We start from the raw sequence: 105,562 nt of genomic DNA on the forward strand, positions 1-105,562 counted from the left end.
AGGACATGTGGAGCTGGTCCTGATTCTGTTAAATCCCTGAGTGAGCTGGGCAAGCCGCATTGCGTCTCTGGGCCTCAGTTTATCATCTGTGAAATGGGCCAGTGGTACCTGAGGCAGGTTGTAAGGGAAGAGTGTGAATGCTTTGAGGTCGGACACTCAGGGTGCAAATATCAGTTCCCACTAGCTGTAGGACCTGGGGGGAATCTCAGTCTTCTCATTTGTAAAATGGAGATAATCATTCTCATTTCATAGGGCAGTGTATGAGGATTAGAAACAGTAAGCACCACCATTTACTACGTATTTGCTCTAATCCGGGCACCTTGCTGAGCTTTTGATGTGCATGATCTCACCCACAGACCACCAAGCACAGTGCCTGGAACATAGTGGGTGCTCACTGAGGGCTAATTCCCTTTTCCTATAGGATGTGAGGTCTAAGGAGCTTTATCAACCCTGGATCTCCTTTGGAAAGTGAGGCTGAGAGCAGTAACTATTTACAGCCCTTCCCTGTAGCTGGTCTTCTACAGTGCTAGGAGCAGCTCTGGACCCAGCTCCCTTTTATGACTGGCCTGGGGACTGCCAGAGTAAAAGGGCAGAAGTGCCATAATCAAAGGGCAGACAACTACCTTTCCTTATAATCACCTTTCGTGGTAATTAAATAATAACGGCCTCTTATAGGCCCTGAGAACTCAAAGCAGGCAACATTGATAGCATCTGGTTCCTGTCATTGGTGCAAGGAACTGTGTGGCCACAGGGACAGGATGGGGAAATCAAGGCAAAGAGAGTGCCAGAAATCAGGGCACCAGAGTCAGGGAAAAATCCTCAGAGTGACAGACGAGGGGGTCTGCAGTCTGAGTCCCCACCTCACCACAAACATGCTGTGTGCTGTGGTGCTTCTCTCCCCTCTCTGGGCTTCTGTTTCCCCAGACACAAAATAAGATGGTGCCCACACTTGACCCTGCCATGAGCCCATTGTTCTAGGCTTCAGTCTGTTCATACACAATACTGGGCAATCCTGTTTGCACATTTTGGGTTGCAAGAGTCAGAAATCCGTCTCAGGCTAGCAAATAAGCAGGAGAGGGGGGTTTCCGGCTCAGAGAATCCAAGAAAGGGTTGAACAGCCAAGCTTTGGAAAAAGCAGAGTCTCGGGAACAATTGGGGTCAGGGACTAGAATATCTCCCCCTTCATCTCTCTCCTGAGAACCACAGCTTTGTTCTTTCTCCTCCTTTCTCCAGGGGGCGAGCCACATGGGCACCAACAGCTGCCCAAACCTGCCGGTCAGAGCTTTGGCCACCTCAGTGAGTCCGCCCACCAGAACTCATTGGCCGGGCTTGACTCAGGGGACCACCCTTGACTTGATCAACTGCAGCCATCAGGGAAGGGTGCCTAACATCCCTTGGGGAGTGAGGGATGGAGAAAGCACTAGTATGGCCCAGAAGGAAGTAGGAGCACTGGGCATGCAAAATAGTAGTTCACTAAAACAAAATTCCTGCAGGAGTGAAGGGAACATGTCATAAAACAGGAGAGGACAGAAATCTCCAGGCATGCTGAAATGCTGAGGCTCACCTGGAAGGGGAATGGGGAGAGCAGTTGCCAGTCCCCTGAGCCGAGTACCCGGTTCGATTTGAGGACCCCGCTTTGTACGCTTTGCCAAGGCAGGGAGAAGCAGTTCCTAGGCTTCCCCATGGCGCAGGTGAAATGCCCCTTCTATGAAAACATAGATGGGTGCAGCCGGCCAGGCCCCTTCCTCCTGCTGGGCACAAAAGGCCCCTTCTTTGGGGGAGTTGCCACACCTTATTCAATAAGGTGGTTCTAGTGGGGACTAGAGAATCGCACGGCCCAAGACAAGCCAATCAGAATCCTTCTCCCAGCCTGTTCTTGGGAGGCACCTAAGGCCAGAGCCCCAGAAGAAGCCATGAGAGGGTGAAAATCCTGTGCTGAGAGGGAAGATCCAGAGAAGAAGAGCCCAGCATCATCCCGTCCCCAGCCCCCACCACCCCAGAGTTCCACCTAACTGCAAGCCCTTCCCTGGGTTTGACTAGAGTGAGGCAGTCAAATTCCCCTTTGGGCAGGCTTGTGTCTCTTGTAACCAAAAGAATGTTCACTGATAACTTGCCTCAGAGTTAGGCATGTGTCAGCCCTCCTCCCCTTGCTCTGAATCTGGACTCTGAAGCAACATTCTAATAAATAATTCCCACTCACTCCTTGGGAGGAATAACCTCAGCTTCCAAGCTTGCATTTTTGTGTTTCACCTGTAAAGATGGAGATAAAAGCATTTATCCACAAGGCTGATGAATGGGTTAAAGGAAATGCCACGAGTCACACCCAAACTCACGTTATATGCTCAGTGAGAATTTGTCTCCCTGATCCTGATGGCTGACAAGAGTCTTCAGGTCACTGCAAAGAAACAGCCATTTGCAAATAAACCATACGACACGTGATTCACTCATCAGGCCCCCAAGAGGGTTGTCAGCCCAAGTTGACCCAGACCGGACCCCCTGAACCAGACAAAATCAAACTGTGCTCCTGCAGAGCTGAGGGTTGGAGCCTCTTGCCAGGTCCGTCAGCCTCGTAGAACCACAGGAATCTATAGGCTGATAGACTGTTGTTCCCAGTCCCAGAGGGGGATTTCTCAGAGAGGAAAACAATATTAATAACTGCCCCTTCCTGGGTGCTTCCTCCATGCCAGCCTCAGCTCAGGCCCTTGACCCCTCATTAAATTTTCACCACAGTTCTGTGAGGCAGCTTTCATCTTACAAAGTTTCCGAGGCTCAGAGACATGAAGTCAGTTGTCCAAAGTCACACAGCAAGAGAATTATGGACCCTGGACCTGCTCCATACGTGGAGCTGTCTCCTCCACTGCATTGCCTCAGCAATCCTAACCGCCCTTCGGGTGCCCCTTCCTCACACGGGCTGGCATGGGTGGGATGAGACCCACAACAGACAGTACCGTCGACTCTCACTATTCGCAGTGGTTATGTTCTGTAACATCACTGCAAGCACCAAATTGGTGAATAGTCACCCATGGCTCCTAGGGGAAATACAGGGCTTGGTCCCTGTGAGCCTCTGGTTACAACATTTTCATCAAGTGATCAATATATAACCTTGTTTTATGATTCTGTTTAAAGGCACCTTATTTAATATTTATTGTTGATTCATTAACATTGAACTCATGGCGAAGGGCACTATAACTCATGCCTGAACAGAGCTAAGCTAACACATGTATTTTCTCAATAAGACACAGCCCAGACTTCTCGTGCTTAGGAACACAGGACAGCACTTCAGTAGGTTTCGGCACCGTTTTAAACAGTGAAATCGCCAGCAAAAGGCACAAAAGTGTGGAAAACACAACACTAAATATATCTCAAAAAGGATATTTGTCTACAGCATGAGAGCTGAAACAAGAAGGCAGAGCATTGCCCTGTTCCACCTCAACTGGGGACCTACACATTGGCCAATTCAGATTTTTCACCTCTGTGTCCATGTACGCTAATGACCATGAAAGTGCCACATGTATTGAGGGTTGGGGTTACAAATAAATTTAGTAAATAGGCAAATTCACAAACATGGAATCCATGAATAATGAGGATCGACTATATTCTGAAAGAGTCACCATGATGGTTAGGGTCATATGTCAACTTGGCCAGGGATGGTGTCCAGGTGTCTGGTCAAGAAAGCACTGGCCTAACTGATACTGCAAAGACATTTGTGACTGGTTAATAACCCAGAAGGCTGATTTATTGAATCGTCAGGCAATTGACTACACCTGTGACTGATTACATCAACAAAGGGCGTGTCTTCTGCAATGAGAGAATTCAGTCCACTGAATTTAATCCAATCCATTGAGGACTTTTAAGAGAGAGAAAGTGTTCTTTGGCTAGCCAGCATCTCTTGAGGAGTTCATCAGACACCTTCATCGGAGTTGCCAGTTTGCTGCCTGCCCTATGGAATTTGGACTTGTGCATCCCCACAGCTGTGTGAGATACTTTTATAAAATTTTATATTTACAGATATCTCTTGTTGGTTCTGTTTTGCTAGGGAACCCTAACCAATACAGTCACTGAGGTTTTTATTCTGAAAAAACTTGTATCCTCAGTTCTTCCCCCATCAGACTTGTCCTACAATTGTTAGCTCCCTGACTTAAACAGTGGCTAGCTCACGCTTGCACTCAACAGGTGTTTGTTGAATGAATAAATTCGGTTCGCTAGGGCCTTCCTGCGGTCAGTGCCTCTCAGCAGAGATGACATGATAACACATAACAAAGGGGTCAAGTCCTTGACTTTTGAGGTCAAAACCCTAGGCCCAGACGCGAGGACTAAAGCTTGGGAGACCGTGTGAAAAGTAAGGAAGAGGTTTCTTCCTTGAGACTAGAATAAACCCCTGAGGGGAGTGGGAGGGAAAATCAGAAAGCAAAAAAAAAAAAAAAAACAAAGCTTAGAACACTGAAGGGTCCCTGAGAAGGAAGCTCCGAAGGGGTCTTGGGATCTGAGACCGGAGGGGCTATGGACCCCATGTTCCTGGGGCCCTGCAGGGTGCTGGTTTAGAGGAAATGCCCTCAGGGTGTGTCCAGGCAGGTGCACCTGAGGCAGCCTCATGGCTCCCCTGGTGCACACCTGGGATAGTGGTGCAGGCTCGGAAGAGCTGGGAGGCAGAACTTACTGAGGCTTGGAGCAGCACAGGGACTGCAGAGTGGCTGCATAGCCACATTAGAACCAGACCACCTGAGTTAGAATCTTGGTCACTCAGCCTCTCTGTGCCACGATTTTCTGATCTATAACCTGAAGATGATTTAACATCCTTTCCCATGTTGCAGGGCTATTGTGAGGATGAGCTGAGTGCCAGGCACTTTGCAAGTGCCACATAAGTGGCTATTATCACCACACGGTAAGAGCCCCCACTGCAGAACCAGTCGTGGAAACTCATGGAGAGAGTTTTCCCTGGAAGGGGGTCTCTTGATTATCCTCCTCCCAGGACAGCAGGGGGCTTGCCAGGAGATGGGAGACCACCAAGAGGAGTATCTCATGTGCTAGGGATTGGAATTCATGACCCCTGGGTCCCATCCAGCTGGCAAAGTCTGCAAAATGAGATAAGGTTTGTGAAAGCACTTTGAAAAACAAAATGTTCTAGAAATATCAGCGGTTATTCATAGGGATCAGAGTTCTGCTTCCCCCATCCCATCCCTCAAATGGTAATTCTTTCACCAATCTCCAAATGCATGGACACTTATTTTTTCTCTAATGACATTTCTTTTTTTCCAATATAAAAGCAGTGCATGTAGCCGAGCCATACCAATGTCATCTCGGAGCAGCCTGCAGCTATGGCTCCTGCCGAGTGGAGGAAGCCGGGGTAGAAGAGATGCTGACACCCAGAGGAGAAGCCAAGGCAAGGACAGAGGCCGGAGGGACATCCCCAATCATACTGAATTGTCTGCTGCAACCAAACCTGTCCCTCTCCTGTCTCGGTGGGTCCCTCCTAAAACAGCCACAGTTAACAGTAGCCGGCCTTTACTGAGGGCTGATTAACAGGCCCTGTGGTCTTAACAGACATTGACAATGATCACGCTCAAAACGTAACCCCTGGGTGGGGAGGGAGGGGTCATGAAATCAGGTTAAGGCGTTGGTACTAGCGTATTTTAAATGCATGAAATAGACTAGACTAAACCAGAACAGAAGAGAAAAGATCATCTCATACCTAGTAAGGGCAAACATTGTTTTGTGAACTTTTGTTTTACACTTATGTGTGTACTGGGTTGTAAAGATACTTTATATCTTTCTCACTGTGGGTTTCAGTCGCTGCCCTCATTCCTTGAACTTCCCAGCAACCCGGTGGAGGAGGTATTACAAGGAGCACCATTCTATCAATAAAGAAATAAGAGCACCGAGAAGCAACTTCACCTGCTCAAAGCTGCACAGTTAGGAAGTGGCACAGCCAGCAGCTGCACCTCCACAGCCTGATTCCCAAGTTTCCCTCTAAAATCTACCCCGATATCCTTCTTGTAAATCAGTAAAATCCCTTTTGGCTTAAGCTTCTTCAAGTTGGATTTCTGTGCTATGCAAACCCAAGAGTCTTGGTCAATGGAACCAGCAGGAGGGAGCACGGATAGGTTGCTGGATGTGGAGAGCAGAGGCCAGGTCCTAGTCTGGACTCGTCCTGGAGGTGGCTGGGAGACTTTAACAGGACAACTCGCCTTTCTGAGGTTGTTTCCTCCCCAGAGAAATGAAGTTGGCAATAATGTCTCCCTCAGGGGCTTTTGCAAGGAAGAAATGAGCTGCCCTGGGAAAGCACCAATCCTGTGTCTGGCTGTGAGTCCCTGGGAATGGGGCAGATGGGGATGAGGCAGGACAGCACCTACAGAGGTATAGACGTGGACTTGAGCTGAGCCAGGAGAGGCCACCCAGTTGGAATCTGAGGGTGAGAGTCCAGGCTGGAGAGTAGAATATGTAGTGAGTCAAATAGTGTGCCCCAAAACTCATGTCCATCCGGAACCTCAGAATGTAACCTTATTAGAAACAGTCTTGGCAGATGTAATCGGATAAGATGAGGCCATCCTGGGTAAGGGTAGACCTTATAAAGAGGGAAGGACACCCAGCAGGGAGGAAGACCACGTGACAGTGGAGGCAGAGCTTAGAGGCTCCGCAATCCAAGGACACTGGACATCACCCGAAGCTGGCAGAGGCAAGGAGAGATTCTTCCCTAGAGCTTCCAGAAGGAGCACGGCCCGCTGACACCTTTATTTCAGACTTCCAGCCTCTATAACTGGGAGAGAATACATTTCTGTTGTTTTAAGCCACCCAGGTGAAAACAGGTGTCACAGAGCCCCTGAGGCCAGATGAGGCCTGTGGATGGGATCTGTTAACCATGCAGAGTCCTTGGAGGCTCCCAAAGGGTTAAGTGGGACGTCCCCCCATGTCCTAGGGTACAGACAGGCATCTTCTGTGATTTGACCTTGAAGAATACACAGCATGGCGCCTCCATCACAGGTGGCTAGCAGAGAAAAATCGGGTCAAGTGTCTTAAAACTATGACTCGAGACTGGAGGGAAGTGAGGAAGCCCAGTATCTGACCTTGGCTGAGGCCTCCGCCATTCCCAGGGCTGCACAGCAGGCTCCATGCTGAGCAGGAAGCCAGAAGCTGCTCCAGAGGGCAGGCAGCTGCGAGGTCTCCTCTGGGAACCATGCTTTGATCTTCCTGGCAGCCGAGGAGCCTCACTTCCTGCATCCCAGAATCCTTGCCCCGGAAGGGAGATCCGAGATCGTGGAGCCCAAGCCCGTTGGACGGATGGGGCCAAGGAGGCCCTGGGAGGAGCAGGCCTTGGTCAGGATCGCACAGGGGGCCACTGGGGAAGTGGGGACGAGCATCCGGGTCCGCGGCGCTTGCCCAGGGCCACCTCTACGGCTCAGCACTCACCCTGCTTCCTCTCGCCTGGCGGGAAGCAGTGGGGAGGGCCTGCCGCTTCCGAGCTCTCCACTGCGGGGGCTCCATTTCCTGCCAGGGCCGAGTGAGTTCAAAGACTCCTGGATGGCCCCGGGTCTGGACAGCACAGGGTGGGGAGGGGGTCTTTAGATCACAAAGATGACTTTATCCTTTGGGATTTTAATCGGACAGAAGCCAATTTCCTAACATTCATAATTCCGATGTGGCCCTTGGCAAAAACTATGACATGGGGGGATGGAAACTTAAGGTATTTGAGCCCCTCTCATATGCCATGTTCTGAATCTTTCCTAGACATAACAAATTTTCATGGTACATGTTGGCTTCCTCGTTTCACAGAAGAAGAAATGGAGGTTCAGCGAGGTGAGGTATCTTGTTCAGGCCACACAGAGAGGATTTGAGACCCAGTTTGTCCAATCAAAGAGCCCATGCTCTTAACAGTGTTTGGCTTCAGGCCACATCAATGCCAAGGGTACTGGTATCTGTGTTCCTCTGCTCCCTTCATTTGTTCAACAAACACTTGCTGAATGTCTGGTAGGTGTCAAGCACTCTGAGTGCAGAGATAATAAAAATAGATAAGATTTATTGAGCACTTGCTATGTGCCAGGTACTGTTCTAAGCATGTTACATGCATGAACTCATTTATCCTCACAACAGTCATGCAAAGTAAGATCCCATCTATGCTGGTTTGTATATATTATGTCCCCCAGAAAAAGCCATATTCTTTAATGCATTCTTGTGGGGGCAGATGTATTAGTGTGGATTGAATTGGAACCTATTGGTTCAGTGTCCATGGAGATGTGACCCACCCAAATGTAGGTGGTAACTCTGATTGGATAATTTCCATGGAGGTGTGGCCCTGCCCATTCAGCGTGGGCCTTGTTTAGTTTACTGGAGCCCTATATAAGCTCAGACAGAAGGAGCTCAGAGTGAGCTGGAGCTGAGACAGACATTTTGAAGACAGCCGTTGGAAGCTGATGCAGACATTTTGGAGAACGCCATTTTGAAATGCAACCTAGGAGCAAGGAGACACCAGCCATGTGCCTTCCCAGCTAACAGAGGTTTTCTGGATGCCAATGGTCTTTCTCCAGTGAAGGTACCCTTTGTTGATGGATACTCTATGGCCTTAAAACTGTAACTGTGTAACCAAATATACCCCCTTTTATAAAAGCCAATCCATTTCTGGTGTTTTGCGTTCCGGCAGCATTGGCAAACTAGAACACCATCTTACAGAGAGTGAAACCAAGGCACAGAGAAGTGAAAGGATGCACCATAGTTATAGAGCCAGGAAATGGTGGAGCTGGACTTCAAGCCTAGGAATCCGGCCCGAAGTCCAGTTCTTGACCACTGTACCGCACTGCCCTGTTAGCCCCCGGAAGCTCATAGTCTCAAGGGAAGACAGACAATTGGGTGGCGTGCATTTGGTTAAACTGTTTGCTGGCAAAAGGAATACAATCACCACGACTGCTTAGACACATTCGTGATTCATGCCCCAGGGCTGAGGAGGTGCCTCTTCCTTGAATGCAGGGTTTTATGGGGGCATGAACCCAACAAAACAGACCTTTCCAGCATGGAAGAAGAGGGCATGGATTTGGCTAGGCCACCAGCATCGTCCATGACACCAGGGACTAGGTCCAGGCTCAAGGCAAAAAAGGTAATCCAGGACCCCCTGCTGGGAGCTCAGGGCTGACATTCTCCACGGCCCCTGTGGTCAGGACAGGCTGAGCCCCAGGCTCCGAGCCTTAGAAACTGCCTCCGTGGGTCTGAGGGGGCTGAAGTGTGTCCCCCTTGCCCCTTGGGTCTAATTTTGTGCCTCTAGAGAAATCCATCACTCACTCATTCAACCTTCAAATATTCATTGCATACCTGCTTTGGGTTGGGGACACAGCAATGAGCAAAACCCTACAAGGAACCTACCCTCCCAGAATTCCCCCTCCAGTGGGGGAGATGATCAAACAACCACACAGATGTGTGTAAAATGATGACTATGGTCAGTTGTGACTGACAGGTACGTGGTGCTAGGAGAAGGAGTAGCAGGGGGCCTTGACCCAGGTGGGGAGGTTGAGGACTTTGGGTTCTGGCAGGTGTCATTTTGAGCCCAGGCTCAGCCACTTACTGACCATGTGATTTTGCAAAGGCAAGTTGCTTGACATTTCTGTGCCTCTGGCTTCAGTGGAAAATAGCAAAACTAATGGTAACTCTCTCAGAGTGGTTAGGAAAATTCTGTGAGATAATGTGACTTATTTGACCATCATGCAATAATTGCAGTTCTAAAAAATCTCATGATATCAACAATCCTTTATTATAGCACAATGGTTGAGGCTTCTGGCTGGAGCTGGATTGTTGGGGATGATTAAGGTAGCATGTATAAAATCCACCCTCAGCGATGCCGGAGATATGCAACATGACCGCTGGGGCTGATGCAATAACAGTTTAAGTTGCCCTCAGCCTTCTATGGAAGTGATAGCCATTTGCGCCTAAGATTCACATCTAGAGTGCTAGCTTTACTACCTGCCTTCTATCCCAGCAACAGTAGCCACCAATCCTGTGCTAGCCTTACATCTGCCATCCGCCCTAGCAACAGCAGCAGCCAATCCTAGGCCGCCACCTGTTCGTACTAGCCACTCCCTCCGCCCTTAGGGTATATATACCCTGCCTCTTCAATAAAGTTTTGCAGCTTGATCAGAAACCTGTCTTGCTGTCGTTCCTCGTGTCTCTTGTCCCATACCATTCCTCCCTCACAGGATTTGGAGCTTCCGTTGAACGTCCCGCCGGCCGGGACAAACTGGCGCCCAACGTGGGGCTCGAAGTCCTGTGAGAGACGGAACACCGCACTCAAGGAGAGAGGTACCTCACACTCACCGCACCCGGGATCGCCGCGAATAAACTCGGTCGCGAGACAGATCCGTTCAGCAGTTAAAGAAAGAAAGAAAACCACACCAGGGATCGCCGCGGGGAAGCGCGCTCACGAGACAGATCCGTTCAGCAGTCGATCAGTGCCGGCGAAAGGAAAGAAGAAGAAAAGAAAGCAACAAAAGGTAAGCCCCCCCACCCTTATCATGGGACAAGGAATTTCCCAACACGAATTATATGTTAGTCAAGTTAAGCAATCACTCAAGGCACGAGGAACACGAGTAAAGAAAAAAGATCTCAGGCGCTTTTTTAATTTCCTGTTACAAACCTGCCCTTGGTTCCCTCAAGAAGGTACTATAGATCACCAGTGCTGGCTAAGAGTTGGAGATTGTTTAAAAGATTATTTTCGAACCTTTGGTCCTGAAAAGGTCCCGGTTACTGCCTTTTCTTATTGGAACCTAATTAATGAAATTCTAAAAGTCCACTCTTCAGCTCCAGACATTCAAAACCTCTGTAAATTAGGAGAGGAAGCTTTGAGAGAGCACTCTCGCCCTGCTTCAGCGTGCGGCTCAGTAATTATTAACATGCCTGAATATCCTTTAAACGAAAATTCTAACAGGGATAGGCCAAATACCCCAACCAGTCAAGTCAGTTTGTCGCCCGATCAGTATGAAATCAAACCAAAGGCTAAAATTTCTCCCACTTTGGAGGGACCGGAGGTTAAAATTTCTCCCTCTTTAGAAAACAACTCCCTTCCTCCGTTTCGGCCACCCCCTTATGCACCCGATTTTTTCAAACCATATTCTCATTTTTATCCAGTCATGCCCTTATCTCAGTTTCATGCTTTAGAAGAAGCCACAGAAAATCTCCGGCTACACGCCGATAATTTTAGAGAAACTTTTAAACAGGAGCAGCAGCATGCCGCCGATCTGTTTGCCAACCTCCGGTCGGCAACTCAAAGCATTGCAGCCCTTTCGCTTCCAGAAAATGCCCGCTCATCGCGCCTCCATTGTACTCGCCGCGCCTATGCTTTTCCGGTTACGCGTAGTCAGACTCGAGATTCTCAAAATGGCGTCGCTGGCTGCCAAAAGGGCGCCGCCGGTTCTCAACATGGTGTCGCGGGCTCCAAAAATGGCGATTCTGGTAGCGATAGCGAGGAGAGTAATAAATCAGATTTCCCCGACTCTAGCGAAGGAGAGCAGGAGGAAGCTAGTTCCACCTCAACTGCTAAATATAAAAAACTTAGTCTAACATAGCTAGAGAAATTAAAAAAGGCAGTGAGTGATTATGGCGCTACCGCTCCCTTCACGCTCGCCCTGCTGGAGAGCCTTAGTGAAAAGGAACTTATTCCTAACGATTGGTTCCAGCTAGCCAAAGCTGCCTTGTCTGGCGGTGATTTCCTGTTATGGAAATCTGATTATGAGGAGCATTGTAAAAAATATGCCACCCGCAATGCCCGTAAGGCCACTTCTAAAACTTGGACCTTAAATAAATTTTTAGGTCAGAGTCCCTACCATCAAAGTGATAAGCAGGCTCAATTCCCCCCAGGTCTCTTAGCGCAAATACAAACGGCCGCGCTTAGAGCATGGAAAAAACTTCCGCAAAAGGGCGCCGCCACTGCCTCTCTTGCTAAATTAAGACAGGGGCCTGATGAGCCGTATACTGATTTCCTTAGCCGCCTGCAAAACATGGCTGAGCGCTTATTTGGGGCTAGCGAAAACGAAAGTGATTTTATTAAGCACCTGGCCTATGAGAATGCTAACGCTGCCTGCCAAGCAGCAATCCGTCCCTTTCGTAATACTAGCCTTAATAATTACATAAAGCTCTGTTCTGGCATCGGGCCCACTCAAACCCTTGGAATAGCTATTGGCGCCGCTCTTCAAAATTTTGCAGCGCAGCACAAAAATTTTGCGGCACAAGCAAGGCCTCCAACATGCTATAATTGTAAGCAACCTGGCCATTTCTCAAGCTAGTTTGCAAACAGGAGAAGCTTCGAAGCATGTTATTTCTCATTTACTACATTGCTTCGCTACTTTAGGCCAACCTAAAATCATTAAAACAGACAATGGGCCTGGATATACTGGAAAAAATTTTCAAACCTTCTGTCAACAATTACAAATTAAGCATATCACGGGAATACCGTATAACCCCCAGGGGCAAGGAATGGTAGAACGAGCACATCGCACCTTAAAAAATGCCCTGTGCCGTTTAGCCGAAAGTACTCTCAATCTCACCAAACAACGACCTCGAGACCTTTTACATCACGCTCTTTTTGTTCTTAACTTCCTAACTCTGGATGATGAAGGACAATCTGCAGCTGACAGGCATTGGCATCCCAGAACACAAACACAACAAGCCACTGTTATGTGGCGTGACCCCTTAACGTCAGAATGGAATGGGCCTGACCCCGTGATTATTTGGGGACGAGGCTCTGCTTGCATATACGATCAAAAGAGGGAAGGTCCTCGCTGGCTTCCAGAACGGCTGATAAAACATATTAATTCTTCATTGCCGAAACAAACCCCTGAAACACTTCCTTCCCCTCCTCTTAATAATAACCTTTCCAGGGTAGAAGCCTCTCCCTGAGAAAAATGTCTTTCTTTTCTCTTCCAGCACATCAATAACTCCTGCTATAACCCATCCGGAGACAACCAGCCCGCACACAACCGGAAGTGGAAAGAAGTCCTGCTTACAGGTTTATTCCATCACTAATCACATGAATTACCACTTGAATTACTATTGGCTTTTCTTAATTGGTCTTCTGGCTTTGCTGTTTGCAGCCGGATTAGCAACCGTTGCCCCAAAAGATTGGAATCCGTTAGAAAGATCCCTGCTTGCTATAGCATATTTGTGCGTTGTAGGGTGTATTACTTTGCTGGCTTGTCTCCCTTAACAGGGAAGAACCTATAGCCTCTATTAGTATGGCTTTGTTATGCCTACTGCCATTTAAAGTTGCCGCCTTATATTTTCTCCTGCAAAGTGTGCATGCCACCTTCGGCAACTCCAACCCCCATCAACCTTGGAAATGGACCTTGGCACGATGGGAAGATTCCACAGTTATACAAACCCAAGTTACAGCAGGGCGACCTTCCTTTCTTGTCAATGCAACTGATCTATTTCCCACTCCTTCCGTACGCCCCACTGGTTGGAATCAAGCCCAATATTACATGTGCCCATCCTCAAACCCCGGAAAACCGTACTGTAATGCTCCCAACCAATACTACTGTGCATATTGGGGATGTGAAACATTAGCCACTCATTGGAAGCCTTACGCCACTGATCATTACCTAACTCTAAAATGGGCCCCCTTGAACTGCAAACCACCTGAAGAACCCATTACCTGGGGTATCTATGGAAGTCATCACCACATTGCACCTACAGGTAGCTGCTCACATTTAAATCTCACCGTGCAGCTCCCTGCTGATCCCTCTTGGCTCCTCGGTCGAACTTGGGGCTTTAAGATTTACATGAAAGGGACCGACCCAGGAAGCCTTATTCTAATAAAGAAGGAAGCAGTACAGCAAAAACCTTCTGCCATTGGACCAAATATAGTGCTCGCGCCTCCAGCTACCCCTCCTGTCCCGAGCACGCCCAGTACAAATCTTTCCAAAATTCACCCCACTACTCCCCCTTTTGACCATCATGCAATAATTGCAGTTCTAAAAAATCTCATGATATCAACAATCCTTTATTATAGCACAATGGTTGAGGCTTCTGGCTGGAGCTGGATTGCATGTGTTTAAGGCCCAGCTCTACTTCCTCCTAAATGTGTGACACTGAGCAATCACCTCATCTCTCTAAGCCTCAGTTTCCTCATCTGTGTAATGGAGTCAGTGTGACAAACAGGGTTGTTGTAAGGACTAAATTGATCGCGCATATTAAGTTACTGACACATATAGTAACTTCAATAAGTGTTAGCAAAAGTGATTATCATTATTGTTGCTGTTGTTTTGAAATTAATCACAGAAACAAATATGACAAATGTGGTTGGATTAGAGATTTTCAGTGGAGCAATTACAAAGTCATTTTTCTTGCCACTATTTTCATAAAGGCATTTGTCATAGCAACCCATGTACAGCTATGAAAGTTAAACACTCCTGAGAAAAACTGGTTTTGATTACATCTAGACTTTTCTCTGGAGCACTGGCCTGCCTTTTTCTATCACCACCAGCACCATAAGGAGTGCACCTTGAGAAGCAACCATTGTTAGGATAAACAAAGCAAACCCCAGCCAGCAGACGCACAGTAGACACAGCTTCCAGGCTGCTTCCAGCATGCTCTGGTGTATAACCAATGGTAAGTCGTGTTCCATAATTGATCCATCAAGCTATGCACAGTTCAGGCTGTGAAAACTGGTGCTGTGGGAGGAATGCCTGCACTTGCAAATGCTTAGCACTGGATGCACTTTAACTGTTCAGTGAATGCTATCTTTTATTATTAATATTTGGTATCCTACAGACAGTGGGGGCTTTGAACGCTAGTTGGCTGGAGAGAGCCATAACTAGCTTTGCTTTTCCTTCCCATTATAATACCACTGGCGCCTCATCAGGTTGGATTATCGTGTTAAATTATAAACGCACCTACTTCATAAAGCGGTTGTGAGGATTAAATGAGTTAATCCATGCAAAGTGCTTGGAATGTACCTGGTACAGAGTAGGCACCCAGTAATAATAATAACTAGTGCTGGGGATGATAATAGCTAACACTTATTTAACACTTACCACTTTCACTTCCCAGATTTAATCCTCACAACCTAGTAGATATTAACATCATTCCCATTTTACAGACGAGGAAACTGAGGCACGGAAGTGTTAAATAGTATGCCTAAAGTCACATAGCTGACATAAATATTAGCTGCTATTATTATAGTTTTTTTTTTCAAAGTAAGACATTAATCTGAGGAGTCAGGATAAGCACAGGAATACAAAGTAATAATAGTGTACACAGAAAAAAAGACCAGAAGGAAAACACTTCAAATGAAGAATGTGCTTATCTCCAGATAGCAGGAACGTGAGTGGGGTTTGTCTCCCTCTTTTTTCATTTATCTCTGTCTACTGAATTTTCCATTAGCAACATGCATTACTTTTGTCTTAGGGGAAAATAATCAAAATGAGTGTTTTACAGAGCTGTGGCAAGGGCCTAGACAGATAGGGAGCAGAGCAAGGGAAGGAGACCAGAGAGAGGGACACAGGTTAGCAGACAACTGCACTAGTGGAGGGGAGAGAAGGTGAGTCGTGAACAGGGCGTTGACGGGGTGGAGGGGGTGGGGGGTGGATACAGAGATTTTAAGAAGGTGGAGTAGAAATGCCTTTATGACTGATTGGACCTGGGGGAGGGAGCCATCGCGATCAGGCATTCATTCCACAGATGACTATTTAAAGCGTCTCCCCCAGCTGGGCCCTGTTCTAGGAATCAGGGAACCAGGCAAGTCCCTGAGCTCATGGAGCATCCATTCAAATGGAAGAAGATAGTGAACTAATGAGTGCCTAGGGTGTCAGGTATGGGGCAAAGGGAAGAGGGGCGAGCAGGGTGGAGGGCAGCCAGGGAAGGCCTCTCCTTTAACATTTGCACAGAGATGGAAGGAAGTGAGAAGGAGCCCTGTGAGGATCTTGAGGAAACCATTCCTTGCTCAGGGCACGGCAATTTCATAGACCCTGCAGTGAGAGCATCTTGGGTGTTCATGGAGGAGCCAGGAGGCCGGGGAGGCTGGAGCAGAGTCGGGAAGGGAAACAGAGGTAGGAGATGGGATTAGAGAGGCCAGGGTGCCAGGTGATGTCAGCCATCACCAGGACTTTCACTCTCCTTCTGAGTGAGATGGTCTTAGTTTCTGGGTCTGTCGTAACACCGTACACAAATGGGTAGCCTAAAACAACAGAAGTTTATTCTCTCAGTTCTGGAGGCTAGAAGTCTAAATCAAGAAGTCGGCAGGGCCACATTTCCTCTGAAGGCTCCTTTCTTATCTCTTCTAGCTTGTAGAAGTCCCAGGTACTCCTTAGCTTGTTGCAGCCTGACTCCAATCTCTGCCTCCGTCTTTACATGGTTTAATTCCCTCTGTGTCTGTGTCTATGTGTCCAAATTTCCCTCTTCTGATAAGTCCATAGGACCTCTTTTTTTTTTTTTTTTTTTACTTTTTTCCTAACCAGAGCTTTTTTAAAAAAACATTTTTATTGTGGTAACATATATAACATAAAAATCTCCATTTTAATCACTTTCAAGTACATAAGTTGGCAGTATCATTTACATTCACAGTGTTGTGCTACCACAACACCATCCATTATCAAAATTTTTCCATCACACCAAATAGAAACTCTATACCCATTAAGCATTAACTCCTGGTGTATTAGTCAGGGTTCTCTAGGGAAACGGAACCAACGAGAGATATCTGTAAATATGAGATTTTATAAAAGTGTCTCATGCAACTGTGGGGATGTACGAGTCCAAATTCTGTAGGGCAGGCAGCAGACTGTCAACTCTGATGAAGGTGTTTGATGAACTCCTCAGGAAACGCGTCACTGGTTAGCCGAAGAAGAAGTGAAGGTCCTTTCTTTCTCCCTTAAAAGTCTTCAACTGATTGGATTAAATCCAGCTGATTGAATTCTCTCATTGAGGAAGACACACTCTTCATTGATGTAATCAGTCACAGGTGCAGTCAACTGACTGATGATTTAATAAACCAGCCTTCTGGTTTATTAACCAGCCACAAATGTCCTTGCAGTAATGGTTAGGCCAGTGCTTGCTTGACCAGACACCTGAGTGCCATCACCTGGCCAAGTTGACACATGAACCTAACCGTCACACTTGGTAAACTGTAATCTGCTTTCTGTCTCTATGAATTTGCATATTCTAGTTATTTCTTGTAAGTGAAATCAAACAGTGTCTGTCCTTCTGTGTCTGGCTTATTTCATTCAACATTATGTCTTCACGGTTCATCCATGTTGTAGCATGCATCAGTATTTCATTCTTTTTTACAGCTGAGTGATATTCCATCGTATGTTTATACCACATTTTGTTTATCCCTTCATCTGTTGATGGACACTTGGGTTGCTTCTACCTTTTGATTAATGTGAATAACGTTTCTATGAATATTGGTGTGAATATCTCTTTGACTCCCTGCTTTCCATTCCTTTAGGTCTAAACCTGGAAATGGGATTGCTGGGTCATATGGCAATTCTCTTAGCTTGCCAGGGCTGCTATGACACCTACCACACACTGAGGTTGGCTTAAGCAACAAAAATTCACTGCTTCATGCTTTTGGAGGCTATAAATCCACAACCAAGGTCTTGACAGGCCATGCTTTCTCCTGGAGTCTGTCGCTTTCTGGTGCTGACTTGCCACAATGCTTGTGGTTCCCTGGCTTGCATCCCTGCCTCCATCACATGGTGATCTGCCTCTCCTCGGGGTCTGCTTCTCTCATGTTCACTGACTTCTGGCTTCTACCCACTCACTGCATCCAAATTTCCTCTGCCTTATAAAGACCCCAGTCATATAAGTTGAAGCCCACCCTGATTCAATTCAGCCTCATTTAAATAGGATCTTCGAAGATCCTGTTCACAAATGAGTCCACACCTTAACTAATAATAACATCTTCAAAGATCCTATTTACAAATGGGTTCACACCCACAGGAATACAGATTAAGACTTGAACATATTTTTTGAGGGACATGATTCAATCCCCAACAGTAATGCTATTCTTAACTTTCTGAGGAACCACCATTTTACATCCCCAACAACGATGTACTGTGGTTCCTATTCAAATCCTCACCAACACTTGTTGTTTTCCATTTTTTAAATAATAGCCATTTTAGTGGGTGTGAAGTGGTATATTATTGTGGTTTTGATTTGCATTTCCCTAATGACTAATGATGTTGGGCATCTTTTCGTATTCTTATTGGCCATTTGTATATCTTCCCTGGATAAATATCTTTTCAAGCCCTTTGCCCATTTTTTTTAATTGGGTCATTAGTCTTTTTGTTGTTGAGTTGAGTTCGTTATATATTCTAGATAGGAAACCCTTATCAGATATATGGTTTTCAAATATTCCTTGCATTCTATAGGTTGTCTTTTCACTTAATTGATAATATCCTTTGCTGCACAAAAGTTTAATTTTTATGAAAGTCAACTTATCTATGTTTCTTTCATTGCTTGTGTATATTTTGGTATAAAAAATATTTGGTATAAAAAATACATTTTGGTATAAAAAATATGACTCATCTTAACTAATTAAATTTGTAAAGACTATATTTCCAAATAAAGTCACATTCACAGTGACTGGGGTTAGGACTTCAACAGATCTTTTGCGGGGACACAATTCAACCCACAAAGAAGGGAAGCCGGTGGAAGTTTTGAGCAGACCAATGACAATCTTGGCTTTCATTTTAGAAAGATTACTCAGGCTGCTGTGTAGGAAATAGACATGGGCAAAAATGGATGCAGAGGGACCAGTTAGAAGGACTTTGCAATAATCCAGGAGAAAGATTACAGTGGCTCCCAGCATGGTAGAGTCAAGCTGAGCAGTGATTGGATTTTGAATGTATTTTTAATAGAACCAACAGCATTGCCTGACTTATTGGATGTTTCCAGCAAAAGAGGAGTCAAGGGAAAGTCCAGAATGTATGACCCATGCAACTAGGAGAATGGAGTTGACATTTCCTGAGAAAAGGAAGACTGCCTGAGAACCAGATCTGTGGAAGGCAAACCAGCAGTCAGTATTGGATATGTTGAGTTTTACATACCTTTCAGGTATCCATGTGGTGACGTCAAGTAGGCAGGTGGATTTGCTGGAGAGATGTTCAGAGGACAGGTTAGGACCAGAGACAAAAATTAGAAGCTGTCAACGTACAGATTATATTTAAAGCTGAAGTACTGACAAAGATGGTTGTGCCAGTTTGAATGTATTATGTCTCCCAAAACGACATTATCTTTGATGTAATCTTGTGTGGGCAAATGTACTGGTGTTGATTAGATTGTAATTCTTTGAGTGTTTCTGTGGAGATGTGCCCCACCCAACTGTGAGTGATGACTCGGATTGGATAATTTCCATGGAGGTGTTACCCCACCCATTCAGGGTGGGTCTAAATTAAATCACTGGAGCCATATAAATGAGCTGACAAACAGAAGGAACTCGGTGCAGCTGAGAGTGACATTTTGAAGAGGAGCTACAACCAAAAGGGACACTTTGAAGAATGCACTGGAACTGAGAGAGGAGCTTCAGCTTACAGAGACATTTTGGAGATGGCCTTTGAAAGCAGACTTTTGCTCTGGAGAAGCTAAGAGAGGACAAACGCCCCAAGAGCAACTAAGAGTGACATTTTTGAGGAGCTGAAGCCTAGAGAGGAACATCCTGGGAGAAAGCCATTTTGAAACCAGAACTTGGAGCAGACGCTGGCCACATTTCTTCCCAGCTAACAGAGGTTTTCCAGATGCCATTGGCCAACTTCCAGTGAAGGTACTCGATTGTTGATGCATTACCTTAAACACTTTATGGCCTTAAGACTGTAACCGTGTAACCAAATAAACCCCCTTTTATAAAAGCCGATCCATTTCTGGTGTTTTGTATTCCAGCAGCATTAGCAAACTAGAACAACGGTCTAGGAGAGAGCATAGAAAGGGAGGATGACTTCTGGGTTTCAGGCTTAGGCTACTGGGGGGATGGTTTTCCTTCTACGGATATGGGGCACACCAGAGAAGGAGCTGGTTTTCAAGGGAAGATGATACCTTCAGTTATGGACACACTGAGTTTAGATTCCAAGGGATGTCACAGGGGGACAGAAAGGGCCTGTCAGGCCATTGGGACTTGAGGTCATGAGCTCAGAAGAGTGATCTGGGCAAAAGAGAGAGACAAGGGTAGCTCAGGTCCCAGAAAATGTGTAAAACAAATGCAAATCTACACAAACCTGAGCCCTTTTCCCAATTCCCAGAGATAGGGCAAGCAGGTGTGGATGCAGCTGTTCTAGGGATTAAAACTGGAATTTGAACCAGCAGGTGAAATCCTCAACCATGAAGGAAATACCCTCAGACAACTGGGCAAGAGGAAAAGAAAGACCCTTGCCCTCCCCAGTTCTGAGTGCCATCTGCTTTTCCAGGGCTCCTGACTGAGGGATCTTTATTGAGGGACCTTAATTCATGCACCATACAATGCACCCATTCAATTGTTTTTAGAATAGTCAGAGTTGTACAACCATTCACCACAACCAACTTAAGAACATTTTCTTCACCTCAAAAAGAAACCCTCTTATCCTCCCAATCCCACTCACACTCCCAGCTCTAAGCAACCACTAATCTGCTTTCCGTCTCTATGAATTTGCCTTTTCTGGACCTTTCATATAAATGGAATCATATAATATGTGGTCTTTTGTGACTGGCTTCTTTCACTTAACATAATGTTCTCAAGGTCCTTCAATGCTGTAGCATGTACTTAATTCCTTTCTAGGGCCAAATAATATTCTACTGTATGGATAAACCACTTTTTGCTTATCCTTTAATTTGTTGATGGACCCTTGGGTTGCTTCCATCTTTTGGAAGTTTTGTGGCCAATTTTTCAAACCACTGCAGCCACTCTTAGACAGGGACATCCAGGGGTGGTGGGCCCCAAATAGGATCTCGAAATATCTTAGCTTTGTGACCTTCACCAAGTCACCCAACAACTCTGAGTTTCATCTGCAAAATGGCATGGTTAAATACACCTGGCCAGGTGAGGATTCGTGAGATCAAAAATGGGAAGTGACTTTTTAAGTGATAAAATGTAACATGCTTTGTAAGAGATCACATGGTTTGCCCACTCAACAGCACTCCCTTTGTTGGTAAAAGAATTCTCATTTTGGTCAGGTATCAAGCAGCCTTCTGCCACTTAGGTGGCCTGGACCTCTCCCACCAAAGCAAATGAATCATGATAAATGTACGTCAATCAAAGTACTCCTTGTCTTTCCCTGTAAATGGTTTGGGAATGGCCTAGTGATATAGTCCTGGGCAATTAGGAAGGTGGTCTGCTGGGGAGCACTGCAGAACACAGGTATCTCTGCCCTTTAGAAGAGGTACATAAGAAGAAATCATCCCTCATTAGCAAGATATTTTCATGTCTGTTTGTGAAACTGCATGGCAATCAGCCTGCTAGGGTATAATAAAATGTGAAAATGGAAAGCAAATTGATGTGGGCATTGAGTTAACAACTGGAAAAAATTTACCTCTGGATAACTTCTTATGTGAGATAATAAATGTTTTTATTTTTTATGCCACTTGTAGTTGGGTTTCCTGTAACTTGCAACTGAAAACATCCATACTTCAAAACATAGTCATGTATTTATTTCCCACCTATATATACATATATACATAGTCATATACATATATTCTACCTAACTACTTCAAGACAGGGTTAGTCTTGCCTTACAATAAAAGACACTGGGAAATAATCAAAACAAGAGTAAACAAGTAATAAAGGGGGCTTCTCTTTCTGTCATCATGGCAAATTAAATACCCTGAATGATCCTCCTGATGAAAAAAAGGAGTAATTTTAAATATATATTATATATATATATTTAAATAAATCACTAAACATTTATCACTTACATTTATTTTATTTTATTTTTCTGGATTGGACTCAGTCCCACATTCTTTATTTTACTGCTTACTTTTTTATTTGTTTTATGTTTTTTATTGTGAAATATAACATACATGCAGAACAGTGATAATTTTCAATGAACAATTTAACTAGTAGAGAGCAAATTTCAAAGAATGTTGTGGGTTACAGTTCCATAATTTCCATATTTCCTTCTTGTTATTCTAATACCCTAGCATCTAAAAAATATTTATATAAATATTCAGTATTTGTAATCCTTTGTTGAATCCTATCTTGTCTGTTTCTATCCCTTCCTTTCATTTAACCACTTTCTCGAACTTCATGGGGTATCTAGGCAGTGACCACCCTTAACTTATTCATATTGAAAAGGGTTCAACGTTATGGGGAAAGGGGCTGCACCTGGTTGATGTTCTTGAAGAGGCTGTTGCCTCTGGGTTTTGGGACTTATCTGGCATGGGAACACTCTGGAGGATTTAAGTTTCTGAAAAATAAACCCAGTGAGTGAAACTTTTATGAAGCCTCAGATAGGGACCTAGTTATTTTGGGTCTACTGATGGTTAGCGCGTGGAATACTGTGGCTATTTGGGATATCTAGCTGGAGCTTACATAAGAATAACCTCTAGCACATCCTCTACACTCTATTTGAAATCTCTTAGCCACTGTATCATTTTGTTCTTTGTCTTTTCCCCCTTTTGGTCAAGAAATCATTTTCAGTCCCTCAATATCAGGGCCAGGCTCATTCCTGGGAGTCATGTCCCCCTTCACTAGCGTCTGCCTATCTCTAGGTACCCTATATTCTATATTATAAGACACTTATTTTACATTGTTCAGGAAATTCATAGTAGTGGTAAATATACAGTAACTCTCCTTTTGTGTCTGACTTCTTTTGCTCAGAATTATATCTTCAAGCTTCATCCATGTTGCCATATGTTTCAGGAACTTGTTCCTTCTTACTGCTGCATAGTATTTCACCCTACATATATACCACATTTTGTTTATCCACTCATCTGTTGAAGGACACTTAGATTGTTTCCATCTGTTGGCAATTGTGAACAATGCTGCTATGAACATCAGTGTGCAAATGTCTGTTCGTGTCACTGCTTTCAGATCTTCTGGATATATACTGAGAAGTGTAATTGCTGGATCGTAGGGTAACTCAATATCTAGTTTTCTGAAGGAACCACCAAACTGTCTTCCACAGCAGCTGTACCATTATACATTCCCACCAGCAGTGAGTAAGAGTTCCAATTTCTCCACATCCTCTCCAGCATTTGTAGTTTCCAGTTTGTTTAATGGCAATCATTCTTCTTGGTATGCGATGATATCTCATTGTGGTTTTGATTTGTATTTCCCTAATAGCTAGTGATGATGAACATTTTTTCATGTGTTTTTTAGCCATTTGTATTTTATCTTAGGAAAAATGTCTTTTCATATCTTTTGCCCATGTTATAATTTGGCTGTTTGTACTATTGTCATTGAGTTGTAGGATTTCTTTATATATGCTGGATATCAGTCTCTTAGAAGATATATGGTTTCCAATTATTCTCTCCAATTGATTTGGCTGCCTCTTCACCTTTTTGACAAAGTCATTTGAGGTACAGAAGCTTTTGATTTTGAGGAGTTCCCATTTATCTATTTTTTCTTTTGTTGTTTGTCCTTTGGGTGTAAGGTCTAAGAAACTACCTCCTAATACTAGGTCTTGAAGATATTTCCCTACATTACGCTCTAGGAGTTTAATGGTACTGTCTCTTATATTGAGGTCTTTGATCCACTTTGACTTAATTTTTGTATAGGGTATGAGGTACAGGCACTCTTTCATTCTTTTGGATATGGATATCCAGTTCTCCCAGCCCCATTTGTTGAAAAGACTGTTCGGTCCCAGTTCAGTGGATTTTGGGGGCCTTATCAAAAATCAGCTGACCACAGATCTGGGGGTCTATTTCCAAACCCTTGATTCAATTCTATTGATCAATATGTCTATTCCATGCTAGTAGCATCCTGTTTTGACTACTGTGGCTTTATAGTAGGCTTTAAAGTCAGGAAGCGTAAGTCCTCCCACTTTGTTCTTCTTTTTTAGAACATTTTTTGGCAATTTGAGGCTGCTTTCCCTTCCAAATAAATTTGATAACAAGCTTTTCCAAGTCTGGAAAGTAAGTTGTTGGAATTTTGATTGGATTTGAGTTGAATCTATAGATCAGTTTGGGTAGAATTGGCATATTAAGGATGTTTAGTCTTCCTATCCATGAACATGGAATATCTTTCCACCTGTTTAGGTCCTCTTTGAGTTCTTTTAGTAAAGTTTTGTAATTTTCTGTGTAGAGGTCTTTTACATCCTTGGTTAAGTTTATTCCTAGGTACCTGATTTTTTTTAATTGCCATAGTGAATGAAATTTTTTTCTAGAGTGTCTCCTCATGTAGGTCTTTTGTAGTGATTAGGAACATTACTGACTTCTGCATATTAATCTTGTATCTCTCCATTTTGCTGAATTTGTTTATTAATTCAAGTAGCTTTGTTGTCGATTTCTCAGGATTTTGCAAATATACAATCATATCATCTGCAAATTATTACAGTTTTACTTCTTCCTTTCCAATTTGGATGCCTTTTATTTCTTTGTCTTGCCAGATTGCTCTGGCCAGAATTTCTAGCACAATGTTGAATAATAGTGGTGACAGCAGGTATCCTTGTCTCATTCCCAATCTTAGGAGGAGGGCTTTCAGTCTCTCATTGTTGAGTACTAAGCTAGCTGTGGGTTTTTCATACATGCCCTTTATCATATTGAGGAAATTTCCTTCAATTCCTATCTTTTGAAGTGATTTTATAAAAAATGGATGCTGAATTTTGTTGAGTGCTTTTTCAGCATCTACTCAGATGATCATCGGATTTTTCTCTTTCAATTTGTTAATGTGTTGTATCACATTGATTGATTTTTTTCCACTCTTGCATGCCTGGAAGGAGCCCCACTTTGTTGTGGTATGTGATTCTTTTAATGTGTCTTTGGATTTGATTTGCAAGTATTTTGTTGAGAATTTTTGCATCTACATTCATTAGGGAGATTGGCCTGAGTTTTCCTTTCTTGTAGTATCTTTATCTGATTTTGGTATTAGAGTGATGTTAGCTACATAAATGGTTAGGTAGTGTTCCTTTTTCTTCAATTTTTTGAAAGAGTTTGAGCAGGAATGGTGTCAGTTCTTTTTGGAAAGTTTGGTAAGTTCCCCTGTGAAGCCATCTAGCCCTGGGCTTTTATTTGTAGGAAGCTGTTTGAAGACTGATTGGATCTCTTTGCTTGTGATTGGTTTGTTGAGGTCTTCTATTTCTTCTCAGGTCAGTCTATGGTGTTCATGTGTTTCCAGGAAATTATCCATTTCCTTTAAATTGTCTAGTTTGTTGGCATACGTTTGTTCATAGTATCCTCTTATGATTTTTTTTTAAATTTCTTGGGATCCACATTAATGTCCCCCCTCTCATTCTGATTTTGTTTATCTGGGTCTTCTCTCTTTTTGATTTTGTCAGTCTAGCTAAGGGATGGTCAAACTTGTTGATCTCAAAAAAACCAACTTTTGGTTTTATTTATTCTCTCTATTGTTTTGTTTGTTTGTTTGTTTGTTTGTTTTAATCTTCATTTTATTGAGATATATTCACATACCACACAGTCATACAAAACAAATCGTACTTTCGATTGTTTACAGTACCATTACATAGTGGTACATTCATCACCCAAATCAATCCCTGGCACCTTCATTAGCACACACACAAAAATAACAAGAATAATAATTAGAGTGAAAAAGAGCAATTGAAGTAAAAAAGAACACTGGGTACCTTTGTCTGTTTGTTTCCTTCCCCTATTTTTCTACTCATCCATCCATAAACTAGACAAAGTGGAGTGTGGTCCTTATGGCTTTCCCAATCCCATTGTCACCCCTCATAAGCTACATTTTTATACAACTGTCTTTGAGGTTCATGGGTTCTGGGTTGTAGTTTGATAGTTTCAGGTATCCACCACCAGCTACCCCAATTCTTTAGAATCTAAAAAGGGTTGTCTAAAGTGTGCGTAAGAGTGCCCACCAGAGTGACCTCTCGGCTCCTTTTGGAATCTCTCTGCCACTGAAGCTTATTTCATTTCCTTTCACATCCCCCTTTTGGTCAAGAAGATGTTCTCCGTCCCACGATGCCAGGTCTACATTCCTCCCCGGGAGTCGTATTCCACGTTGCCAGGGAGATTCACTCCCCTGGGTGTCTGATCCCACGTAGGGGGGAGGGCATATACTTTTTTTTTGAATGTATCTTTATATAGTTCTTTTAGTGGTTGCTGTACATATTACATATATATATAATACACATACACACAAATAACTATCCATCTAATGGTGTCAACATTTCAGCAACTCAAGTGAAGTATAGAAACCCTACCTCCATTTACATCCCTCTACCCATGCCCCCTATTTATAAAATAACTGTCTTAAGTATTCCCTCTCCATACTCTGAGAACATTTGACAGTGAAACAAAATTTACAAAACTCAAAACTCATTCACCCATATTTTTGTTCTATCCATCACTCTTTCTTCATTCCTGTTGTTCCAAGATTCCTTCCTTTATCCTTTCTTTTCCAGTTAGAGAAACTCCTTTAGCTATTCTTTTAGAGTAGATCTGCTGGTGACAAATTCTTAGTTTTCCTTCATCTGAGAATACCTTGATTTCCCCTTTATTCCTGAAGACATTTTTGCTGTATAGAGAATAATGGATTGACAGTACTTTTTTAGAGCCCTTGAAAAAGGCTGTGCCATTTGCTCATGGCCTCCATGCTTTCATATGAGAAACTGCCTTTCATTTGAATTAGTGTTTCCTTATAACTAATGCTTCATTTCTCTCTGGTTGCTTCCAGGAATTTCCTGTGTTTAGTTTTCAAAATTTTGACTATGAAGTATCTTGGCATGGATTTCTTTCCGTTTATCTTATTAGGTGTGTAACCAACCTTTATGTTTTATGTATTTTACCAAATTTGGGAAATTTTCAGTCATTATGTCTTCAAATAGTTTTTCATCCCGACCATTTTTTTCCTCTCCTTCTGGGACTCTGATGACCCGAATGTTAGACTTTTTGTTGTAATCCCACAAGTCCGTAGGGCTCTGTACTTTTTTTTTTTAGCTCCAGCCTATTTTCTCTGTTTTCGTATTATGTAGTTTCTATTGTTCTATTCATAGGTTTACTGATTCAGTCTTCTCTCTTCTTCATTCTGCTATAGCCTATACATTGAGTTTATTTCAGTTACTGTATTTTTTAGATCTAAAATTTCCATTTCTTTCTTCTTTTATCTTTTATTTCTTTGCTGTAAGTTTCTATTTTTTTTTCATTTGTTTCAAGCATTCTTGTTATTGCTTATTGAAGCATCTATTTGATAGTTGCTTTAAAATCTTTCTCAGATAATTCTAGCACCTGTTTCATCTCAGTGTTGGCATCTGTTGATTGTTTTTCCTCATTCAGGTTGAGAGCTTCCTAGTTTTTAGGATGGCAAATGATTTTGACGGAGACTTGGTATTATAAGTCTGTGGATCCAACTGAAATCTTTGTGTTTCGGCAGGCTTTAGGGGGTGTCACCTCATTCCTGCCAGCTGAGGGTGACATCCAGGTGCTTCACTTGGTCTCCATTAACCCCTGGAGATGGAGGGATTCCTTCTGACTGCTAGGCAGACGCAGAGTTTGGGCTTCCCACTTAGGCCTCTGCTGATAACCACCCCAGCTGTAATTTCAATGTATCGATGAATCTATCTTGGTTTCTCACTTCTTGTTCTAGTTGGAGATTATTCTGGTATTTTTCAGCTTCAGAAACTGGAGCCCCTAAACCAAAATCATGTTCTTTGGTGGTACCCTGGCGCTCCGAGCTCCTGCTCCGGCTTCGCGGCCCGCCACCCGCCCCGGAGCTCATCCCGGTGACTGCCAGGCCTCGGCCTCAGCCCGGGAGCTGGGCCCTCCCCCCTCTATTGTTTTTTGTTCTCCATATCATCTATTTCTGCTTTAATCCTTGTTATTTCTTTTCTTCAACTAGCTTTAGGGTTAGTTTGCTGATCATTCTCTAGCTTCTTCATTTGTTCAGTTAGGTATTTGATTTTAACTCTTTCTTCCTTTTAAACATATGCATTTAGAACTATAAATTTCCCACTTAGCACCACCTTCACTGCATCCCATAACTTGTGATATGTTGTGTTCTCCTTTTCATTCATCTCTAGATATTTACTGATTTCTCTTGCAATTTCTTCTTTGACCCACTAATTGTTTAGGAGTGTGTTGTTCAACCTCCAGATATTTGTGAATGTTCTGGTTCTTTGGTGGATATTGCCATTATGGTTAGAGAATGTGCTTTGAATAATTTAAATCTTTTTAAATTTATTGAGGCTTGTTTTGTGCCCCAGCATATGATCTATCCTGGAGAATGTTCCATGAGTGCTAGAGAAGAATGTAGATCCTGGTAACTTGGGATGTAATGCCCTATATATGTCTATTAAGTCTAATTCATTTATCACAGTTTTTAGGTTCTCAATTTCCTTATTGTCCTCTGTCTAGTTGTTCTATCTATAGAAGAGAGTGATGTACTGAAGTGTCCCACTATTATTGTAGAAATGTCTATTGCTTCCTTCAGTTTTGCCAATGTTTGTCTCATGTACTTTGGAGCACATTGATGGGGTACATAAACATTTAGGATTGTTATTTCTTCTTGGTGAATTGTTCCTTTGTTAATATATAGTGTCCTTCTTTGTCTCTTATGACTTCTTTGCATTTAAGTCTATTTTGTGATATTAGTATAGCTACCCCTGCTTTCTTTTCACTGCAGCTTGCATGGAATATTTTTTTCCATCCTTTCATTTTCAATCTCTTTGTGTTGCTAGGTCCAAGATGAGTCTCTTGTAAACAGCATATTGATTGATCATACTTTTTAATCCATTCTGCCAATCTTATCTTTTAATTGGGGATTTTAATCTTTTCACATTTAATGTTATTACTGTGAAGGCAGTTCTTGAATCAATCATCTTATCCTTTGGTTTTTATTTGTCAGATCTGTTTCCCCCACCCCCACCCCCACCCCTTTTTTCCCCTTTGTTACCCTTACTAATATTCTTCAGTTTCCTCCCTTCTCCAGACCCCTCTCTCCTTCCTTTTTTTTTCTCAGCCAGTAGAACTTCAATATTTCTTGCAGAGTGGATCTCTCATTAACAAATTCTCTCAGCATTTGTTTGTCTGAAAATTTTTAACTCTCCCTCAATTTTGAAGGAGAGTTTTGCTGGATAAAGAATTCTTGGCTGGCAATTTTTCTCTTTCAAAATTTTAAATATGTCATACCACTATCTTCATGCCTCCATGGTGGTCACTGAGTAGTCAGTACTTAATCTTATGTGGTTTCCCTTGTACATGGTGAATTGCTTCTCTCTTGCTGCTTTCAAGACTTTCTCCTCTTCAGCAGTTGACAATCTGATTAGTATATGTCTCAGAGTGGGTTTATTTGAATTTATTCTACTTAGAATTCATCAGGCATCTTTGATTTGCACATATATATCATTTAGAAAGGTTGGGAAGTTTCCCCAAACTATGTCTTCAGTTACTCTTCTTAGCCCTTTATTCTTCTCTTCTCCTTCTGGGACACCAATGATTCTTATATTTGTGCACTTCATGTTGTCCATCATTTCCCTGAGATCCATTTCAAATTTTTCATTTCCTTCATCATTTGTTCTTTTGTGTATTTGCATCCAGTTGTGCTGTTCTCTAGTTCACTTATTCTTTCTTCTGCCTCTTCAAATCTGCTGTTGTGTGTCTCTAGTATATTTTTAATTTGATCAATAGTATCTTTTATTTCCATAAGATCAGCTATTTTTTTAAAATTTATGCTTTCAAATTCTTCTTTATGCTCTTCTAGAATCTTCTTGATGTCCTTTATTTCCTTAGCCAACTCATTGAAGTTGTTTTGGAGATTTGTAAGTACATCTTTGATTAATTGCTCCAGGTTCTGTGTCTCCTCTGGCTTTTTAATTTGGTCATTTGGCTTGTCCATATCTTCTTGTTTCTTCATGTGCTTTATAATTTTCTGTTGGCTTCAGGTCATTTGCTTATCTTGATAAGGTTATTTTGGGAAGTGCAGGATTATTTAAACATATATATATTGGCAGAGCCACAGCTTGCTGGAGTGCACTTTCCCTGTCTTCCCAGCAGATGGCACTCTTGAGCGACCTCTCACCCTCAAGCAAGGTCTCCCTCAGCTTCACCTGTGAGCTCAGGGGGGTGGGGTCCAAACCAAGTGGAAATCCAATCAGCATACCTGTTCTCCATGTGCACTGGGAGCTGCAATCCCTGTGGGTGGATTTGACAAGGAGTTCATTCCAGGGCACTGTGGGTCCAGTGGTTCCTGGAGCTCCAAATGGACCACTCTGGGGCTATGAGGCTGCACGTCTCCCCCTCCAGTTCAAATGTAATGCAGTCTCTGTCAGCCATGCACCCATGAGCCCCTGGGGTTGGGGAAGGCCTTTTGGTGCTTCTGTACAGTACCCTTGCCTCTCTGCATCTCTCACCCATGCACACTTCAGGATTCTGTGGAGGAAGAGTAAATGTGGTCACCACAAGTCTGCTGAATCCTGAGTTTCCTCACGGGAGCTCCTGGCTGTGGGGCTGTGAAGGGTTATCTCCAGCCAACTGCTGAGATGGGTGCACAGGGCATGAAAATCTGCTTCCTCCTGTACTTGGTGGCTGGCTTCAGCCACCAGTCCCCAGTAGCAGTCCTGCTGAACACACTCACCCTGTCCTTTCAGGCACAGTCTCTCTGCCTCTCCATCCATGTCCCCACTATGTATTGTAGAGGTCCCTGTCTGACCATTTGCACCCTGGAACTGCTGTTCTGGGGTGCTTTCTGCCCTTTATCTAGTTTTTTTCATGGAAGAGAAGTTTGCTCTGCCTCTCCTAAACTGCTATCTTCCCAGAAGTCTCTATCACTTCCATTTAAATAGAGGGAGCTTGATTTAGTAAAACAATAAATGTTATAAATAAGTCAATGACAGTATGTAAGAAAGTGATAATGTATAGAGAAAAATAGTTCAGGGAAAAGGGATCAGGAGTGCCAGTTGGAGTAAGCATGTTACAGTTTCAAATAACCTGATTGGGTTAGACCTTATTGAAATGGTGACACTGGAGAAAAGACTTGAAAGTGATGAGGGCAATAGCTACACAGATATCTGAGAGAAGAACAAACCAGAGGAAAGAGCAAGTACAACCTGCCTATGGAGTGAACATGTCTGGTATGTAGAAGGAAAAATGAAGCCAGTGTGACTGGAACTTAATTAGTCAAGGTTTGAGCAGAAGTATTGGGGTTATAGTAGCAATGAATATAAGAATCTTGGATTGACAGGATTTTTTCAGCAATGTGAGGATATAATTTATTCCATTGTCTTCTGGCATCCATGATTTAGGTGCAGAAGTCAGCTGTCTGTCTTATTGTAGTCCCTTTGAAGGTGAAATTCCCCTCTTTCTGGCTGCTTTTAAGACTTTTCTCCAACTTTGGTTTTCAAAAGTTTCACCATCATGTTTCCTTTTTATTCATTCTGCTTAGGGTTCACAGTACTTCATACATCCTATGTCTTGCTTTGGATTGGGAAATTCTCAACCATTTTCCCTTCAAGTATTGCTTCTGTCCTCTTTTCTCTTTCTTTTCACTCTGAGACTCCAGTTACACACAAGGCAAATGTTTTCACTATGTTCCATGTGTCTCATATTCTTTTCTTTAGTTTTTCATCTTTAGCCTCTCATTGCTTCAGTCTGGACCTTTTCTTTTGGTCTAACTCCAGTACAGTAATTTTCTCTACAGTTGTGGTTACTCTTCAGTCAAACCCATCTATAGAGTTCTTAATTTCAGGTGATATATTTTTAGTTATAGAATTTATTTTTTGACCATTTTCATAGTTTCCAGTTCTCTGCTGTAATTCATCTTTTCATTTAATTTGTTGGCATATTAATCACTCTTATTTAAAAGTCTGATAATGCAAATAACTGCATCTCCTGTGGATCTATTTCTATTTTTTCTCTTGGTTTTATAACAAATAAATGTGTATTTTTTTTTGCATGTTTGGTAATTTTTTTATTAAATTTTGAATTGTGCATGAAAAATGTAGAGTTAATTTGAAGCTCTGGATCGTGTTATCTTCTTCTTCGAGAGAGAGGATATATTTTTGCTCTGACAGGAAGTATGAGCAGATCTCCTTAATGTACTCAGGGACTGAGCTGCTCTGAAGCTGGGCTAGTCTATTTCTGGTTCACCCAAAATTGCAAACTGTAAAAAGTGTTATGAAGGAGGTAAACAGAATGATAGAATAAAGAGTAATTTTGCTTGGGAGTGGGAAGTGGATGCTGCTTTAGCTAGAGGTGAACTTGAGGCCCAACTGATGATGAAAAGGAAACAGCCATGTGCAGATGTAGAGTCTTCCAGACAGAGTAAATAGCAAATGCAAGTGCCCTGAAGCAGAGATGAGCTTGGCAGTTTCTGGAATAGATAGAAGGCAAGATGGCATTAGAAGGCAGGTAAGAGTCAGATATTAGAAACCCTGGCAAAGAGTGTGTATTTCATTCTAAGTGCTGTGGGACATATTGAAGAATTTTAAGCAAGAAAGTAATGTGACCTGGTTCATGTTTCTGAATGATCACTCTGGTTGCTATGTGGAGAAATATTCATGCAGGAACAAGAATTGAAGCAGGGAGACCAATGATAAGACTATTTGCAGTAATCCAGGGGAGGGATGATAATGGCCTGGACTGAAGAGAAAAGATGAATTTGAGATACATTTTGAAGGTAGGATTGACAGGGCTTATTGTGGCTTGGGTATTGGGGGGTGGGGGGAGAGTGAGAAAAGGACTTTAGCAACCATATACCAAGATAGGAAAGTATGGGGAAGGCATAGGTCAAGGGTTCCATCGTGAAGCCATCTACATGCTTTGCAGATGGCATTAATCTTGTGTCTTTTGGTTGAACATGTCAAACTGGCTTAATGACAAATGGGAAATTGTTGGTTGACACCCTTAGGAGAGACAGATTGTAGCCGGCTTCAGGGACAGCTATCATCAGAACACACACACATTCATTCATTCTCTCTCTCTCTCACACACACACACACACACACATGCACACACACACATTCTCCTCCTTCTTCTCATCTTCCTTTGCTGGAGGGATGCAGCCATGCTCCACCCACAGAGGAAACAGTCTGCAGTAGGAGGGAAGAAAGCCATCAAACTCCACTGCTCCTACCCACTGCATTCTCCGCTCACTGATCATGCTGTGTGAGGTTATCTACCTGTCTGCTTATCCCTCTGGGAACAGACTGGACACCCTGTAAGGGTGAGGACCAAGTCTTATTCCCTCTGAACCCCCAGCTTACTGAAATGGAAGGCAAACCAGCTTTGGAGGCAAACACATCTAGATTCCAAACCTGACTCCAACATTTAGTAGTTCTGTGGCCTTGGACAACTCACTTAGATGTTCTGAGACTGACTTTTCCCCACCTGTAAACTAGTTATTAAAGTATGTATATATACTGTCTTAGTTTTCCAGGGCTGCTGTAACAAATACCACAGATTCATTGGCTGAAATAACAGGAATTTATTGTGCAAATCAAGATGTCTGCAGGATCATGCTTTCTCTGAAGTCTGTGGCATTCTGCTGGTGGCTTGCCAGCAACCCATAACTCAGTCTCTGCCTCTGTCACATGGTCATTTGCCTCCTACTAACTCTTACTATGACCATGTCCAAATATCTTCTCCTTATAAGGACTCCAGTCATATTAGATCAAGGCCCACACTGATTCAGCTTGGTCTCACCTTAATTAATATCATCTTCAAAGATCCTATTTACAAATAGGGTCACATCCAGAGGACTGGGGGTTAGGGCTTGAACATGTCTTTGTTGGGGGCCTGATTCACTCCATAGCACATCCCCACCTCATTGGGTCAGTTATGAAGATTAAATAAGATCATGAGGAGCAATGCCTGGTACAGTTTTGGCACTCTATGCTTTGATAAATAAGGACATAACAAAGATCACTGCAACCCCTGGGTTTGATTTGGGGAACTTGGGGGATGGAGGTAAAGCTGGAATGGAGCCTTGCAACAGGGAGAAGAAGGCAGCTCGGGGCAGGGGGCAGGGCATCAGAAGCCTGAAGCTTGCTGTGCAGTTTCCTTGGCCATCCCCACCCCAAACCTGGCCTCAACCCAAACCTGCCTGGTAGGGGCCCTCCCGGGGTTCCCACCCACAACCAGGACAGGCCCTGGCCCGCACCCCGCTCCTGTGCCTGTGGCTGGGCTTTGCTAAACCCCAAAGCCACAAACATTCCTGTGGCATTGATAAGATTCCTGAAGCCACACCCACCACCCACTGCCTACCTTGGCTGGATAGGAGAGGAGCAGCAGGCCTTTCCCACACACAGCAGGGGTGGACTGCCAGCCCCACCCTTCCCACATACACAGGCTTCCCTGTGTCTTCCCCACAGAACCAGAGAACCCACCCAGCTTTAAGGAACCCCAAAGAGCCCCCGCTACCCTCCTTCTGCTGACCCTTGCACTGCCAGTCTGGGAAGGGGGCCCGGTCATGTCCCCCAACGAGCACAACAGGTTTCAGTCCTTTTCTCCCTTTGAGGCCCACAATTAAAAGAACTTTCCGAGTCCTTCAGCATTAGGGCAAAGTGGCCAAGGTGACCCAATGGTGGGTGCGTCTCCCAGCATCCTCTGGGCATCTTCACCAGGACTTCTGGGTCCTGGGACCCCGGGCTGGGAACCACTGACCATACTAGACAGATGGGGAAACTAAAGGCCGGAAAGTCAAAGGGACTTGCCCAAGTCACATATTTAGGCCCTGACTGGGCAGCGGTAGAGCCCGGGGGGTTGGTGCTGTAGGTCTGGCTCCTCCAAGCCTGGCCTCTCACCTGCCCTGAGGACGAGTCAACCCCAGGCAGTGCTCTCACATGCAGTTACTTCCTGATGGGTACAGGACACAGACCGACAATGGCCATGTGGGGTGCGGGGTGGGAAACAAGGAGGTGAGCCCTCAGACTCGGGGGCACACAGAGGGCTCGGCCCTGACCCCTCGGTGTGACTTGGGGCAAGTGGTTTCACCTCTCTGAGCTTCAGTGTCCTTCTCTGTGAAATGGAGATTGACAATAAGGTCATCGAGGATTCAATAAAATAATTTTTTAAGAGTTTAGCAGGAGGCGTGCACAGAGTAAGCGATCTATAAATGGAGCTGTTGTAGCTGTCGCTATTGACATAAACAAAGGAATGGGGTCCACAGTCCTGCCTCAGCCCTGGGACCGGGTTGGAGGTTGAGGGAAACTCAGAACACCCCCTCCCCTCCAGCTCCCCACCCCAACCCCCTCCTCCCTCCCATTGAGGAGTCCCAGGACCTCACCTCATCTCTCCTGCCTGCCTCTCCTCCCCCAAAGCCCAGGGCCTGGGGGCGTGGGGGACCTCCTTCTCCTGCCCGGCTGACTTCCCCCATCTGCTCACTCATGATTCATCCCACCCCGAGGCCATAGTCGTGCCCATCAGAAACCCATTTTTCCGGTTTCCCATCATGAGTCGGCACCCCGTGAGCCCTGCCTTGCTCCCCGTCTGGGGGAGGGGTGGGGATGCTGAGGTGGAAAATAAAAGGCTCCCCCTTGTTCCCCTCCCCAGACCTGGGATGGAGCAGGAGTCCAGGGTGGGTGAAGGGTGAGCAGGGAGGAAGCAAGGAAGGAGACAATCCTCTCTCTCTTCCTAAATTAGGCCTAGATCAGGTGCAATCCCTGGGCAGGGAGGTAATGTAAAGAGGAGAGAGAGGTCAGGCCAGGGCCATGATTTCCCACCGCTGGGAGGATTCTGGAAATACCTCAAGCATCTCAACCTCAGCACAACTCAAGCAAAACAATACTGCACCTCTCCTGGCCACCCACTCAGTCCCTCAGGCCAGAGACCCCGGAGGCCCCCAGCCCCCTCCTCGCACCAGCGGCATGTCCCATCAATCGCCAGGTCCTGGCCTTTTCAGCCTCAAAACGGCATCTCTCCAGCTGCCCCCCACCCGGAGTCCTTCCCCACTGCTCCGTTCAGATCCTCCTCCTCACTACCTATCTAGTCAGCTCTCCCCCTCCTCACCACCTCCTCCCCAGCAAGCTCTCTCCACACAATTCGAAATGGTTCTCCCTGATCCAACGTGGGGGCCTGGGGGCCGGCATGGGAAGGAGCAAGAGGAGCAAATGCAATGGGGACACACTGTTCCTTGAACGAGAGAATGGGGAGCAGGGCCTGGGGGCGGGGTGGGAGGTGGGCTGGGCGGGCCCCAGGACAGACACACACTCAGCACCCAGACAGGCCAGGCTTTTACATTCCTCCGTTACCTTACTTCCACCACACCCTGTGAGGTGGGTGTTACTGAACCCATTTTACAGATGAGGAAACTGAGAGGTAGGGAGATCAGGAAGGTTATACCCAACCTATAAGCCACAAGGTGACAGAGCTGGATTTTGAACTACAGTCTGACTTTGGAGTCTGGTTCTCTAGAAACTAGTGGGAAACAATCTGTGTTGGGAAACACTTAAGAGTTTATGGACCAAGTGGTTTCCTGAGAAGCTCTCTGGAAGTCTCCTTGTGGTGTGTGCATTTGTGTGTATGCATGTGTGTGTGTGTTTGCCCAGCTCCTATTCAGGACTAAGGGAATCTTGCCCACTGCTGCCCTCCACTGACCAGAGGCAGAACTGCTCCAGTCTCTTGGGAATCTAACTTTGCAAGCAACCACATTGCCCAATTCCAGGGACCCTGAGAAACCACGTATCCTAAGGTTAAATCCTTAATATATAAAGAGCTCTCAAAAATAAATAAGAGGCAAACAAATGTCCCCAACAGAGAAACAGGCCATTTCACAAAAGGAAAACACCCAAAACAGCCAAAAAGCAGGTGATCACTTTCATTAATAACCAAAGAAATGAAAATAAAAACAATGAAATGACATGTTCATTCAGATTAAAAACTGGCAGTGCCTTCTGTTTAAAAGGGTGTTGGGAACTAAGCACTCATATATTGTTGGTAGACGTGAAAACTGGCACTACTAACTTTTTGGAGGGTATTTCGGCAATATATATCAAATATTTTAAGTGTTCACATTTTTTACCCAACCATTCCACATCCAGAAATTTGTCCTAAAATATGCAAAAGGATATATATCTAAAGATGTTTGTTGCAGCAGTGTTTATAGTCTATCCATTTATAAAGGATAATAGGTAGCCACTGAAAATAAAGAGGAAGCTGCGGTTTGCTCATGTTCATGCTGATTACATTTATACATTTACATAAATTGTATATTTAGATGTGACCATGTAAGCAAAATAAATTTTAAAAAAACAAGGTAAAAAAATATTTTACACAGGTATCCGTGACATATTATTAAGTGAAAACTTAGATTGAGCCACAGTTAAAATACTATGATTCCATTTACACAAAATTGTGTGAGAGTGTTTGCACTGTGTGTATGTGTGTGTGTGTGTGCATACACAGGAATTCGTCTGAAGGCTATTCCCCCAAATCCTAACGGTGTCTACCTTTGGAAGATAGGATTTCGCCTGAATTTTGCATTCTCCTTTATACTTCTCTTACAATTCAAATTTTTACAATGAGCCTACATGATTTTAATAATGGAAACAATAAAGTTATTTTCATTTTGAGGAAAGAAAGCAACCCCCGAGTGGTGGAGCCAGTGGTAAACGGGGTAGGGGTCACCCTCCAGGGAGGACGTTCTATGGGCTGGGACATTAAGGCAGGACATGGAGATCTGGAACCACATCTGCTGACCCACGTGCACTTCTGGGTTTGGAGTGAGTCCTGGGCAGTCAGCGCATCCAGCACCCTTGCTTTGAGGCTAGAGTGATAGGTTAGATGATGGACCAAAGAGGCTAGTGCAAAACGGGGCCCCAGGTCACTGGTCTTCAGACCCCCAGGCTGGGGCTCTTTCCCAGCTGCTGCCACTTCCTAAGTGGGTCTGCAAGTCAGACGTGAGGTCACTTTTAAACAGCACATGCCCACAGTTTCAGTGCTGCCACTGATTTGCCATGAGAACAATTCTCTCCAACTCAGTCTCCTCATCTCTGAAGTGGGGGAGTTAGATACCTAATCTCCCTCTGTCCCCTCTTCTCTGAGCCAAGAAGTCACAGGTTCCCCAAAGGGCCTATCAGGAGCTGCATTGTGGAGGGGGTGGAAGGAGACCCCTTCTCTCCGGCCCCTGGGCCTCCTCCTCAACCTTCTCATAGGTCCCCCTGCCTCCAATACTGCTTCAATAATTCATTCTCTCCACCACCCCAGGGGAATTGTTTTAAAACACTGACTCATCTTAGAAAAGCTTCCTATGGTTTCCATCTGCCCTCAAGGACTTCAGTGATGTGGCCCCAACCCACATGGGCAGCCTCCTGCCCACCCCCTCCAACCACCTGCTTTGGGGTCACATCCCATATGCTGGCCCCACCATGTCCTTTTACCTCCCTATGCATTTGCTCATGCAAACCTCTCTATTTGTTATAATATTCCTGTCTTCTCTATGTGAGCACCCTCTTCTCATTCTTTAAAACCACTTGAAATAAATGTTCCCTCTTCCAGGAAGCCTTCCTTGATTCCCGCAGGATATTTTAAGGGGGTGTGTTAAACTATTGCTTTCCCATGGCTTGAATTACTATCTTACTTTGTATCTTTCCATTTACCATGGTTTTTTGGGTTTGTTTTTTTTCCTCCCTTTTTTCTTATTTCATATCTTCTTTTGGATTGATTTTTTTTCATCACATTCTGTAATGGCTAGGTTCATGTGTGTCAGCTTGGCCAGGTGATGGTGCCCAGGTGTCTGGTCAAGCAAGCACTGGCCTAACCGTTACTGCAAGGTCATTTGTGGCTGGTTAATACACCAGAAGGCTGGTTTATTAAATCATCAGTCAATCGATGCAACAAGGAATGGGTCTTCCACAATGAGGGCATTCAATCAACTGGATTTAATCCAATCAGTTGAAGAGTTTTAAGAGAGAAGAGAGAGAACTTTCATTTCTTCTTCAGCCAGCCAGCTTCTCCTGGGGAGTTCATCGAAGGCCTTCATCAGAGTTGCCAGCTTGCTGCCTGCCCTACTGAATTTGGCCTCGTGCGTCCCCACACGAGTTGTGTGAGACATTTTAATCAAATCTCATATTTACAGATATCTCCTGTTGGTTCTGTTTCCCTAGGGAACCCTAACTGGTACACCTCCCTTTGGTCCCTCAGCTAGCATGGAAGATAAGTACACATCATGCACACTTAATACCTGGAGTTGAGTAAAATCCCTAGATTTCTCCCAATCAATAAAAAATCTAATGTTTTCATTCCATCTTGTTTTATAATCTCCAAAAAGTATTTATTGTTTCTTTGCTCACCAATACCTTTTGCCTCCCACACTTCTTTTTGGGATTTTTTCTAACAACTTTATTGAGGTATGATTAACATAAAATGAACAGCATATATTTAAAGTGGATGCTTTTGATAAGTTTTGACACATGTATACACCCGTGAAATCATCACCACAATCAAGATAATGAATATATCCATCAATACCCAAAGTTTTCTCATGACCCTTTGTAATCCCTCCACACATCCCTCCACTCTCTCTCCCACCCTATCCACAGGCGACCACTCATCTGCTTTCTGTCACTGCATATTAGTTGCATTTTCTAAAATGTCATATGAATAGAACCATGCACTCTTTTCTCTCTGTTTTCTTTTACTCAGCATAATTATTTTGAGATTCAAACATGTTGTTGTGTGTGTCAGTAGTTTATTCTTTTCATTGCTGAGTGGCATTCTGTTGTATGGCTCTACCACAATTTGTTTATCCATTCACTTGCTAATGGACAATTGGGTTATTCCCAGTTTGGGGCTTTTACAAATAAGGTAGGAAGGAACATTCGTGTATACGTCTTTGTGTAGACATATGCTTTTATTTCTCTTGGGTAAATGCCTGGTACTGGAAATGCTGGGTCATATGGTAGGAGTATGTTTAACTTTTTAAGAAACTGCCAAAATGATTTTTCAAAAATGGTCATACAATTTGACATTCCCACCAGCTATGTGAGAATGGCCCGGTGGCTCTGCATCCTCGCCAATACTTGGTATGGTTTCAGATGTTGTAATTGGTGTTTAATGTTCTTTTATTGTGGTTTTAATTAGCATTTTACTGATGGCTAATGATACTGAGCATCCTTTTATGTGTTGATTTGACATCCATATATCTTCTTTCATGAAGTGCCTGTCCAAATATTTTGCCCATTTTGGGGGGAGTTGTGTGTTTTCTTAGCAAGTTTTCAGAGTTCTTCAAATACTTTGGATTCAAATCCTTGAGCTGATATGCGATTAGCAAATATTTTATCCCAGTCTGGGGCTTATCTTTTCATTCCCTTAACAGTGTCTTTCAAAGAACAGATGTTCTTAGTTTTGATAAAATCCAAATTATCAAAATTTTCTTTTGTTTTGTATCCAATTTTTTATTTTGGTGTTTTATCCAAGAAATCTTTGCCAAACGCAAAGTCACAAAGAATTTCTCCTGTATTTTCTAGGAATTGTACAGTTTCAGGTTTACATTTAGCTCTATGATCCAATTTGAGTTATGGGTCAAGTTTTGTTTTTAGTTTTTGTGCTTTCCTTTGCCTATGGATATCCTGTTGTTCCAGAACTTTTTCTTTGAAAGAGTATCCTTTCTTGACTGAATTGCTTTAACATCTTTGTCAAAACTCAGTTGACCATTTAAGTGTGGGTCTCTTTTTGTGATCTCTATTTTGTTCCATTCATCTGTTTGTCTTGATATCAATGCCACATTGTCTTGATTATTGTAGCTTTACAAGTCTTAAAGTCAAATAGTGTAGGTCTTTCAACTTTCTTCTTTTTCTAAGTTGTTTTGGGTACTTTAGGTCCTTTGCAATTTTATATAAATTTTAGAATTAGTTTGCCAAGTTTTCAAGAAAAGCCTGCCAGGATTTTCATTAGCATTCTGTTCAATCTATGGATGAATCTGGGGAGAATAGACAGCCTAACAATTTTGAGTCTTCTAATGTAAGAGCATGGTACATCTCCCCATTTATTTGACATTTATTTCTCCGAGCAATGCTTACAGTGTTCAATGTGTCTTGCACATCTTTTGTTAGTTTAATCCTTAAGTATTTGGTATATTTTATATTATTGTACATGATTTTTTAAATTTAAATATCTGGTTTTTTGTTGTTATATGGAATTACAATTGTTTCTTCCATATTAATCTTGTATCCTGAAAACTCACTAAACTCACTTATTAATTCCACTAGCATTGGCAAAACCACTAGTACCTTGCTGCATAAAAATAATAATAGCAGACATTCTTGTCTTGATTCTGATCTTAGGAAGAAAGCATTCAGTTGTTCACCATTAAGTTTAATGTAAACTGTAGGAGTTTTGTAAGTGCCCGTTGTCGGGCTGAGGAATTTCCTTACTATTCCTCATACACTGAGAGTTTTAATCAGTAATGGATGTTGGATATTGCCAAATGTTTTTTCTGCTTCTGTTAAGATTATCATATGACTTTTCTTTCTCAGTCTATTACTATGGTGAAATTATACTCGTTGCTTTTGAAATCTTCAACCAACCTTGCATTCTTCGGGTATATTATCCTTTTGGCTATTATACATTATCCTTTTTATATATTGTTGAAATTAATTTGCTAAAATTTTGTTAAGAATTTTTGCCTCTATGTTCATGAGGGATATGGGTCTGTAGTTTTCTTTTCTTGTAATGTCTTATTTTGATTTTGGTTAGGAGAGTAATGCTGGTCTCATAGGATGAGTTGGGAAGTATTCTCTCTGCTTCAGTTTTTTTGGAACATTTTATGTGGCAATATAATTTCCTCCTTATATATTTGCTAGAAATCCTTGGTGAAGTCATCTAGACATGGGATTTTCTTTGTGGAAAGATTTTCACTACAAATTCAATTTATTTAATTTATGTAGGGCTATTCAGGTTACCTATTTCTTCTTGAGTGTGCTTTGGTAGTGGTATCTTTCAAATAATTTGTCCATTTCACCCAAGATGTCAAATTCGTTGGCACAAAGTTGTTCATACAATTCCCTTATTATCCTTTCATATATTTAGAATCTGCAGTGATGTCACTTCTTTCATTCCCAGAATTAATAATTTGTTTTTTCTCTCTCTCTTTTTTTCTTTCCTAATCAGTCTGGATAGAGGTTTATCAATTTTATTTATCTTAATGAACCAGCTTTTGGTTTCATTGATTTTTCTCTATTTTTTTGTTTCTATTTCACTGAATTTTACTCTCATCTTTGTTATTTGTTTTCTTCTGCTTACTTTGGGCTTAATTTGCTTTCTTTCTAGTTTCTTAAGGTGATTTGAGACCTTTCTTCTTTTGTAATATAGTCATTTAGTGCTATAAATTTCCCTGTGCATAAGACTTTAGTAGCATCCCACAAATTTTAATGGGTTGTGTTTTCATTTTCATTTCATTCAAAATAATTTTTAATTCATCTTATTTCTTCTTTAATCCATGGGTTATTTAGAAATGTTAGTTTCCAAATATTTAGGGATTTTCCAAAGATATTTCTGTTATTAACTGTTCTAACTGTTGTCAGAAAACATATTTTCTTGACTTCAGAGCTTTTAAATTTATTGACACTTGTTTCATGGCCCAGAAGATGGTCTATCTTGATAAATGTTCTATATGAACTGAAAAGAATGTATACTCTCCTTATGTTGAATGGTGTTTCAGTTTGCTAATGCTGTCGTTATGCAAAATACCAGAAGTGGACTGGCTTTTATAAAGGATGTTTATTTTGCTACAAATATACAGTTCTGCAGCCACAAAGTGTCCAAACTAAGGGATCACCAAGAGGATACCTTCACTGAAGAAAAGCCAGTGTCATCCGGAACACCTCTGTCAGCTGGGAAGGCATGTGGCTGGAGTCTGCTGGTCTTTTGCTCCAGGGTTGTGTTTCAAAATGGCTTTCTCCAAAATGTCTCTGGGCTTCTGTCTCTCTTAGCTTCTCTCTCTCAGCTTCTGTGCATCCTTGCTTCTTTCTCCCAGGGCATTTCTCTCTAAGCATCTGGGGGTCCTCTCTTAACTTCTCCGGGGCAAACTCTGGGCTTCTTCTCTTAGCTTAACATCTCCAAACGTCCTTCTGTCCACATCTCCATGTATCTCCAAGTCAGCAAGCATCTGGGTTGGCTCTTGAGTTCTCTTAAGTAACCAGTGAACCAATCAAGACCCACCCTGTGTGGGCAGGTTGCACACATCCATGGAAATAATTTAATCAAAGGTTCTACCCTAATCAACAGACTAATCAGTCTACCCCAAAAAGATTGCATTAAAGAACGTGGCTTTTTGGGAGGACATAGTAAATCCAAACTGGCACAGACGGAATGTTCTATAAATGTCTATTAGTTCAAGTGGATTGATGGTGTGTTAAAACCTTATACGTCTTTACTGATTTGTATCTATCAAATTTTTAGAGATGGGTGTTGGAATCTCCTGCTGTAATTGTGGATCTGTCTTTTTCTCCTTGCAGTTCTTTCATTTTTTGCTTAATGTATTTCAAAGCTCTATTATTAGGTGCAAGATGTTTAGGACTGGTATGTCTTCCTGATAAAACGATCCTTTTATCATTATAAAGTAAGTCATGTTGTCCTTGGTAATATTCTATGCTCTGGAACCTATTTTCTTTTGACTGAATTTAGTATAGTGTATCTTTTTTTCCATCCTTTTACTTTTAACCCATTTGTTTCTTAGTATTTGAAGTGGGAGATCAGGGGTCGTCAGAAGTTGGGGAGCAGGAAGCTCCGGGAATCTTTCCCTCTACCAGAACAGCTATTAAATAGGCGGGAACTGTCTGAATCAACTATTTCAAAACTCTGGAGTCTGATAGAGCACTGTGCAGCATCCAGAAAAAAGTAGAGGAAGATACTGGCAAATCATGGTAGGCAGCAGTGCATTGCACCCTCCAGGCAGCGGCCACCATCGTCCATCCTCCAACCTTGTGACTGGCAGCAGTAAGGTACTGTCAGCTTGCTGGTGGCAGAATGGGACATAGAGACCCAGTTTCCCCAAGATCAGGGCTGGGGGGAGGTGGTCCAATCACTGATCACTGCTTTTGATTTGCTACTTCAGATCTCTGGGGGCAGGACTTTGAAAATGGCCATTGTTCCAACCTGCCATAGACAAAGGCAGTAGAAGAGACTTAAAGACCATATGCTTCCTTAGTGCTGGGCAGGTACCAAGTCAAGAAAGATGCAACTTTGGAGAGGTAAGGGAGAAGCTCCTGGCGCCCTTACAGGCCCCTTCCTCATAACCTCCCCAGATCAGTTGGAGCTAGCTGGGGCTCCCTTTGTGGGTCCCTGGCCTTGTTCCTGCTGGGAAAGACTAACTTGGGAAACTCCTCTCCAGCATGCCCCTCCCCACCACCAGAATTTGTGCTATCGGCAAAAGCAGCTTGAGACAATAAAAGCAGTAGAAAAACAGTTGTCAGGCGGCCTTGAGCAAAGGCTCACCTGCTTAAATCCTGTGGTGGAAGACCCCGGAGAGGGAGAAAGTCTGTATCCTGGGGAATAGAGGGGGCATTCAAATTCCTGTTAAAAGGGGAACTCCAGCAAACAGGGGAACTCCTAAGGCCCCTATCAAGCACAAACCCAGGACGAGACACTGGCCTGGAAAAGACACGGAGGACTCTGTAACTTGCATTCACCTTGGGCTGCCCTTGCCGATAGGAAGGTTGAACTCTGAGAAGAGAGCACCTGTCAACACAAAGCCAATTCACAAAGCCTGTGAAAGCTGTTATTTGCTTGGGTTTGCTTGGTTTTGTTAGCTCCTGGCACTTAAGAAAATCTCTAACATATCATTAGCTGGATACAAATTTAAGATATTGCAAAGAATAAATCCCAGAGTCAACATTTAAAAATATTAAAATGTACAATGTTTAACAAAAGATTACAAGACAAACAAAGAAATAGGAAAGATGGACCATACAAAGGAAGAGGATAAAAATAGAGCAAACATCAAGGAAGAAGAAAAGATTGTGGACATACTGGTCAAAGACTTTTGAAAAATGATCTTAAATATGCTCAAGGAGATGATTGAAAATAAAGAGAAAGAACAAAAAGATATAGGGAAGCAATGAATGAACAATATGGAAATCTCAATAAAGAGATGGAAATTTTAAAAAGGAACCAAACAGAACTATTGGAGTTGAAGCACACAATGACCGAAATGAAAAATTCCCAGGAGGGTTTCAACAGCAGATTGGAACTGGCAGAGGAGAGAATCAGTGAACCTGAAGAGAAGAAAAATAAGATGAGTCAGGCTGAGAAACAGAAAGAAAAAAAGAATTATAAAAAGTGACAATAACCTAAGACACCTGTGGGATACCATCAAACATACCAATATACACATTATGGGAAGAAAGTGATAAAGGGACACAAAGAATATTTTACGCTATGATCAAGTGGGATTTATCCCAGGTATCCAAGTGTGGTTCAACATAATAAAATCAATTGATGTAATACACCACATTAACAGAATGAAGGAAAAAAGAAAACCACATGATCATTTCAGTTGATGCAGAAAAGGCATTTGACAAAATCTTGATAAAAAACACTTAGAATAGAAGGAATCTTCCTCAAAATGATAAAGAGCATATATGAAAAGCCCACAGCTAACATCCTACTGAATAGTGAAAGACTGAAAGCTTTCTCTTTAAGATCAGGAACCAGACAAGGATGCCAACTGTCACCACTGTTATCCAACATGGCACTAGAAGTTCTAACTAGAGCAATTAGGCAAGAAAAAGAAATAAAACCATCCAAATTGGAAGGAAAGAGTGTAATTTTCCCTATTTGCAGATGATGTGATCCTATATACAGAAAATCCTGAAAAATCCACAATAAAGCTACTAGAGTTAATAAATGAATTCAGTAAAGGGCCAGGGTACAAGATCAACATGCAAAAATCAGTACTATTTCTATACACTAATAATAATCTGATCATGGTGTAGGATTATTTTAATACGCTGTTGGATTCAGTTTGCTGGTATTCTGTTGAAGATGTTTGCATCTATATTCATAAGGGATATTGATCTGTAATTTTCTTTCCTTATGGTATTTTTGTCTGGTTTTTTATATTAGTGTGATGTTGGCCTCATGGAATGAGTTAGGAAGTATTCCCTCCTCTTCAATTTCTTGGAAGATGTTAGAAGAATTGGTGTCAATTCTTGGAATGTTTGGCAAAATTCACCAGTGGAGCCATCTGGTCCTGATCATTTCTTTTGGGGGAAGGTTTTTGATTACCTATTCAATCTCTTTATTTGTTATTAGTCTGTTGAGATCTTCTATTTCTTCTTCAGACAATGTGGGTAGTTTGTGTGTTTCTAGGAATTTTCCCATTTTATCTAGGTTACATAATTTATTGGCATACTGTTGTTCATAGTCACCTTCTTTTAATCCTTTTTATTTCTGTGGGGTTGGTAGTAATGTCCCCCTTTTCATTTCTGATTTTAGTTATTCATGTCCTTTCCCTATTGTTTTTATTATCTATTTCATTTATCTCTAATCTTTGTTAATTCCTTCCTTCTGCTTGTCTTGGGTTCAGTTTGCACTTCTTTTTCTAAATTCTCCAGTTGTGTGCATAGCTCTCTGATTTGAGATCTTTCTTCTTTTTATGGAAGCATTTAGAGCTATAAATTTTCCTCTCAGCACTGCCTTTGCTGCATTCCATAAGTTGTGGTATGTTGTGTTTTTGTTTTCATTCACCTCAAGATATTTCCTAATTTCCCTTGTTATTTCTTCTTTGACCTAGGGTTGTTTAAGAGAGTTTTGTTTAATTTCCACATATTTGTGAATTTTCCAGTTCTCCTTCTGTCATTGACTTTTAGCCTCATTCTGTTGTGGCTGGAAAGACACATTGAATGATTTAATATTTTTTAATTTATTGAGACCTGTTTTGTGACCTAACTATGGCCTATCCTGGAGAATGACCAGTGCACACTAGAAAAGAATGTGTATTCTGTTTCTGTTGAGTGACATGTTCTATATATGTCTGTTAGGTCTAGTTGGTTTATAGTATTGTTTGAGTCTTCTATTTCCTTGTTGATCTTCTGTCTAGATGTTCTATCCATTATAGTACATCTATACTATATGAATAGTAGAATACTATTATTCATATAGTACCATCTGTAATGGTTGAAGTGGTTATATACCCCAGAAAAGTTCATATTCTTTAAATCCATTCCTATGGGCATAGAACTATTGTGGGTGGGACCCTGTGATTAGGTTATTTCAATTGAGATGTGACCCACCTCATTCAAGGTGGGTCTTAATCTTCTTACCGGAGTCCCTTATAGGAGGATAAACACACACACACAAAAAAAATCCCCAAGAGAAGCTAAGTGTGCCAGTTTGAATCTGTTATGTACCTCATAAAAGGCTATGTTCTTTTAATTCACTCTTGTGGGGGCAGACCTATTGTGGGTGGGACCTTTTGATTGGGTTATTTCCATGGAGATGTGACCCCACCCATTCAAGGTGGGTCTTAATTCATTTACTGGCAACCTCTATGAGAGGATAAAAGGCAGAGACATTTTGAAGAGAGATTAAGAGACACTTAGAGAGAAAACACCCAGAGATATTTTGGAGACAGCCATTGAAACCAGAACCAGGAGAGAAGCTAAGAGATAAAATCCAGAGTTTGCCCAGAAGAAGCTAAGAGAGGATCCCAGATGCTTAGAGAGAAATGCCCTGGGAGAAACAATCAAGGACACAAAGGACAAGAGAGACAGAAGCTAAGAAGAATCCCACAGACATTTTGGAGAAAGCAACAGAAATGAGAAGCTAATTCTGGGAGAGGCCCAACAGACTCTGGCCATGTGCCTTCCCACATGACAGAGGAACCTCAGATGCCATCAGCCTTTCTTCAGTGATGGTATCTTCTTGTTGATGCCTTAGTTTGGACACTTTCATGGCTCTTGGAACTGTAAATTTGCAACCTAATAAATCCCCTTTATAAAAGCCCATCCATTTCTGATATTTTGCATTTCAGCAGCTTTAGCAAACCAGAGCACTGAGACAGAAGCTAAGTTCAGAAAGAAAGCCACAGATGGAGCAGCCAGAAGCTGAAAGCAACAAAACCTGGGAGAGAAGGACCAGCAGATGCCACCATGTACCTTCCCATATGACAGAAGTGTCCCAGATTGCCAGCAGCCTTTCTTTGGGGAGAAGGTATCATCCTATTGGTGGCTTAATTTGGACATTTTCATGGCCTTAGAACTGTAAACTTGTAAGCTAATAAATGCCCATTGTAAAAGCCAACCCATTTCTGGAATATTGCATTCCAGCAGATTTAGCAAACCAAAACACCATCTGTTTCTCCCTTCAAATCTGTCAATATTTGCTTCATATAGTTTGGGGCTCTGTTGTTAGGTGCATATATATTGTAATTGTTATATCTTCTTGTTGAATTGACCCCTGTATCAGTATATAGTAACCTTCTTTGTCCCTTATAACAATTTTTTACTTGAAGTCCATTTTATTAGATATTAGTATAGCTACCGCAGTTCTCTTTTATTATTTGCATGTTTTAAGTTTCATCCTTTCACTTTCAACCCCTTTGTGTCTTTGAATTTAAGGTAAGTCTCTTGTAAGTAGCATAAAATTGGGTCATTTTTTTTATCCATTCTGCCAATCTGTGCCTTTTGACTGGTGGGTTTAATCCATTTACATTTAAGGTAACTACTGATAATACTGGGCTTTTTTCTGTCATTTCACTAGTCTTGGTAAGTCATGTGCATTTTTTGTCCCTCAATTCTTCTGTTAATACTTCCTCTCATGTTTGTTTGATTTTTTTAAATGTGCTATTTTGAGTTCCTTCTTTCTTTCTCTGAATATTTTTCATGTATTTTCTTTGTGGTCACCATGAGGCTTAAATTTAACTTCCAATATCTATAACAGGCATGTTCAATTTGATACCAACTTATCTTCAGTAACATACACATACACTATTCCTAAGTCCCTTTATCCTCCATCTTTTTATTATACTTGTTACAAATTATATCTTTATAATTGTATGTCCTGAACCATAGATTTATCATTACTTTTTATGCATTTGTATTTTACAACATGTAAGAGTTACATACCAAAAATATAATAAAATAGTATTGGTATTTATAATTACCCATATAGCTACCTTTACCAGAGGTCTTTATTTCTTTATGCTGCTCTGATTAACTGTCTGGGTCCTTTCCTTTCAGTCTGAAGAACTACCTTTAGAGTTGCTTATAGTGCAAATCTAGTGGTGATGAACACCCTCAGCTTTTACTTGCTTGGAAATATCTTAATTGGTCTCTCATTTTTGAAAGAGAGTCTTGCTGGATATAAAATTCTTATTTAGCAATTGTTTTATTTCAGCACTTTAAATATTCCATCCCACTGTTTTCTTTTCTCCATGGTTTCTGATGAGAAATCAGCACTTATACTTATTGGGATTCCCTTATACATAACACACTGCTTTTCTCTTGCAGCTTTCAGTACTCTCTTCTTGTCCTTGGCATTTGATAGTGTGACTACTATGTGTCTGGGTGTAGTTATCTTTGAGTTTCTCCTGTTTGGGTTTTGTTGGGATTCTTGAATGTGTAAATTCATGTCTTTCATTAAATTTGGGAAGTTTTCTGCCATTATTTCTTCTAATATTCTTTATTCCCCTTTCTCCCTTTCTTCTCATTCTAGGACTCCCATAATGTGTACATTGGTACCCTTGATGGTGTCCCACAGGTCTCTTAGGCTCTGTTTGCCTTTGCCTTTTTTCATTCCTGTTTCTTTCTGCTACTCAGCCTAAATCATTTCAATTGTCTTGTCTTCAAGTTCATTGCTTCCAATCTGCTATTGAAATCCTCTATGGAATTTTCATCTCAGTTGTTGTGGTCTTCAACTTCAGTATTTCTGTTTGGTTCCTTTTAAAATTTTCTCTTGCTTTGTTGAGAATGCCATCTGTTCCAGTTTGCTAATGCTGCCATTAAGCAAAATACGAGAAATGGACTGGCTTTTATAAAGGGGGCTTATTTGGTTACAAAGTTACTGTCTTAAGGCCATAAAGTGTCCAAGATAAGGCTTCAACAACAGGTACCTTCACTGGAGAAAGGCCACTGGCATCTGGAAAAACTGTTAGCTGGGAAGGCACATGTCTGGCATCTTCTTGCTCCCAGGTTGTTTCAAATTGGCACTCTCCGCATTTTGCTTTTGGGGCATTTTGTCCTTTCTTAGCTGCAGCTCCTCTTCAAAATGTCACTCTCAGTTGCTCTGTTCCTTCTGTCTGTGAACTCCTTTATATGACTCCAGTGATCCAATTAACACTCACCTTGAATGGGCAGGGTAACACCTCCATGGAAATTATCCAGATGTTTCACTCACAGTTGATTAAGTCACATCTCCATGGAAACACTCAAAGGATTCCAATCTAATCAACACTAATATGTCTGCCCCACAAGATTGCATCAAAGAACATGCTTTTTCTGGGAACATAATATATACAAACTGGTACACCATCTTTTTCATTCAATGTTTTCCTTATATCCTTTTGTTCTTTCTCTGTGTCTTACTTTACCTCCCTGAGCATACTGAGGATCATTTTTTTTTTAAGTCTTTGTGCAGTATATCCAAAGTCTGGTCTTCTTTGATGGTGGTTTCTGGATTTTTAACTTGTTCCTTTGTATGGGCCATCATTTCCTGTTTCTTTGCCTTCAAGCATTTTTGTACACTTTACATTTTAATATCTTAAACCTTTACTCTGGGATTTAGTCCCTGATCTGTCTGTTCCTTAAATTTGTATCCAGATAATGATATGAGATTACCTTGAGTGCCAGGAACTAACAAAAAGAAACAATCAAATGCAGAGAAACTCCTTTCACTTTTTTTTATTTTTTATTTTTTATTTGCAAATTGGCTTTTTTGTCTAGGGCTCTCCTTCAGAGTTCAGCCTGAGGCAAAAGTGAAGTTCGGGGTATTCTCTGTCTTTTTTGGAGGCTGAGTCTTTTCCTGGGTGTGCACTTGTTCATGGCCTTAAGAATTCCCCATTTATTGCAATCCAAATGCCTCCTCTAATCCCTATGAAATAGACTTTCTCCCCCTCCAGAGTGCTCTATTTTTTGTCTTAAAGCTGATAATCCTTTTCCCCAGGACACCTTGACTTATTTGTTTCTTACATAACTTGAACTTTCCACAACCTGCTTCTGCCTGCAGGGAAAGTTTTGGGAGAGTGTGGCAGAGAAAAGTTTTCTGGTTTAGTCTTTCAAGCTGCCACCCAATAGATTGGCACCAACATATAGGCATTGTAGTATGTGCATGGGGGTTACTCTGCTCCTCTAGAACAGGATCAGGGACCCACAGTAGGAGCACAGGCTGGCCCCACACCTCTCCAGTGAAGGGGTGAGACAGGGGCCAGCAATTGCACTACAAGCTTCTCCTGCTATTTTTTAAAGCTGTTTTCTTATTTTGGCACTGCAATCCCTTAACTGTTTTCTGGAGTTCTGAGGAAGACGGTTCTGCCAGTTTTTCCTAGTTGTTCAAAGATTCAACATTCCACCATGTTTGTCAACTGGAAGCCTGTCTCCATCATTTTTAACATATATTTTCACTGGGCACAGAATTCTTGGATGGCAGATTTTTCTCTCAGTATTTTGAAGAGGCTGTTCCAATGTCCTCTAACTTGCATCAGATAAGAAGCTATCATTCTTTGTTTCTTTTTATGTAGTGTATCTTTTTCCTCTGACTACTTTTAAGATTTTTCTCTTTATTACTTGTTTTAAGCAATTTTATTATAATGTGCCTTGTATTTTCCTTAATCTTTTTTGTGTTTGTGATTTGTTGAATTTTTTGTCTGTGAATCTATAGTTTTCATCAGATTTGGAATTTTTTTCAGACATTATTTCTTCAAATTATTTTTCTGTCCCTCCTTCTCTCCTTTCATTTAGGGACTCTAAATTCACATATGTTATGCCACTGATCATCAGTCCCACAGCTCACTAATGTTCTTTTTATTTTTTTTTAAGTCTGTTTTCTTTCTGCATTTTAGTTAGAATAATTGCTATTGCTATGTTTTCAATTTCACAAATCTTTTTTTCTGCAATGTCAAAACAGTCATTAATCCCATCCAATGTATTTTTTCCATCTCAAAAATTGTACTTCTCACCTACAGAAGTTTGATTTGGTTACTTTTTATATTTTCCATGCCTCTGCTTAACCTGTTTAATCTTTCCTCTAGCTTTCTTGAACATATGAGTTTCGGTTATGATAATTATTTTTATGTCCTTGTTTCCTAATTCCATCATGTGTCTTTTCTAGGTCAGTTTGATCAATTGATTTTCTTCTCCTTATAAGTAGTAATTTCCTGGTTTTTTACATGCCTGGTAATTATGGGGTGTCAGACAATGTGAATTTTACCTTGTCAAGTGTTGCATAATTTTTATATCCCTATAAATTTTCTTGAGTTTCTTCTGGGATATGGTTAAGTTACTTGGAAACAATTTGATCCTTTCATGTCTTGCTTTTAAGCTTTTTTGGCAAGACAAGAGTAGCATTTACTGTAGAATTAATTTTTCCCATTAACTGAAGCAAAACCCTTCTAGGAACTCAACCCAGTGACCCAAGAATTGTGAGATTTTCCACTCTGGCTGGTGAGAACATTACTATTCATGCTCATATGTGAGCTCCGGGAATTGTTTCCTCTAATCCTTCCAGACGGTTCTTTCCTCAGCTTTGAGTCATTTCCTCACATGCATGTGTTGACCAGTACTCAGTACTGTGTAGCTCCCTTCTTTCTGGTACTCTGCCTTGTAAACTCTAGCCTCCTTGGCTCCTCAGACTCCTAGCTCTGTATCTGCATCTCAGGGAAACCTACAGGCTCTGCCTGGGTTCCCCTGCCCTGCACTGTGGCCTGGAAACTCTCTCAGCAGTAAGCTGGGGCAACTATAGGGCTCACCTTGTTTGTTTCCCATCTCACAGAGAAAACTGGCCTTCATTGCCTGTTTCCAATGCCTTGGGAACCATTGTTCCATACATTTTGTCCAATTTTTAGTTGTTCCAGGTGAGAGGATAAATCTGGTCCTTGTTATTCATCTTGGCTGAAAGAGAAGTCCTTTCTTTCTGAGTTTAATTTTCTTCTTTTCGAACTTCATCCTTCATAATTCTTCTAGCAGAAGATCTGTAAACTGTCAGTCTGTGTATATCTGATTTTCTTTATTTCACACTCACCCTTAAATGCTCATTAGCTAGATGTAGGATTCTAATTGCTTTTCCAACCACTTTGAAGATATTATTCCATTGGTATTTGTTGCTGATGAGAAATTGGCTGCAGGCAGAAAGTCTTTCATTTGTAGATAAACTGTTTTCTCTCTGGTAGTTTTTCAGATTTTTTTTTTTTTTTTTTGGTTATCTTTATTGTTTTGCAATTTCTCTATAATATGCCTTAGATGTAATTATTTTTTTTTATCCTATTCAGCTCTCAGACTGCCATTTCATTTTAAGGCTTCATTTTTCTTAACTTATAGAAAATTCTCCACCATTATTTCTTCAAATTCTGCTTCTCTCCTATTTTCTTCTTCTGGAGCTTCTATTAGATAGATTAGGAACTTCTCATTTTCTCCTGCATGACTTTTTTAAAAACTTTTTTATTTTGAAATAATTTCAAACTTACAGGACAGTTGCAGGAGTAACAAAAGCCCCATACAGAAAACTCTAACATACTCCCCCCACCCCAGGTATCCTGATGTACCAATTTTAACATTTTGCCACTTTTGCCATGTCATTCTATCTATCATCTATCTATTCATCTAATCTATCTCTCTATTTTCTGAACATTTTAGAGCAGGTTGCACATATCATACTCCTTGAACACATAATACTTTCATGAACATTTCCAACAAAGTTGTTCACTTATGTAATCACTGTAAGTGCAGTTATCAAGTTCAAGAAATTTAACATTGATATAAAGTTTACATTCCATATAGATTCCATTTTTTTCTTACGTCCCAATAGTATCCTTTTGAGCCTTTTCTCCCCATTCTTAGATCCCATCTAATAATATGTTTGCATTTAATTGTCATTATCTCTTTAATTTTTCTTTCTTTTTTTAAATTGTGGAGACATACATACAACATAAATCTTCCCATCCTAACCCTTCCCAAGCTTTAACATTCAGTGGGATTAATCACATTCACAATGTTGAAGTACCCTCACCGCCATCCATTACTAGAACTTTCCCTCCATCCCCAAAAGAAGCCCTTTACTGATTTTGCATTAACTCTCCATTGCCCCTGCCCCTACCCCTGGTAACTTGTACTCTACTTTCTATCCCTATGAGCTTCCAAATTCTCTGATATTTTCTTTGTGGTTCCTATGGGCCTTTAACATCCTAAGCAATCTTATTTGCTTTGATAATAACTCAAAAACTTCAGTAGTATACATAACCTATGTTCCTATATCCCTCTGTTCACAAATTACATGTTTGTGACCACAGGGATCACAAATTATATGGTCACAAACTACTTGTTTATACATTATGAGACCAAAACTATTGATTTATCATTACAGTTTCTTCATTTGCCTTTTAGATCCTGTAAGAAGTTAAAAAGTGGACTTACAAACCAAAAATACAGTGCTACTGTAATTATATCTACCCATGTCATTATCTTTACTGGAGATCTTTATTTCTTCATGTGGCCTCAGTCAATTGTCTAATATCTTTTTCTTTCAACCTGCAGAGCTCCCTTTAGCATTTATTGTAAGGCTGGTCTGGTGGTGTTAAACTTCCTCAGCTTTTGTTTACCTGGGAATGTCTTAATCCCATCCTCATTTTTGAAAGACAGTTTTGCCAGATATAGATTCTTGGTTGGAAAAAAAATTGTTTCAGCACTTTAAACATGCCTCCCACTGCCTTCTTGCATCTGTGGTTTCTGATGCTTCTCTCTTGCAGCTTTCAGAATTCTCTCTTTGTGTCTGGCATTCGACAGGTTGATTATAATATGGTGTGGTGTGGGTCTATTTGGGTTTGTCCTGTTTGGAGTTCATAGAGCATCTTGCATATGTATATTCATGTCTTTTGTTAAATTTTGGAAGTTTTCAGCCATTATTTCTTCAAATATCCCTTCTGTTCCTTTTCCTCTTTCTTCTCCTTCTGGGATTTCCACAATGTGTATATTGTTATGCTTGATGTTCTCCCACAGGTTTCTCAGGCTCTGTTCACTTGTCTTCATTCTTTCATCTTTCTGCACCTCAGATGGATGATTTCAATTGTCTTATCCTCAAGCTCACTGATTCATTCTTCTGCCATCTCCAATATGCTGTTGAACCCCTCTAAAGAATTTAAAAATTTCTGTTATTGTGGTCTTCAGCTCTGTTTGGTAGCTTTTCATAATTTCCATCTCTCTATTGATATTCTCTTTTTTGCTCAGCTATCACTTTTCTGATTTCCTTTAGTACTTTATTCATGTTTTCCTTTAGCTCTTTGAGTATATTTAGGACCACTTTTAAAAGTCTTTGGAATGCCTCAGGTCTGATCCTTCTCACTGACAGTTTCTAATGTTTTAATCTTCTCCTTTGCCTGGGCCATCACTTCCTGTTTCTTTGTATGTTTTGTTGAAACCTGGATATTTTGAATTTTTAGTGTGTTATTCCTGGAATTTAGACTATGAGGTGCCTGTTCCTTAAGCTTTTATCAGCTAGTGTTATGACAGAAGTTTCCTTGGATGCCAGAAGCTAATAAAAATAATAAAAAATAAAAATAGAAAACACCTTTCCCAGTCTTTGCAGATTGACCTGTGCAAGTGTCCTCCTTCAAGGCTTACCCATAAGAGTTTGGAGAATAACTGCAGGCCAAGGCATAGGGGCCTCCCTGATCCTTTCCATGCACGTGTCTTGTCTTTGGCTTATGGGTGTAGCCCTAGGAATTCCCCTGTTTACATGGATACAAATATCCCCTCTTCCCTAGGAAACAGTTTTCTCATGGTCCTGGCGCTGCACTCTATGTCCTAGAGCCAGTAATCCCTTGCCCCAGGCATCCACTTGACTGCTCCCCCCCAGTGTTCTGTAGGAGAGCTCGGTGAGCCACCTTCTACAGTTCACCAGGGCAAGTTCTATGGCTCTATGCAGGGCAAGTTCTAGGACAGCAAGTACCTTAGGCCACCACGAGACAGAGTGGGCCAGACATATACATGCTTCCTCTGGAACCAGGACCAGCGATCCACACTGGGACTCGGGGCCAGCTCCATGCCATGCCAGTGAGGGAATGGGGCAGGGGTCAGCCAGGGCACCAGGAGATCCTACAGCTGTTAAGTAGCCATTTTCTTGAGTGGTAGTCACTCTGTTACTTCAGTCCTTTAACTGGTTTTTTTTCTGGAGCTTTGAGAAAAATGTTTCTGCCAGTTCTTGCTGGTTGTTCAAGGCTTCTGTGGGGGGATGGAGCCTTGAGACTTTTCACTCTGCAATCTGGGTTGGGCCTCTCCTCCATGACTTTTAATTTATCTTTCATATTTTTCTTTCCTCTGTAATATTAGCTAATATTTACTGAGTGAGCACTTACTATATGCCAAAAACTATAAACTCATTTAAGCCTCATAACAACACCATGAGGTAAGTATTAGCATATCTCCATTTTATAGATGAAAAACTGACACAAAGAGGTTTAAAATCTTGCCCAGGGCCCTATAGGCCTTATAACTAGCAAGGAGCAGAGTTGAGATTTAATCCCAGGTATGGGGCTTCAGAGCCCTTGCACCCCACTAATCTTCTATACTGCCTATCATAATTTTACCTTTCTATGCTACTTTCTGTACTGTATTCTGGGTGATTTCCTCAGATCTATTTGAGTTTACTAACTCTTTTTCCAGCTGTCTTTAATCTGCTCTTCAAAATATCTATTCAGTCTTTCATAGTTTATTTCTACTCTTTCTATTTGGTTCTTTTTCCATAAGCTCCTCTCCTTGCCTTGTCTTCGATTCCTACTTTTATCTCTTTTAAGCATACATATATTAAAGTCTTTCAGATTGTTCTATTATCCTAATTTGTGGCATGTGTGGCAGCCATGGAAGTGCACCACTCAAATCTCCCTTCAAGAAAGCACTTGCTGTTCAGCCGCAAGGAATGCGGTTAGCTGACAACCTCAAGCTGTCAGTGCCTTCAAGATCTGCCTCATCTTCCAAGTTGAGACCATGCTCCTCCTAAGAAGCTCCTAAGCCATGCCTGAGCACAGCAGAGGTACTAGGGTCTTGCCATTATGCCCAACATGGGACCCCTCTAATGGGAAATATTTGCTCTTAGTTCCCCTTGGGGTTAGCCAAGACTTTGTCAGAACTGCGTCATGTTTGCGGCTCTCCCTGCCCAACCTTGCATCCTCCCCCTTTTATCTTTCACAGGATTACTTCTCACTAAATCTCTTGCACTCCTAACTTCATCTCTGCATCTTCTTCTTGGAAGACCCCACCAATACACCATGTGAATTATCCAAGTTGTTCCATCTTGTGACTTCCTCTCTTAGAATTCTTTCTCCTTTCCTACTTTGTAATATTTTTACTATGAGCTGACCTTCAGTGGGAGTTGTTTTCTACAGAAGTCCCATGTGTCCTGAATTGTGGAAGAGTACCACGGATTGTTTCACAAGAAGCTCCGGGAGTTTCACCAGTTCCAGGACAAATTTTATGTCAATTTCTTGGCTAGATTTCCCTTCTCTGCCATTACCACCATCGTATGGTGTTCCGGTTTGCTCATGCTGCCATTATGCAAAATACTGGAAATTGATTGGCTTTTATAAAGGGGATTTATTTGGTTACAAATCTGCAGTCTGAAGGCCATGAAAATGTCCAAATTAAGGCATCAATACTGAAGGAAGGCCTATGGCATCCGGAAAACCTCTGTTAGCTGGGAAGGCACGTGGCTGGCATCTGCTGATCCCAGGTTGTGTTCCAGCTCCTCTCTCAGCAACTGTGCATTCATCAAAATGTTGCTCTTGGGGCGTTTGTCCTCTCTTAGCTTCTCTGGAGCAAACACTGTGCTAGCATCTCCAAAGTGTCAGCAAAAGTCTGCTTTCAGCAGCCATCTTCAAAATGTCTCTCTCAGATGCTCTGAGGTCCTTCTGTTTGTGAGCTCTTTTCAAGGACTCCAGTGATTAAATGAAGACCCACTCTGAATGGGCAGGGTCCATATCGCCATAGAAATAATTTATGCAAATGATTCACCCACGGTTGAGTGAGTCACATCACCATGGAAAAATCAATCAAAAGATTCCAACTCAGTCAACACTAATACATCTGCCCCCACAAGACTGCATCAAAAAACATGGCATTTTGGGCAACATAATACATCTAGGCTAGCACATATGGGTAGTGCAAACTTAATACACATACTAATGCAAGTGTGTGTTTTCAATTGCTCCCAAGTGACTTTTTCACCTACAGCCTTTGAGTTCAGCTATATATTTAAAAATACATTTGTTATATTTTATCCAGCATTTCTATTTAGAGTAAGAGATGAAAATGGCTTCTGTCCTCACTACAGTATCCCCATACTCACCAAAAGTAAATCTAGGAATCTAGGACTCTGTATTAAAAAATGTTTTGTTAATTGAATTTCCATATAATTGTTTTCTTTGGTCATCCTATTTTTTTAACTTTTTATTTGGAAATAATTATAGATTTGCAGGAAGTTGTGTAAAATTCCCAAGTACCATTCATCTAGTTTCCCCCAGTTAGGAATCTGCATTTTAAACAAGTAATCAGGCAATTCAGATGCAGGTGCGGGTTGTTGCAGATGCTCTCAGTTCCCTGCCCATATCCCTTGGATCTTTCCTGCCAGCTGCCAATCACAGCATCTGAATTTGTGCCCTTACCCTTAACCCATGACCCTCAGAGTTGGTGTATAAGTACCCCAGCTCCCTTAGCCTTCAGACATGTTATTTCTGTGGTATGAGTTTTGCATCATTTCCCAGAGCTGATTAAACTGTGATCACCACTTGTGGTAGGGGGTTTAATGGTGCATTTTTGATGGTTGCTTTCTGTTCCTTTATCGTTTCCCCAAATGTAACTCAGATCCTTGTCTTGGGGTCTGCTTCTAGGCTCCTAAGCTAAGACATATAGGATGAGATCACTTGCTGGCCAAATGGCCACAGAGATCCCATTGTTGGTATTCCTTTGACACGTGGTAGAAGCCCCCATTACAAGAACTCTCACCTGTGGTAGATTGGGATAGGATACAGGTGTAAGGGCATACACCAGTTTATGCAGCCTCTCCATCATTTGAACATTTGCAAGATGTAGAGGCAGCAGTAATGAAAAGAACTGGTGGAATGTTTTGGTTGGTTGTTAAGTACCATTGATGTGCTGAAGGAAGAAAATTATAGGTTCAAACCAGTCAACTGACAACTCAGAGCATGGTATGAAAGCCAAAAAACCTCTCTGACAGCATTTCAAAAGCCCCTAATCTCCTGCAGCTGGAGGGCAGATGGTCCAGGACCTTATGACGATTGGGCAGAAGTGTCCAGTTTGCTAAAGGATAGCAGGCTCCCTCCCCTTGCCTAGAGACCACACAGAGTCCTCACCTAAGGCAGATAAATACCTTGCAAGGTGATATTTATCCTCTTCAAGACCTGCACCTTCCTGATCTTGTGACTTTTAGGCCAATAACTAGAGTCAAGTCTCAGTATGGTGCCACTGAGGAAATACTATCTCTGCCAGAGAAAAGAGATTTTTACTAAAGGAATTGCAGTATCTGGCTCATATGTGCCAACAGGAAGTTGGAGAACTTGCAGCTGGGAATGGATATTGAGGATCGAGCTGATAGGGGGAGTGGAAGACAGAGCTGGATATAAGAAGAATTTGTTGATATGGAGGCACTCTCCTAGGCCTCTGGATTTATCATGATGTCAAGGACACCTGGAGCTGGGATGGCTCCTTGAAACTTGGGGAAAATAATGTTTGGGGTCCAATCAGGAGACAGAAACCACACCTGTTTATTAAGTAACCCATATGTTACTTAGAGAAAATCTAACAAAGTTATTAAGTTTAAGTTCAAAAGTTAGTAAATAGGTAGCTGAAAAGGTAAAAAGAGAGCACAGAGATAACAATTACAGGAAGCAGATACCATACCCAGGGCTGAGGAAACAAGGTAAGGGTAAAATTATCAAAATTTCACAGCTTAGAGGAGGAGTTCCATGGAGCTGAAACTCAGACCTCTGAGAAGAGGCACCAGCTGACTGGTGCTAGAAAGTGTTGGAAAAACTGCAAACTGGATTCAGCTGCTGCTAAAGGAAGGCCGTGGCAATGCCACGGTGAAGATGCATTGGCAGGGAAATGCTCACAGGAACAGGAAGCTGACAGGAAGCCAGGAGGAAGGAGCAAGTCCCCTTTCCTTCTTCAGCCTCGCAGTCTCCCTCCGCACACTCTATTGACAGAGCTTAACAGGGAGCGGTCGGCAATGCTGAAATGTGATTTTCTACAGATATAGCAGGGTGGGTTTGGAGCTAAAACAAAGCTTAACAACTGCAGAAAGAACTGCCACAATACATGATGTGGAAATATCAGAACTGCCAGAACTAGGGGAAATGGTCAACAGGCTGAGAGAGATCCAATAGAAGAAAATTATACCCAAAATGATAGAACCCACCAGCTGTGTATGTTCCCAGAGAACACCCCTGTGCCAGTTTGAATACATTGTATCCCCCAAATGCCATTATCTTTGATGTAATCTTGTGTGGGTGGACCTATCAGTGTTGATTAGATTGTAATTCTTTGAGTGTTTCTTTGGAATGTGTCCCACCCAGCTGTGGGTGATGACTCCGATTGGATCATTGCCATGGAGGTGTTGCTGCGCCCTTTCGGGGTGGGTCTAAGTTGATCACTGGAGCCGTATAAATGAGCTGACATAACAGAAGGAACTCAGTGCAGCTGAGAGTGAACTTTTGAAGAGGAGCTACAACCAAGAGAGACACTTTGAAGAAAGCACAGGAGCACAGCTGTGAATGATGTTTGAAGACGGCCATTGGAAGCAGACGCTTGCTCCGGAGAAGCTAAGAGAGGACAAATACCCCAATAGCAACTAAGAGAGACATTTTTGAGGAACTGCAGCCTAGAGAGGAACGTTCTGGGAGAAAGCCATTTTGAAACCAGAACTTTGGAGCAGACGCCAGCCACGTGCCTTCCCAGCTAACAGAGGTTTTCCAGACACCATTGGCCATCCTCCAGTGAAGGTACCCTTTGTTGATGGACACTTTATGGCCTTAAGACTGTAACTATGTAACCAAATAAACCCCCTTTTATAAAAGCCAATCTGTCTCTAGTGTTTTGCATTCTGGCAGCATCAGCAAACTAGAACAACCCCCTTCACTAAGGCATTGAGGAGTGAGTTCATGAAGGGGGCACTGGAATCAGAGAGCATCTCAGGAGTAGCTGTCCTTTCCAAGGTAGTGGACAGTAGGGGAGGCTTCCAGGGCATTGGATTCTCCAGTGTCAATGGTGACAACAGGATTCCAGCCACAGAGGCCAGGTGGCAGCATTTAACCATAAGAGGCAAGGGAATTAGCATAATGGGCAGCAAAGTTGGAAAGTCAACCAGGGGGCTCTTATACAGGAATCTGTGGGATAGCTAATGGACCTTAGAGTTTCTCAGTACGAGATCAATAGGCAACAAACAAGGGGATTTTTGACAAAATCAAAGCAGATCAAGAGCATGTGATCTGAAAGCTGATGTGAGCCATCACGTGGAAAATCACTATCCATCACCCATTTTCCATGCTTAAGCTAGTGCTCAGGCCCAGGAGAAGAAAAGACTGGATTCCTTTGAGAAAGGACCCCACAAGGCCATAGCAAGTTTATACATATTTGATTACCCCGGTTTTTTCCCCAAAGGGACCTATGGCCATTTAACAAAATAACTATACACTTGGGGATAAAGACTATTCAGATATTTTGATGGTTTTTGGATATGGGATCTGGGTTGACATTTATACTAGAGGAGCCCAAATGCCACCATGACCCTCCTGTTACAGAGTAGAGGTATATGGAGGCAAGATGATAGAGTCTTGGCCAAATCCCATCTCACAGTGGGTCCAGTGGGTCTTCAGGTTCACCCTATGATCATTTCCTCATCCCTAAATACTTAATCAGGATGAATAAGTTTAGAAATCAGTAGAAGCATCACATTGGTTCCTTAATCTGTAGAGAAAGATCCATAATAGTAGGAAGGCCAATTTCAGTGTATGCATCTGAAATTGCATACACACAATTTTACAGGACAATAAATGAGAAGTAATACCACACTCTGTGGTGAAAAGGAGAGACTAGTGCCATCACCAAAAATTTAAAGAAGTCAGGGGTGGTAGTCTCCATTCCCATTTAATTCACCAGACTAGCCACTGCAAAAATAAAAATAAAAACTAGATAGATCATGGTGGGTTATGGTGTGCTGTTACAATAAACTTAATTAAATGACAGCTCAATTGCAGCTTCTGTGCCAGATGTGATATCTTTACTAAAATAGAAGAAGACACCTCTGGCACTTGGTATACAGTAATTGTTCTGCCAAATGCATTTTTCTTTTTTTCTGCCCAGTACTTTTCAGGAAGGAGGATCAGAAGCAGTTTGCATTCACTTGGAACAGAGAGCAGTGTACATTCATGGTCTTGCCCCAGGGTTATATTAACTTTCTTATTCTGTCATAAAATAGTACCTAACACTCCTCAGAACATCATTCTAGTTCTTTATATTGATGATATCATGTTAAGGATATCTGGGGAAGATGATGTGGCAAATATTCTGGATGCCCTTCAAGACACATGCACATGAGGGTTGGAGATAAACAGATTCAGGGATCTGACACAACAGTAAAGTTTTCAGGCATTTGGTGATCTAGGACATGCAGAGACATCCCCTCCAAAGTGATAGACAAGTAATTGTAACTTGCAACTCCTACCACCAAGAAAGGGGCATTTAGTAGGCTTCTTTGGATTTTGGCAACAGCATGTATCTTCTGTAGGAATATTGCTCCAATACATTTACTGAGTGACCCAGAAGACTGCCAGGTTTGAGCGGGCGCAGAACAAGAGGGCTCTGAAGCAAGCTCAAACTGTGGACCAAGCAGCCCTGCCACTTGAGCCAGAGGACCTAGCAGAAGTCATGGTGATAGGAGTATTCATGATATGGAGGCTTTGGCAAGCCCTAGTAGGAGAGTTTCAGTGCAGATCCCTAGGATTCTGGAGTGAGATCATGCTCTCTGCAGCAGAGAAGCATCCAACATTTGAAAAGCAACCCTTGTCTTGCCACTGGGTTCTGATAAATACTGAACAATTAACCATGAGAGATCAACTGACCACGTGACCAGAGCAGACACTGCAAGTCCTACCAACTCAAAAGGCCAGGGAGATGCAAGAGCAATTCATTGTAGGATGGACATGGTACCTTCAGGATCAGGCCCAAGGAATACTAGAGGGCACAAATAAATTGCACAAGCAGATCCAGACCCCCATGTTGTCACCTGTGTTTATGCTGGAATTTCTCCCTCTGCTCATACTTAGAACTTCATGGGGGATTCCATATGAACAGCTGACAAAGAAGGAAAAAGTTTGGACCTGGTTATGGATGGGTTGACACAATATTTTGGTGGAAGTTAAAAATGAACTCTTGCTGCATTAGAGCCCCACTCAAGGGTGTCCTCAATGACAGTGGTAAGGGATACACGCCCAGGAGATAGACCTTCAAACAGTGCATTGAGTAATCAGCTTGGTGCAGAAGGAGGGGTGGCCTAAAGTGAGGACTCCTGGGAAGTGGTGAATAGTTTAGCTGGGAATCAGAGACCTGAAAGAGCAAGAATGAAAAATAGTAATTAAGGCAGTCTGGGGGAAAGCATGCAGGTTGACCTCTGGGAGAAGATATAAAATGTGTGGGTCTTTGTCTCATGCCAATATCTATCAGAGAGTGCCCATCACAGAGGAGGCACTGAACAACTGGATCAACCAACAGAAATAAGACAAACCTTCTCCTCAGCCACCCCAGAGATTGCAAAACGGACCCATGAACTGAGTAGTCATGGTGGAGGGCTGGAGGTCATACGTGGACTCAGCAGCATGGACTTCCTCTCACCCAGGCTGATCTGGCTATTACTACCACTAAATGTCCAATCTATAAGAGCAGAGATGGATACTGAGCTCTTGATTTGGTTGCATCGCTGAAGAAGAGGGCCTACTCACATGGTGACAGGTTAGTTACATTGGACTCAACCACCCTGGACAGGGGGTGATTCTTCTATGGCCTACTGGGATTGATACATATTCTGGTACAGGTTTGTCTTCTCTATCTACAATGACTTGGGTGGCACCATATTTGAGGCTCACAGAGGGTCTAATTTATCATCATGGGATCCCCCATAACATGACCACAGAGGGAAGACATGTGACAATGAGCACATGGCCATAGTATCCACTGGTCCTACAATATATCACATCACCCAGAAGCAGCCATCCTGAGAGAATGTTGGAATGGCCACTTAAAGGCATAGCTAAAACGTTGTCTTGAAGAAAGGGTTGAGGTGCTGTCCTTAAGATGTATGTGTATCTTTGAGGCAGTAGCCATCACGTATGTGCTATATCCTGATAGATAGACTACATGGGTCTTGGACCCAAAGACATGACCCCTCTCACTGTGTTCCCAAGGCCTGGTGTGGTGAATTTGTGCTCCCTATCCCCATGGCTTTAGGTTTTGTTGGATTAGGGGTACCAATGGTCAGCAGGTAGAGGGTGAACACTTCTACCAGAGGACGCAGGAAAGGTTTTACTAAACCTAAAGATATATCAGTCACTGGTAATTTGGGGCTCCTCATGCCGGTAGAACAGCAGGCAAAGAAAGGAGTTACTGAACTGGCAGGGGAAAGTGACTCCTGCTGGCCCAAGGGAGGAGCATCTAGATTAGGTGGTAGACGAGGAAGATGAAGACCATCGGCTAAGCCTCAGGGCCAACCACAGCAGTGGGGCCTGTAGCTTGTCCCACTATACCTCCTATTGTCTACTTAAAAAAAAAAATTGTAACTGATCACCACCACCTTGAAGAAGCAGTGACAGAACATAAAACTTCATGTGGGGTGGAAGCTGATCTGAGCAAGTGTAAGGGCTGGGCTGTAACATACTGTCCGTGTTCCACCCTTATCCCTTAAACCTGTCAGTACGTGTTTTAGTTTCTTAGGCTGCTCAAGAAAATACCATGAAATGGGAATTTACATGCTCACGGTTTTGAGGCTAAGAGAAAGTTCAAATCAAGGCACCCTCAAAGCAATGCTTTCTCCCCAAAATCTGTGGCATTCTGGGGCTGGCTGCTGGTGATCCTTGGTCCTTAGCTCGTCATATGCGGGCATCTCCTGGTCTCTCTCTTCTCTACTGGGTTCCGTTGATGTTCTGTTTCTTGCTTTCTGTGGCTTTCGCTGTCTGAATTTCTTTCTGCTTATAAAGGACTCCAGTAATAGAATTAAGACCCATCCTTATTGAAGTGGGCCACACGTTAAATGAACTAATCTCATCAAAATTTCCTACTTACGGTGAGTTAACACCCTCAGGAATGAATTGAGTTTAAGAACATGTTTTTCTGGGGTACATACAGCTTCAAACACCATAGTGTGCTTTCAAGATTTCCAGCTATCAGCACCTGCATTCTGTGGCTGAGGGATCTTTTCCCCAGAACTGCAGAAAGCTCACTGACCACGCACATTGAAGGAATTAAACACCCCTGGAGAGCAGCCTTGACACTCAAAGAGAGTATATAAATACCCAGCTCCCCTGCCCTCCGGGTGGGATAATTCTGAGGCATGTGTTTTTTACCACTTCCTCGAGTTTCCCTGCAGGATAAATCTTCAGTTGTCATCTGTGATCGTTGGCTTAATAAACTATTTTCACTCCAATCCTTTTCTCAAGGCCTACTCCTGGAAGAACTCACATTAAGGCACATGTGGTTTAAGAACCATGCTTTGAGAAGTATAGATTTAACAAGTGAGCTTGTTTCTATTAAAAAAATAAACAAACACCAAAAACCTCTCTCTCCTTCTCTCTCTCTCCTCCTCTCCTCCTCCTCTTTCTCTTTCCCTGTGTGTGTGTGTGTGTGTGTGTGTGTGTGTGTTCATATATATAGTATGTGAAAAAAGTCTGTAAGAATATAACCAAGTATTAACAATTGTTCTTTCTGGGTGGTGGAGTCATGAATATTTCAAATTTTCTTTTGGTTTTTTTCTGTCATTTGTTTTTCTATAGCAGCAATTGTGTATTAGAAGCTATTTTTAATTGGCAATTAGGAGATTATTAGTGAGTTCAGTAGCGGGAACAGAACCAGGCTGCAGTGGGCTGATGAATGGCAGGGAGGACGTGCAGACAATTCTTTCAAGAAGCTGGGCTAGAGAAAGGCAAGAAATGAGGTGGTAGCTAAAGGTGCGGGGGACTGGAGAGATGCTGTTTTAGGGGAAATGTGAACATGTTTACAGGCTGAGCAAAAGGAGACAAAAATACAGGGTGGAGGTAGGGATAATTGGAGGAGTCAGATCCCAGAGGAGGCCAGAGCGGATTAGATGAGGGCCCAGGTGGAGGAATTAGCCTTGAACAGAAGGCCCATTCCACCCTCTGAGACCAGAGGAAAGGAGGTGAGGACAAATCAAGTCATAAATGCATTTACTTCATCCATTTGTTTATGTTATACTCTGCTTCATTTCACAAAGGATTGACGGTGTTTCTAGAGATAAATGGATGGGTTGAAGGGAACTGGAAGTTGAGAAGTCCCCCTGGAGAGGCTCTACTTTCTTGATGGAGAAAGAAGCAAGGTCACCTAGTGAAGAGGGTGCAGGGGTGTCTCTACTGGTCTTTGAAGAGGGGCAAAGGTGCAGAATTGGGGGGAAGGACAGAGAGGGGACCGAGTGGGCCATTTATAAAGACCATTGCATGGAGCAGAGGGCCCAGATCTTCTCAGGAGCTTGGGGTGCAAAAGGCTGTGCCATTTACTTGCTCTGGTTTCAGGCAAGACATTTCACCCCTCTGAGACTCTGTTTCCTCATCTGCAAGTGGGGATAAAAATGTCAAGTCTGGAGGGCTGTCGTGAGGGTTAAATGAAGTAAGGGACATCAAGCACTTAGCACAGGGCCTGGCACACAGGGATGGCTTGATCGAAGCTCATTCTCCTGCCCGTTGTCCTTTGAGAAGGCACAAGCAGAGGTTACCTGGATTTTGAATAGGGATGTCAGTGTTGGTGCCTTGAGATGCTATTATACACAACTTTAAATATTTTATTTTTATGACTATAAAATTAATATCATAAGCAGAGAACTATATTGTAAAAGTTCAAGTCTCCCCATAATCCCACCTCATAGATAAACATGGTTAGAATGGCTATATGGTTCTACTCAATTTTGTTAAGCAAATAACATGTGTCTGTGTCTGTGTTTGTGTGTTTGGAATCCCCCACCCCCACTAAATGATATCTGCTTTCAAAAAAAAATCCTGATGTTTTATTTTAGAGTATAAGTGGAAGGAGTGTGCACTGTCATCAGGATTTCTAAGTTTTAGTTCACATCCCTCAAAAGCATCAGGACTTCACATAGGGAAATTGAGATCCAGAGAGAGCAATGACTTGCCAAACTTAGATATAATCAATAGTTTTAGTGTTCTGCATATTAACTGAGATGGTGGAAGGTCAGGAGAACAGCCCAAAGAGTGAAAAGACTGAAAACTGTCAAGTATTATGAAAGGTCAAAGGCACTGTGTTTTTCACCAGAAACTAACAAATTCTGTAAGCTTTGGAAGAGAGTTGAGCTAGAAATTAAGAAGAACCTAACTACCGAAAGGCTTTTAGAAAATAGCATAAAATAGTTCCAGACCCTCTTTTTAAAACAGCTGTAGAATAGCATAGGGAAAGCTAAGCTGCTACAACAAAGAGACACAAAATAACAATGGCTTATAGAAAATGGAGTTTATTTCCCACTCACACAGTAGCACACGTTAGTGGGCAGCTCTACTCTATGTAGTCCAGGTTCTTTTTATATCTTTGCTCTGCCAGCCCCTTTGAAGCATTGTCAAAGCCAGGACCCTAGCACATCTATGTTCCAACTCAAGGGAAGAGGAATGGAGCAGGAAAGAGCATGAACTCAATGCCTTAGGGCCTATTTCTATTTATAGTCTATTAGAAAGGACATAGACAAGGGCAGGTGGGAAGTGCTATTCCTCCAACTACAACTCTATTACAATAGAACTACAGAAGAAGCAGATAATGGATTCTGATGCACAACTTGCAATTTCCATCACCCTTCCTCTTTCTGGGCCTCAATTTCTTCTTCTATAAAAGAGGGATAATAATATCTACTGATTAAGGTAGTTAAGAGACTTACATCCAATAATATATGTGAGAGTGCTTGATACACTCGACCGTGCGTGAGAGGAATTTCTCATTGTTTTCCTTCTAGACTGCAGACTCCTCGGGAGTAAGGGCCATGGTTTATTCCTGTCTACACCCCCATTCCCTAGTACCAGTCCTACCCAGGGAAAATATCAATAAATATATGTTGAATAGATGAAGCCGAACACCAGGGCGTTTTCTATTTCGTATCAAATGTTTCAAGAATTTAGACTCTGGCCTGTTTAAAAATTAAAAAATTGGAGGTGCATATCTGTGTATCTTTTGGTTGCCAAGTGACAGTACATCCCTCTTAAACTTGCTTAAGCAATAAGATGGACAATCGCACATATCCAAAATGCCAGGCTCTGTGTCAGAGCAACAGCTCCTCTTCCCTGGGATTCTCTTGGCCCTGCCCTCCTCCACGTGTTGGATGCATCCTGAGACTGGGAACTAGGTGGCTGCTACAAGTCTAAGCATTGCCATCAAATATATCCACACCCAGCAAAAGGGAGCAGACTGTTTTTGAAAGATGATATCCTTTTTAGAACCAGCTCCCCTTCCCATCCCTCACCTCTTGCTATAGGCTTCCCCTCTGGTTTTTCAGGCCAGATCCGCATCACATGTCCATGCTCAAACCATCAAGAAGAATGGACCATCAAGATGGACTTGGGCCAAATAGTAATTAACTCCTGGAGCAGAAGCTGCGATAGGGTCAGCCTTCCCTTGGTTACACAGGGGAGGGGGACACCTGAAAAAAATCAGGGCTCTGACACTGAGGAAAAGTCAAGGAAAAGCTGTTGAATGAGCAACCAACCTGTTTCTGGCAATGATGGAGATGCGGGGCCAGGTGATGGTGTGATGGAGAACACATAAACAGCAGAGGGCTAAGCTCAGAGGCTTCGTAAATTGTATTTCAGTAAAGTTTTAACTACAGGCAAGACATTTTTGGAGGAAGCATAAACTGGGGAGCCACCAGCCCCTCCTTTTCCCTCACCCCCACATCCAATCCATCACTAAATTTCATAGTGTGTAGACTTTCAAGACTCTGATCTTCTCTCCTTACTCACTGCCATGGCCCCTGTTCAGGTCTTGCCTCCTGAAGGTGCTGTGACAACATCAACTCACTGGTGCCCAGGCTCTCCTCCTGCAATTCCCATCTTCTCTGCTGTTATTTAACTACACACCATTAATTTGTGCCAGGCACTGCACAAATACAGACAAAAGGGAAAGGATCCCTGCCTTCACCCTGCTGGTGGTATAATGAGCATCCCAAGGACTTCCTGAAACCCAAATCTAACCAGGTCATTCCCCTGTTTGAAAGCCCAACGTCTTTAGGAAAGTTTTTGCCAGGACCCTCAAGACCCTCCATCTCACCCAAGCCCCTTCCCCACCCTACCCCCATCGGCACAGAATTACTTGCATTTCCCCCAAATGTGCCCTCCCCTTTCACGCCTCAAGTCTTTTGCACATGCTTTCCTCTCTGCCTAGAAATCCGTTATCCTCTCTCCATCTGCTGCACAAGACAAGGTCTCCTATTACTCTTTCCCCCTCTCTCCTGCTCCATCCATCGTAACCCTCCCCCCATAGCCCCCTTCCTCCCAATATAGCTTTCCAGAAATGTTTGCTGAATGGAGAGTGCCCCTCGGGTCAGACATTAGCCAGGGCCAGGGCTTTCCAAACTTCTTCCTTAAGCTTACCTAAAGAAAGCGAAGAAGAATAGGGACCCAGAGCCTGGGAGTGTAGGGGTATTGAATTTGTCCTAAGCAAGCAGGGCATTTCTCGAGTTTTAACTTTGTGTTTTCTGTGGAAGTCGTAGTCTATGCAGATTACACGACATCTTCTTGTTTGTTTTAATACAAAATATTATTTTTCCCAAATCTTCAAACTGATGATGCAGAAAGATGCTCCTTGTTTACTCGTCCTCTCAAATTAGCTGCCCTCCACCCACCGCGGGAATCCTAAGCGAGGCCCGGATGTCGGTCCATGTGCAGACTCCGAAGGAACAGCTGTGTTTCGCCCCCTGGGGAGCGAGAGGATAGGTGGTGGCGGGGGCGGGGGTGGGGAGTAGGGGGTGTTAGTGTTCCCCAGGCTGGAGGCCCGCCCCGCCCCTCCCCCGCCCACGGCGGGGGCGGAGTCGCGCGGGCTCCGCCCTCGAGGGCGGGGAGCTAGCTCCGGCCACCGGCAGCTGGAGCTCGGCTGGTTCCGGGTTGGGAGGCTGCTCTCGGACCGGAGCAGTGGCCGCCGAGCCCTCCGGGGTAAGGGACCGCGCGGGGCCCGGGCTTGGGGCCAGGATCGGGCAGCTGAGCGGGCTGGCAGCCTCCTCTTCTCTGCCGGCACCGTCGCGGCGCGGCTCGGCCTGGCTTTACCTCCCCCGGAACCCTCCACTCTCATCTTCCCCTTCCCCCACCGCCCCCATCCTGGGGTTTCATCTCCCTCAAGGCCTCTGACCCCCTCGTGGATCCCCTTCTCTCAGCACCCATCCCTTCGAACTGTCCTCTTCTCTAGAACCTCCTCGCCAGAAGTCCCTTCCGTCAGACAACCAGGCTTAGACCTCCTCCCAGCATCAGTCGCTCCGGGTTACCCACTGCCTCAAGACCACTCCCCCAGGCTCGCGTACCGAATAGCCCCTAGTCCCCGCACCCTTTCCTCTGCGTTTCCACCCTCCTGGACAGCCCCTTCTTCCATCCCCCGTAGTCCCTACCCTTGCTTCTTTCGGGCTCATCCCTGAACCCTTGCCTCGGTGCTGACCCCGACGGCGTCGCGCGCTCTCAGCCGCCCCCCGCCCGGCATCTCGCCCCCACCCCCTCTCCGCCCCCGACGCCATGGCGTGCAGCCTCAAGGACGAGCTGCTCTGCTCCATCTGCCTGAGCATCTACCAGGACCCGGTGAGCCTGGGCTGCGAGCACTATTTCTGCCGCCGCTGCATCACCGAGCACTGGGTGCGGCAGGAGGCGCAGGGCGCCCGCGACTGCCCGGAGTGCCGGCGCACGTTCGCTGAGCCCGCGCTCGCGCCCAGCCTCAAGCTGGCCAACATCGTGGAGCGCTACAGCGCCTTCCCGCTGGACGCCATCCTCAACGCGCGCCGGGCCGCGCGGCCCTGCCAGGCGCATGACAAGGTCAAGCTCTTCTGCCTCACGGACCGCGCGCTGCTCTGCTTCTTCTGCGACGAGCCCGCGCTGCACGAGCAGCACCAGGTCACCAGCATCGACGATGCCTTCGAGGAGCTGCAGGTGCGCTGCCCGGCCGGCCCGGGGCGGGGGCGGGGTTAAGGCTGGACCGCGGGCGGGGTCCAGTCAGAATTGGCAAGGGGTGGGGCCGCCAGCAGGGTCAGGGCCCTATCAGAATCAATATGGGGCGGGGCCTGGGCGGAGCCGCGGCGAGGGGCGGGATATTGGGGCGGGGCCTTGGGCTGTCAGTAGGGTGCAAGGTCTGAGCTCGACCTGAAGTGGGGACGGGTGCATATTTGGGGCCAGATCGGGGATGAGGTGGGACAGCGGGGACAACTGAGATCAAAGCTGGACCAGCTCCCAGGCCCGGGCAGGGTTGGGGACAGGGCTGAATCAAGAGTTTGGGCAATGGTAGGGCCACTGTCAGGGATCATGAGGGCTGGACTTGAGGACAAGGCCGCATCAGAATGGCTCAGGGCAGGGTCGGGGACCAAGTCAGAAATGGGGTGTGGCGGGGCCGCGTTCCGATGGTGGGTCACGACTGTAGACTAGCAGAGCTCAGGCGGACTCAGCAGCAGGATGGGGCCAGCCCTCGATCAGGTTCGCATTAGAGCAGACGGGGCAGTATGAGGGCCAGATTATGGTGGGAGGAGCAGGGCTAAAACCTGAGAGAGGGTTCTAAATTGGGAGACTGGCGGAGAAGGAGGGTTTGAGCCAAGGGCTGGGCCACCGGTATGTGAAGGGCTAAGACTAGGATCAGGTCCAGAGTGTGTGAGAAACATTATGGGTTCAAACCAGAGTAGGAGCCAGGGTGAGAACGGGGCCAGGACTTGACAAAATTGGGAGGATAGGCCCAGAGGTGTGTGGTTGGAGAAGAGGCCAGGGGGGACCTCTAGAGTCTCCAAGGCTTTTGATGATCTCCTTGGCTTGTCCCCCACATCAGGACCTGTGAGGACTGAGTGAAACTGCATGTTAAGTAATTGGAACATAGTCTAGGATTGTAATTGGTCTACCTCGAACCCTCCCATCTTCACTGACAAACTCCTACTCAGCCCTCAAGGCCCTGCTCAAATGTCGGCTCTGTGAAGCCTTCCCCAAACTCCTCTGGTCAAACAAATAGCATTTCCCCAAATGCTCTCTATTAATAAGTATGGCATTTTAAAAGAAATGCTCCAAGATAATTATATTTGAGAAATACAGTATATTCTCTCTATCCTCCTTGGAGGATTCTCAATGAATATTAAAGACTTGAAGAAATCTTGTAGGAAAAAAAAACTCATTTAAATATTTTTGATACAATGTTTCCCAAGCTTATTAGACCTGGGATCTTTTCCTCAAGCTAGACCATTTAAATCCAGCAGTCCTGTGTCCCTGGCCTCAGGATACCAGTCTAGGACACAGTGCCCCAAAGCCTGGCACAAGGCCTGGCCCACAGAACACACCAGTTAAAGGTTTGTTGAATGAATGAATGAATGAATGAATGGCCAACCCTGACCTGAGCTGGTCCAGTCCATGGAGTATTTGGCAGAAGATTTAAAAAAGCTCAAAGCTTTCATAAAAATGGAGTGGACCCACTTGGGGTGTCGTGAGCTTTCTGGTCATTGAGATGCTTAAGCAGGAGCTAAATACTAATTTTCCCAGTGTTATGGGAATCTTGTCTACTTCTGTCTGAGTTTCTGTGAGTCTGCCTGCAGCGAGCAGATGCCCTCGAAGATACATGTTGCTCCCAGGAGAAATGGCCCTTTGTTTACAATCGCCCCCTCTGTGTCCCATTTCATCCTGAAACCACGACTGACTCCCTTCCAGTCTGGCTTTCTGAGGATGGAGGCCCCATTAGAGTGTGGGCAAGGGTCACGGGCTCTAGGAGCAAAGAGCCCATTCCTGGCTTGCACGTGGCTGGCATCCGTGCTTCATCCCCCTGTGCCAGGCACTGGTGTCCCCACCTCTCCTTCTGTGAAGTCACATAAACAGGAAGGAAGAGAGAACTTTGATAGCTCTGGAAAGCTCTGCACAGAGGCCTTCTGAAACCATCTGTCCAACCTCTTCATTATGGAGATGGGGAAACTGAGGTCCAGAGAAATGATGTGACTTACCCAAGGCCACACTGCTAGGCAGTGACAGAGCCAGGGCTAGAAAGCATAGCCCTAGAAAGCACAGCTCTCTCTCCTGCTGCTCGCCCCTCCTTTCCCTGTCGGATTGTCTGGCTGAAGAGGCCTCTGCCTTCAGTACCTGGGTTCCCTGTCTGCAAACCAGGAAATCTAAGTTACCGTTTTCAGTTTTTCTTCTTCTTTTTCACTCTATTCTGTGTCCTAGGGAATGCAGGAGACATTGAATATATATTTTCTCCAAATGTTATTAAAACATTTTCATTCTTGGAGGGGAAAGGAAAGCAGGACTGCTTCTTACCCTCCAGTGCACTGACTCTGGGGCCAGCACTGTCTGGGTAACTCAGTGAGTCACTTCATGGAAACCCTCATGTGCTCATCTATAAAATGGGGGTCACAGTGATTGCATCCTATGAGGGTTCACGAAACTGACCCAGGATGAACCTGCTGTTGGAGGGGCTTGGAGCATGATGGGCTGGGTGCACACACGTTTCCATCCTTTCTCCTTCTACCTGTGAGCTCCTGTGCCCAGCTGGGTGGACGCCCAGAGCTGCCGCTCTTGCCTGAGAAGGAGGCCTTGCTTTGGTGCCTCTGAGACATCGGGCTTGGCAAGGGAGTGGCAGAGAATCGTGCCCCCCAGCCCCCACCCCTCCCTTCTGGTGGGAAGCCAGGGCTTATTGGCTGTTTCTGCTCTGGGAATGAGGCTAAGCCCAACCCTTATACCTTCTCCTCCCCCAACAGCTGGCAGTTCCATCCCCAGGGCTCCGGGAGCCTGGACTTGGACCCTTCTTCTGTAGAATTATAGACTCAGAGCTGGCGGGGCCTTGAGGGTTATTTGGTGCAACCCCCACTTGACAGATGGGGAAACGGCAGTAGGGGTGGAGGGACCCCAAGGACGCCAGGCCTGCAGTGGGCCTGGAGCCTCCTGACACCCTGTCTAGCAGCTGGCCTGGAACTTTTACAATTATTATAAATCCTGGAGGTGGCAGAGCAGAAAGGGTGCGAGCTGTGGCTTTGTACCCAGGCAGTTCCAAACCTGACTTGGCCACTTACTGGCTGTATGACCTTAGGAAAGTTACTTACCATCTCTGAGCCTCGGGTCCCTTGTTGGAAGCACGGGAGTAATGGGGTTAGTGTTAAACAAGATGATATTTGTAAGAATTTAGCACTGCAGCTCACACATAGAAAGCACCCAATAAATGACAGCTCCAGTATTTACATCATACTCAGGACTATCGACATTTGGGACCAGATAATTCTTTGTTTTGGGGGGCTCATGTGTGCATTGTAGGATGTTTCACAGCATTCCTGACCTCAGCCCACCAGATGCCAGTAGCACACACCCCACCCCTCCGCACTCTCCCGTTAGGACAACCAGAAACTGTCTTCAGACATTACCAAATGTTCTCTGAGGTCAAAATCGTCCTGGACTAGAAGGCTGGCCCAGAAAAGTCCTACTCGTCTTTCAAGGCTCAGCTGAAATACCAGCTCCTCGTGAAGCTTTCTCTGACCTGCCAGGCAGAATTGCTCTGCATTCCAGATTCCAATACTGGGGTCAGATGCTGGCACCCTCATTTATAAGCCGTGCATCCTTGGACAGGTCACCTCACTTCTTTAAGCCTCCACGTGCTCATCTCTAATGAGGGGATAAGTGGCACTCCTGGTAAGGATGCTGTAAGGGTTAGGGATGCTGTGTCAAAGGTGCTGAGTGCTGTGCCTGGCAGTGAGTTTTCATTGCGTGCCAGGTGCCCTGCTGAGCAAAGGGGAGGGAGAGGCACCCACTTCAGAGGAGTCTGGGGCTTCTTAGCCAATATATATTGAGCCCTTGCCTACTGCCTGGGACTGTACTATGTACTCTTCTTGTATTCCCTCATTTAATCTTTCTAGCACTGTATCAGGCAGGTATGGTTATTTGCTCCTTTACAGATGAGGAAACAGAGGCTCTGAGAAATTAAATGGAGGGCCAGGATTTGAGCCCAGACTGATTGGGCAACTCATAACCTTGGAGCCATCTCTGAGAGTTGGGGGACCATCTCCCACCCAGCCCCTGCCTGTCTCTCTACTGTGAGTGCCAGGGCCAGGCTAAGGTCATGGGCTGTCTGTGCCAGCTGACGCACCAAGGGTAGGTGGCTGGGATGTCATCAGGCATGGCATCCGGCTCTTTGGCCATCTCAGGTTCTAACCCCCCAGGGAGGGGATCCGATTCCATGCCAGCCACCCCCTCCAGGCCTCGCTGTGACCATTGGAGCCTTTCCCGAGGGACAACATGGATGGGTGCTTTGACAAGCTGGTGATCCTAAGACATCGAAGCAGGGAATGAGGAAAGAGCAGCTTACGAGACTGAGTTCAAATCCTGGCTCAAGGCATCACCTTCTCTGTACCCTTTCCCCCACCTGGGAAATGGAAATAAGAACACGACTCCCCACTTTATGTGTGAAGACATATAAAACACAGTTCTGCCTATCCAAAGAGGTGATAGTTGCAAAGGCACTGTTGTCTTTGACCCAGAGAAACAGCTTCTGTTGTTACTTTTTCTAGAAGAGGAAAGGATGTGTGTGCAGGCAGCAGCCTCCGTGGGGGCGAGGCTGGCTGTGAGTCAAACCCGGGGCTGGTGGCATCACCACTTCCCTCTTCACAGGTGTCCGTGGGCTGCCAGGAATGCCCTGTCCCTCCAGGATACCTGGGCTCAGCACAGGCCAGACGGTAGAAACTCAGGGTTGTAGTGGGGGATCCCAGGATCTGGGAGGGAGTGACAAAAACAATAACAATAATTCTGAAACACAAAAGCCAAAGATGACTGGGCACTTCTCTGTGCCAGGTGCTATGTTATGGGCATTTAATCCTCATGACAGCCTTTTCCTTGCCCTACCCCTTGAATGGGACTAGGATCAGCAACATTGTACACGTGAGAACTATTGGGCAATGACTTGCCCAAGATCATGCTGCAAATAGGAAGCAGAGCTGGGATTCAAACCCAGGTCGTCGCTCTGGCTCAGAACTTACCCCCTTCACCACCACTCTGACGGCCTCAGGGAGCCTCCAAATGGGGGCTCAGAAGCCATCTGGCTCAACCCTCTCCCCACTTTTCAGATGGGGAAACTGACTTGCCCAAGACCAGACCACAGTTCAAGTTTCCTGACTCTCACTCCAGTGCTTGGGGTGGGTGTGGAGGATTTGGGGAGGTTTCTGTCTTGGATTCGTGGGTTCATTCAACATCCCTGCTACAGCTCCTGAGGGCCAGGCCCTGCGCGGAGAAAGAGCTGGACCGGAACCAGCCTGTAAACTGCCAGGTTGTATCCAGGCTCCTCAGGTTGCAACTGAGGGTTACCCCAGGCTGCCCCGGGGCTGACCAGTGAGCAGAGTCCTGAAGGATGTACCAGGTGCTTCCGGCCAGGGAGCGGAGAGAGAAGACATTATGGGCAGCAGGAATAAAAATGTAAATGGCCACCATTTCCTGGGTACTTACTGCGCCAGAGACTGGGCTGAGAACTTTGGCTCCCTCTCATTTCATCGTCACAGCAGCCCTGTCCATTTGGCCGCATCACCCATTTTACAGATGAGGAAGCTGAAGCTGTGTCTGGGCGTTGCCACTAGTGTCACAATCACTAAGTGTCACTGAAGCCAGGACTGGAACTCGGGTCATCTGAGACTGACCAGGGACAGGCATGGAGGGGAGCACAGGTGGTTCATTGTAGTGGAGAGGCGGGAAGTGAGGCTGCACCAGCATGTGAAGAGCCTGAAATGCACCCCCATCCCACCCTCCAGGGACCAGGGGTGGGTTTTAAGCAGGTGGGTGACCTGGCCAGGTCCATTTAGAAAAACGCACGCCAGAGCAATGTGAGGTTGGACTGGTGGGGAGAGCCTGGAGGCAGGGGGAGCAGCCAGGAGGTGTTGCTAGAGACTGGGAGGCTCAGAAGTGGGCAGGCAGGGCTGGGGTTCTGAGAGAGATAAGAATTCAGGCCTGTCATCAGGGGTTCTAGGCCTAAAAGAGGAATTGGGAGCAGAGGAGGAAAAAGGAGAGGCAAGTTAAGTTTACCATGCTAAGATTTCTAGCATGCTTGGGTCAAAGGGGAAATGAGAGAGCAGTACCAGGGCATGGGAGGAGGCCAGAGGGCCTTGACCACCTACTATGTGCCAGGCACCATGCTGGGCCACTTCACAGATGTGTCTCACTCGGTCCTCATCATATCCCCATTTGACGGATGAGGCTGTGCGAGGTGGGCTCTGAAAGGGAAACAAGTGACCTGCCCGAAAGGAAATAGCAAAGCCTGGCTTTGAACCCACGTTTTTTGACTCCAGAGTTCATGCTGTTTCCACTGGGCAGCACTGTTTGGTGAGGGGCAAGAAGGGTCCCTGAAGCCAGGGCTGAATGGTTTCCTGCAGCTACTTTGTTTTCTGGGCAGGGGAGAAGGGTGGCCTCCAAGGAGGGAAGGCCCGGCCTTGGGGTGCAGTTGTCTCCAGTCCTGGCCTCCCCAAGCCCATGGGAGCCCCAGAGCCTCTCAGCAGACATATTTGCATAATTGTGTGCTCAGATCTGCTTCAGCTGTGACTCCACCCCTTCCCCAGGCGAAGGCTCAGCCAGCTGCCGCTCTCCCCAGCCCGCCACATCCAGCCTTACCCCTAGGTCCGATGGGGCCCTACAGAGTCCACCTCCCCAAGACTGACCTGCAAGGCCTCCTCCACCCCCGCCCCAGGTGGCCCCAACAGATCACTCCGTCCACCTGTTGCACACCTGGCTCTGGCCATCCCCGCCTGCCCCCCACTTCCTGCACACACCAGGCGTGCCCCTACCCAACCGGTTCTCTCCTCTGCCTGGAATGTCCTAGCCCCATCTTGGAGACTTGAAGGAACCCTGCCCATCCATCTTCCCCAATCCTAACACCAGAAATAAACTCTCTTCTTGACACTGCCCTAGTTCCAAGTCCCTATTTTACATGTAAGTATAAGTATGACACTGATGACAATGACAACAACTCAGATTGATTGAGCACACCCTGTGTGTCATGTCAGGTCACGAATCAAGCCATTTCATCCTCACAACAACCCTATGAAGCAGGTGTTGTTAATAACCTCACTTTACAGATTGGGAAACTGAGGCAGAGGGAGGTTGTCACAAACACAGCCAGGAAATGGCAACTAGATTAGATTTGCCATGTTTGTCCTGTTCTCCCTAAATTCTGCCTCCCCGACCAACTGTGAATTCCCAGTGACAAGGACTGTGTCTGAAGCCCTCGGAGGGGCCTGTGCAAAGCCTGGCTCTTGGCAGGTGCACAGAAATGACTGCTGTATTGAGTTGAATGGGAGGCAGAGTGGCAGAGCGGTTTTCAGCATGGACTTTGGATTACTCAGAGCCCAGCCTCTGCCTCTTACAAGCTGCGTAATCCTAGGCAAGCTGCTTAATGTCTCTGAGCCTCAATTTCCCCCTCTGTGGGACCGAAGTAGCAATGGCACCAACCTCATGGAGTAGTGAAAATTAGGTGACACAACTCCTGTAAAATTCAAACCAGAACCTCATCCACCTCCGGGCCTTCTTGTCCTGACCCTCTGCTTCCTGTGCGAAATCCAGAGGGCAGGGCAAATGATCCCTGAGGGAGGAGCCGGGACACAGGGAGTGGTGAGGACATGCAGAAGTCACTGTGGAGCCTCATGGGGGACGTGGTGATGGCTCTGATGCCCCAGCAGCCAGTGCATGCCAGGCTCTGGGCTCTGTGAGGCTAGACACTGCTTCTCTACTATCTCATTCCACCCTCCCAACCCTTGGCATGTTATTATCCCCATTTTGCAGATGAAAGACCAAGGCTTAGAGAGTTTAGTTGATGTGCTCGAGGTCACAGCTAGTGGGTGCAGAGCCAGCCCCTAAGCCAGGCCTGAAGATCCAGGCCTGGGAGGAGACCCTTGTGAGGACAGCCCAGGCTGCCTCCTCAGGCCTGCTCCGTGGCCTTGGGGTTTGGTTTTCCGAAGTTAGCTGTTCTCTCTGGGTCTGTACCTAGCCCACCTGGAGACAGCTGCTTGCCTGGGGCTCTCTCTTCCCTCCCACCTTCTAGAAGTGAGCTATGACCAGTCTCTTTCCTGAGCAGGTTCATTCTGCAAATCCTTATGGGGACCTCTCTGTGCCTGGCCCTGTCATATTTACTGAGGGTATGTGAAAACTACCATACATGGGCACAGCCCTCAAGAGCCCACAATCTGGTAGCAGAGACTGACAGTAACCTTGCAATTAAAATGCCATATATGCTGTGATGGGGAATGTGTAGGACCCGGTGCACATAGAGGAGTGTCTGAGGTAGTGTGGAATATGGATTCTCAGTGGAGGACATTTGATTTGGGTCTCAAAGGATGAACAGGAGTTCAACAAGTGGAAGAAAAAAACATGTGGCCGAGCATTCCAGACAGAAAACAGCACGTACCAAGGCCTGGAGGGAGAGTGCTTGCAAAATGCTTAGCATGTCTAGAACAGCTCTGTCCAACGGAACTTTCTGGGATAATGGAAATGTTCTATGCCTGCACTGTCCAATGCAGTAGCCACTAGTTACATATGGCTCTTGAATGCTTGAAATGTGAACAGTGCAACCAAGGAACTGAATTTTATTTAATTTTAATTAATTTTAATTTAAATAGCCACATGCAGCCAGTGGCTACTGTATTGGTCAGCACGGTGTGGCCAAGAGATAAGGCTGGAGAAGGTCGGAACCAGTGGCGAAGGGTCTTGAATGCCAAGCTAAGGCTTTCTGCCCTTTTTCCCAGGCAACGTGGAAATCCTGAAGAGGGGTGCAGTGGCAGAAGCGAGGACAGTTCTGTCCTTTAGAATGATCATTCCAGTAGCTGTGTGGGTCCCTTGGGGCAGCAGGGGAGATTGTAGGGGCAGGGAGAAGCCTGGGGCCACAGTCCAGAAAAGAGGTGATGAAATTCTAACCAGGGGAAGTGGGTATGGAAAGGAGAGAACAGATTCCAGAGCAGAACTTGATGACTGGTTGGATTGGGGGAAGCATGTTAAGGATGTCTCCCAGATTTCTGGCTTGGAGGGTGGAGGTGGGGTGGGATTGCCCTTCGCTGAGATGAGAACATGGAAGGGGGAGCAGGTTTGGGGTCCCCTACATTATAGTAGTGCACACTGTATTGTAAATGTCCGTGTCCCTGTCTATCTTCCCAACTCATCTGCATGCCTTCTGTCCCTCATCCTTCTCTCTGTCCCTGATGCAGCACTGTGTGGGGCCCAAGGAGGTCCCAGCACAGATTGAGTGTTCCGTAGCCCCCAGGGTCCAGAGGAAAGAGGCACGCCAGTTCTTGTTGTTCCCTGACCCCAAAAGCAAAAAGGAGGAATTTGTCCAAGTCTCTCTGGCACCCTGAGCAATGTGAAGAACACGGCCTCCAATTTCTCAGAAATGCTGAAGAGCTTCCTGGATGGCTGGGTCTTCCGTGGACCCATGGGGACCACCAAGAAGGGGCTGGCGAGTGGTAGCATGCAGTCCATCCTCCTCAAACATCTGCATCTCAGCTGGGCTCTGTCCCAAGCTAGACAGACCCCACGCTGTCGGGGAAGGCCTGAGAAGTTGTTGTTCTGTCCTAAGTGAACAGGGATTCACTGCTCACAAGGATCCAGTATGCATATGAATCTGGCTGTTAGGAACGACTTTCAGCTGTTCATAATAGAGACCTGACTAAAGTAGCTGAAATTATTTTCTCTCTTGTGTAAAGCAAGTCTATAGGAAAGGACTCCAGACAGTGGTGTGCTGGAGCTGGCTCACACCACCTTCTGAGAGCTGATTGTGCACAACTCTACCCAACTCCATGTTCAGTGACCTCACACTAGTGCCTTGAAGTTGGCCCCAGTGGGAGCATTCATACTTCAGAGGTCAACAAATGCTACAAACCAGAGGTTTTTGTTTTGTTTTGTTTTGTGGACAGCTAGCTTCCCAGCACATCACTGAATACAGTGATGGTGTGGCTGCCCCACGGTCATCAAGGCTCCAGACTCTTCCTTCTCCTCTGGCATCAGCTCCATCTTTCAGGTTGCCTCATGGCCTATAATGGCTGCCAGTGTTCCGGCCATTATGTCTGCACAAGCTCTCCACTTTCATAAACAAGCTGCTCCCATTGTTTTATCTTACCGCTATTTTCATGGCTGGCTCTTCCTTCTCCTTCAGGTGTTATCTCAGGTATTACCTCCTCAGAGAAAGCTTCCCTGACCACCCCACCTAAAGTTGCCCCCTGTTTTCAGCACTGCTTTATTTTCTCAAGAGCACAGAGCATAGCTGGTAATTATCTGGTTCTTCTATTACTTTCTTTGTTTATTGCTGTCTTCCCCATTAGACAAGAAGCTCACCGAGGGCAGGGGCCATGTCTCCCTTGTTCACTGCTGGATCTGCAGTGCCTCAAGAGTGGCTGGTGCATAGTAGTTGCGCAACACATATTTGTTGAGTGAATGAGCAACAGGAGGCAAAGATAATTTTGTTTCCTGCATTCTTCTCTTAGCATCTTTTCATAATTGTTTTTTCAGGTTGCTACCTAGTCTGTAAAGTGAGTTGAACTAGATGTTTCCGGTGGGCCCTGCATGCTCTGACAAGAATGAGCAGGTGGGGGTGAGCATGGATGGGTAGGTCAGCTGCCCTGGCACCATGCACAGCAAGGCTGACTGGTGAACCTAGGCCCTGAACTGAGCTGTTTCCATGGCAATTCCTTCACACAGCAAACTTCCTTGAGGCTCATCTCAGTGCCAGGCCATTTCCAGGTGCAGGGGATGTGGAATGGGGCAGTAAGAGCCTGCCCTGGAGGACTCATGGGCTAGTACAGAGACAGAGGAGGGATAGACTAGAGAACAAGTGGCCATGGGACAACAGGCCAGACACTGCTAAATGCAGACGCTGGACCCTGGGCTGGGGAGCACCCGCCTACTCACCCAGTCATTCGTTTGACAAGTAATTATTGAGGGTGCGCTGCATCCAGGCACCGTGCTAGAGCAAGCACAGGCCAGACGAGACTCCTGCCTCGGGAAGCTCATATTCTAGTAGGGGACATCAGCAATATACAAGCAGTCAAGACTAAGTGAGCAAGAGCATTTCAGACCCAAGGCGCCATGAAGACCGTGAAACAGGGTGTGTGGCAAAGTGTGAGGAGGTGCTACACACTGCACATGGGCCATCAGACAAGCCCTCTGGGAGGAGGGAGCATCTGAGTTGATAAATGAATGATATAAAGGAATTGCTAGGAGAAGATCTGAGCGTGTAGTGCACCAGACAGAGGGAACAGCAAAGTCTTGCTACCAGAACAAGCTGGAGATGATGGAGGAACAGGAGGAAGGCCACTTTAACTGGATGGGAGGGAGAAGGGAGGGGGAGCAGAGAGGGATGGGACTAGGGTGAGGCAAGTGCAGCACTAGCTTCTGGTGCAAGTTTTAAGGGGGCACCAAAAAAACCTCGGTAATCGAGAAAACATTTAATGCAACATATTTAAAAATCAAAATTGATGCCAAAAAATTCCATGATGAGCAGAATATCGGATTTTTAAATAAAGAGATCAGTAGCAGTGCATTGTGTAGCCATATTGGAACCTAAGGAAATACTGATCCTGACTTTATTTAAAATGTTGATATTTTGTTTAGCATGGATTTTTGTTGTTGTTGGTAGAAAAGGTGCTGCCCGCTGTCGAGATCATGGTCTCCGGAACCAGAACGTCTGGGTTCCGATTCTGCCTTTACCCTTACATTCTTAGCTGTGTGCTGTTGGCCTGGTTTCTTGACTTCTCTGTACCTGTTTCTCCAAGGAAAATGGGGATAATAATAGCGCCTACCTCGGGATAATCGAGAGGATCAAATGAATTAATGCCAGCAAAGGGCTGAGAACAGTGCCTGCCACACAGCAAGCGCTCGGAGAATGTAGCAATAGGCTGTGGTAGAACCCGCATCCCACCAGAGGAGTCTAGGCAGGGAGCCTCGCAGCCAGACCCCGCAGGGGCAGTACGTGGGGTTTGGGACATGGAGACCGGAAGCTACCGGGATGGCCAGAGAGCAGGCTGTTGCGCAATTCCAGATTTAAGATGGGAAGATAGAGACATTGAGGAGGCAGACGCAACCGAACTTGGTGACTGAACCGTGTCGGAAGGGATGTGTCCAGGATAACGCCTGGCCCGGTCGGGTCTGGGCACTTCATGACTACGGAGCGCCCCCGTCGGCGGCTGGCGCGGGTCTGGCCTGTGCCCCCATCCCGGCCTTGTGTGTGTTCCAGAGGGAGCTGAAGGAGCAGCTTCAGGCCCTTCAGGACAGCGAGCGGGAGCACACAGAGGCGCTGCAGCTGCTCAAGCGCCAGCTTGCGGAAACCAAGGTGAGTTTGGCGGGGGGCGGGGGCCTGAAGGAAGGGGCGGGGCTCTGAGAGGGCGGGGCTCGGGCTGGCTGCGGGGGTGGAGCTTCGCTGAGCCAAACCTGGCGTTGCGGGGGCGGGGCCCAGTGTGGGGCTTCCTTGAAGGTAAATGCGGGAGGCCGGGGTCATTGAGAGCAAGAATTTGGGCAGATCAGGACCCGGGTGGGAGGATTTGAGTAGGGTTAAGAATGGGGCCTGTGTGACTGTGTGATTGTGAAAACCTGTGGCTCACACTCCCTTTATCCAGTGTATGGACAGATGAGTAGAAAAATGGGGACAAAAACTAAATGAAAAATAGGGTGGGATGGAGAGGGTTGGAATGTTTTAGGTGTTCTTTTTACTTTTTATTTCTTTTGGAATAAGGAAAATGTTCAAAAATTGATTCTGGTGATGAATGCACAACCATATATGATGCTACTGTGAATAATTGTACACTGTGGATGACTGGAGGGCATGTGAATATATCTCAATAGAACTGTATTTAAAAAAAAATAAGTGGAGCCTTCCAAGGCCAAGGTGAGTTGGGAGCTCTTTCTCCCTTTCCGCTTTGGCTGGAAGTTGGGGTGGGACCAGGGACCCTCCAGAAATGCCGGCGTTTTGCAGAGCTGGGAGAATGTAGCCAGTCTCCTTTTTCTCCCAGTCATTAAACACACCCATTGTCTCAGGAGCCAACCCTGGGCCTGTTTTCTCACTGTTCATTTCCTGCTCATCTCCAAAGCCCTCCCGATTGTGTGTGGCTCAGCCCTGATAGCATCTCCTCTCTTTAGCTCAGGCCAGGGGATATGGACCCTGAAAACTAGGGCCAACCCCTTCAGTCCCTGGCTACAATGGTTGGAACAGAAAGCCTTTTTCCTTGACCTGAGAGGAAGACGTGGGTTCTAATCCTGCCACTAACTCACTGTGTGACTTTGTGTAAACTGCATACTTCTCTGCTCTCCAGTCTTTCCATCTGTATGGTGTGAACTCTCCCAGGCCCCTGCCAGTCCTGAGGTTCTGTATCATAGCGCACATCCAAGGGGGCTCCTTCTGAGATCCCCCCACAGGTATCTCACTCCTGGGCAACACTTGCCTTCGTTTCTGCCCATCTTTCTGTGACCAGAGCTGGGGACCTAGGCCCAGCTGCCAAGCCTTAGGATGGCTTCAGTCTGACTGCAGACTCTGTTAGTGGGGTGCTGCCAGCAGCAGCCGGAGCAGAGGCTTTGGAATGCTCTAAGCTTCCGGAGAGGCCACTGGAGACTCAGGTCTGTGCCCCGGCTTGGCCACCCACCCACTGCGGTCTCGGGGAGGTCATGACAAACATTTCTTCAGAGAACATTCCAGAGTGCCTCTGGACAGAAACCTCGGTGGCCAACAAATGAGAAACAGCCCCAGGACTCAGTTTCCCCATCTGTCTCGTGTTTCTGCACCTCTCAGATAATGAAGAGCAAATGGAAAATTCAGTAGGGAAAAAGGAGACTTACAGTCTTTTTCCTTCACAGCATCATCTTCTCTCCAAGCTCCCTCCCTCCTCCGCCCCCCATTGTTTTTCTCCACTGACCTCTTCCTCCTCTGCTTTCCTGTCCATCTGTCTGCCTTTAGGGGGTCCTGCAGGGCCACCTCCCCCTCCAGTTCCCCCAGCCCTGCTTCCTGTCTGGACTGGGGTGTTTATACAAGAAATGCCTATGGATGCTTTGGAGGTCATATTTCACCTGGTGCCTGACTCGCTTTCCTCTGGCGCCTGCCCCTCCAATGGCCCGGCCTGAGGGCCTCTCTGGTCTCCCTCCTCAGGCCCCGTGTTTTCCTTGGTTGGCCCTGGAGGGGTGAAGCATTCTTGGCCGGGTGTTTTCCTGAAACAGCCCCAGCTCCTCCTGTTCCCAGGGATGTGGTGAGCTGGGGTGGGAAGGAGGGGAGAGGCTGCTTTCCCAGCCACAACACTAAAGGGGTGGGGGCAGGGCAGGGGTGTCTCTAGAAAGAGCAGGAGTAAAGGGTGCACACCAGTTGAGCTGAACCCTTCTTTGTGCTGAGAACTGTTTCCCATTCATCATCTCACTGAATCCCACAGAATGCCCCCTCCACAATGGCAGGATTCCCTAGCACAGTGCATGGAACACAATAAATAGTTGTCAAATAAATGAGGTGGGGTGGGGGGGACATCTTTTGGGATAGGAACTGTTGTTATCCCTATTTTACTGGAGAGGAAACTGAGGCACGGAGAGGTTGAGGGACTGGCCGGAGGCCCCACAGCCTCAATGCTCTGACAGGTGTGTCAGCCCAGTGCATGCACAAGCCAAGATCTATGGCTTTGTGGTCACCAAGCCAGGTAGGTTGGTTGGACCCACTGGGGACATGCTTGGGGCTCCTGGAGTAGCATTGAGCAGCCCTCTCTCTGCCTCTCCCCCTTTCCCCACCCATCCTCCTTTGTCCTGGGTGCAGTGTTGTGGCCCAAAAGTGAGTCCTCATCGATGCGCATGGAGTCAATCAGACACAGGGATTTCAAGATTATTTAGCAAAGGCTAGCCTTGCAAAGACAGGAGGACGGGTTCCTCAAATCTGTCTCCTTGAATGGGAGAAACTTCCAGTGTTTCATAGCATTCAAGCAAAGGCAGGCAGGCTTAGGATAATACGCAAAGCTGTTTTAGATGATAGGGTCAGAGATAGTCTTAACTGCTGAGTATACATAAAGTGATTTTATAATTTGGCTACTGCGCATATCAGGCAGGCTAACTTTGATTAGAACTGGCTTGGTTCAGCAAGATAGTTTAGGAACCTGGGGTGTTTAGTTCTGGGCTGCCTTATATTAATCAGGAGCTATGTGCAAGGGCACCCAGATTCAGTGTTGCAAAACAAGATAAGGGATACAAGCAAGGTCAGTCAGGAGTTGTTTTGGTTACAGGGTGTAGTTTCAAAGCATAGCATCAGTAAAACAAAGTATCTGGGTTACAGTTAAAAGAGAGATGGAAACTTGTATAGCTTAGTCAGGGAGGAAGCTGCTTTGGAAAGTGGTCAGCAGTGGTGGGGGAGGGTATAAAAAAGGGTCAGGGTCCACTACACTGGGCCCCCAACCTGGAAAGAAGATGGAGCCTGCATCCAGCTCTGCTTAACAGTCGTGAGCAAGACCCTTCCTTCCTTCCCTCTTTCACCCCCAAGCAGTTCCTGACTGTCTCAGCCTTGTATTAAGCCCTGTGTTGGGCACACAGTGTCCAGAGATGAGAAAAACATCATTTCTAACCAGGAGAGACTTTCCAACTAGCCAAGGAGACACAAAATGTGAGACAGGGTATGAAGAGTGTTTACAAAATGGTCCAGGAGCATCTAACTGCCTGAAAATTGAGGGAAGGTGTCACAGAGGAGGTAGCTTTCAATCTGGGTCTTGCACAATGCGTAGGCGTTTGCTGACTGAATAAAGGGTCGGCAGGGGGTGGGGTGGGGGTGGTTCATTCTAGGCAGGTGAAATTGCAGTGCAGTAGTACCATGGACGAAAGTCAAAATCAGATTGAGAAGGGCTTTGAGTGCCAGGATAAGGAATTCAGCATTTTACTAGTCATCGAGGAGCCAAGGAAGATTCCTAAACACAGTATTGGCCACAACCCTGTTTGCACATTAGAAGGATCACTCTGGTGACGAGTTTGTTAGACAAGACAAAGAGTTGCGTTACGGACCAAATGAGTGGGACCCTGAAGAGACATGTTGAAGAGCAGTTGGAAAGATGGATGTGACACTCAGGAGACACGCAAGACCACTGATACGGATTTGGGAGCCCCCTCAAAGCACAGTGGGAGTTGAAACTAAAGGAGTGGATAGGAAAGGCATGGAGGGTGTGAACGGGAGGAGGGGCCTGGATGAGCCCCGAGGTACACAGGAGGCAGAGAAGGAGCAGTACAGAGGTGGGATGTGAAACAGAGTTTCCAATTTGAAGAAGGTGGCCAGAGAACCTAACGCTGCAGAATAGTCGTAGAGGAAGAACCAGAGGGGGTGGTCATGGGATTTGGGGGCCTTTGGAGGGCAGCTCCAAATGGGGCAGGGAGGGCAGCTCCAAACAGGGCAGGGAGGGCAGGCCCCCTCTTTGCCGTCAGCAACGTGCCGCTGCAGAAGCCTTATCCTTCCCTGGGTGAGGGAGGCCACAGGCAGCCTGGCCATTCATCCCCAGCCTCTCCTCCGCCCCTTCTTTGTCTCTCCGGGGCTCTGGGTGGGCATGCGCAGGGAGGCTGGCCCACTGCCAGCAGTTCTTCCTGCAAGCAGCATGGGGAGGGAACAGGCCCTAATTGAGCCTTTGTTGAGCCTCCCACAGAGCCCTGGGCACTGAGCACAGCGGGGTCTCTGACTCCATGAACTCCCAACTAAAATCCCACAAAGTCAAATTGCAAAGGCAGGCCCCCCACACTGCGGCAGTCTGGCTGGACCTCTGCACCCTGGGCCATCCTTCCTCTGAGCCTTTACTCCTACTGTTCCCTCTGGCTGCCCCCTTTCACCCCTCACTTGACCTCCTGTCCACCCTTCAGGCCATCTCTCAATGGAGACTTCTAGGACATGCCCATTAGAATGAATCCCTTTTTAATAACCAAGCTCCTTCTCTGCGCTTAGAAATGCGGCACACATTTTACGAACACTCCCTTGTTTCATCTCCACCATGACCCTGCAATGTAGATTTTGTTATCCCTTTTACAGATAAGAAAACTGAGGCTTAGAGATCTTCAGCAACTGAGATTGCTTGCCACAGCTAGAGACCCCGAGCCAGGATCCTTTCCAGGCTGTCGGGCACCAAGACCTGTGCCCTTTACTACCCAGCCCCCTCCTGAGCCTGGCAGTGCCCCCCAGGGCAGGGAGAACTACACAACTCCGTGCTCACCTCCTCTGAAAATGGCTCTGACCTCCAGCTCTCGCTCCTTGGCCAGAGTATCTCAGGGGTGGCAGGACAGAGCAACTGACCACCAAGATTTGCCCAGCACTTTGCAGTTTATAAAGCTCTTTGACTTCCATGATCTTGTCATCTTTCCTTGAATCCAGTGAATGATTTTTAAAAATAAAGACCTCACTGTGTGCCAGACTGAACTTTACATCTTCTCCCTGTCCCCACTCCCACCCCTCACCCAAGTTTCTCCATCTCTAACACCCCCAAGCCAGAAATGTGAGCGTCATCCTCTACACCTTTGTCTCCTGCACCTCTACAGCCAGCAACCAGGCCCAAAGAGTCTGCCTCCTAAGCAGCTTGCAAACTGCTTCCCGTTCTCCCCATCTCTGCTTCTCCCCTAGTTCAAGCCTCATTATCTCTCCTGGACCATTTCATTACTTTCCTAATGGCCCACATAGAGCTACTTGCTGCCTCCGGCTGTGCCGTGCTTTGCATATGCCCTTCCCTCCACCAAGTGTGCCCTTTCCCACCTCTGCATGTCAAGGCTCTCGATTTCCCCCTCTCACCCAGGGATCACCCCATCAGCTACCCCTGCCATAACCCTTGATGACTGTCCCCACAGTCTTCCACCAAAAGCCTGCGGACCACCATCAGTGAGGCCTTCGAGCGGCTGCACCGGCTCCTGCGTGAGCGGCAGAAGGCCATGCTAGAGGAGCTGGAGGCGGACACGGCCCGCACCCTCACCGACATTGAGCAGAAAGTCCAGCGCTATAGCCAACAGCTGCGCAAGGTGCAGGAGGGGGCACAGATCCTGCAGGAGCGGCTGGCGGAAACTGACAGGCACACCTTCCTGGCCGGGATGGCCTCGCTGTCTGAGCGGTAGGTGCCCACCTGCCGGGGACTTTCCCCAGAAGGGCGTCCCCTCCCCAAACCATGGAGGCAGATGGGCTGGTTAGCAGAGAATTCATTAATTCAGACCTTCATCAAACATTTATGGGGCACCTGCTGTGTGCCAGAGCCTGGGCTAAAGGCTTTATGTATTTATATCATTATATGTATAACATATTATGTATATATCATATATAATAAATAATATTTCTTAATACTTATATAGTATATTATTTGTGTTATAATTATAACTATGTTAAATATAACATTTAAATTATATGTTATACTATTTATAATATTTATATTGAATATAATAATGAATAATACTTATATTATTATATAAAGGTTTTATGTGATTATAGCCTTCCCAGCTCCCTTGGGGAGTAGGTACCACTGTCATCCCCATTTTACACAGGTAGAAACTGAGGCCAGGGCTCCTCATCTAATGAGTGGTGGAGCCAGGATTCAAACCCAGGTCTCTCTGGCTCCAAAGCCGCCCTTAATAATAATAACACTTGATTATTGGTTTGTTGATGATTAACACTGATAGTTAACTGTTTCAGTGCTATGAGCCAAGCATTGTGCTAGGCATTTTATATGCATTATGCCATGTAATCCTTATAGCCAGTGAGGCAGATGCTGTCATTTATTCCCATCTTAAAGATGAGGAAATGAGGCTAATAGCTGGAGAAGTGGGAAGTGGCCCAAGCAGGCACTTGGCCCTGGGTCCAGCTGACATCACACCCAAGACCCTGAAGGTGGCTGCAGGGGCCCCAAGTTGGTGGGGGGGGGGCAGGAATCCAGCCCCTAATGCAGCCTGCTCTCCTGCTTTCCTTCCAGGCTCAAGGGGAAGGTCCACGAGACCAACCTGACATACGAAGATTTCCCGACCTCCAAGTACACAGGGCCCCTGCAGTACACCATCTGGAAGTCCCTGTTCCAGGACATCCACCCAGGTAAGGCTCTGCTTGCCACTCCCTGAGAGGACCCAGGTAGAGGCAAGGGCTGCCATGGGTCGGAGCCAGTGGGGCATGTCCTAGCCCAGCCCAGCATCCTGCCTCAAATACAGCACAGGGGCAGGGCTGAGGAATGGAACACATCACCTTCATGCAGCTCAGTGAATCCTCATGAGACCCTGTGAGGTGGGCTCTGTTAGAATGCCCATTCTCCAGATGAAGGGACTGAGGCCTGGGTGGCTCATTCATTCATTCTCTATGCACAGTATGTCTCAAGCACCTACCTTGCACCAGGCACTGTTCTGGGCACTGGAGATATAGCAGTGAGCAAAACAGGCAAAAATTCCTGCCCTCATGGATCTTATATTCTAAGGCATGAGAGCAAAAGTAAACAAAAAATAAATAAATAAATATATACTTTACAGTAAAGGCTAAGGAAGAGTTAGAGAGTGTTGAGGTAGAATAGAGTTTAGATAGGGGATCCAGTTAGAAAGCCTCCCTGGGAAGGAGGAATTGGAGTAAAGACCTGAAGGAAGAAGGGGAGTAAACCACTTGGGTACCTAAGGAAAGAGTATTCCTGGCAATGGGAACAGCGAGTGCAAAGGCCCTGGGGTGGAGGGAGCCTGGCATGTTCAAGGAATAGTAAGGAGGCTGGTGTGGCTGGAGTGGAGTGAGTGAGGGGGGAGAGTGGAGGTGAGGAAGTCAGAGAGTAGCAGGGGCCAGACCATGGAAGCCTGTAGGCCAGGACATGTACGTTGAGAGATGGGAGCCATTGGAAGGTTTGGGGCAGTGGAGTGACATAAGTTGACTTAAACTTTTGAAGAATCTCTCTGGCTGCTGGTTAAGAAGAGGCTGAAGGGGGACAAAGATGGAGGCTGGGAAACTGATTCATAGGCTACTGCAATAGTGCAGGTGAGAGGGGATGTTGGCTTGGAGCAGGGTGGTGGTAAGAAGTGGTCAGATCTAGGATATATATTTTAAGGTAGAGCCAGTAGGATTTGCTAAGGGGTTGGATCTCAGGTGTGAGAGAATGAGAGAAGACAAGGAAGACAGCAAGTATTTTGGCCTAGGTGACTAGGAGGATGGAGTTACCATTATCAGAGATGGGAAAGGCTTGGGAGGAGCAAGTTGGGGGGAATCTAATGACTAGTAGATGTCTAAGTGCTGATGTTGAGAAGGCAGTTGGCATTACAAGTCTGGAGGACAGAAGAGTGGTCAGGGCGGGCTGTGTCCGTGTGTGGATGGTATTCAGTAAGCCTGGATGAGATCACCTAGAGACAGGAACACTAACATTTGGAGCCCAAGGCAAGCCTAGAAGTCAGGGATGGGAGGAGAACCCAGCCGAGAAGACCGAGAGGGAGCAGCCAGAGAGGTCGGAGGGAACTCTGGGTATGTCCTGGAAGCCAAGTGAGACAGTGTTTCCAGGAAGATGGACTGGTCACCTGCGTCAAGACCACTAAGCCAAGTGCAGGAGGACCGAGAACTGATCATTCTACAGGTTTAGCAATGTGGAGGTCACTGGTGACCTTGGCAAGAACTGTGTGGGTGGGGTTATAGGGTGACAAACCTGATGGAAGCCCGTCCAAGAGGGAATAAGAAGAGCAAGCGGAGACAGCAGATGCAGACAATGGTTTCAAGGAGTTTTACTTAAGGGAAGGAGAGAAAATGTGGCAGCAGCTTTTTTTTAAGATGGAAGAAATAACAGCATATTTGTGGGAATATGAGAAAGATCCAATAGAGAGGGCAGAACTGAATATGAAGGAGAGAGAGTGAGAGTGAGTTAGTTAGTTGTTGGGGTGATAATGTCGACTGCCACCCAGGGGTGGGGTCTGCTTGGCTGGAGGACCAGCCTCTGCCAGGAGCCAAACAGTTCATCTTTAGGATCCCGGGGAAGGCAGAATAAATGAGCACCGAAACAGGTGGGGCGGTGGTGGGAGCTCATGGGAACTCTCTTCCTATGGCTTCTTCTTTCCCAGTGAGGTAGGAAGCAAGGTCAGCAGCCAAGATGAAGAAGGGGGACCAGGTGATGGGAGGTTTACAGAGAGAGGTGGTGTCCTGGCAGTCAGTAGACTGAGACGCAATGCCTGCTCTCGATCACACAGCCTAGGAGGGGCCAGATTCAAGCCCGCTGGCAGAGGGAACCTTATATGTTCCTGAGTCAGGTGCACTGTCAGGCAGATATAGGAAGGAATTCTCCCCAAGAGGTAGGGACTATTAGATAAGCAAACTGAGGCACAGAGCTGTTAGGAACCATCCACGGTCACAACCTGAAAACAGCACAGCCAGGATTTAAACCCTGTCAGACCCCAGAGCCCATGCCCCAACCCACCAAGCTACCCGGCCATTCTCTGGCTTTACGCCAATGCGGGAAGGCTGCTGGGGAGATGAGACTCGCAGAGGCTCCCTGACTTCCCAAGGTCACACGGGAATCAGGAGCAGGCAGGCGATAGGCCTCGGGCCTCCAGACTTAGAGTTCTTTCCACGTGTCCGGATTCACTCTTTCATCTGCAAACATTGAACATGTTTCAAGGCACTCGACGGGCAAACAGACCCTAACAGTCCAGCGGGACAAGACTATGACAGGGGACTTACATGGGACTCACATGGCACTCACACGGTGCCCTGGGAGGCCAGAGGGGGCAACAGGAGGCTGTGGATGGGGTGAGGGGCAAGGTAGGGGAGCACCAAACACTGAGGACTTTGCCAGTCAAGGAAGGGGCGGGGGCAGCAGGAGGATCCGGATAATCCCCGGTGTTGGGAACTGCAGAGGCACAGCCCGTGGGCAGCGGGCAGGGATATGAATGATCACAGGATGTTAATGACTCGGGCTTCTGGGTAGGGGTGGAGAGGTGCTGAGGACTGATTACCAAGGGAGGGAATGCCGGACTGAGAGATGGGACTCTTCCCTGGGAGGCAACTGGAGGCCTCACTTGATTCCTGGTTACTGATTTCACAGCAGTGAAGGTTGCCTCCTAGTTCCCCTAAATCCTGACCCTCAAAGGCAAAGGGGCAATAGCTGGGGGAAGGGCTCCTTTTCCAGCAGACCGGTGGTGGCTCTGGGGTATCCTGTTGGGGTGGAGGGTCTCTGCACTCCCAGCCTTGGAGGAACCTCCACACTGGGACCCAGCAAGGTGAGGGCCACACGCCTATGAAGCAACACAACTCAAGGGGGCAAAAAGCATTATGTATGGTTCTGGTCCCTCCCCAGCCACTGACCTGGGGAAGCCCTTCAGGAAGACGGTCCTGGGAGTTCTCTTTGCTTCAGCTGCCACCTGTCCCTGTCCTTCCCTGTCACAGCTGAGAGAGGCATTCCAGGCACCTCAACCTGACATTCAAGGCCCCGTGCAGTCTGGGCCCTGCCAACTTCTCATTCCTCCCTCCATATCACTCAGCTATACTGTACCATCTTCAGGAGTTAAATGGCCCATATTTTCCCTCTTCCATATTTTTGCACATGTTATTCCCTTTGCCTGGAAAACTACCCACAAACCTCAATCTTTGCATGGCTAATTCCTACTAGCCTTCATGGCATAGTGTATAAACACCTCCTCTGGGATGCCTTCCCAGATTTTTCCAGGTAGCCTCTGGCTTTCCTGGTCTTGCTATGTGGCTGTCTCTCTCACTGGACTGTGGGCTCTGATGGATCAGGGGCCAGCTCTGACTCATCACTGTATATAGCTTTGTTGATAAATGAATGAGTCCTAGTCCCAGTTCTGCTAGTAGAACAGTACTCTGCATAAAGTAAGGGCTCAATAAATATTTGTCAAAGGAAGGAATTACTGCATAGCCTTAGACAAGTCGCTTCCTCCTCTGAGCCTCAGTTTCCTCCTCTGTAAAATAGAGGTACTAGTGCTCCCTTCTCGACTCCCACCCAAGTGAGTAAATGGATGTAGGAATTTGCTGATTGCCCCAGAGGCGGGTTTCTCAGCCTCAGCACTATCACTGGGGCCAGATGATTCCTCGTTGTGGGAGCTGTCTTGTGCATTGTAGGATGTTTAGCAGCATCCCTGGCCTCTACCCACCAGATGCCCATAGCACCCACCCCTCAGTGATGATCAAATATGTCTCCAGACACTGTCAAATGTCCCTGGAAACAGGGAACAGAATTGCCCCGAGTGGGAAATGCTGCCCCAGAAAGGAAGCTGCCTGCAGGTGAGGGGCGAAGAAAGCAGTTAGTGTGTGCCCTGAACATCCTGCTGAGGACAATGGCCCTTGGGGAGTTCAAAGAGCAGCGACCTGCTTGGCGGGGCCCCTCCCTCTGCTTGTGTGGCTGGTGAAGCCACTCTGGCTCCTCTGGCAGTGCTAAGGCACTTTTGTCAGACGGGAGGGATGGGCACTTCTATGACCCTAACCTATGGATTCTAGCAGAGTCCTGCCTGCCTCCCCTGCCCCAGCTCAGCCTTCTCCACCCCTCAGCCTGGCACTGGAAAGTCTCTTCAGCTGTGACCTTTCTACCTACCTGACCTTATCACACCCCAGCTCCCAGGTACAAACCTCCTCCCCAGCCAGGCCAGGCGGCCCATTTTCCCCAGGACTCCAGACACTGCTCCCCTTCTTCCTGCCACCACCCTCCTCTTGTTTATCTGAATCCAGTCATTTTGAGCCCCAGCATGTTAGGTGCCTAACTGTGTGACTCCGGGCAAATCACTGTCCTATCTGAGCCTCAGTTTCCTCATATGTAAAACAGGAATAGTTGCATTTATCACTCAGGGTAGGTGTAAGAGGGAAATGAAATGATTTATTTGTGATAATAATAATCCAGGAACTCAGTAAGTACCTGATATGTGTTTGTTATAATTATCATGAATCATCGGATGGCTCCTCAGTCTTGCTGAACAGGCTTTCTGGGGCCGCATAATGGAAAGAACATGATGTGGAAAAAAAACCTCAGCTCAAGTTCCAACCCTGCCTGTACCCTGAGTGGCTCCTTGAGCAAGCCACTTAACCCAGAGACCTCTCCTTGGAGCCTCAGTTTCCTCTTCTGAAAAAATGGATACAATAATTTGTGTCCCTGGGGCTGCTGTGATGTCCACATGTGAAAATGGTTTGTGAGTGGCCGTGCTGCCAGCTGCGGGCCTGGGTAGGTGGAAGGCCTGAGGAACCAGATTTTTTAATGGTGGCATCAGTGGAAAGAGCTGACAGCACTTCCTGTTCTCTCAGGCTTCTGCAGGCTTCAAGCCCCTGTCCTTGAGAACAAAGAGGCACAAACCACTCGCTTTGCCAAGCGGTGGTGATGGTGGCTGGGACTGTGCACTGGGAGGGGTTTCTCTGCTGCTTGGGGCTGTGCAATGTGGCTGAGGGGTGGCTGGGAGACATTTCCTGGGGCCCCCACAGCCCATGCTCCTTCCTGAAGGCCTTTTGATGGAGAATACACCTGGAGACCAGACAGGCTGCTTCCCTGCCTGGCTTTTTGTTCTTGTAAAACATGCAGCATCCCACACCCTGGAAAAGCGCTCTGACCTGTAAATAGTGAGCCCCAGGGGACTGGGTTTGTTGAGCTGGGCCTGTCAACTCCCCTGAGGAAAGAGGATGGGTGGGGACATCAACTGTCCCTACACAGAGGACTTCTCGGAAGGGGAAAGAATGCCACCATCCTCCCCTCCCCACCTTGCGTGTCTGTCTCTGGTGTGAAGACTTTGACTTCTGCCCGCCCTAGTCTCGGGGAGGCGGGAGGGAGTCCTGGAAGACAGGACCTGTGTCTGTGGTGAGGTAGGAGGCCGTCGAGGTGGACCTCAGCCGCGGTGTCAGGCCCTGCCAGGCCTTAACCCTCTCTGTATAAGAGCCTGCACCCGTCAAGCCCCGCCCCCGACGTAATGAGCCCGCCAGCCGGGTCCCCAGTCCCACCCCATGGGTGGTGGGCCCTGTTCCCTGGGGATCAGCCCCCCTCCGCCCCTAGACCCGCCTCCAATGCCCGCACCACCAGGACCAGCAGGCCCCGTCCCTAGGCCCGCCCACTTGGTGGCGAGCCCCTGCCCCAGCAGTCCTGGACTTCAGGCCGTGCGGGTGCGAACCCACGAGCTGGCGCCCAGTGCGGTCAGGATTTCCCACTTCCTGCAAGCCCAGCTCTGTTGGCCCAATCCCAGAATCACTGAGAGCCCACTGGCTGCCTCCTAGAGCGTCCTCCCCTCTCATCCGTGGCATCGGCTGCCTGCTTGCCAGTTTCCCCACTCTGATCCTTCTGCCCAAGCCTCAGATTAAGGCCCCGATTCCCAGGTGGCCCTCAGAACCGTTGCTGCCCACGCCTTGGCAGTGTGCCTGCTCTGCTCTTCTAGAACAGGAGCCGCTGATATAGACACCTGAGTATGATCTGCATCCCCCTCCCCTTCCTCCCGTAGGGGCGGACCCGTCTGTATCTGGCTGGGTTCTTCTCTTCCCAGCTCTTCCCCCCCACACCTCCCACACCCTCCTCCACCTCCCACCACACCTCCCCCATCACCCTGCCACCCCACTGTGGGAGATCTCCACATTCCACGTGTTTCTTCTCATGGCCCCCTCTCTTATATGTCCCTAGACAGAGAATTGTGTTTCCATTGACCCCACTATTCACAGGGCTAATTGTTTCCATACAGCCCTCTGAGTTCTAAGAACAGCCAAGAGGAATACAAAATGCAAAACTAAATTTACCCCTGACAGTGATCATGGAAGGAGCTTGATGTAAGTCAATGGTGAGCTTTGTTAGTGGATGTATGAACAGAAGCATGGTTCAGGGACTGGCTGTTGTTCCCTGTTGGGGACAGTCACCATGGTTGGGATATTTTATTTCTGTGCATGTACACAGCCAATAGAGGTGACTGAAGTGGGTGGGGGGACTGCTTAGTGATGCTCCGACATAGTGTAACCACATCCCTGCTTCACCTGATAAGGCAGGAGCCAGACAGCTGGATGGAAAAGGCCTTTACTGGGAGGAACTGGTGGCAGGATTCCTTCTTCTCCCGTTTTTCTCCCTTCTGTCTTGCTCTGACCTGGAAACGGCCAGCCAGATCAAGGGGAGCCAATCCCAGGTCTCCCCTTCTCCTTCTGACTGATCATCAGCTCCCTTAGGGAGGAAAGAATAAACAGAGGCAGTGACAAGTGTTTACGAGATTTTGAGAACCAAACCTGCTCGGCCGGTGTGGCCAGCCCAGAGCCAAATGACCCATCCTTTGCTGCCTGACCCAAGAGCAAAACAAACAAGGTCAACTTAATTTACTGAGCCTTTCCGGAAACCTGACCCATGCCAGGCCCTCTGCTGGGCACTGGACACACAAAGGAGAGCCCAGATGGGCAGTACACAGTCCCTGCCCTCCTGGTGCAAATGAAGTGATACAGAAGACTACATCCTTATCAAGAGAAAACACAGCAAAGTTTAGGAGGAGAGAGTGAGCATGATGCTGGGCAGCTAGGAAGACTTCCCAGAGGATGGGCCTTTTGAACTGAGCCTCATGGGGGTGATTGCCACAGCAGAGAGGAGGTGGGGGAAAACAGCGGAAGTGAAGGCATTGGGTCTGAGTAGGGGCAGGGACCTGCGAGTGACAGAGAGGCTAGAAGAGAGGGCTGGGGCTAGATTGTAGATGGTCTTGATCGTCAAGGTGAGGAGCACTGAGAATTCTTAGAGGGCAGGGACCAGGCACTGAGCATGCCTGGAACAAAGCAGGTGCTCCACCAATAACTACCCAGTCAATAAGCCCTGGGTCTTAGGGCTAGCTCTGCCAATATTTGCTGGATGACTTGAAATTAGTTACATATACTTTCTGGGCCTCAGTTTCCCATCTGTCTAATGGAAGAGTTGGCTTGGAATCAGTGGTTTCTATCTTAGTCTACTTTTCATAGCAAATCATTTGTAATGTCTCAAATTTAACATAACCTCAGAAATTAATTAATTAATTAATTTATATATATATTCTGATGATAATATAAAGGAAAATAGAAGGAAGTTATTTGTATGTACATGCTGGAGCACAACCACATTAGAAAACATAATGAAGTAGGCAGACGTTCACGCCATTGGTAAAAACACCATTCTGCCTCAAATGCAGACTGATATAGGCAGGTTGTATTGGTAAGGGTGTTGGCCATAGAGATGTATTTTCCAAAAAAAGTGGACAATTCCCAGTGAAGTTCCAAACAAAAGAGATTCTGTCTTCCCTCAGTTTACATGGTAGTTGCATTTCAAAGTATTCAGCATATATTAAAACTGTGCAAAAATTATTTCATGTTTATACATAAAATGGAGTTAGATTATAGTTTCAGATCATTGTAAGAAAGATATTTCATGCACATGAATGTCTGGTTGAACATCCGGAAATCATGGTGGGGGTGATGGTGGTGGTGGCGTGAACCAAAACTTGCTTGTGTGGGAATGTCCTGTGCATTTCCTTCAGGGTATTTTGCATCCCTGGAGACAACCCAAAACATCCCCACAAATTTTCAAATCACCCCCTAGGGGACAGGAGCCCCTGGATAATCTGTAAACTACCTTCCACCTCTGCAATTCCTTGATCCTGGACCTCATTCACTCACCGGTTCATTCTGCAAACATTGTGGCATGCTTACTATGTGTCTTGCCCACTATGTGCCTTGCCCTAAGTATCCCACAGTAGACAAGCAGTTATAGCCCCTGCTCCCCAGGAGCCAAATTTAAATGTGGAAGGACTTCAATCAGCCTTCCGTTTTGCAGAGGAGGAAGCTGAGGCCCAGAGGGCAGAGTTGTGTTGGTGGCCTCCTGGGGACCAGAACCCTGCCCTCAGGAAGGCGCCGCATAGCGGGTCCACAGACTTCTCGCCTCTCATCTCCCCCTGCTCCTTCCTTCCCTTCCTTCCCCCGCAGTGCCAGCTGCGCTGACCCTGGACCCGGGCACAGCCCACCAGCGCCTGATCCTGAGTGACGATTGCACCATCGTGGCTTACGGCAACCTGCACCCTCAGCCGCTGCAGGACTCACCCAAGCGCTTTGATGTGGAGGTGTCGGTGCTGGGCTCCGAGGCCTTCAGTAGTGGCGTCCACTACTGGGAGGTGGTGGTGGCGGAGAAGACCCAGTGGGTGATCGGGTTGGCACACGAGGCCGCCAGCCGCAAAGGCAGCATCCAGATCCAGCCCAGCCGCGGCTTCTACTGCATCGTCATGCACGATGGCAACCAGTACAGTGCCTGCACCGAGCCCTGGACGCGGCTCAACGTCCGCGACAAGCTTGACAAGGTGGGCGTCTTCCTGGACTATGACCAAGGCCTGCTCATCTTCTACAACGCGGACGACATGTCCTGGCTCTACACCTTCCGCGAGAAGTTCCCCGGCAAGCTCTGCTCCTACTTCAGCCCCGGCCAGAGCCACGCCAATGGCAAGAATGTGCAGCCGCTACGGATCAACACCATCCGTATCTAGCGCGGGCCGCAGGAGACCACAGCCTCCTGGGGCCATGGTCGTAGGCAAGAGCCCTGCCCAGGAGACAGGAGACCTGGACTATGGCCGGGCTTGGCCATCCTGAAACCTCAGGCCACCTGTTTACCCTTCAACCTCCATTTCCCTATCTGTCAAATGGAGGCTGTGTCCCATGGTTCCTGGGCTTTCCCCAGCACTGATGTTCTGTAGCACTGACCTTGATGGGGATGCAGGTTTGGTCCAAGGATGTCACGTGGCTTCTCTTATGATCAAGCCTTGCCCAACCCTCATCCCCATCCTCTCAGAGGCAGGGCTTGCCCCCACCTGCATCCCACCCCCATATCTCCCTCCTGACCAGATGCCCTGGACTCAGGATGTGTCAGAATGTTGCTAGTAGATGGGCCAACCCAAAAAGACACAGAACCCTCTTATGCCCCATGACCTAAGTCTTGCCCCTGACCAAGCTAGTGATGGGCCATTTGACTCTTGACCGCAGACCACAGTGGACACAGGCAGTAGTTGGGCCTGGGATTTTCTGAGAACCACCCTCAGACCATGAGCTGCATGGTTCCTTCTTTTCCTACTGATCTGTAGGTCAGAGATGATGCTGTGCTACCTGTGAGAGGGTACTGATGTGTGGAAGGCATCCAGCAGTTGAGCCCACATGTAATTTACCTGCCCACTGGCCTAAGGGCAGGGTGAAGGCACACCCCAAGGTTGGTGCAGAGCCTATTGGCTCAGAGGCACTTGCGGGACAAGCATCACTGATGATCAGGTTCCCAATCAGCTCTGGGCAAGGGTCTGGCCAGCCCTTGTCACCTAGACCACTGTGACCAACTAGGGTGTGGGGAGGCTGCTAGAAGCAGTTGTTTTAGGCAGGACCTGAGCACTGGGAGGTGCCACTGGCTAGAACCCCCAAGTCATCAGACTTGGCATCTGTCTCAGTCAGGATCCATTTGCAAACAGCAGGAGCCGCTTCAGCTTGTTCAAGCAGAGGAGAATTTATTCCCAGGTCCCTGATAACTTGCAGAATCATTGGAAATGCTAGAGGAGAAGATTCTTTGCTCCCAGACTCATCATGTGTCTGTTATGACCAGGAAAGCTGCTCACACCTGCGGGAAGCTGCAGTGTCAGGAAGTCACTGACTACAGAACTGAGCTTCCTCTGCCAACATCCAGGCAGCCAATGTATTTGCTGAGGCCTGCCTCTCTCCCACTTAACTCAGTTCTTGAATCCAAGTCTGTCTGATGTATCTATTTGGGGACACCTAAGCCAGATCCAGAACCTTAGCTGCAAGGGAGTCTGGGTTTTGTCATTTTCATCTTTCCAGACTTAGCAAAAGAAAGCTGGAATGGATGCTGTGCAAACCCATCTGCAGTTTTCATCACAGCATCCAACACTGAAGAACCCAGGAGAGCCTGGAGTCTGCCTCTAGGCATAATTTTGGGGCAGCCTATACTTGAGGTATCATCCCTGCTGGGGCTGGGACCTGAGAACCAAACTGAAATGTCCCCCAGCCTTGGCTTTTCTTTCTAGTCCTGGGGTCCAGATTCTGAACTTGGGGTCTTTGACCACACCTGTTCCAAGGGCACCAGAAGCGCTCAACTTGGGGAGTTCCCACCTCACAACTGCTGCCCACTGGGGCTTCCCCTCAGTGGGAAGAATCCTCAACCCCACCACACTCCTTCAGCTACCAGATCTCTGGGTCATCCCCAAGAGTATTTTTATTTAAAATGTTGCCCATTTTGTGAGTTATGATGAATTTGTATTAAATTAAAGTTACAGGATGTCAGTGGTCAGTTCCATTCATTTTGACAAACACAAAAGCTCCCCTATTCTGTCCCAGGAAGTATATACACATTAACTTGGCCAGGCCACAAAACAACCCTACTGGGTAGAGAATCTTAAACCCATCTGGGGGGTCAGTCTTTGCCCAAAAGAGAGGGTGGTGTTATCCTTGGGAACAAGTAGAGGAGGCAGTGGCAAGAGCCTGGGCTCTGGAATCACACAGATCTGGGCTTGAATCCAGGCTCCACTACTGTATGACTTCAGAAAAAATGATTTAACCTCTCTGGAATTCAGTTTTCCCCTATGGAAAATGGAGATAACATTAACCTCACATGATTTTTTGGTAAGCTGTAAAGGGCAGTGCACTTAGAGAGAACTTGCCTCTCCCTCCTGCTGACTCCCTGAGTCATACCTGCAGCTGTGTGGGTTTTCTGAACCTCTGGGATGATTCTGACCCTAAGGAGTCTATCTTTCTCCTTGTGCCCTGTGAAGGAGTAGAACACCTGGTCCAGGATGGTCCCCAGGTCTTCTGTGTTGAAGAAGGTCCATCCGTCTCTGACTGATGGAGTTGCAGCCTGGCCAGGGGTCAGGCAGGACCCTGTATATGGACACAGGCTGGGTACACTGTCAAGGGAAGGCCACTAGTGCCCCTGCAGTTGTGTAGGGCAGCAGCCTCAGAAAAAGAACCTATCTCAGCTCTGCCTGACTCACTTCATTCCCCAAAAGTCCATTCTTCAGTTCCTCACTTGCAGAATGAGGGAGGTTAGACTGAAGGCTGAGGCACCAGGTGGATCGTTACCTATGACCTGGAGATGGGAAGAGAAGAGAGGGAACGACCCCAGGTGTTGACTTGTTTTGGGAGTTCTAGGAAGAGGGACATGAACAAGAATGAGGGAAGAGCTCTTGGCAGGGACAGAGGGAGAAGTCTCTGATTGGCTGGTGGAGAGTTCCCCAGACTACAGTAGAGAAATGATGAAGGCGATTCTGAGACAAGAGTATCTCTGCTCTCAGATCCCAGCAGCTTCCCCAAAGCTTCGCCCTTCCATCTTTGCTCAGTGGACCCTGTCTTCTCTTATGGGGGGAATATGCCCCCCAAAACACAGTCCTTCCTCCCCTTTTCCCCACTCAGCCTCAGCACCAGGCCCAAGAAGTGATGGCTGCTTCCCAGTTTTCATTCCCAGTTTCCAAGTGTCTGGGAGTAACCATAGGGACCTAATTTTTTTTAAACTTTTTATTGTGGTAGCGTACTGTTGCAGTTTGCTAAAGCTGCCATTATACAAAATACCAGAAATGAATTGGCTTTTATAAAAGGGATTTATTAAGTTACAAATTTACAGTTATAAGGCCATAAAAGTGTCCAAACTAAAGCGTCAACAAGAGGATACCTTCACTGAAGAAAGGTAAATGGCATCCGGAAAACCTCCGTCAGCTGGGAAGGCACGTGGCTGGCATTTACTAGTCCTTTGCTCCCAGGTTCTGGTTTCAAAGTGGCTTTCTCCAAAATGTCTCTGGGCTTCTGTCTCTCTTAGCTTCTTTCTCTCAGCTTCTGTGCATCCTTGCTTGTTTTCCCAGGGTGTTTCTCTCTAAGCATCTTGGGGTCCTCTCTTAGCTTCTCCAGGGCAAACTCTGGGCTTCATCTTTTAGCTTAGCATCTCCAAATGTCTGTCTTTCTGCATCTCCAAGCATCTGGGTCCGTGTAGGCTCCAGAGCTCTCTTAAGGACTCTAGTAAACTAATCAAGACCCACCTTGAATGGGTGCGGCCCACATCTCCATGGAAATAATCTAATCAAATGGTCTCACTTACAGTTGGGTGGGTCATAGCTCATGGAAATAACCTAATCAAAAGATGCCACCCACAATAGGTCTGCCCCACAAGATTGCATTAAAGAATATGACTCTTCCTGGGGTACATAATAGATTCAAACTAACAAACATATACAACATTAAGTTTCCTATTTTAACTACTTTCAAGTGAGCAATTCAGTGGTGTCAATACATTCACAGTGTTGGGCTACCATCAGCACCATCCATTACCAAAACTTTTCCATCACCTATAGGGACCTAATTTGTATTCCCATCTGAGGACTTGGAGAAATCAGGGTGCCTCCAAGAAGTGTATTTGCCTAAGTGTCCAGAGAATTCCTGAATGAAAGGATCTTTGGATGGCAGGCTGATACCAGGAACCCCACATTTAACACAGGCAAGAGGGAAAACAAAGGCAGCCCAGCCTTGGGGAGAAGGCAGAAGTCAGCAGGGATCTTCCTCAGAGCAGGAAATAATGGATAGAAAGACAGTACCCCATTCTGAGTCCCTGTTTGTGGTCGGCAGGCAAAATGCTAGCTCTTTTTATACCTTACCCAACCATCGAGACTGTGAGGCAAGTTGTGGGTCATGGGAACACAGACTCAGGCACAACAGAAACTTTCAGCAAATGATCACTTTATTACCCAGCACAAAGGGTCCAAAAGAGCAGGCATGTCTCCCAGGAAGGCCAAACTGCTTAGGTCAGGGTCAGTGGTCATCTGCATTCCCCATTCACTGCGGAGAAGAGAGACTAGTTTGTGATCCCTGAGTAGGGTATTTGTCCACCCTGGGGGAGGGGGTCCTGCCACTGAGAGTTTCCTGCCCCAATAAGTATCTGGGACTGCTTTTTCCCAGTTTCTAGGTTTAAGCTCTCATCAGGCATTTTCATTAGACCTATCATCTCTGCCTGGTTGTGGAATGGAAACAGACTGAAACATTGCTGCACAATAGAAGAGGAGGCAGGGAGTAGGCAAGGGCTGGGAGATGGCCTCTAAGCATGAGTCTGTCACTTCCCCAGTAGAAACAAGCCCATGAGGTTGGTATGCATTTCTCAGTGTCTGAGTGGGGAAACATTACTTCGCAGAAGACTCACAGCCAGTTCTCAGCAGAGCTGGGAATCAGACCCAGGCCCATCCAAAGTTAAAGTCAAACTCTTCACTGGCCTCCACGGAAATGCTACTCTACTTGGTGGGAACCCTAAAGTGAGGGGTGGCAGCCACCCAGAACTGTGGTCAACCAGGGATTCAGAGTGGGAGCTTAAGCCAAGAATTGTGCAGTTATGCAATTGTGCAATTGTGAGCCAAGTCTAACTATGAGCCAAGCCTCATGTGTCTCCCAGGTAGGGGCAGCGGTAGACTCATGAGGACACCACGTGACCCTAACCAGGTCCCTCTCCCTCCCTTGACCTCAGCATCCCCATTTATAATGGGGAGGGGTTAGAGATCTAATTCACTGGTTGCCAGAGTCCTCCATCTGCTGGTCCAGGATACTGTAAGTCTAATGTTGGGTCCCAGGGCTTCATCTTCTCAGCACCTAACAAGGCCATTAGCTCCTGGCCCTTCTCTCTGGGGACAAAGGGCAGAAAACAACAGAGGTAACTTCTCTCAGCAGCACAGAGCTCAGTTCAGGAGCTCTGGAGATGGGGTCTTCCCTCCTGTCAGAGAGGCCATCCCGGGATGCTTGACTGCTCACACCTGGACAGCATTCCTAGCTTTCTCCCCTCCTGCCTGGGCCCTGCTCTGTTCACCATGTCCAAGTGCATCCCAGGAGGTCCGTTACAAAAGCTCCTGCCCTAGGCTTTACCTGTAGCGCAGAGGGTGGGTGCTGACCGAGGTGCTGAATCATCATTCCCCATAAGGATACGGTTATTTTTCCTTTGGGACACGGTGGATTCAACCCAATCTCCCCTGAGAATCCTGAACCACATAAGGGAAGAGGGGGTGATGGGTGTCAGGGTTGGAACAGACACAGATGTGAACAGATGCAGTTTGGCAGGAGGTAGCGGTAGAAGGACTTTT

The 105,562-nt window shown here is 45.8% G+C and overlaps 1 protein-coding gene across 2 annotated transcripts; it reads left to right on the forward strand.

Moving 5' to 3' along the window:
- The first annotated feature begins 12,919 nt into the window (after positions 1-12,919).
- TRIM62 (tripartite motif containing 62) lies at positions 12,920-101,734 on the forward strand. 2 transcript variants are annotated; one of them, XM_037827811.1, is made up of 6 exons: positions 12,920-12,976; positions 14,409-14,577; positions 83,796-83,891; positions 89,378-89,634; positions 90,484-90,599; positions 99,405-101,734. In XM_037827811.1, the coding sequence occupies exons 2-6, from the start codon at positions 14,575-14,577 to the stop codon at positions 99,953-99,955; spliced, it is 1,023 nt and encodes a 340-aa protein (XP_037683739.1). In that variant the 5' UTR covers positions 12,920-12,976; positions 14,409-14,574; the 3' UTR covers positions 99,956-101,734. The 2 variants fall into 2 exon arrangements, with proteins under 2 accessions (XP_037683739.1, XP_037683738.1); XM_037827810.1 differs by lacking the exons at positions 12,920-12,976; positions 14,409-14,577 and adding an exon at positions 70,446-71,533.
- The last annotated feature ends 3,828 nt before the right edge of the window (positions 101,735-105,562 follow it).

The sequence above is a fragment of the Choloepus didactylus genome, chromosome 2 (assembly GCF_015220235.1).
Source record: "Choloepus didactylus isolate mChoDid1 chromosome 2, mChoDid1.pri, whole genome shotgun sequence".
In the NCBI taxonomy this organism is placed as follows: domain Eukaryota; kingdom Metazoa; phylum Chordata; class Mammalia; order Pilosa; family Megalonychidae; genus Choloepus; species Choloepus didactylus.

Coding starts and splice junctions, on each gene's coding strand:
- TRIM62 (XM_037827810.1), top strand. CDS start 71,126: ATGGCGTGCAGCCTCAAGGACGAGCTGCTCTGCTCCATCTGCCTGAGC. Junction 71,534..83,795: donor ATGCCTTCGAGGAGCTGCAG/GTGCGCTGCCCG, acceptor TGTGTGTTCCAG/AGGGAGCTGAAGGAGCAGCT. Junction 90,600..99,404: donor GTTCCAGGACATCCACCCAG/GTAAGGCTCTGC, acceptor CTTCCCCCGCAG/TGCCAGCTGCGCTGACCCTG.